At 43.2% G+C, this 144,179-nt stretch overlaps 4 protein-coding genes across 12 annotated transcripts in view; 3 read left to right on the top strand and 1 right to left on the bottom strand.

Moving 5' to 3' along the window:
* Positions 1-7,795, top strand: part of dock1 (dedicator of cytokinesis 1) — a 202,891-nt gene extending 195,096 nt beyond the window's left edge. For all 4 annotated transcript variants that reach the window (XM_031560555.2, XM_012831059.3, XM_031560554.2 and 1 more), the window contains 5 exons: positions 1,299-1,444; positions 2,601-2,805; positions 4,310-4,487; positions 5,300-5,451; positions 6,879-7,795. In XM_031560555.2, coding sequence (XP_031416415.1) covers positions 1,299-1,444; positions 2,601-2,805; positions 4,310-4,487; positions 5,300-5,451; positions 6,879-6,974 — 777 coding nt within the window. In that variant the 3' untranslated portion in view covers positions 6,975-7,795. The remainder of the gene's footprint in view (positions 1-1,298; positions 1,445-2,600; positions 2,806-4,309; positions 4,488-5,299; positions 5,452-6,878) is intronic.
* Positions 7,796-29,766: 21,971 nt separating this feature from the next.
* Positions 29,767-31,770, top strand: foxi1 (forkhead box i1). Its single transcript, XM_012831042.3, has 2 exons — positions 29,767-30,671; positions 30,895-31,770. Exons 1-2 carry the CDS (start codon positions 30,077-30,079, stop codon positions 31,452-31,454), a joined length of 1,155 nt encoding a protein of 384 aa, XP_012686496.1. The 5' UTR covers positions 29,767-30,076; the 3' UTR covers positions 31,455-31,770.
* Positions 31,771-58,898: 27,128 nt separating this feature from the next.
* Positions 58,899-61,538, bottom strand: LOC105903290 (clarin-3). The gene is made up of 3 exons (XM_031561675.2): positions 61,119-61,538; positions 60,467-60,643; positions 58,899-60,214 (listed from the first exon to the last, which is right to left on the bottom strand). Exons 1-3 carry the CDS (start codon positions 61,342-61,344, stop codon positions 59,946-59,948), a joined length of 672 nt encoding a protein of 223 aa, XP_031417535.1. The 5' UTR covers positions 61,345-61,538; the 3' UTR covers positions 58,899-59,945.
* Positions 61,539-62,340: 802 nt separating this feature from the next.
* Positions 62,341-121,398, top strand: ptprea (protein tyrosine phosphatase receptor type Ea). Of its 6 annotated transcripts, none has more exons than XM_031561672.2 (22): positions 62,341-62,578; positions 91,470-91,758; positions 107,214-107,291; positions 107,896-107,992; positions 108,626-108,699; positions 109,568-109,618; positions 110,153-110,289; positions 111,267-111,357; positions 112,756-112,832; positions 112,962-112,998; positions 113,094-113,191; positions 114,021-114,140; positions 114,640-114,803; positions 116,108-116,243; positions 116,386-116,535; positions 116,731-116,824; positions 116,983-117,059; positions 117,387-117,521; positions 117,702-117,827; positions 118,095-118,246; positions 118,702-118,837; positions 119,035-121,398. In XM_031561672.2, exons 3-22 carry the CDS (start codon positions 107,219-107,221, stop codon positions 119,107-119,109), a joined length of 2,100 nt encoding a protein of 699 aa, XP_031417532.1. In that variant the 5' UTR covers positions 62,341-62,578; positions 91,470-91,758; positions 107,214-107,218; the 3' UTR covers positions 119,110-121,398. The 6 variants fall into 6 exon arrangements, with proteins under 6 accessions (XP_031417532.1, XP_031417533.1, XP_031417530.1 ...); XM_031561673.2 differs by lacking the exon at positions 62,341-62,578 and adding an exon at positions 62,610-62,911; XM_031561670.2 differs by lacking the exons at positions 62,341-62,578; positions 91,470-91,758 and adding an exon at positions 106,158-106,258.
* The last annotated feature ends 22,781 nt before the right edge of the window (positions 121,399-144,179 follow it).

Raw genomic sequence — 144,179 nt, 5'->3', positions numbered from 1 at the left:
GAACCTGGCATTATAGGTCATTCTAAATGTTATGTTAAACGCCACACCTCTGCTACCAGAACGTTCTAAAAACACAAGCCGGGGCAGCATTATGCTATCTTTGTTAAGTTCAGTGGAAACAAGCAAGGCAGTAATGGGAATATACTGGGATCTCTATCTACTGTGCCCAAGTTTGCTTATACCACATATCAGGAGAGCTACACCTGTGATCCTGTGTGGGCTCTACACTATGACAACAATAACTATTACATCGAAATTGGCAAAGACGAGAAATACTTAGAAATGCTCTTAAGGCAAATTCTGAGATTTTGCACTTCCTGCAAGCTTAGAGTTGACCAGACTAATGTGTCCATAGAGTCTGCAGTCCCATTCCTCTGCTGGAACTTGGTATTAAGTTCATATATTAAGTGCACTTGGGCGTCGTGAACTCTGCTGCCGTGCACACAAATAGCAAATCACAGCCAAACGACCTTGTTTCCACTCCTTCTTTACAAAGTGGCAGGAGCTTATTTACCCCCCTCTCCCCACAAGGCCTCCCTGAGCTCCCTTCCTGTACCTAATATTTCACGGCCGCCGACAGACCCGTGGTGCACGTTGCCACACAGCTCTTAATTGTGACCGGAGCTGTGTGCTTCCAACCTGGGCGTTGGTGGCAGGTAGCAGTTATTGATCACGGAAAGGGGTGTGGGTGTTCTGATCAGGCCAGGCCAGGTGTCCTCTGAGCAGCAGCAGTGGTAGGAGGGGAGGGTTGGGATGGGTGGGTAGGAGTGTGTACGCTAGCAGCAGCAGTAGCATGATGGATCCCCTCACAGAGGACGGCTCAAGGACACCGGGAGCAGGACTAGGGCGCATCTCTCAACACTTCATTTAGCCCAGGACACCCATGGGGGGAGGCTGCAGGAGAGAGGTGTTTGGGTTGATGCTCAACAGGGGTACAGTCTCGCACTCTCGAGCACTGTGAAGGTTTGTTCTTGGAATGGGAGTTTGGGTTGATGTTCAACAGGGGTACAGTCTCGCACTCTCGAGCACTGTGAAGGTTTGTTCTTGGAATGGGAGTTGGTTTTCCACTCTGTGCTTTGAGGAATATTAGTCAATAGATTTTTTTTTAGTATATAGATACTCACTAAAATGTTTCTTTGTGTGTGTCTGTCTCTCTCTCTCTCTCTCTGTGTGTGTGTGTGTGTGTGTGTCTGTCTCTCTGTCTCTGTATGTGTGTGTGTGTGTGTGTGTGTGTGTGTGTGTGTGTGTGTGTGTGTCTGTCTCTCTGTCTCTGTATGTGTGTGTGTGTGTGAAAGCAGCCAGGGGCAGACGAGCGTCGGGGTGGTCAGAGGCCTCGTTCCATGGTCCGCTCCTTCACCATGCCCTCCTCCCAGCGGCCCCTGTCCGTCGCCTCCGTCACCTCCATCTCCTCCGACAACTCCCCCTCCAGGCCCGGCTCTGACGGGTGAGTAACCACGGCAACAGGCCCATTCATCACCGGGGCTAGCACATGCAGCACACGGCACCTTCCAGAACAATTGCACACGACTGATATGGAAATTCTCACCTGTGAGGTCAACGCCGCCTGTGCATTTCAGTGATCTGCTAATCATGTGGAGGCTCCTGCTGATGGCACTTCAGTGGCGTTCACACTCTCTGGACCTCCACTGACTGTCTGAGTTGGCATTTTATGGCATCTATTATTGCACAACAGTACAGAACAGACTTTTGCTGGTGGTCAGAGAAAAAAAGGACATTCCTTTCAAAGACGAAAAAAAGCCTCCTTTGATCAAGCAATTGAAAGCATTTGAAAATAGCAAAACCGTGTTCTCATTTTTTTGAAAAGATGCCAAGTATCAAATGGTCAGCTAAGAAAAGCAAGGACGAGAACACACTGACCACATCAAGGGAATTCTGAAAGGTCTTGTTGGGAGCAATCGATATTCAGCCAATTACCATGCCTCTGGAAGAGGATTGATGCTATTGGCTGCAATGAGAGGCTCAATCAGAGGACCCCGGCAACTGTGAAAGATTCATTAGTGACTTTGCCTGGAAAAAAAAACCTTCAGTGATGCTCTCATAAAGGCTGTTTGTTAGCGAAGGGCAGTGTGGCGCCTGTGCTGTTATTTGATTATTTAATCCATCTCATTAAGAGGACCCGCATTTGCCCTGACACAGTGGCTGGATCATAGCCACACATGAAACGCCTAATGAGCAAGATGGAGAGCCTCACAAAGGCAGCGTGACTACTGCTCTGAACGCATCCCGTTTTAGAGGTCGCCTTTTGAATTGACGGTTTGAGGTTGAGTCTACCATGTTTAAGTCACGAGGTTTGTCAAGTACGAGTTGAAATGAAAGACATGGGGTCTCTTGGGGAGGTGAAGCCTCATTAGCACTGGGTTGACTGAGGAGAGTCTGATCAGCCAGAGTTAGCATGCAGGCTGCCAGGATATCCAAGGCGGCAGCTCCACAAGCTCCACTAAATGTCAGATGATATGTTTGCCTTGAATGGCATTCAGAAGGCAGGCTCAATTCTGCCCATATATGACCCGGATCCAGCGCTCATGCATACTTACCCTCCCCTTAACCACCCCCTCCACATCTCTCTGCCCTTTCACCAGGTTTACCCTGGAGCCCTTACTGCCAAAGAAAGTGCACTGCAAATCCCAGGACAAGCTGGACCGCGAGGAGCCAGAGAGGGAGCGCAAGGACAAGGACAAGAAGAAGGAGAAGAGGAACAGCAAGCACCAGGAGATCTTCGACAAGGAGCTCAAGGCCACCGAGATCCCCATGCAGCCATCTGAGACGGTCATACTCTCAGAGATGGTGAGAAACACGGGCACACACACACACGCGCACACACACACACACACACACACACACACACACACACACACACACACACACACACACACAGCTCACACATTCATCAAATGCAAATGCAGAAACAGATGTAAGTATATTCTCCCCATGCATATTCATGTAGAAAAATACTAATTCCCAGCATATTCTCACATCCAGTATGCTACTTGTATGTATAACACTACATATTACAGCGAGCTACATAGATAAACTTTTCCTGTCTTTGAAGAGCTTGAGGCCCACTCTGTAGGTTAAGCCAGAAGCCTGTAGAGGACAGGGCCCTTGTACCAGACAGCTGGGCCCTGTCATGAGAGTAGTGGACGCTGCTCAGGTGACAGTTGTGCACAGCCACTCCTCGACGTGTTCTAGTCTGACTTTGCCTGCCTCTGTGTCATGACTGATTAAGGTGCTGCCCCCGTCCTCTTCAATCTCTCTGTGTGAAGTGCCACTGCCGGACAGTCTGGATTTTATGCCATCTAGTATTTCAGTGCTACTGTGTCAGCTCGGCCTCCATTCCCCGACAAAATGGACCAGGTCTGAAAATCAATTGTGCTTTCATTGAGAGCGCTGGGGGGAATGGAGCGGGCCTATCTTTGGCTTTTGGTTGGCTTTTATGTATTTTCAAAAGCGGCCTAATATTTGTGGAGAGATCATCGCCCACGTGTTTGCAGAAGATGAACAAGCCTATTGAGGATCGGAAAGCAATTTTCCTCTGTAGTGGCCCTCCATTGATGTGTTATGATGTGGCTTATGGGGAATGTATTATTTATCAAAAATGCCCCATTTGATGATGACTCTTGGCACAACTGCCGGGTCATGTTTCATGAGTTGCTGCTGATCATCATCCTCCTTCACGGATTTCTACGGATTTCAAAGGCGCATTTTCATTCAAAATTTCCTTTGAGTGCTTTTTAACGCTGTGCAAAGATTTCCTGTAGTGCAATGCACTTTACACATTCCAGTTTATCAATCTCAAAAAAGGACAGGACAATTTGAGCTAGAATGTCAATTTTGCCCACATATATATATACTGTATATATATATGTGTGTGTGTGTGTGTGTGTGTGTGTGTGTGTGTGTGTGTATATACACACACACACACAAACACACACACCACATAAATGTCACTATGCTTTCCTCCCAATCTGGCCTGTGTCTGATTGCTGTGCTTCACGCAGCTACCTGAAACACCACCTCCTCCTGAGTGATTAAAAAAGGGAAATCAGAAATTAAATATGACTTGAGGCTACATCCACTTACAATTATTTCACTAAGTTACCATTATCAGGTTTTGGCATTTCAATTACAATGCTTTTAATTCAGCAGCAAATCACTCACATTGCCACACACACACACACACACACACACACACACACACACACACACACACACACTCAGTGGTTCTAGTTCCAGTGCTAACATGTTCATATATGCACTAACTGTATTTCCTCTCTCGCTCTCACCTCAGATCAGTCCACTGCGGCCCCAGAGGCCCAAGAGCCAGGTGATCAACCTTCTGGGCCCTGACCGGCGTCTGTCCGTGTCCCCTGGCCCCCCGACCCCCTCGGCGGTGGCAGCAGCGGCAGGGGGCCCTCCTCCCATCACCCCCAGGGCCAAGCTGTCCTTCAGCCTGCTCTCAGGCTCCAGTGAGTACTCCCATCAGCGCGGCTCATTCACCGCATCGATGAAAGCATTGATTAACTCAACCGTGACCTCACCTCTGTTCCCGCTCCTCGCCTACCCAAGAATGGGCTAACATTTCATAAGACACAAGCCACATGACAAGTTAATGACCAGTCTTTGAAAAGGAGAAGGGAACGTATCGCATCCACCTCAGAGTGGCAACTTCAGCCCATTTGTGAACAGCAGCAGTGGTGGAATGACATTCAATATAACACCATCTCACATTCCCCAAACCTCTGTTCAGACTCTTAGAAGCACCCTTGCTTAATAGAATCAGTTTTAATCTCCCAACTAAGCTTGAAAATCAGCTTTATTGTCTGGGTTTTGGGTGTAAGAAAATTGCTCCATATAGATTCTTTTTGAGCGTTCCGTAACTGAAATGGAAACTCCTCTCATCCGGAACCTTCTCTATGTTGTTGATTTATCCCTCAATCTTTGCATCACTTCATGACAGACAGCCCCTTATTTCATCAACCCACGACCTCCCTGTCGCAGACTCTCCCTCACCCCCACCCCCACCGCCCCAACCCTTGACGGTCTAGCCGTTACACAGTATGTCATCAGCACCAGCGTCTCCAGATTTAGCCTGCGGTCCAAACAGGCTACAGAGGGATCAGACAACACACAGACCGTTCCCACGGTGATCGGCGCTCGGAGCGCAGTCCGTTTGAAGTTGAGGGAGAACCTGCTGCTCGACAGAGGAGACGTTACATCAGGACTGACACACCAGATCTGAGGTGATTGTGACTTCTATGTTTGTGTCTTTGACTGACAGATCTGGAGCTGAACGGGATGGGATGCGCAGAGAAAGGGGAAGTCCCACCCCCGCTGCCGATGAAGGGCAGCATGGCCGACTACGGGAACCTGATGGACAACCCTGAGCTGGCCAGCCCCACCACGCCTCCCCCTCCTCTGCCACATCACAGGGTATGTATGTCAGCCACACTCACAGCACACACCCACCCACCCCTGCCAGTTATTGCTTGGAAGAGCTTGTGTTTGTGTGAGTGTGAATACTTCTGCGATTGTGTCTGCTTGTATGTGGGTATGTGTGTACTGTCTGTGTGTGTGTGTGTGTCTGCTAAATGACTAAATGTAGATGTAATGTGTGTGTGTGTGTGCACACAGATGATTTCTTCTGAGATTGTGTGTGTCTACTGGTATGTGTGAGTCTGAGCACATCATGTATCATGAGTGTGTGTGTGTGTGTGTTTGAGACTTTGTATGACACACTGCTATCAGCGTGTGTGGGTTAAACATGGCTCCCCGTGCCGTTATTGATGTGCACTTTACAGCTTGTGCTTAACGGCACGAGCTGATGGATGACATGATTACACCTCCTCCCCATCCATCCACAGCTCCTCACCTGCTGTTGATCATTGTCCTCATAAGGTCTCTCCTCCATCTCCCCATCAACTCTCTTGTCCTCTCCTCTCCTCTACTCACTTCTCTTCTCTGCTACATTCATCTCCCTCTCTCTCTCTCTTTCTCTCTCTCTCTCTCTCTCTCTCTCTCCTTCTCTCTCTTTCTCTCTCTCTCCTCAGTCCCTCCTCTCTGTTCGGCCCTTCACTAATCTTGTTTATCCACTGGTGCGTGTCACAGACAGCTAGTAAAATGGAGTCCTCTGCAGTTAACTGGCACAGCGAGGTGACAGTGATTTACTGGGAGCAGATGCTCTCACAATGGAGTGACAGCAGCACCCTCTCTCCAGGCCTGCACACACACACACACACACACACACACACACACACACACACACACACACACACACACACACACACACACAGCGTCTCATGGGCACTGCTTGTGCCATTGATCATCTGTGAATCTGTGACATTAAGCTTGGTGTGTCATCAGAAGTTTCAGTGGGAAGGAGAGCCGTGGCTCCTCCCCTGAGGAGCATGTGAACAGTGGGGGATAAGAGAGCCAGTTGAAGGTGAACACCTTCGCTCCACACCCCGCCACATAACCAAACTCTAACGCTCCGGCGCATGATAGAAAAGTTCTCTGATAAAAGGAGAATGGAGAAAGAGATGACAGAGACAGACTCAGGCATGGAGGCTTCCGGGAAAGCTCTCCACTCTTACCTGTCCTTGATAGTCATCATTAAAGCACCAAGGTATCAGCTTACAAACCTAAGCCATGGAGAGGGATTATAGAGAATATATGAGTGCCAGTATCTGGCGGCAGACGGTAAACACATCAGGGTGAGATGGAGCGAGTGTGTTCCCAGAGGATCCCATCTGTTTGGAGTGTGTGCATTAAAGTGGTTAGCATCTAGGTTGGGTGCATTAGTTGCCTGTTATTGAATTCTCTATTTTTTCCCTCCTTCTTCTTCCACTCTGTGTTCTCAGCATCTGCCACCCCCTCTGCCGAGCAAGACTCCACCTCCCCCGCCCCCGAAGACCACGAGGAAGCAGGCCTCCATCGATTCAGGAATCGTCCAATAAGAAGCGACACTAACCTGCCAGGAGGAACAAAGCAAATAGAACTGAACTGAACCGAACAAACATTGAAAAGACTGAACTGAAATTGTGTATTATTGTTTTAAATGTAGAATTCCCCTTCCCCTAGTTTTAGCAAGCTGAATACCTCATGAAGGTGTGCATCTGCGATCACTGCTCTACTATGAGCCTGTGCACAGGACACTCCACTAGGGAACCTGTGCCAATTATTAATCAAGCCTTCGAGTGAGCTGTCAGCGGTGGATGGACTTCCTCCCGTAGTTCTCCAGGTAATCTCCACAGCAGTGTTTTACTGAAATGCCTTCTTTTTTGATGAGTACATTCTGACCAAGCAACCAACGGCCAACACGGACCACTTTCAGGAAACCGAGGTTTGATTGCTTTATTCTGCAGCATTTTTTATAAGGGTAGTTTTCTCCGTATAGCCACACTGTTCTCAGTGTATCGCACTGTACAGAGGTTTTTTTTTGTATATATAAATATATATATATGATTTTATTTTATTTTTATTGTTCTTTTCTTTCTTTGAAAAGTGAATTGATGATTTTTATTAACATGACATTAACTGGCATTTTACTCCAAAAAGGGCTTGTAGGTTTTCCAATGACAGGGACTGTAAAGTACCATATGTAAATTACCTTGTGATGGATTTTTTTTTTTTTTTTTTGAGAGTGTACACAACTAACTCTCCAACATACTTTCATTGTATAGAATTTTGTCATACATTGCTGTAACCATGGATTCCAGTAACATCAAAATGTTCCAAAATTCACTACTGACTTTGAAATAAACGCTCTACAAATGTATGTATTTTTAAACCTGCGGTATGATTACATGTCTCTGTCAGAGTAGAGTAAATAAATGTGAATGTATTTGTTACATCTCAGACATACTGTGCCTTAGTTTGCTGCCAGATCTCAAGATGTTGGTCAGCTGTGGAGCAGGAGAAACATGGGTTTGTGCAGCGCCCGTCTGCCTGTCCTCCATCTTCTCCATCTCAGAGGAGGTGGTCACTTCAGAGGCTGGAGAGCTTGTGATGGGGCTCATTTGAATCAGTTGACCTCTGACACATTATTTACATTGTTTAGCATAATGTATTTAATCTACAGCAGAGGTTACATGGGTTCACAGACGAGCAGTCTACGCTTGTTATGTTCACACCAGAACAGTGGACAAACCAGCCCCTCACAAAATGCAGACTACATTTGGAGAACACCATGTCTGCGTCTCTGTCTGCATCTCTGTGTGTGTGTGTGTGTGTGTGTGTGTGTGTGTGTGTGTGTGTGTGTGTGTGTGTGTGTGTGTGAGCCCATGTGTCTATGTGTCTGTATTCGTCATTCTCACAGGGTTGTCACTTAGCAGGCTGAGGATAGCTGGACCTCATTAAATTCCTTGGCAGAGTAAGAGGAGTCAGGGGACAGTGGACTCCACAAAAGCACAGACATTAATGGGAGAGAAATGAGCAATTACTGCATGGCCCCCAGTGGGACAGAAGAGTCTAGAAAAAGACTGTGGCACTAGGCACAACACAAAGACCTGGATCGGATCGCTCATTCCCAGAGTGTGAGGGAATTATGGCACAACTTTAGCTCTGAGAACGTCTATTTGAAATGCTAAAAGAAAAGAGGAAATTGATACTTCATAGGGGCATTTGTCTTTTAAGGGCATATGTGAACACTAATAGCTGGGCAATTATTTTCCTGTCTGCTATAGGACTGCATAAGGTGTAAGATGCTAATGCAATCAGTGTTTCCTGTGGCTAGGGGTTTTGTGAAATATAACTAATTGAATCAAGGGAACAGTCAGCAATGTTCCAATCAGAAGTTTTAAAACCTTTAAACGGGTAGTCCGCCAAGAAATGGAAATTCAGCCATCATCTACTTCCCCTTACGATCTAAGTTAGTAATATCATGACAAAAAAAATATAATTGTCATTGACCAGACAGCATTGATTACCTTTGGCTCATGTAGGAAGGGACCTTCTCTAGACATACAGACCTACAGTAGGCGCCTGGGCCTGCCCCTAATGATTTCTCTCCCTCTTTTTTTCAAAAAAGTACAAAAATGATAACTATCCCCAGATATATTATATACGTCATTTCGATCGTGCATCAAAGCCCTTGAAAATACAATGATTTTGTAATAGCAATGAAGCAAATACGTTTTGGGTCATCCGTGTGTCTTTCAAGCAACAGATCTACTTCACATCAGTTGCATTTTGTGTGAGCACTGAGAGCGCGCGCACCAATTACAGGGCTCGTCGTTGTTGGCATATGATGCTAGCTAGCTAGCTAATTCACGAGGCAAGACTTTAAGACTATGGATATAAGAAGCTTTTTCAAAAGAAAAAGAATGAAAGCAACGAAGCACAGGCAATACAAGAAGAGGTGGAGAGGTATCTCCTGTTGCTGAACATTTGGGCAACAGCAACAGCAAAGACTTCTTCCGCCTCTGTCCTCTCTGGTAAAAGGGAATAGACTGATAATCGTTGAGAGTCGACTGTAATATTTCCCAGTAAAATCTCCAAACAGCCCTCTGGATCTGTCTAAACCTTGGTTTACCAAAGGCTGGCGTTGTTTTATGATCTTCAAACAGTATGATGTTCACATGAAATGTAATTTTCTGTCAAACTGTCCTTGCAACCTTGAAATGTTTTCAATTAGGACATGTCCCGAGTCAGTGTGGCCTAGCCTAAGGTTTCCATGTAAACAAGCAGCGTGTTACATGAACATTACCACATCCATTAGGCGGTGAGTCAGACGACGGGTCCTGCATGCCATGGGCTGTTTTAGGCTTACTGTTTCTGTCTCAATTTTCGTGAAAACGGTGCATTTAGCTGCCAGAATTATAAATAAATAGTGAACTTGTGTGAAAATGAATACATAGCAACTGATACATCCAGTCATTCAGTCCTTATGAAACTTTGCAGAAAGATAAAAGACAACCACATTAATAACATAAAAAACACTTTTCAGTGGTTAATGTTTGCCCATTTTATTTTAATATATACACATAGAAATGTTACAGACTTATTTTATCTATTGTAGGCCTATGTAATCTTTTCAGGGACTGAAATTCTATTTAAGATGGCCTTCATTTGGATACTGAATGTCTGTTCGTAAACTGTACTATAGTAGTAACTGTGGAGTATAGGAGGCATCCTCTACACTGTCCAAAGAACTCAGTTATGTAGGATATACTGTAGCTGCCTAGTCTTGGGAAGCTACAGTATATGTCTTCACCACTTTTAGCTCTGCTCTGCTCTGTGCAATTTCAGTGGCTTCTTCATTAGGGAGATTCTGCTCCATACACGCGATGCATATGCAACCATAATAAGCTATAGATACTGTCAGCAACTATCAATACTGTTCTCATTGTGCACCCCAGCTCTGAGAAACAATCTGATAAAAATGATCCAAACCCCGGGAGTAATTTACTAGTGAGCTCTTCTGGTATTTTGCATGAGGGTGACTAGATGACTTGAGTGTTCATTTTTGGGTGTTGTGCCTTTAAAAGCACAAAGGAATATGAAAGAATGCCCATAGCTCCGTAGTGGTCATCTATGAAGTTAGGTCCCCATAATGGTTGTACTCACACAATGTGAGTCCACTTCAATTCAATTTGCAAAATTCAATTTAACATTTAAAACTACAAGAGTTAGTAACACAATACCCGGACAGCAACTAACTCTCAGCCTGTTTGCTTTCATGTTATTTAAATACGTTGGATTTGTTTTGTGTTCTTATTTTTTTTTTTCTTATATTGCTGTTTTGAAAGCAATCTAAAATGAGGGACGGAGCTATAATGTGCACAAACACGGCTTTTTCATGGTATTTCCCCTGGTTGGTAATGGCGTCAAGTGTCTGCCACAGTCCAATATTTAAGAAGTTTGTGTGTTTTCTTGAAGTTAATTGAATTGCGCAATATTAAGGCACTGTATTATCAGTGTGGTGGCAGCATCAAATTTAATTCACCGTTTTAATTAGTTGCAACACTACTTGCTATCTTGGAGTCTCAGTAGAATACACAACAACAGTGAAATCGAGCTATGAAACAACTGCAGTTCACGATCACAACTCCCACGTCCTATCTAGAGCACTTTGGTTGGAGCTGGTTGAATCCAGTTATGTTGAGGCGTGACACTCCATCTTCACAGTAAATAAAGCTGATGAGAAGAACACATCAGTGTGTGATGTTTCGCTCTCCTTTAACTTTCATCTTGACACTGGCAATGTCTTGTTCGCTGCTACAGATGTAATCTGCCGGACACCCTCCTCATTTCTTGACCAAAACCATTTGATTATCCTTTCAGCTGGGTACAGAACTTTACTAGTGCTGGTCTCTTATGTTCTTTTAGCAGGACTGCAACATGAGAGTAATGGCTGCCTGGTTTAGAAGGATGGATCTCTTACTGTGCAGGTTTTCACTACCAATCTCTCCGCTCCTTGCTCTCCACTTCACTGTGTGCCTCTCCCCCACTCCAGGCTTGCCATTAAGATGCTCTTACAGTTGTGCTGTTGCTATGTAATTTCTGGGTTCTTGTTTTTCTCTGTTCTCACTTTTGCCTTACCTGCTCTCCTTGTACTTTGCCTGCACACCCCTATCTTTGCTAAAAGACTGCCAAACATGCCAGATTAGTATGTCTCAATCTGTACAAGATGAGTATTTGTAGTAGCAGGTCTAGGATCTGTTTTATTATTTAGTCCTGTGATATATAATATGTTTTATTAGTAATAAAGGATAGTTTGCCTGTTAGACGGAAATATGTTTTTGGTGAGGGAAACCAAATCCCTTTTCCCTCTGTATGCTGATTATGAAGCTGCATGAATTGCACTCATTACCAGCTGGTAACATTACACCATATCCTAATATTTCACTTTGTGCTGAGCAATCCGTCAGCTCCGTTGCTTGTTGACACTAAATAATTTCCAGCTTATTTAGAGTGGAAGGGGATCAACTAACACCACTCTTTATTCCCTGTGTTGTGCAGGCCGACTCGCTACGCTCCTGCAATGTTGACAGAGGCTTGTTTGTCTACTGATACTAATGGCAAAGAGTCCAGCGAGAGCTAATCGAGTTGGAAGGCTCAGCCGCTCGCCTTTGGCTATGGGTAAATACTGTCAGCCCAGTAAATCTGGCCTTTATTGGGGCCCTTCTCAGAAAGAGGGTTTCGCAGTGGCATAGGTTGGCTGAAATAGAATCTGCAGGCCACAGTGGAGATGTACAGCAGTCGCAGTGTCTGCTTTTTTTGCCATCTTGATTTGTTGTGTCTTTGGCGTGGACCTCTATGTCTTTTGTTGCCCAATAGACTGATGTTAACATCCACAGATGCAGCAGCGGCCCCGGGCCATGATGATGACTGAGTTGCGAGGAGGAAAAATGGTTAGACAGCGTGAGAGAATGACTTCTTGGTCATGGGAGGCCATTTTATTTTCACATCATCATATATTTCTTATTTTTTTTGTATATGCCTCTGCCTGGAAGCAGTTCTGCTTGCAGTATGTGGCCATTTCTTTGATGGTGACACATTTGGCTCACATCTGCTTTATTTTACAAACAGCACACACGCACACACACACCTCCCTGCAATATCCCTGTTATGAAGATACGTGTGAAGCACATGACACACAGATTTCTCCAATGCGCTTGTGGCTTTGCCATGTTTATTAATCACACAGCATCATTTAGTTGAAGAAGATATTCTGCCATATGTGACAGAGTGTGTGTGTGTACGGTGTGTGAAGGCTATACTTCAAGCAAACAAAAAAAATGGTTAGCACCTGATGGTGGACCAAAAAAAAAGCGTTGACACAGAAGTACAAAATGGCATCCCTCCCAAGGGCCTGTCCATAACACTGTTAAAGAAAGCCTCAGCAGATTCTCTTTGCTGATGCTCACACATTTCTGTGAATCAAACTGCAATTGTGAATGTAATGTTGCAATGATATATTCACCCAACACTGGCCAGGAACTAAATTGAATCCAGCTCTGGCAATGATTGCACTCATCATTCCCCCAGCAATTTCAAACTGCCAATTATTTAGGAATACTTTACCGGAGATAAATTGAAAGCACTGGGAAAAGAGAAAAGCACATTTTTCTGAAGCCATCATGATGTTGTATGCCATGTCAGGACTTCGATAAGATCAGTTTGTATCACATGCCCACACAGGACCAGGGTACCATACCACCCCGAGGACTGTAGTCACTGTGAGAAAACACTGCTCACTGGTTCTCATTAATGGATCATATCAGAATGGACAAGCATGCATCAGATGTTCTTTTAAACAGATTCAGAAGCCTGCATGTGACCATAATCACTACCACTTACCCATACATTTCCATATATCATAGCTTGACAGATCACGACATTTAGTTTTGATTGATTAGTTGGTTCATTGTTGATTGATCGTTGATTGATTTATTAAGATTGTGCTATGCATGTCATGTTTTGATGCAAATGTAGTGTGAGATTTTCTGAAGCGTGGGCTGTTTGTCAGAGTTGAGGAGGTGTGTGTGTCAGAAAATCAAAAAAGGATGTCACCAAGGGCCTTTGTAGCTTTTGGTTTACCCTGTCTGCAACATTCAGGAAGTTAAACAAGATGACATTTTTTCTGTACACTAGCTCTAAACAAGCCCCTATGAGATCTACTGTATGTGACATTCTGATGACAAATGATTTATGGCTTATTTGACAGGTTATGCCTTATGGACGTAAGCCGAAGGAAAGTACTGTATATGTATCATAGATCTTAGTCATTTTAAGGTTTGAACCACCTTGCTGTATGCTTGATGAATGTGTGTATGTGTTTTCTCCTGGGAGCATATACTTAATCTCTTTGGTACAATTAACTCAAAGCTGCTGATCCCTTTGGGATTTTCATTTTCTTTACTGAAGTACATTACTGAGCTTGAGATAACGCCTGCAAACAAATGGAAAAAAGCAGCCATCAATTATTCAAGTATTCTGCAGTGACTTTCTGACTTGTTTTAAAGAATGCGTGTTTGATATTGAAAGAGTGTCTTCAATCAATGCTCTCAGACGCACAATGCTGACAGCACTGCAAATGTTTGAGAGCCAAGACTTTCATCAGCTCCAGTTGTGTGGGTTGCAGATTCTTCATAATATTGCTTGGCAAAATGAATCCAAATCTTACGTCACCAGTCTGAATAACCTGGTTGAATACAATGATCCAGTCCACTTTCTTTTCTGAACATTTTACACAACCACCTATCTGTGCTGCCTAACTACCACTTCACTTTCAGCTGGTTTGCATACCAGTATATCTGCATCTACTTCTTTTTATCGCAATAAATTGGTCTGGTCCACAAAGGAAAAACATGTTCAATGTGTAACTGCCTTCATCATAGAGAGTTTAGATACAAATATGCAGCAGGTGATGAAGATCTTGTGGGCTGTTGTGTGATGGTGATAAAGGATGAGATGAAACAGACCTTACAAAGTTGGCCTCTGTTTGTAGTTTGTATGTGAGGCAGCACAAAGTCTGGACGATAAACGTTTGTGGTTACCTTGAATGGAAACACCAGTTAATAATAGGGCTAGCAGTATTCAGCATATCCATTGCACTCAACAGGAGTGAAAAGGTCTAAATTCACTTGTCTGCTGTCAACATCCCAAATCTGTTTCCCCAAGGACATCCTGCCAAGGTGTTGAAGATATTTTGTTATATAATTTAACCACCCACTTTTTGCTATTCACCCCTTTTATTTGTGCCAAATTAATTCTGGAACAGAACCTCAAATACCTTCCAAATAGCCTATTTGACAAATAGAAAGATTTGTTCTTGATAGGCTCCTCGTCTTGCAGTAATTTGTGTCAGCTAGACTAGTTTTCTCAATCTTTGCAAAATGGCTTTTGAAATGATGTCCATATTGCTTCATGGTGAATGGACCCTTGACATTTTCAGCCTGGCGTAGTGTGGAAATCAGTTTTTGAAGGCTGTATTAGGCAAGAGTGCCATTAGCCCACTAATTGGCTAAAATAATAACTATCATAGCATTCTTTTAGATTATTTTACCATTTACAGAAAATGGCCAAGTAGGCCTAGTTCACCAGAAATGTTTTCTTCCTAATGTTTGTTTCCAAGGTTCTAATATGCTTATCAATAGCATACTAGGCTGCACTTCTATTCTTGCCTGCTGAATGTTTCAAATCTTGTTAACATAAACTCGATACTCTCCCTTTTGGTGAAATTGCCATTTGAGAAAACCCAGTGATGGTTCTGAGTTCAGTTCAATTGGTGAGGATGCTAACACAGAGAGAAAAACAGACCCCCACGTCCATTCTATCCTCTCATGGTGTCCCCCCCCCCCCCTTTCAACAGGAGCACAAATGGTGAACATATCAAGAGTGATCGATCCGCTCCACTTGATGTTAACCTGATCTGCGAGCAGATCGAGTGGATTTGTCCAATTGATTCCAAATGCAAATAGTGCTGTGACTGTGGTCTAGTCATTGGTAGGGAGCTTTGTCATGCTGGACAGATATCCCTGGGGAAATGATTTCTGGCCCATGGACTGTGTGTTTTAATTGCTAATCAATGGTCGTACCCTAGTCTACACTGAAGACCCTGAGTGGCTGCCACACTGCACCCCACGAAGGGGGGAGAGGATAATCTCTCCAGGGCCTTGTAACACACACTCCTCCTGCTGCCTTGGACTGGGGTACACAGTGTTCCTCAGTAGGACTATAAACGACTAGGAGTGCATTTCTAAGTGATGGAGGGGTGTAGAAGCATGTAACAAGAGGGTTCTTTTCTTATCACGGCCAGCACAGGCTCTGCGTACGTCAGTGGTTTGGTTGTTGGTTGGTGACTTGAAGCAGTAGCAGCGTCTGCTTGATATTAAAACCTGCTAACTGCCGGCTGAGAGGACTTCTCTGTGATTGGTGGCTCAGCTTTATGCCTCCTTTTCCAGTTCAGACCAAAATTCATCCCTTAATTGAAACCATTCACCAGCGGTTCTATGGCCGGGAGCAGTGAGCTGGCTGGTCTCTCTCCCTCTCTCTCTCTCTCTCCGGGAGAAATGTATTTACTGCACGCAGCGTGGGCTGCTCTATCATCTGTCACGTGGTGAAGTCCTGCAATAATGTTGTGTATATATTCTGTTCCACTTGACACAGTTTCATTTGTTTGGTTGCTTCAAATGTGCTTGGCTTGCGTTAAATGCCCCTCTTGCATAATGAAAGGGGACAGCGTCTCCATAAATCACTGGCCATGTGTTTAAATTCAATCAGCTCAGTTCTTAAGGCCTTCCCTTCTTCCCGCTGCAAACCCCTGAACTCTCAGCATTAGTGGACACCAGTTTTCAGATCTATGTGGATGCTGCTGTAACATTTGAACCCCACCAGCCCTGATGGAAATCCCACACAAGCTAATCAGTCTTGTCAAATCTCCTCCAGGTGAATGAAGCATTGTGTCGTCCCCAGTGGAAGCCACGGTGCGGTTCGAGATGGATTTGCCCACGGAGGGATTGCATGTCTTACTAAAGCTGCGCTGGCACTGAGAATCTGTTTTCCAGACATTGGTTTCAATTTTTGCTTTCACGTTGACATGTAAATGGATTTGTTCTGCTGAGGATAAAAAAAAGCATCACACCATAACTGAAGCCACACAGGTGGCACTAGGTGTGTGTGTGTTTGAGAGAGAGAGAGAGAGAGAGAGAGAGAGAGAGAGACAGAGAGTGAGCAGAGAGTTGGCAGATGTCCAAGGCTGCTGTCCATAGAGGCAGTTGACCATTTTCTGCGGAAGAGTGTTTAAGAAAAGAAAGAGCACAGATACAGCTGGCTGTCGGCCAGGTCACAGTCAACCTGAGACACACGCACACGGTGACACAATGACACACACATGTCCACATAGAGGGCTCAATACTGCACTGTGATCTAGGGAGGATGCTGTGTGGAATCTTCACTGTGATCTAGGGAGGATGCTGTGTGGGAATCTTCACTGTGATCTAGGGAGGATGCTATGTGGGAATCTTCACTGTGATCTAGGGAGGATGCTGTGTGGGAATCTTCACTGTGATCTAGGGAGGATGCTGTGTGGAATCTTCACTGTGATCTAGGGAGGATGCTGTGTGGAATCTTCACTGTGATCTAGGGAGGATGCTATGTGGGAATCTTCACTGTGATCTAGGGAGGATGCTGTGTGGGAATCTTCACTGTGATCTAGGGAGGATGCTGTGTGGGAATCTTCACTGTGATCTAGGGAGGATGCTATGTGGGAATCTTCACTGTGATCTAGGGAGGATGCTGTGTGGGAATCTTCCCCGTGGTTTGTAATGCACGGCAGCAGACCTCATATCGGCATTATGCTTCAGTAACTGCAGTGCAGATGCACAGAGAAAAAAATATCCCAATTGGTCACAATATGCATCCTGCCTGCCAAGCCTAAAACCAGAGCAGATTGGATTTATGTCATCTTTCCAAAATGCTTTGGAGTTACTTTTACAGTGCAATGTATTCATTTAATATGGAATACTTAAATATTTCTTTAGTCAGATCAATAATACACTGGCAACTATTCACTCATCCAACCATAATGTACTGTTCTTTTTCTTTAATTAAATAAGTACACATCCATCAGAATGTACAAGTGCCTCTGAGTCTTAATAACCTACATTACCCTTTCCAAGTCTCTGAGCCCTAGGGTGATAAGAGCGTAAACAAGAGGGCCGCCCCGCTGTAAACGCTGCCTTATCAATGCTAATGTATGGAAATGTCTGAAATGAATATTTCAGTGCGATATCCATGTTGCTTACATTGCCGATGCTTGTAATGTAACACATTGCTCTCATGTTTGCTATTTGTAGCAAACCCAGTTATCGTCTCTCCGTCTACACACTCTGTTCTCTGTCTTGAGCCTCGTGATGGGTTGCTCTGGCAAGGTCCAGCAGTTCCTGATTCCAGAAGGTCATCTTGGCATTACATTCTGTTCAGTGTGCAACTGCCTTCATAAATATATTCCCTGGAAAGGTCACAGATGTTTCGGACCAACTTAAAAATATATATTTAAAAAGGCACCCTTTCTTTTAAGCAAGTCCTTACGGATCTGCCAGGGTGCAGTATGTTAGATCATATAAAAAGAGCTGACAATTTGAAAAACAGGCCGTTTAGTCAAGGCATTCCCATTGAGTCCAGCACTGATTGAAGCTCCACAGTTCCATTGCTCTTCTTTATTGATTAGCTTTACCTTTGCCTACTGGTGAATGCTGTTCTTATTATTTTTCTTAGGGTCACTGTGACGCTGGCCGTGCCGCAATCAGAGGGGCACTTTCACACTTCACAGTGAAAGCCCAACTTCCGAAGCTTGCCAAGCTTCTTGGTAGAATTTATTTTATGTCTTGACCTCTTGATGGTGTGAATGTTGAGAATTCATTTGCAGGGCCAGTTGAGATAGAGGTCAAAACTGTTTTTATGACTGTGAATAACACCAGTGTCTGAAGATGCAACCCAGACATGCACTTGCTCAAACAGACGTGGGGAGACTTGAAATAATCATTTTGTGAACCAAAGCATTCATGCTATCTTGAAATACAAAATTCCAGTTCCAGTTCCAGACTCTCCTTGCATAACCTTGAACTTAATCCTAGCTGTGACTTCTAGCTGTCACCACATATTGGTGTGCTCCATATATTATTCAGGATGGTACATTCAATTCAATTAAATTGTATTTATTCATATGCAACGACAATTACAATTGAAATTGAACCCCTCTACAGCAAGCAGGCGACAGTGGCAACGGAAAACTCCCTTTGAACAGGAAGAAACCTTGAGCAGACCTCAGCTCATAAGGAGGTAGAGTAGAGTAGAGGGTAGAGAGATAGAAAAGAGGGAAAGGAGTAGGAGATGAAATAAAACAGAAGCAAGCAGATACATTCATACATAAATCCGGATAAAACCTATTAGCATACATGTGCAGTATACACAAAGTACATACAAGATTGATAGTGAATAAAAATGAAGAGAGTCAGCATTCAAAGTATTGGTTGTAGAACACCTTATAAACAGTATGTTCAGAAGGTTACTATTATAAGGATAAATAGAGCTATGAAGCAGAAAGCTATGTCACAGTTTGGTGGGAATGGGTAGCTGTAAAAGCATAGAATTTCTGCAAGTGGATCAGGTGGAAAAACTGCAGCAGTATCCTGTAATGGAGTCTAAGAGGGGAAGAAAAGAGACAAAGTGAGTGGACAGAGCTACGTTACCTTCTATGTGTATATGAAATTATAAGTTATGGTGATGTGGAACAATGTTATAACCAACATCTTTAACACTTGTGTTGGATGGTAGTGAGATGCCATCAAGTGTGGTAGATGGCTGGATAGTGTCATTCTCAAATGTTCAGGGCCTACAATCATAACCTCAGTTTTATTTGCACTGTATTATCGGAACTGCATTTATGCATGGTACTCAATAGTGTAGTTACAGAGGGACCAGGCCTATATAAGAAGCTGTGGTTGAACTTCCATGAAAAATGCACTGCATTTCTATTACTCTATGGAGCTTAATATGGTAATCCAGTATGGAATGGGATCAGTCAGTGTGAGTGTCTCTTCTGCTGAATCAAAGATCTGTGATATGAGGGTGCCTGTACTGGGCATGTGACCGTAAGGGTTTCCATGTGCCGCTGGTGTTGCTTTATCACCTGCCATAAAAGGAGCCGTTCAGCATGGGGCTTTGAGTCTGCACCCCTGGGCTGATGTGTTCCGGGTGGGGAGGGGGAGGGCGAAGGATGGGGAGCACAGAGGCCATTTCAGAAAGGTCAGCGATGCCCGTAGCAAACAAATGAAGTCTGAATGGCTGACACCCATCAAACACATAAGCAAATACAAAAGGGAGCTCATATGACTGATGCACCCTGGCAACAGCATAGAATTACACAGTCAAATTGACTGCTTTTACGGCTTGTTAGTGGGGTTTTATAAGAACTGGTGTGGGTTTCATACCACAATTATTGTCTCATTCTCAGTGCTAATTAGAAGTGCTCTGTGCTCTGCTCTTTCAAGGGTGGATTTATGTGTTGAGTTTGTCATTGAGTATCATAAAGGAGCCATTGTGGCACATGACAAATGAACAGCCATCTTAATAATAGCGGAAGCCTTGAAACATTTTAGAGGCATGCGTATTAGTCGAGGAAAACAAACATTTGTCACCATGGTAGAGCTGTGGTATTGTTCCACGTTCAGACATATGCGGCTATGACTGTGAATTGATGCAGGGCTGCTTTGTTATGAACTGTCTCCAGAACAGAAAAGGTCATCAGAGACATGGGCTCTAAATTATAGTCTATCTCCAAGGCCTCTATGTAAAATAACACCCAAAGCCAAATGAGACGTCCAGCTTGGTGTACTGTTATTTTAGATGTAATCTCTTTAATCGACACTAGGGAACGCAATGTCCTTAGAATGGCTTAAAATATTCTTATTTTCTCTATTAAGCTACACAACACTCTTTTGGGTATTAAAGGGCCCTAATCTTCAATTTCCCTCAATCTGTTGGTGTGTGGTAGCCAGCCCCTTAATTATTCCTGAATCCATGCACAAACTGACTCAACAATCCTAAGAACTGAGGTTGATTTCCTCTGATAACTGCTTTCAGTCTAGTCCTAAACTAGACAATTTTCTACCAAGACCCACTGTCAGATGTGAGTCCCTCTAATTGCTAATACACAACTACAGTGGGATGAAAGCAACCCCTCTCTCCCTCTCTCTGGCTGTCTCTCCAATAAACCTGCGTTTGAAACTGGATCTTGTATTTGAATATTAAAACAATTTGTTAACATTGCTGTCCTTTTAATCCCATTAATGTTTCATGTTATGCAACTCTTGTTGATGAGGACATGAGAGCATGTTGCCACTATGGTAGGAGTTTCTGGTGACCTTGTGAGGATGGTTTATTGTCCCAGAATTAATCACATTTCCAGTGTTGGGTATTAGCAAAGGTCATTACAAACTGCAGGTGCTTCCCAAGCAATTATCAAACCGAAATGTGTTGCTAGGTTACCCTCTTTCTGTCTGGCTGAGCAAAAAAAAAAGGTTTTGCACAACTCCAGTGTTTCTCAAGCCAGACACTCTGGGATCCCCTGTTAGGAGAGCCCTTGTGTTAAACTATACCATGTGTAGGGATACAAATGGTTACATTAAACATAATAGTTACCTTGATGAAACTTTCACCTTGCTACTGTGAATGTGAACATCCCCTCAGGACCTCCTGTAGTAGCAGGTGAGAGACTCGTCTTGGTCAGTGATCTCACCAACACACAGCAGAGAAACACGCTGTGGAAAAAGCGAAAGACTTTGATAAATGGTCTGACAAACGTGTGTGGGCATCTGACATTATGAGATGCTGAATTCAGAAGCATCACACTGACCTTTCAAGTGGAGAATATATTTCTGCAGCCGAACACAGCAAAAGTGATGCATCCCTTAATTTAACATTAATTGCTGTGGTCATAAATTATGGAGACAGGCTTGGGGTACAGTGCACAGAGGGCATGTGTTACATTGCTGTCTCCAAGCAGCTTGGAACTGGGAAGGCAAGAACAAGCTCTCTATCTGAGAAATGAAGCTGTAATTTCATGGGGACGATCGATCCGTCTGTGTGAAAATGTTACCTGATATTTGGCGGAGGAAGCAATGCTGTCTGATGCAAGCCAAAGCGAAGCCGCCTCATAAACAGAATGCTGGACACTCTTGTCAGAGAAATACAGCAGCCCTTTCTCCTTTCAGGCTTACTGTCTCTTCTTCCATACAAATGATGTGTGCTCCTGCTAATCAGATGTACAGACTGTATCCAATCCACTGCCAAACTAAAATGCAAATGACAAGGGTACATCCAAATACCCTCTATTTGGAATTCCTGCTGGGATACCTGGTCCTTGGAATTATCTGCCCTGTTAACTTTTCAACACAAATGCAGTGGATAATGTGGAACTAATATTGCCTGGTGCATAATAAATACCAAGGTAATATATGTCAGGAATTACTTTGAGATTTAGCACCATGTAGGGCTTCCTTGATGTATGGCAGCTTAGCACCGTTGATCACGGCTCTGTGGTAGTGTCTGTTTGGACTGGAGCAACACTGCTCCCCTCTGGTGAGTGTAAATAATCCATGTTCCCTAATACATATTGTGTGAGGATGGCCTGCATGTATCTGATTACACGGGCAGCCTTAGGTTAAAGTCATATAACATTAAAGAAAATGCAAACACAATGGACCCTATTACTATGACCCCCTGACTATTCTACACAATGTAATCCATGACATACAAAAAGGATCTTTCTCAAACCACAGTAACAAGTAGTCCTCTGTGCTATATAAACACATACACACACACAACACACACATACAGCTTTGGTTAGAACTTAATACAAATGCAAACGTTGTTTTGTTAACAGCACTGACACAGTCACTACATATTTCACTATGACAGTGTTCTAGCTGCCATCTCTCACGACCTTTCCATTTGTTCCACACTTGCCCATATCAGAACCACATCACACCACAGTATTCAAGCTAATACATGCCCTCTGATGGAGACAGAGACACACATCTCTGCACACTCATACCCACATATATTGAAACACAATTTCAATTATTTTAGCTGCAAAGGCATCTCTTGAATGTCACAAATTATTTACATAGTGTGTTGTCCAGAATAATCACAGTTACAGCTGAAATCTATGCAACTGCTCAAATATGTGTAAATATTGCATGCTAGCAGTTTCCCAATTTCAGTGGAGCCCTCAAAACCCTGAATTTCAAAAAGGCTTTCAGATTGCACATGGAAGTGAAATTCATGAAAACAAAAATCCCAACAGCTGCTCCGTCTCGGTCCTCTGCTCCAGTCCATGTTCCTGCTCCAGCCTTGTCTTCCGATCCAGTCCCATCATCCTCCCCAGTATTTGAGTTCTCCCTGTTTCATCAGTAGTTCCCAGCCTTGTTTAGTTACTCACCTGTGCCCAGAGTCATTATTGTTTCTTTTCCATTGGCACTTTTGAGTCGGACTGTGTTAAACTCATTTGCAATTCTATTACAAGTTGAACGGCACTAAACTGCCCCGTGCCACACTCACTTTAGACCCTCTCTTAAGCAGGGCCAGACTGTCACGTGCCACACTCACTTTAGGCCCTCTCTTAAGCAGGGCCAAACTGCACCAGGTCCGCCTTCAAAAGCACCGAATGATGTCAAAGATACTATCTCTTTTGTGATTAGCTCAGTCATCAAGAGGTGAAATTAATTAATGTCCTTGTGTTCCGTGAAAAAGGAGATCTGTCGTTTTCACTTGGCCACACTCTCCGTGGTCAAGCACTGTTTAAGGCCTGACTTGCCACATGCTCAAAAGACTGCACCCCAACATTTACATGCACCTTATCACTTGAGGGGTGTTTGATTTTTATAATGTTGTGTTTGTGTTTTTGATTATTTCTGTGACTATCTTCCCTTGTCACCATCTCATGCAGGAGCGCACCTCCCAAAACAGATTTGAAAATACTGTATATCATTTCCCCTCCCCTCATCACCATACAATATTAATACTTCAGCCACTTTATTCTACTGCAAGTCACTTATGCCTTATCAGTCACCTTATTCATGTGTAGAACACAATAATGTTTCTCGATGTATGCTCGAAGGATATGCAAGGACTGCAATATGGCTAACATATATCAGGAGGAGTACTTGTACTCCATACCACTGCACTTGGTTCTACTTCTTAGTTTTTAGTTTATTGTATTGTTGTGTTGTGATATGTTGTCCCTTATGGCACCAATGTTGTTGTATGCAAAGCTATTCAATGACAATAAAGACAGCAAAGCTATTCAATGACAATAAAGGCTTTCAATTCAAACAACTCAGTGAGACTGCACAAGACTGAGCAATGGAGTCATTCCTTCAATTCCAGTGTTCCCTCTGCAGTGTAAATATCATTGCATTGGTGGCCTGAGCAGCACATGCATTGGTGTGGTCAGTAAATGGTATCCAATTCCAGTGTTCCCTCTGCAGTGTAAATATCATTGCATTGATGGCCTGAGCAGCACATGCATTGGTGTGGTCAGTAAATGGTATCCACTGGTCCATCCAGGATGGAAATTGTGCTGGTGAAACAGCAACTGACCAAATCATTAAAATGTGGTTAAATAAACTTCATTTCAGAGGCTTGGTAACTTTAGGGGAAAAACAACTTCTGATTGCATAAGTGCTGATGATTTCTCATACCACTGGTGAGTCACTCACCTCCAGAAAAAATGTCATGTCAGCCCCCCAGGTCAGTGCAATCCTGCGATGCAAGCTGAGTTTCCTGCCGACCCGACTGCAGATACAAACAAAGGAACACTGAGTGAGAACATGGAGGTATTCCGGAAAGCAGGTTTAACAAACCCTGAGTTCCTAGTTGCCGGTTCCAGAGCAGCTGATCTCATCATCATCATCATCATTGTTTATTCAGGGAGAATTGACTGAGCATAGGGCTCTTTTGCAGCAATGCCCTGATTGAGGCTACATAATACATACAACAATAAATAAACAAACCATAACAAAACAAAACAGACAAAATAAATAAACAAAACACATTAACATAAAGTAAAAAGAATTAAATCAGAGAATCATTTAAAACAACAGCATTGAGGCACATCCTTAGCATCTAAAAGGCTCTTAAATTGGTTGACAGACAAATACTTGGTAAGTTTCAACTCCACTTGAACAGTGTTCCATTTATGGGAAGCAAAGAACTTAAAAGCTATTTTACCTATATTAGTTTTTGTAAGGGGGATTTCAAGGGAGATGAGGCTCTGTGACCGTGTGTTATGACAGATGGATTTTAATTTTAAAAGTGACATGAGATAATTAGGCAGTTTTCCCACTAAGGCTTTATAAACAAATTAAATACAGTGTTTTTCCCTCCTGTCTGCTAGAGGGGACCAACCAACATTCTTGTATAAGTTACAGTGGTGGGTCCTGAAAGCGTCTCCTGTAACAAAGCGAATAGCACTATGGTAAACAGAGTCCAGGAGTCTTAAAGTAGAGGGATCTGAGTTGGCTCAATCAACTCTGGGTTTGCTATGTTCATTATTAGTTAAGCTGCTGATGACTATAACAAGCCAACAACAAGGAGCTCCAGTAAGACGAGTCTCCATAGCAACCAGTGAGAAAACAAGGTAATTGTCTTCACCCCACTGGAGTTCTGATACATGATTATGGCGAGGAGGCTCTGAGCACATTTTCTTAAAAAATTAAAAATAATTCAAAAATAGTGCAAATATTGATTTTGAAAAAAACACAAACCAGCAAAAATGAAGTACAATATTTTTTTTATTTACTGCGCGACTCAATGAGTCTGAACGTAGTTTATACATTTTACATTAACCACACCTTATTTTAATATTTGGCTACAGGTGAAAACGTTATACGTCAAACGGAATATTACTGAATAAGATTTAATTTTAATTTAAAAAAATGGTAACATTCAATTACGTAGTTATCAAGCAATGATGGCACATCTATTCGGGGTCTCAAAATGCTCTTCCAACATCAGGTAATGCAAATGAATGTGGCGTCAACATGGACATGTAAATAAGGACAGGAAACCCCATGTCTAATAGCTGCTCAACAGGAGGGAGGACATGAGGAGGAACAGGTCACTGCTGGAACTGACCCAGTTTGAGTTACCTCTCTTTCTGAAATGTACAACTCAGAGTTTCTCTCATCTCAGGGTGAGTTTGAACAAAAACCCACTTTCTGGAATATCCCCCATAACAAGTGTGCCTCTTTAGTTCTGCTGGGTTTCTCTTGTTTCCTGAAGTGTGCATGTGTCTGTGTTTTCTTTTTCCAGGTAACCACTCATCCTGAGACAAGATAATAATTATTCATTTAGCAGTTGGATCTGGTGTGCTACAGATGGGATGATGCACATTATTTTCCAAGTAAAGCTGAAAAGTTTTTTTTTGCTATTCACCAACTTCAGGAGAATCAAATACATCTGACAGATTCAAGAACAGGTGCATTGCATTCACGTTGCTGAATAATACAATTTAATTCATATTTCCTCATATTTTATATATTAACAGAAAAATGATTTTCTTGACTCCAGCCATTAGCCTCCCTATAGTAGAGACTATCTCCCTGTTCTTTCATGTGTTTCTGAATTAGTCACAGGTCAGGACCTTTGTTTCTTGCCGTTGCTACTGGTTACCATGGTCTTTCCTTTGCATTGTTGCTTGCGCTAGAAAATAATATCTAATAGGGAAGTTAGGACTGCAGTGTGGTATATCTCAATGAAGTGAATTGTATGCGTCCTGACAGAACATGAAACCGTTTCTACTTTTTTCTAGTCATCTCAGAATGCAAGATGTGAAATCTGGGAAGAAGGAAACCAAACAGTAAGCTAGCTCTCCACTAGGGGGAGACAGACTGCTGAATGACAGGCAATCCTTCCCCTCTGGTACTCTTGTAAACTATGAGTAGTTATTGAGAACAGATAATGCATGAACTTAAATATTTTAAATACAAGGGTTAATGGTAAAGAATGTGAAATTTCAGATTCAGACACTAAAGAGATATGTTCTGCAGTTGTAATGAATAATGATCAGTGCATGTGTGACAACACACAAACTTAAGCTCACAAGAAATTCTAGCTATATGCAGTCAATTTGATTATTCATAATTACTCACATTGAAGACTTTAGTTTTGAAACTGGTGACTGCTGAGTACCCTCACGACACTTGGCCAATGGGTCTTGTCGTCTTGCAATGGCAAGACAGTTGAAATGTCTGGAAAGGTCACTAATGATTACCGATTGTATGTCCTGCCACTTAACAAATATCTGATACCACTTGTTTTAACGTTTTATGACTGACTTTGTGTTGACTTCATTTGACATACTTTAAAAGTCTTTTTTTGTCTGCCTCTTCTGCTTCTGGCCGTCCATATTTCCCATGATGCCCTTCCACTGCCTGCAGCCGTGAGCTGTGAGACTGTCTCCGTGAGTCTTCCGCCTCTCTCTACCTGCTTCTCAAACTGCCTCTGGCTCTGTGACCCCCCCACTCATCTGAGATACCCAACAAAGGGCAGTCCCAGGCTTACTGAAACAGCCAGAGCCAGACAGAGAATGACCTCCCGGATCCCGTTGCAGTCACAGCAGCCCCGCTGTAACTGAGGTGTGTTTGAGTAATTGAAGTCCATTGTAACAATGCCAATGTTTTGTCATTTTGAATTCTCAGGAACTGTGTTGACTATACCCTAAAGGGGGAGGGAAGCCATTTGACATGTACACTGACAGCCTGAAAAAAGGTTCCTTCACTTTGGGGGGAAAATACAAAAATATGGACAGCCACGAAAAAGTAACATCTGTTGCAGTCACTGATCTATAATAAAAGTTGTGTGTGTTTGTTATAAATTACCTGTGGCAGTGGTTTTGGGATCATTTCAAATGAATTGCTTTTACAAAAAAAGCATAAAAAAAACTGTTTTAGAAAAACCTTCTCAACAGCTCATGTCAAAACAATTGTGGTGACTTCATATAAACGCTTGAACATGCTAGGTTGATATGATGAAGAATAAGTCTTGAGCAATTTGCTTCCCAGTGTCAAACATGTGATGAGCAGTTTCATGTAGGGCTGAGAAGTCATTCCCCCCTCCTAAGCTTCACAGACTGCCACTGGTGCACAGGTTCATTTCTTCAGCCACACCTCGGAGCCATGCAATTACACCAAGGTCATGGAGAGGAGGAATGTTCTGCTGGTTAGCAGGGGCAGAAACAAATGCATGGTAATTACACGCACACAAACACACACACACACCTCCTCCTTAGACGGCATCATGGGGGGTGCGTGTATAGGCTGCAACTGCCATGATTCCACATGTCCCAATTGGTTAGTGATAGTACAAGACATCTTTACTTTTCTTATCAATCGGCTTCTAAGGTCAGTATTTGGGCTGCTGTTTGCTTTGCTCTTATAATGCAATTATTTTGTGAGGATTCATTCCTTCATAAATGAAGCAGTTGAAGGTTTTCCATTTTGATAAGTCTGGATATCAAATTTGTGATCTGATAAGGTTATGTACATTTACAAAGAAAGAACACCTTTGAACTGTATTCAGCTTTCACTGTGTGTGTGCATGCATGTAAGAATGAATGGAAGGCAGTATTGACAACCAGAGGCTGGCAATATTTGACCACTGACTTGTCCATTGACTAATCCCTTATAGGCCTAAAGTTGTAGTAGACTTTGACATTATCTAAATGTATTAGACAGAGAAAAAATACCTTTAATATGAATAAATGCATTCGTTTGTTTATGTATTAATGCCCGCGCGTCTGGGAAACTGAATAGCTGGGAAAGCGCTGTACTTAAACATCATACTCAGCCCCTACAGACGAAAAGCGCTGTACTTAAACATCATACTCAGCCCCTACAGACGAAACACACGTGCAGTTTTGCATCACACCAGAGGGAGGCAGAACACTTAAGGGTCCCGTGACACCGGGTGGGTTTCGGTTCATGAATTGCAAATGTACGTAGCAGAGCAATTCCTTCTCTTGTCTTTTTTTCAGCTGGCCTCTCATTTCAAATGTAATGGTCTAAATTATGTGTACATCGGATATGTTTCTGACCAAAGTAACATATCTCCTTTATGCGAGAGACGACCTACATCAAGGAAAAAATAAATACAATCTTCCATTGGCCTACTTCAAGTTGGCATGTGTCTTTAATTCATGTTAATGTCACGGCTGTCCATAGTCCTACCTGCCAACGTTTCCTCACTGAACATGCCCTTACAAGTCCCGTCTTCATAAATGGGTCGTGGATGAAAATGCATTTGTGAATCATTCCTAACTACATCTGTAGCCAGAACGCGTCTAATTAATTCGCCAATAAACTGTAGTTGTAGTTGTAAACGTGTTGTGTTACGAAATCCTGAATAATTTGCTGACAATTATTTATTTAGGTAGGCCTAGTATATAGAATAGAGGGTCTTGCTTTTTTCACACCATCTCGATGAAGAAATAGTGGTGCTGGGTTGGTGTGTGTGTGTAACATAGTGCCATTATAGAAGGTGGACCCCTTTTTCAAATATTAAAAAAAAGAATATTAATCAATCATCATCTGGAAACAGAAAATTGAGTAGCCAAGATGTCGCCATTGAACACAATGATTTATGTGGAAACATTGGCATCTGAATATATGAATGAAATTTAATAACCTTCTCATGTTTCTATCAAGTTTTTAACACAACAAGAATTTTGTCTGTTGCATTTATTTGCTGTCAAGTTTCCTTTGCCAGCTCCTGCAATATTGTCAAAACGACACAGATGCAGCCGGGGAGCACAACCTTTGTACACAGAGACCTGGACTGCATAACTTTCTATAATATTAAAAGCACATTTTAATATTCAAAGTTTCACATTTTCAAGGATAATATAAACTGCTATTGATTAAAGAGTAATCAGTCAGTTCATGTAGTGGAGCTAAACCGTAGCCTACCTGTCTAAATTCTTCGGTGAATTATAGCCCCCCAAAACTCAAAAGAGTGTCTTTCATTTTAGTATTACAAATGGATATTTACCCGTTTGAAACTGTGGCATTTTATTTACAATAGATAAATCAGAACATCATATTTAATTTAGTTATAATCAGCAACAAGTGTGTAGCGCAGGTGAATGTAAACATGTTGCTTACATCAACTGCTTGTTAACTCACCACATGTAGCCAAATAAATGACAGATAGATGAATAAATAAACATTCAAAATGTCTCAAATAAATTATTACAGCGTGTCAGATTTTTTAAATTAGGAGGGATAACGCGATTTGAACTAAAAATCCTTCAAGGTTCTGAACGCGCCCATCAGCAAGACAATGGGAGTGGAGCGTGTCAGTGGGAGGGGTTGTCACACATTCATTCAGCTGTCTACCTGCTTGGAGCCCATAAATACTCCCATTAACTTCTGTCCCCAATTTCCAGGAAGAGTCTGTCTGAGAAGGAAGGCAGTCGATAGCTGGAAATCATTTGAGCTTGATATTTTGGACGGGTGTATCACTGTCAACTGGCAGCTGATTTGAACGGATTATGAACGCTTTTGGACAACAGACATCTAATCAGCAATCAGGTCCAATTCAGCACCACAGCGCACAAGAAATCCTGGATATGGCTGTGTATTGCGACAACTTCGGCATGTACCAGCAGAATCTGCATCATCATTCGCAGAGGCCACCTGGGCACACAACAAACTATGGTCTTGGGGAGTATAGTTCCCCATCAACTAACCCCTACCTGTGGCTGAACGGGCCGGGTATTAACTCTTCTCCCTACCTGTCCGGCACCAATGGAACGTCCTACATTCCGTCGGGATATGGGACAAATCAGCGGCAGTTCTTGCCACCTCCTACGGGTTTCGGAGGGGCCGACCTCGGATGGCTCTCCATATCAAGCCAGCAAGAACTGTTTAAGATGGTGAGACCACCTTACTCCTACTCGGCGTTGATTGCCATGGCCATCCAGAGCGCAGGGGATAAGAAATTGACACTGAGCCAAATATACCAGTACGTCGCAGAAAACTTTCCCTTTTACAAAAAGAGCAAAGCGGGATGGCAGAACTCGATTCGGCACAACCTATCCTTGAATGATTGCTTCAAGAAAGTGGCACGGGACGAGGATGATCCAGGTATGTTTGATTTCACTTGTTACATGCTAAAGCACTTGTTACATGCTTAAACCTCTGTGCTGAAACGTTCTGAATCTTCTCTGCAAGGAAAGCCTATCTGAAATTCTACCGTAAAACTATAAAAACAAAGATGCATACATTTGCCAACCTTCAGTCTCAGTTTATCACTTAGTTTGTACTTCGCCTTAACTGTCAACTCACGTCTTTATTTTCACGCCAACAGGTAAGGGGAACTACTGGACTTTGGACCCTAACTGTGAGAAGATGTTCGATAATGGAAACTTCAGGAGAAAGAGGAAGAGACGCGCGGATGCCAACAACAGCGGCAGCAACACTGTTATGTCAGTTAAATCAGAGGACACTGCGGCTGTAAAGCTCTCCGACACGGCCAGCATCATGAGCGCGTCGCCTCAGAGTCTCCAGAATTCCCCGAGCTCCAGCGACTCCAAGTCCTCGCCGTCACCCTCCATCGAACACAGCCCCTGTTTCAACAGCTTCGTCTCCAACATGAACTCAATCATGACCAGCAGCAACACCGGGATCAGAGGAAGGGACTTCAACACGGGTCCACTAGGGGATCTGTCACAGGGCAGAGAGAGCATGTCTGGACTTGGTTCTTACTCGCCAACTCAAATTACTCCTCTGAACTCCGATGGCAGTCCGCTCACTGGCAACAGAATGAACTATTACACAGGAACAACCTCTGGTAGTCTAAGCAATCACCTCTCAAATCATTTCAGTGTCAACAATTTGATATACAGCCGTGACGGAACAGAAGTTTAGATATGGGTTTACAACGTGTAGGCTAGTGTACTCTGTGAGTGCTAATACAATCCACACATTTCAGTATATAGGTCACTACTAGATTTGACAACTGAGCCATGTATATCTCCCTATGGTTGCACTGTAGGCGAATGACGTTTCTAAAAGGACAAGCGTTGTTTGACAAAAGTTGTCAGTTTTTGTAAATGTACTATAACTTAGAATGGAAATTTCAACCAGATTTCCAATTCATTTTCATTTTGAATGAAATGACCCTGTACAGCTCAAATTCCCTTGCTTTCTCTGAGGAATGATTTTACATGCAAGTGCATTTATTCTGGAGAAACGATGTACCATTTTGTAATGATTATTTAACATTGTTGTCATTTTTAAATAAATGTCATGTCAAATCAGCACCTGGTTTCAAGTGTTTCAGTTCAAAACAACTGATGAATCTACAAGAGGCGTAGCTACAAGTTGCTCTCTTGTAGACATTCAGTATTCCTTTCGTTGGAATTAACATTCTCACAGACTAGTTTTGTGTTAGGCCTACTATCAAGTATAAACTACAGCAACACGAAACGGGCCACCGCTGGTTTCTGCCAAAAATGAGCTAATCACCTTTGAAAAAAAAAGACACTTCTTGTAGGCTTGTGAAAACAACTATGGATTCATTGTAGAGTTTATATCACCCCTTCTCTGTTTTTTTTACAACAAAAGATCACCCACCGAAAATATATTGGACTGACAATTATTTATATGAAGAATTTCAAGGTTAATCGAGCGTTTTAATTAATCCGCACCCCTACTGCGGGCTCCCTTAATTGCACTCTTCAGATGGACAGAAATCCACCGCTTCTCCAGCCGAACTCCCTCATTACCTCAGCACACTTTCCTGCACGCTTTCTCTTTGTTTATTTACTAAGTAGGCAACTTTTGAATATTCACTGTATTGCACTGATACGGTGATTCAATTATTCTGGGGTCCACGTTTGGATTCACGAGTGGTTTAGTTTTCTATCTATTAGCTCGAGTGTCTCAACTACATGAAAACAGTTGGTGAGACCGAGACATTTTCCGCTTGTCACTTTGGATATAGCCGATTTCAACAAGTCATCACAGCTTTATTTCCACGAAGTTCAAGAGTTCAGCTTTTGGTCTGGGTCGTTGTATTTATATTCGGCTTATTTGACAGTATAGGGGAAAATGACCTCGTAAGGCTATGCTACCAACATATCTTTAAAGGACAATCTCCTATTAATATTTCCAGTTTAAAAATGTGTAAATATTTGTCAGTGGAGCCATGCATTGAAACGTAAATGCTTTCTCAATCGTGAGAATATTTAATGATTCTATTTCAGTTTACCTATGAACTGTGAAGCGCACCGGAATTCCTCACTGTGCGATTCATCTGAGTGCAAAGCCCCATGTAAAGTGCCTTTGTTGTACATGTACTGTTGTCCTACCGATGGAGGCTAAAACAAGAGCATGTTGTTCCTGCTCTGAAACAGGAAAATTAATAAGTGGGTGCTCTCCCATGGTAATGCTGAGGACAATTCAGCTGCCTACTCATGTCGCATTTAATAACAATATGTAGTGCGTATGAAATCAAAGCAAGTAAATAAAAGAAAACACCTCATAATTGGTTCATAATTGAGTGAGCTCTTGCGTTCTGTTGTCTGGTACAAAACAAAATTGACAAGACTTTCGTGCCCTTGGCCGCGACACAATTGGGGCTGGCAACACAAGAGACCCCCCATGCGCCCGATTGAAAACATTGTGACCTCAGAACTGGGAACAAATTATATCACTCAGACCGCATTTTCCTCTTGTTATCTATGAAGCAGAGGCACCAATTTAACAATGGGTATTTTTGTCAAACAGAAACAAGTTCTCACAGCAACAAGTATCCCATTGATAAGGTATGCAACAATGTTCAGCTCCATTTTTAGTAATTTGAACTAGAATCAGACCATATGGCATGGTTGTTTATAATTGCGCACTGTTTATGTACATCCACTACATTTAGAAGCTTGGGCTGGGTTTTCTGGGTGTCTCTTAGCGTTTTACGAAGAATTTATATCTTACTAAAGTTGTGTACTTTTCTACGCGTGTTTTCCCTAAGAGTTCCCATAAGAGATACTTTCCAACGTATACCTTAACAAGCTAAATCCATGTTTTTTTTACATTATTCTTTTTACATTATTCTTATTCATATATGCCATCGATTATTATCATTTACGTAGTTGAGCATGGGCATGACTCAGATTGGAGCGCAGGTGACCATTATTAGAAAGAACAAATGCAAGTCAAAATAAATAAGTATAGCTGTTGGCTATATGTTTCTTATAGATTTGTAATCGCAGGAGATTAAATAATTACTTATTTATTCATAGCAGTGTTTTTTATTTTGTATTTAATGAAGCACAACATTTAATGCAACACATATATTGGTAATACATCGCAGTCCTTACATAACATAACGTAACACGATTTGTAGACTCTGAAAACTGTTTTATCTGAAAACTGTGTTAAGGTAAGAGTGCTTCAGACCAACCATACGATAGTATCTCTTACAGAAGGTATAGCGTACTTAAGGACGTTCTGGGAAACATCTAAAAACGTTAAGGTGGGCTTCAACATAAGGTATAACTTAGGAATGACGTGGCGTTAAAAATACTTTGGGAAACCCCTGTGTCTTCTAAGATGCACATCATGCCATGTACAGTTGATTGCCTAATTGGTTGTGACTGCAGTTTCGATCGACCCTATGCGCATTTAACTATTCGCTTGATGTATTCGTAAAGTGAAACGTCTTGACAAAACGAGTGCGTCCACATGTACATTTTTTATGCACGTCAGGTGATGTCTGAAGTTTGCTGGTGTGTAGGCCTACATTTGAAAGAGGCAATGTACATCACAATGAGTTTTGTGCACTATCCATCGAAACTCGTACCACATCCATCAACATCCTATATGAGGATAATCGGCATGTCAACTTTTCAGTGCAGGCAGTTTGGAAGCAGAACTCATGCATTTTACACCCATCCTGAATGACACATTATAATAATGTCACCAGGGACAGGGCAAAGAGAAGTAAAGTGGTAACCTCGGGTGAAGTTTTCCCCCCATATGAGATGTAATACCTATACATCAGACATCAAGGGCTTTAATGATCAAAAAGTCTTTACTTTTTTGTATTGTTTTTCATGCTTATTTATATAATTAGGGAAAACTGTGGCACATTTAAATAACATAGCCTACACAAGCCCACAGTGAACCCAAAAGTTTGCCTACTATGTGGGTGCCACGCAATCGTCAGCATCATATGTCTTCCCACAGCCCCTCTTCCAGTTCCATTAGCTGCTCCATGAATCGATTAATTTGAGTCCTGCTCTGGCTTCCACTCCTGTGACGCTCCAGTGCCCCCCTCCAGCCTGGGGCAGCTCTTTGCATGCCTGCTGCACATTGTCAGTGGGGCAGGAGAACCGGAGTTCTCTCCATCTTTGTCTCCATATCTCCATACATCTCACTGTCTGTCTCTGTCTCGGTCTCTCCCTGTCTCTATCACAAAAACTTCAGACTCGCCTTACTTGACCAACCCCAGGGAATGGATGGGAAAGATGGGAGTGTGTGTGTGTCTTCTCTGTGCCCCATGGTCGTCTGAGGAGCTAAGACCATAATGAGAGGTTTCAGGCGCACAGGGATCACTAGAGAGTTAGTGAAGGTGCTGCCTCACCCCGGCCCCTGAGATAGTATTTGGGACAGTGTTCACTTAATCCTGTTAACCATGGCGAGTACAGGAAATATCACTCCGCTCCTCGTTTCCATGTGAGGGAAGCAATCATGTCCACACAGAGGAGAAGTAGAAGATGAAGGCCTGAACACTTGCCATACTTTTTAAAATGGACGATGGCATCTCATCCATTTAACTCAGCGTCTGTTTACAGAGGTGCCTGCCTGACTATTACTTTCATGTTTCCCACAAAGACTCAGGTCCTCTTGTGTACTGGACACATATTTCATAAGACGTCCATAGAAAATAAAAATCCCCCAAATCCCCAAAATACTAGTTAATTGCTAAATAACAAATTAATAACCATCATCATACATTATTTATTCGCCTTCCATTCATTTTCCTGAACCGCTGTATGTTTAAGTTTGTGTGTTTATCTGATTGTGTGTGTATATATGTGTGTGTGAGTAGGCCTCTGTGTGTGTGTGAGTGTGTGTGTGTGTGTGTGTGTGTGTTGGGAGGGGGTTGTTGTTGCAGGCTCATCCTTGTGGATTGTGTTACAGCGTGAGGTTGCGGGAGCGGAGCGGAGCCTGTGCTGTTAGGCCCGAGGGCGAGCCGTCAGCTGCTGAGTGACACGGGCTGGAGTGATGAATCGCCACTGGATAAAGTTGCACTCGCCAAGGTGTGAGACATTACTTCCATTAGCCATTAGAAGATCCTTTTAACTGATAGTATTAAAGAAGAGGCTGCCAGGTCTGCGACGGTGGCAGACATATGCACTTAAGAATAGGACAGATGTCTGATATGGTGACAAATGGGAACACTTTGTATGGGGCTATTCAGAGCTAACATACAGTTATAATAAGGTATATGCACAAGCTAGAATATCACAGATATTGAAACAAATCACCAGAGGTGATTAAGCCTAGCGGTTTGATCATGAAGCTAAGGACAAATTCACTTTCTTGTGTAAACATGTCATAGATGACAAAGTGACAACATACTCTATGGTCAGAGTGTGATCCCAAAGGAACATCATGCGTCTGAGGGCATAAATCTCTCCGTGCCTCTCTTAGCGCCGTGCCCATGCTGGAGCGGGTACAGTGGAGGACGAGTCTGCTGCCCCGTCTGAGCCAAGAAACTGATAGGAGGGGCACAGACAGGGGGCCCATCCTGCTGTACACCCACCCTGACGTTCCGCATCTGTCTGTACCAGTCAATGAGAATTACAGTGGAATATCTTATATTACAGCGTGATCTCTCCAGGAAGTTAAATATATAAGGGTACAATATGATGACAGCTCGGAGGTAGTCCTTTAGCTGCCAGTCCTATGGAAAAAAAGGCCCTTTCTTCACAGCACTGAAAAAACATGGCGTGTACATCTGATAGCTGAGGATAATACCAATCTATTGGCATGACCTGGTACGGTTTCAGCAGCTTCCACACTGCCACCATAAAAGCCGTAATCTATGGGCTGATAACGGCATGGGATCCCGTCCGCAGAGAAATAAATAACATGTGGATAATTCTATACAGAGCTGGGCTTTGTGGTCCTGGAGGAACATGAGCCCATGTGATTCTGCAGTACATCTGTATGTTTTTATGTAGATATGTGTTTCTGTCCATGTACATATGTTATTCTAAATAGTCTTGTCATGGCTACTGTCAGCACTTTCAAGAGCGCTGAAATGTGTCTTACTTGTTGACTGAGCGGGGGCTGCCTCTCTCACCAGGGAAGCACGGCGTTTGCCAGCCCAGTAGCCTGCAGGAAGAATCAAAGAGTTGCCGGGATTAACCCGCTAGAACGATGGCTCACTAAATCCCCAGTTTCAGCTTGTCTCGGGCCGGAAAGCCAATCCTCCCAACAGCGTAACATATCCCTCCCGTGTCTCCCACTCGGCTGGATCCGGATGACCCTCGGAGGGACAACACCTTGGTTCCCACATCACGGAAACTGTGGGTAGATCATCCTTTATCCATGGCCCATGTCAAAACTCATCGTGTTGTAGTTTTACACAGTACTAAGGACCCCTGCTGAGTGAGGACAATGTGGATGACAGAAGCCAGTCTTGGCACTGATGTTTCCCACAACTCCATTTTGATGGCACTAATTTGATAGTTCCACTTCATGGCTCTGAACATAATGAATTAAGCTGGCTTTGGATGACCTTTTCACCTGCTCAATACAGATATAACTTGCTGTAGCAGCGTCAGTCTATGGACTACATCATATATCATATCAGAACATTTGTACACATTACTGCATACTCACAGCATTATTAATAGCTTATTAGCCTTATGATCATAAATATATAAATATTTATTTTTATATATACTGTATATATATATATATATATATATATATTAATAAACATAGTTTGGATAATTTGGAGGAATTGTCATGGGGCTGTTGCTGTCTTTCTAAACACCATGGAGAGATGATCATTTAGATCTGCAGGCTACAAGCAGGTTGTGCCGGTGATGTAAATGGGAGTTGTTTTTTAGTGGCAGGTTGAGGTGAGTGCCAGAGCTGTGTTGTCAGGCCTGATAAGATCACCAGGGAAGAGGGAAGCCCTGGAGTCTTTATGGGTTAAAGGCTGTGCTTAAGGCTCCAACGACTGTGTGTGACAGAACAGTTAACAGTTATCTCAGTCATTTGTTTAAAATTAGTGTTCCCCCACCTGTTTCCATAAATCTAACCTTAACCACCACATCGGGTTAGGAAAGAAATGAATTGAATCTGAAAGTTTGAAGACAAGACCTTACTATGCTTCTGTGTGATGCAAACATATACTGTTTCTATATCTGTTCTACCTTGTGATACTGGCATGGTATTGCAATTGCACAATGATGGCAACTCACACAGCAACTAACACACCACACACACACACACACACACACACACACACACACACACACACACACACACACACGCACAAACACACACACACACACACACACACACACACACACACACACACACACCTCACCGATCACCGATCCCTTATTTTAAAAGCTGCATTCCAGTACTCCCACCCGCTCCAACTTGTCTCTGGCCATCAAACGCTTTGCTCTGAGGGAGTGGGGTGAAGGTTCTGGTCGAGCCTCTCCTCAGCCTGGGTTTGCGTAAGCCGCGGATGATCTACGGCTGAAGGGACCAAATGATACCTGTTCAAAAGGTCCAGGCATGCCCCCTCCAAACGCTCCCATTGTGCTCCTCACTAATCCGGCCCTGGACTTCAAGGCCAAGAGCCACTTCTAAGGCAGCTGCTATCACTTTAGAAGAAGAGGGGGTGCAGAGGGGCCTTTTTCACTGCTCTATCTCTCTCTCTCTCTCTCTCTCTCTCTCTCTCTCTCTCTCAGATGGAAGGCTGTGATAAGGTGATCATCCCCTTAATGTAGGTCATTATTCTCCAATCAGAGGTGTTCTGTGGGATCTGATTCGGTTCCACTTCCCTTCAAAGACATGCTGTTCTTTAAGGCTCATTTGCCCAGGCTTCTTATTAGATTCTTCTTTTTTTAAGTTTTAAAACCTTAATTTAAAGTTTTACTCTTAAAATGACCAAACCTGGATTATGTGCTCTGGAAAAAAAAAATATTTAATGAGAATTAAAAAAAAAAATGTAAATAACTATTATTCTTAATTTTTGAATTTAAAGAACAGAGGCAAGCTGTTTTGGATCAGCTCTCCAGTCCCTCTCTGTTCTTCTTCTAGTTGTGGCTAACAGCACAAACCCCAAACATTCCCCCGTGTGTCAACCATAAACACAGAACACGCACACAGACTGAGTCAAACTCGGCCACAGACTCAACCAGTCAACCACTAATGCCGCCGTCTCTGCCCCGAACCTCCGCCCTGGTTAATCCCCACAGTACTTTGGGAGAGGGGAAGGAGGGACATCACTTCATGTCACTCCAACACATTTAACACAATTCCCTCACTGTTGTCACATGACCGCATTCCAGCCATGTTACATCACATAAGCACTGTGAGTGTGCTTCGCCAGCCGCATGATGACAGTGTCATTGTGACACCAGTGTTACAGTCCAAAGGGTGTTGACATGCCCCCACTTGAAATGGGCAATTTTAGAACTATGATGTAGGACAAGTCCCTGCAGCGAGCTCCGGCGGACTAGAATGAACTGTGTTTTTATTGAGAGAAGTGCTTTGAAGGCAAAGGCCAAGAATGATTCCATCTGATGCTTTTGACGGAATAGAGAGGAGATATTTCCACATCTGTAAGCGCAGTGATGGTAGTGAGGTTATGGCGACGGTTGAGATACAGACAGTATATCCTCAGCTGTGCTTGGAGACATGGTAGAAGTGAGATCAAGGATAAGGTTACCAGAACCTGAGACCCAATAAAAGATTTTCAGTACTTTGCAAAGAAACAAAACCCCTTACAGAAAACCCTGATGGATTTATGAAGCACAACAAATTAGTTGCTTACTTTTTTGCATTTTGGCAAGATTATTTTTATTCCAGATCAGAGCATAATTCTGAGACTGCATAAACCAACATGATATATTGGTACGTGGGGTTTATATATATATAAAAAGTAATATCCAATAAAAGACATCTCTAACTTGCCATGTTGTCATGGCTACAGTCAGGCTTACAGAGCCACCTGGGCTGTGTGATTCTGTTTCCTTGTTGTTATTCTGACTCCTGCCGCTCTCAGCATGGATCGGCTTTTGAAACGCTCGTCACCAGGGTCAGGAACACACCGATGACCTGTGATCCTCTTGTTCCCCAACTGAGTCCTCTCTCAAACACCACACTCAAACCAAGGGCTCTCCCATGGGAAATACAGGAGAAACCATTACTGGATAATATTCAAATGACTCATTGGGCATTTTCAAAATGTAAATGATTGAATTAAACGAGGGAAATGGTTTGTGTTTTAAATGATTGAATTAAACAAGGGAAATGGTTTGTGTTGTAGAACTTTAAAAGCACCTCTCATTACCCGAAGAACATTTACTATCTTTTGACCATTATTACAGCATCCACTAAAAGTATGTGATTTAGGTAGTGTGGTACAGGTAGTTGGGTAATTAGGTGGGTAAGGCAGTCTTGGCAGAGCTCTTTTTTTGGAAAGTGTTTAGCGCCCCTCCCTCTGTAAATTGTGTAATTATCCCTTTCATTAGCCTCTCCTTTCTGACCTGCTAATAGAATTCAAAGGGAGGTGTCACTATCTTATCATTATGTTAATGATCCGACCAGCCTGCAGTTAAGACACAATGGGGAGGGGGGGCAGTGGTAGCCCCACAGCCAGTCTGCCTGTCTGCAGCGAGAGGCTCCCACTGGGGCCGCGGCCTGTCTGCAGGCTAATGGGCCGGAGCACGTCTACCAGCCCAGCAGCCCAGTCTCCGTCTTCTGAGGCAGGCATGCTGGCCTAGGGCCGAGGGCCAGACCACCCTCCCCAAAAGACATTTAAATATGATTAGAACATAATGAGTTCACGCATACTCTGCCAGGCCCTTTGTGCCTTTGAAGGTTGGTGTGGAGGGGTTGAGCTGATGGGGGAATCAGGTGCAAGGTTGGTTGGGGATGTGCGGCTGGTTCCCACGTGACAAGAAGAACTCTGACAGAATAAGAGATCATCTGCAATTCTGCACTAAATTAATGGGAGCCTCCACCCCAAAATAATCCATTACTGGATGATGTTTGTGTTTCCCTTTGATTGGAGTGTGTGTTAAAGCACTTAACAACAAAGGCGTGAAGGGCTATTGATGGCTCACCTGTTGCCTGAGATGATGGGGCCAAGTCCCTTCAGTGCGTACATGTCAACACAGGGAAATACAGCACCGCTGCCTCCTCGTGTCACATCAGATGAACCAGATGTGAACTCCCTTGACCAGCACTCTCAGGAATTCACTGTACTATGGCACACTTTAAAATATCCGAATTCTGCAATTGTTTTGACTGACAAAAGGGGTAACATCCATCTATATATACTTAAATCACTTGAAGATGATTTCATATACTTGAATATATGTTCATACGCTGTATGTTTTCAATGGGACATATCTATAAGCAGAATCAGGTGCCAAAATGTTGTTGTTTTTTTGCCACAGAAAACTGTGGCACTGTGATGTACCTTGTCTTTTTTAAAAACCGTGCAGGATACCAGGGATGGCACGTGGAGAGAGGGTACACATGGACTGCCAAACCAACATCAATCAGCTCCTCTATCCAATAAATATAATGAGGATGACTCCCAGCACTGGGCTCCTTTAATGGTTCCTAATGGTACTAGAGCTGACAGGGTAATAGGCCGCTTCTGCTGGCTCTCTCATTACCCATGTAGGATCGCTGTGTTTAACCCCCCACCACCCCCACTCTCCCACCCCCTCAACACACAACCCACACACCCCACCCCACCCCATCCCTTGCCTCAATCATTTCCATCACATATTGCCCCCCTCCCCATTTGCAGGCTGCACTCTCTTTTAATAACACGAGCAATCGTCAAACGATTATAGTTAATGAAATGAGCACCTGTGAAGGGCCGCTGGGTTTGGTTCATAGACAGAGCCATTATATCATGGCTAGGAGGCCACTCGGAGTCATGCCCAGCTATATTAACTTAACAGCATGAAGAACAGGATAGTAATTCCGCCATGCCATTGATGATACAGTGCCTTCAATTAAGGGGGTAAACTAGTCAGCTGATCTGTTGCGGTGAAATGGCCTGGTATCTATAATATGATTCATAGAAAGACCATCAGACCACCAACCTCAAGCACCAGCAAGCTCTTTCATAAGTATAAGTACATGGCTGTCTAGCCTGTCAGGTTAGGCTGTGTGATGTGCCATTGTGTGTGTATTTGTCAAGTGTTTTCCAGACTGTAAACAGAGCATGGCTATAGAGCTGTGCTTCAGTAGAGCCTTGTGTTCTGAGGTATACTGGGGTTTAGTCCAGGGAAAGACAATGAAACCCCTTGAGTGCTTCATCTCCCTGAAACATAACTCAGGTTTTAGTAAAGACATGCCATCCAAACAGAAGAAAGCAGTGGAATGGAATGGTGCAAGGCAGGCAGGAGTCAAAGAGAGTGGCAGCATGTCGTAGGTGAAATAATGCAGTGATTATCCTGGGGCGAGGCCTCTCTTGGCCATGCAGACTTCTGCTAAGGTTTACATTGTGGATTCTGACTGGCAGCCAAACTCATGCCAAACCGTGGCAGCCAGAGTATTGTGCGAGGTGAGGTGAGCGAACGTGCCTCCCCAGACAATGCTTCATTTATCCTGACGCCTCTGCAGAGGTCCGTATCGGATAGCTATAAATTTACTGACAAAGCCACGGACGACTTGAATCAAACGCAGTGGCCTTTTCACCGCCAAGGAAACCTGAGCCAGAGACTTGGATTCAAAGTCTGTGGTGTTAGGATCCTTCCCTAGATGGTAGTTTAGTTGTGCCACTTGTCACTTGAAGTGGCGGAGAGAAAAATAGCTTTCAGGGCAGTGTATGTCAGAGCCCCAATAAAAAATATTTACATGCCATGAAAACAGACTTAGAGTAAACATAAATATTAAAGGCTATAAAAGGCTCTATTCAATTCAATTCAATTCAAAAAGGCTTTATTGGCATGACTGCATACAATACAACATTGCCAAAGCATGTTTACATAAAATGTACAAGCACAATTAACATAAATAAATAAAAAACAAACAAACAATAAGTTATAGGTGGTAACAATGTGGTATAGAAACATATAACAGGTTAATTGTTAATTATTAAACATTAAATATTAGTTATGTGGGACAGGGGGTTCATATTATTGTGGAGCTCATGACAGGCTGATACATATTTTGCTGCCAGTCTACAGCAGTCCTCCCTCTCTCCCATGAAACTGAGAGTCTGTCCATATCAATATGATATATAAAAGGCTCTATCACTCTATATATTCTGCTATAAGTGCCAAACCTGACATCACAAATAAGCTTGATCTGACATATCAAACAAACTTTTCAAAAGACGATAAAAATGAATTTAAAATAAAGCAAGAGTAAAGAAAAGCCATCCCAGCATCATTTGGACGTCTGTTTTTCCTGTGGCGCTCTGCGACTCTTTGAACGATGAAGGTGAAACACCTGCGGGTCAGGTGGGAGCCTTTGTGCTGTGTTTACTGTCAACAGGGCCGGGAGATCGGCATGGGGGACAGATCAGGTGAGTATACAGTAGTGGCCTTCCTGGGGCTGTGCTGCGGTGTCTCTGTCTGTCTCGTGACATAGTGTCTCTGTCTGTCTCCATGTCTTAACATTTGCCAATGAGGAGAAGGACGTATCCGACACACGACCCCTTCATCTCAAGATGAAGGACCATCAAAACGAAACTATATCTTACCTTTCTTTTCCGATGACAATACATAGATTAGCCATTTGAATGTCAGATTTCTATCTGTTTCTGTCAACCATGAGGTAATGTAAATGCACAAAAAATTATAATTTGTCTATAATTGCGAAATGTGTCTTTGGCATATTCTTGCTGGCCATTTGATGTGTATCCGTCTGGCCGGCTGGTGTGTCTCTTGTGCGGGTAGCAGGCTGTGGACTGCGGGGAGGATGATGACTGAGCCTGCACTGGTGTGCCAGCGCCTGAGAGCTCTGATTGGATTATTTTGACATCTTGTGGCAGAGAGAGTTGGGGCTCGCAGCAGGCAGCGCTTAAGCACGCAGAAGGAGCATTCCTTTGTTAAGTGTTTGTGTCACACTTAAAGGATTAAAAATCAGTCTCCAGAAGAAGAAGAAATAATGTTTGGAGTCACCCACTGAAAACATTTTACTCCAATAACCGTATGCCATGTGAGGTCTAGGATTATTTGGTTCAAAATCAGCAACACTCAAACAATCCCTGTCAACATGAAAACTGTCTGAATCTAAAGAAAAGGCAACACTAAAAAACGAAAAATTAAAATGTTAAACTCTAATAAGACAAAACTCTGACATTTTTTCTGAAAACATATTTCAACACCCCTTGAGAAACTCTGTCTAAGGTGTTGTTCCTCCAATGACATTACTGAATGTAATGAACCATGACTAGTCTGAAAGGGAACCTTTACTGACCACGCACATATATCAGTGTGTATCAGCACATTGATGTGAGATCAAGTGTCATTAAAATTGAACATATAGTAAAAATCATGTCACGTGTATGACTGCCCCGTCATTTATATTAGTCTCCGCGCTCACTCTGAGACGTATGATGGGATAAATCAACTGAAAGATTTCAGTGCAGCAGGTTCCCATACAGCTCCAATTTTATGTCTGTCTGAATCAGCCAGACCATACACCCACCGACTGTATCTAGGGTAGAGATACCGTGCCAGATTTCTTTGAGAAAAGGGGAGGAATGAGGACCCCTAGTGGAGAAAGTCTGCTATTGATGTAAATGATAGAAAAGTTTAGTGAGATAAATTCACCTAGGCAACCAGATCTACAGAAACATATTCACTGTGATGGCTGTATTTTCTCATCATAGACATTTTTCCTTGCCTTCAGTGAGCACTTTGCTGAATATTTGTTTGCCGAATATATTACAGTATTATCGTATTTGGCAGACACTTTTGTCCAAAGCGACATATTTAAAAAAATACAATATTAACAATAAAAAACATAAAGCATAATGCACAATACAACATAATGAATATACAATATAAAATATTAGATAATTTTTTTAAATCTGTGAATTTTACCAGTGAATTTAAATAGAAACACACACACACACACACACACACACACACACGCACACACGCACGCACACACACACACACACACACGTAGGAAGGCGATACAGGCCATGGCCCTGATAGTTCTATCAGTCAGACCCACATACTGATCCATAGATAAAGTGATGAAGAAGATGGAGGTGTAAAGGCTGATGTGGAGACGGCACCTGAGACACTCGCTCCCCACACAAGGCCATCTGAATGAGTGACTGGGAGGAACGAGGCTGTGGGATTCAGTGGGGGGCAGCTAACTGCCCCCCGGGCAAAGCATTCTTTCCTGACTTTAAGTGGTATCCATACCCTTTTCTCCCATGAAGACCCCTTTCCATTCATGTTACCCATTCATCCACGGGCCTTGGAATAGTGTTCCTCAAGAAAGGGTGTTCAACAAGCCTCAGATCAAGTTATCTAGAAAAAGAAATACCAGGTGTGTTCTCCCTAATTCCACTCTACCCACCTTATAAGACAAATACACCTATAAGACAAATACACATTACATGAACTATAAGGATGCAGGTAGAAATCGCAGCAATGTTTTGTTTGTTTCATCTTTAAGTAAATATCGATGCTCTGAATTCTGCTAAACGTAATGCAGTCTTTTTTACCATATGCTTTGGTTTTCAGTTTGACCTCTCTTAAAGCCTGCCAAACTAACGGCAGTTCTCATCCAACACCAAAACACAGTCCATCACAGTCCAACACAAGCAAACCTGTGTCTCCCCCACCCCCCCACCCCCCCCACTTCCCTCTTGCCCTGCCAGTCCGTCTGTGCCGGTGATTAATCACCATGAATATGATTGACGCCTTCTCCCTGTTTACGCACGGCCCCTATTGAAATGTGACGGGTGTAAAAGCCTGTTTGGCCGGGCGGTTTTACTCCCCTATCTTTCCACAGGGCTAGTGTTACTGACGCCATAGATCACTCTGACACGCTCAACCTGGCCGTGCCGCTGTGCCAGATCATGGCATTGCTGGCATTCCTGCTCAGGGAAGGTTTGCTGCTTGCCCATAACCCTCATCAAAAGCCACAGGCCCTTGGTCTCTACCTCTGCCATGGAGGCACCCGATATCCCACCGTCTGCCCAGATGGCAGCTCGCTCAGGACCAGAACTCTTCTAGAATCTTCTGCTTCCATGTGGGCAGAGACCCAGACACGACCGTCCCAGGAAACAGCTCTCAGTCCAGGGCAGACGTCCCAGGACTCCCCCACTCCCTTTGTGCAGTCAGACGGCTGCTTTTAGATAAAGGTGATAACTTTGTGCATTGTGAAAAATAAGTGGAACGAGGTACATTTTTTATCTATACCAGCAGAAGAAGACATATGTGTAGCATTATCAATGTAATCATTTGAAAACCATTTGAGTGCCATTTCTTGTGTTATCTCATTTTAAGCCTAGGCCTATTTGCTGTATGCAACAAATTATATATTATTAATGTATTTACATTAAGCCAAATGACCAAATATAATCATCAATTTAACAAACACTGGACTATAACACTATGAAAAATAGGTTGTGTAAATAAAATGGCCATTTGTAAAGATAAGCCTATTTTTACTTTTCATCTTTAAAATAATTATTTCCCAATGTGGACTACACTAAACTGGTGACTAAATGAATACTTCCTAATAAAGGAGCTGGATGGCTTTATGTCACTAAAAACGGATAAAGGAGTGGGCATGCTGTGTGTCAGTCAAGAGATGGATGGCAGGCCAACATGGCTGAACATGCAGACACTGATATACCCATGACCCTTCTGGCGGAACTAACCCCCACCCTCCTCCTCCTCCTCCTCCTCCTCCTCCTCCTCACACACACCCCTCTCGTCTTTTCTCTGCTCTTCCTGGAGAGAAGCGGAGGAGAAGAGCGGAATGCGGAGGAAGTGTGGTTCCTCCAGGCGAATAGCTGAGTGAGAGAGTGAGAGATGGACAGATGACAATGGGGGCCGGGGGATGAGTGTGGCCCCAGGGGGCCGACATCCGGTGCGTGCCCGCCTGCGTGATGACTTGAGCCCAGCCACTAAGTGCAAAGAGGCCAGGCCCTCACGACAGATCTGGCAAGGCGATCCTCTTACTTGTCTCCTCTCTCCCGCTCTCTCATACACACCTCCTAATGACTCTTCCTTCCCATGGTGACACCTCCCCAATCCAAATGTGACAGATTGACAGGAAAGAGGAGGAAACTTTGGGAGGTCCATTCGCTTTGGTTCTCCTCTATTCTATTTCTGTGCTCTACTTTATGATAGATTTGGTATGGGCAGATTTTTTAGTCATGTTAAAGTGTGATTTGTGTTAATGTGGATCAAGTTGGCTTCAGAGGATGGCTTGAGGTCAAATGTGTTTGTGTTGTGAGACAAACTGCTCTATACCCAATATAAACACAAACACACACACACACACATACACAGAGAGAGAGAGAGAGAGAGAGAGAGAGAGAGAGAAAAGCACACGGCTTTACTCACGTCTCCTAAAAGTCAGATCAATGTCTATGAGTCATTCCTCGTCCTGTGACTTGCAGACTCTAAAAGCCATCATTAGTGGTGGCTGGAGGAAGAAGAAGACAGGACAGACAAGGAAAACAGTCTGACATCAGCTTTGCCTGGCTGTGAACTGATGAATGAAATCTACATGATGAAAAGAACGTGTGGAAAGCTGGTTCGAATTGCACTCACATTCCAAAAGGCGCAATTTGAAGTGGCCCTGATGCGAGGCAGGTAATTTGTAGTGCCTTGTGACAATGATTGCTGCCCTCTTCCACTCTTCTGTTGGTGCTCTGGGTGTCTGGGACAAGGATTGAGTCAACAAAGGAAGTTAAAGAGGAGGGACACGCTAAGACGGGAGTAAATTGCAGCCCAACATGGACAAGACACTGATTGACAGCTCTAAGGCAGTGAGCTCCAAATCCTCTAATCCCGTCATTGCTGGCTTGTGCAGCCAGAACGTTTTGCTTTTATTCTAATCTATCGTTTCCCATCTGACTGCCCTGAGACACCCTGGCTTCTGTCAGTGCCTGCTCAGAGGAGATGCTGACAGCTACTTTGTGAATAGAGGGATTTGGCTAGCATGTCACTGGTTACAGCGCCACACTGTGTTGGCTACCAAGAGCTTGCCGTTTGCAGAGCGAAAGAAAGGCCAAGTAGGTTCGATTCATTTCTAAATGTTGTGGGCCAGCGGTTAATTAGAGGTCTGCCGACACAGGTGTTGAATCGACTGTGGCAGCACCAGAGAGTAAGCAAAAGCTCAGCTCCACTTCAGTGCGTTTTATGTTAGTGCCTGACCCAGGAACAGCTTGAACCACATCTGATTCCCTTTCTCGGTTACAGCGGTGGCCCTGTGATCTCTGGTGCCGTCTCGCTTCACTGAGGGCCCTGCAACCCCACCTCGCACCCCCATCCCCATTTCCCTTTCATCTTCCCTCGTCTGTTATCCCTCTCGCCTTGGAACGCAAAGCTAAAAGCATACAAGGTGTAGCCTAACGACATTGGTACATTATCCCTCTCCTGTTTTTCAGAAGAGACAGAAGGCCTTAACCAGACAAAAAATATGTCACAGTGCATACCCTAAAGCAGTGGTTCTCAAAGTGGGGGGCGCGAACACTCTGCAGGGGGGGCGCGATGTCACAGACGGAGAAAAAAAAAAACTACCGCCGACCTGTCACTGGTTAGTGAAAGCTCCCTCAGTGGCGAAATGCAAGGGGCTGGACTGACCCAAACAAATCAAATACGGTTTTGCTCCTGATCCACCAATCAAAACGGAGTTTTTTCATTTGAACGCGAGTTGCACCTAAGTTTCCGAGTATAAAAAAAAAAAACGCAGGCATTGGTAAGCCCTCACCCTGAGATGACTCTGCAGAGTTTGTTCAATTTCTCTTGTTTCCTGTATCATTCAGATATTCATTGCTTTATAAACAGTATTTTTAAAGACTCACTCCTTCCTTAGTAATACCTTACTGCGCTTGCAGTAGGTCTATTCGTAGCCTATTCTAAGGAGTAATTTGCTCCAGTCTTTTGAAAAAGCTCGTAGCCCCGAGAGCTAGCCTAGCTAGCTACCTTTTTCCAACTGCAGCTAGCCCTTTTCTCCTTAACACCTACCTTTACATTTTTGTATCATCCACCGTGTTGCAACAAATAAAACACCAGCACTTGAATACTATTTTGTGCTGTCCCTGTCTACATTGGGTACAGTTAGTTTTGTTAGGAATCATTGCCTAGCACAGCCTTATCCTTATCCATGTCGTTCACAACCACACACACAAGAACACGACGTTGAAATTAGAACCTTATTAACTTCACACACACTGTATCAGCAAACAAACACAACTATGGACACGTTTCTGATTCGTAAAAGTCAGAAAGAGAAGCCTGTGGACTTCTTTAAACATGAACGTGATGGCCTCCAGCAACAACGAACCACCATCTCCAAGCAGTGTCTGGAGGCATCTTATGTAGTTGCTCATAGAATTGCTAAGCTTGGCCAACCCCATACAATTGCCGAAACACTGATTTTGCCGGCCGCGCAAGACGTGTAGAATAGGAGCTAAACTCAGCGCAATACTTATGTCAAATGACATTGTATCACGCCGAATATCAGAAATCAGTTTGGGTCCTATTTCAAAGAGGACTACCGTTCATTCGCCTAAGTTCGGGATCCATTTCTCTGCTCAGCAGACGAGCTGTCAATAGACATGAAAGAGCAATTGAAGAGTGACAGTAGACTTAAGCATCTCCCCTATTTCGTCATTCTGGATAGCAATGATCACCTTTGCGACATAGCCTTAAAAATGCTCATCCTTTTCGCGTCGACATATTTGTGCCAGGCAGGCTTTTCAAGACTGACTGCGCTCAAAACTAAATACCGCAACCGCGCACAGATCGAGGATGACCTGAGGATATGTTTTCAAACATTGCCCCAAGATTTGAGAACCTTTGCAGTGCAAAGCAGGCTCATGTCTCACATTGACAGACCTGTAGGATTTTTTTTGTAAAGATCACAAGAGGCCCATAATAATAACAGTATCCAAATTATAGCAATAATAACACTAATTATTGTTATGATAATAATACAATAATAATAATTGGTCGATAATCATTAATTATAATAATAATAACATAATGATGGTGATAATAATGAATAGCCTACTAATAGGCCTACTATTACTGATAATAATAATAACAATAATAATAATAATAATAATAATAAATAGTTATAATAATTGTCTGTATGGGCCTAACAATAGCCTAACCTTGACATGTCAGGCCTATCAATAACAATATGCTATCTATCTATCTATATATGGTGGTGTAGTTGAGGGTGGTGGCGGCGGGCCGCGCGCTGGGGGGGCCCCAACTACCCCTAACCAGCTTTGGGGGGGCCCAGCTTGCAAAAGTTTGAGAACCCCTGCCCTAAAGGAAACAGTATAGCACATACAATCTACTCTCGTAATTAACCACACATCTATGACAGGTAGGATAAATCTTGGAGATCTTTGTCTTTTTATCGAACGTCGACTAACAATTATGTTTAACCCTGCTGATTAGCGCCCTCCACTGTTGAAAAAGACATCTATGGTTTGACACCTCCTGTTCACTCTGCAGGTCCTGTCACATTCATACACACGGATCGTAATGCTATAGATTGTCCATACCAGTCAGTTGCTTAATTTTTATTTCATATGCAAAATAGTTCTGATTGTGTGTTCGTAATTCTCTTTGTGGGATATTTCTGCTACCTGACATCTTGGAGTGATTCTAATAGATAGACGCAGAGATTACAATGCCATGCTGTCAGCATTATTCATTGGTGAAAGTTGAAAACAAGGATGCAATGTTTTGCAACATTTGCAACATTTATCCCACACATAATACAAAGTCCTGATGAGGTGTTAGTGAAATGGGCCTGTCAAGACATCCATTTTGGAAATCAGCTGCTTTGAAACAAATCATAAACCACTGAAGACCACACTGTTAGAAAAAATAATTGCACAATAACCAAGTAGCAAATTGATCTCTGACACCTTTTGACTCACCTCTCTGAAAGGTTTGCATGTAGTGTTGCAATGCATAAGCAAAACCAATTGAATCTTTGACCTGTTTATTTATGCTGTCCCACACTGAGTTGGGGAAAACATCCTTTCCCTTGACTGGGTCCCAGTTGCTAACTGTACCCCAGTGAGAGACAATGTGTCATGGGGTTAATTGCCAGGCATTGCAAGGAGAGATTGTGGATGTCAGCCAGACAGCTCTGGGGAAGCTATATTAATCAGTCCCAGATTAGGGGTTACCCCACTGAAGGGAAAGTGCTCCAACCTGACCAGATCCATCACCTGAGCTACTCACTCACTGTCCAGTATGCCAGCACTCACCTCAGGGTGCAAACTGTCAAAGAAAGAGATTGAGAGAAAAAAAAGGGAGAAATGGAGAAGGAGTGATAAAGAGACTGGTTTGTGTTTTGTGATATGTTTGTGTCATGAGTAGGACATGCTGTACGGCCGTAATCCCTGAGCAATATCCCTGGTGTGACTGGGAGTCGTGCAGGTCTCCTCTCCCAACTCTTTCCTATGGGAGAATGGGTGTGTGTGGGGTGGGGTGGGGTGGGGTGACTAAAGTGGAGAAAAGACTTGAGGGGTTTGGGAGATCTTATCTGCTATAATGGAGCAGCAGAGGGCAATTACTCCTCCCCCTCCCCCCACACACCTCTCTTCTTGCTCACTAGTCAACCCCTCACCGACCCCCCCAACAAAACTCAACCCTTTCTGACAAATTAAGATTAATGGCAGAGATAAGAGGGGTTCTTGCCTGTCTTTTGGAGCAACAGGCTGCAGATAGACTGGCAGAGAGAAAAAGGGCCTCTGCAATCTCTGAATCAAACTGAAGGCTGAATATGATCTTAGTGTAAATGTAAAACCAAAGAGATGCTTAAAAAAAACTATGGCCCTAGCATGCCTATTTGATTAGGCAAGATGGGCTTGTGGTAGAACAATAAAACTGCAATAAAGCAATTCTACAAAGAGACTAAATATAGCAGTTTGGAGGGTTTGGTAAAGTGTTCAACTCCCATAGTCTATGTCTTTACACGTTAATGTATTACCTATTCATACAAATGACATTGAAAAACAAATGGTAATAAAATCCTTATCTTTTCCTTTGTATTCCCAGATATGAAAATATTCCTTGACGTTCACCACTGCCCATTTCTACTTCCTGCACCCTCTGTGGGTATGTGTGTAGTTGGAGCACGTGGAAGAGACACAACATTCATGTGAACACAGTTGGCTGGGAGATCCATCTCACACATGGCCCTCGCCGGCTCCAACATGTGTGGGCTGGACTGTGTGACACTATCAGTGACAGGGAGCAGCAGATAAGACGTGAAGTCTGCGGCGTGGCCTTGGGGCAGGATTTAAAGCCCAGGGCCGTGAGCCACAGGGCTGGAACACACAGCGGAATGCTCCAACCCTTACACTGCAGGCAGAAGGTCTCAGCATCAAGCAACTCTTGTGAATTATGGGGTTCATTATCTCTAACACAATCAGATCATTTTATCAACTAAATAAACACCCACAATTACAAGTATTACAGAGACAATAAAACATTAATCACCCCTCAGTATTAATATTTGATCTAGATTTAAGCTGTCATTTTAGGCAAAAGAGAATGCATATAGCTAACATGTTGCGGGCTAAGGGAAATCTTACCCTACTAAAGAGGTGTATGTAGTGCTTTAGACACAGAGAGATAGTTGCAGTTGATAAAACATTGAACTTTATTTGTCTAATTCAATTATTCATTTACACTCTTAAAACTCTACAAACCCCACTACAGCAGGATAGCAGAAGTGCCATTTCGACTCGCTCTTTAGTCCCTTCTCCTTTTCTCTCCTGTAGAAGAGTCACTGCGTACCATCGCCACAGACAGTCTCTGCACGCACAACACACTCCAATACTACATGCCTGTCAAACACCATGTTTCCTCCCTGAGCACAATCATAAGCATTTAGTGCACACTTTCACAAGGATACATTCTGAGGTCTTCTCATCACAAGCTAAACTTTCATTATGCTTAACTTCTGATGTGTTTGCCTGCTTGTTGTGTTCACATCTCTTTCCATACATACATGCATGTGCGTGTAATGTCTATCACATGTGTTCCTCCTCCTCTTCTATTCTTATCCCACCACGTCCCTCTGCTCACCATTAGGAGTTTTAATATAAAAATATAAAATATGTTTTAAATGCACTGGGAATCACATTGTTCACTATTAATGGCATTAAATCAATGACAAATAAATTTGAATGAATGAAACTTCTCCATACATACAGTATGTTCTATAGTCTTGCTCCTTGTCTTTCTTTGAGAGGAGCTTTTAAAGTGTCTAAAGACTGATTAGCTCCACCTGATCTCCACTCGGGCACAGATCTCTGTATAGAAGTTTTGTAACTCTCTATGATACACTTTGGATTCATGTAGATGTAAATTACATTGAGGTCAAGCATGGAGCTATGACATCTCTGATTTCTATTGAACATATGACCTTGACATTACCTTGACATCTACAGCCTAAACTTCAGCATGATCATGAAATCCACCAGCTGTCTTTGATGGGCGATGATTTGGAGTTTGTCAATTTGCAAGTATTTTCATTTTGGCTAATGATATTCATGGTTGTTTGTTTGTGTGTGCTTGTATAAATGTGAAGAGCCATTTGTGCTGGTGAAAGGCCCATTTGCTCATGCTTAGGTACTTCTCCACCAGACTACACCTCCTCTCTCAATGTGTTTGGTGGGAAGCAAGGTGCATGGTGGGAAAGGATGACAATGTATTTGGAAGTGCCCTGATTGGTTAATGCAGTGAATATAGCATTTGGAATCATGTTGAATTTTTTTAATGGATGATTACAACTCCCAGAAATTTTACAGAGGCTTGCTGTTTTTTTTGTGAATGCCAAGACAACTAGACTAAGAAATAAAAAAATGACTACATCACTAGGAAAGTGTGTGCATGTGTACTAAGCACTAAGCACTGCATTGGAATGATTTCATATTTGTTTGTGTGAGTTTAAATGTGTGAGTGTGTGTATTTGTGTGTGTGTGTGTGTGTGTGTGTGTGTGTGTGTGTGTGTGTGTGTGTGTGTGTGTGTGTGTGTGTGTGTGTGTGTGTGTGTGTGTGTGTGTGTGTGCGTGTGGTTCAGGTGTGGCTGTGAGTGGTCATGCCCTGCAGCCACAGGTGTATGTTTCACAGACTGCTGTAATGCAGGCTTTGGAGAGGATAGAGTTTCTCAGGTACAAAAGCCTGGGCTTTAATCCTATCACAGGGAAAGAGTGGTTGGGGCTCAGGGGTCCGGCTTAATCCCAGTTTATCTGCGCTGGGAGAGGGGGCAGAAGAGGAAGAGATTAAGGCCCATTGCTGATTTGATGTAGGTGCTGTTTGTATACCAAACGCCAAAGAAAGACACAGGACTGTCAGAAGCATTGTCAGGATATTTCTGAAATGTCATGCATGAATGAGACTGCATAATCTTGAAGAGGAGCTTGTGGTGAAGGGCTCGTATTCAGGCGTCCCTTCAAACACCTAAGAGTGTTCGAACTGTGATTTAAAAAATAGGTGTTGTGTATTAAACATCGGAATGACTGCAGCTACCCTTTGTTGTGATGGTACATAGCAGCTTTTAGTCAAAGGCTTGAATTGAATGACTGCAGGAATATTGGAGAGAAATGATATTTTCAACAAGAATGTGAAGTCTCCAACTGTGGCACCTGTGTATGCATGTGTATGTGTATATGTGTGCATGTGCATGCATGCTTGCATATGTCCCTCTCTCGCTCTGTGTGTGTGTGTGTGTGTGTGTGTGTGTGGGTGCGTGCGAATGTGTGTGTGTGCATGTGTGTGTTTGTCGTGAACAAAAACATGAAGAACACTAATCATGCCAGCGGGGGCTTGAGTTGTGATAGACACGATGTTAGTCCTGAGCATCTCTCAGCATGTCTCTGTATTGATTAGAACCCTACTGCCTTCCCTGCGGGAGAGGGGAGAGGGCACACACACATCAGTGCACGGGGGAGAGCCACTGAATATTGACACAGGTTTAACCATGCCCCAAAGAAACATGGGAGACATTAACATTTAATCTTCTTTGATTCACACTGCTTATGTACCAACACTGAACAACCAAGCACTTAACCTGTGCCTCACGGGCATGCCACAGACATTTAACATACTATTTAATTCATGAACATAAAGTTTTTATAAAACTTCATCTTCCCTTTGTGAGTTCAACAAAAATGTACTTAACTTTTTTTTTTCAGCAGTTTCTAACATACTCAGAAATACATTAAATGTGTCAAATTCCAAAAAGAAGACTTAAGAAAGAAAACTGCTGCCCCTTGACATTTACGTTTATGTTGTGGATCTGAATGAAAAGATCACAGCAAGAGATCTGTAACCCTCCTCTACCTTGTCTTGAGGCATTTGATTCCCTGAGGAGTGGGGGAATCCTTTGATGGCGGCCGTGGGACATTGCCATTGTGAAGTGTTTGAAAGGGGCATGTACAAACAGAATGAGATGTGAGACCACGCTGCAGAATCGAAAAAAATAAGACACCTCTCCAGCCTCCCAGCTCAGCACAGGCCCACAAACCCCACAGGTGCTCTGTGAGTCCATAGAACCCTCTGAGAGGGAAGAGCTTACTTTTCCTTTCAGAAAGACAATAATTTCAACCACTGTCACACTGATGTTATATGTAAATATGGGGGGGGAAATGGCATATACATATTTTGCAATTACATTTTTGTGTTTCATGTTTGAATTTCACATTCATTCATTTTATTTTTCATAAAACATTGAAAGTAAAAAGCAGCATTTAGCTGTATTTGATATTCATATTTATTATTGCTCTCTGGAAAACACTGCACCTTAACTGATAACAGTTAACCAGTCTGGTAATGCTGTAGTGCTGAGAAACAACAGTTTGAAGAAACATTGCTAGATGGCAGCAGAGAGGTGCATTTGTGCGTGGCTGATGTGTGCATCTCTCTACTAGACTCTAGTGGCAGGAAGGCAAAACACACTGGAAATGGCAATCATGATATACATAGTTATGTAATTATCTTTACAGTTTTTTACGATTGCATAAACACTAAAATCAAAAGTATTACACAATTATCAAAACCTTAGACTCAAGGAGCAAAACATCAAAATGGAAGCAGTCAGAAGAAGAAGAGTGAGGGTGAGAGGGGGAATCCACTCTTCTTCTTCTGACTTCTTCCATTTTGGTTTAAGACAGGTGAACTCACCTGCTGAATATCTATAGTGCTTAAACCTGTTTGGTGTGTCTACAATTAAGCAATCATGTGTTTGCTCACTTGATGGCTGTGTTTAACCAATTGGCTCATAGGTGTGGTAATTTGACAGTCAGTGCTTTGGAATTGCAAGGAAGTGACATCTTGATATACTTCTGTGTCTAATATACACAAGTGTGTTTTGCAAATCACTGTGTGTATTGTTTTGCAAAAAGTGTGATGTTGACATGTGCTTATAGTGATGCAAATCTGGGCCGATGTTTTGCTCCTTGAGTGTAAGGTTATGATAATTGTGTAATACTTGATTTAAGTGTTTATGCAATCGAATTTTTTTTTAAGTTAAATTGATTTACAAATTGATTGTTTTTACACAATTTGATGCATATTAGAGATTTGAGATAAGGCACTGAAAACTGGCGATTTAGTTTTGGAAGTGCCTGGTTATTCCAGCCTTTGCAGTCAAATGGGATAAAAGAACAAATACTTACGTAATTGCCGTTGCTAACCTTGCAACAGGCATTCAGAAGCCTAGAAGCCAAGCCTATATCAGGATTCAAACTAAGGACCTCCAGCATGTCATGATATGGAGTTATCCCCCAGCACCACGGAGCCTCCCTGATCAGACCAGCCACATTCACCCACTCAAACTGTTAAATTGTCAAGGCCCCAAGAAATGTAAAAATGTCTTAATGGTATTACAGTAAGCTATTCGCTTAAAGACAATGTCCTGACAATTTGCAGTGTTCCTCATACTGTCTTTATGATGACATATACAGTTTGATAATGATTTTTTTTTTTTCAGAAATGTAGCCCATTTTCTCAGTTCAGATAATGGTGTTGTGATATATTTGAGTATTTGTTTTAAATGGTTTGATGAATCAAATGTTTTTGAATAACCTTTGCCAAGTATGGTCAGTAGATGTTTGACACTGAAGAATCTGACAATCAGTCTCTGACGAGTTTATAAAAGTAGGTATTTTAGACAGTAAGAAAAGGCAGTTAGATTTACTGGCAAAAAAAGTGCATGGTAGAAAACAGAAGAAAAATCATTTTGAATTTAGGTCAAATAATTTCTTAGATACAGGCTAGAAAATACACGCTTCACTGACACAGAAGACTTCAGAACTGAAACGCTTTACTTCTTCAGCGCCATCGAAAACACGCGTACACGCGTCAGCTCTTCTTCTCTGCTCTCAACTCCCGCCAAACCCTGCTTTACTCCAAACAAAGCAGTATGGGAAATGTAGTCAATACTAACAATGAACAATATTTAGAATATTTACTTTCTTACACTAGCATCACGAGATTAATGAGTAGGCTACTCGAAACTCAAGAATTGATGTAGCTGCTTGATTACTTGAATACTCAAGTACTCTGTACAACCCCTTGTCAACATAACATCGACTTAATTAATCCACATTCACACTGATATTTTCTTATCTGATCATTACAGCTGCAACAAAGCCATTTAGTGCACGAGACGCAAGACGCACAAAGCATAGTTTGCTTGAATAAACTGATGTTTTAAAATGGTGTCATATGTGACTGATTACAAACCAAAACAACAGCAACAGAAATTAAATCATAGCTTGCTTGTGCTGTCATCGATTACACTAACTATGGGTAGAATGAGCCGTCTCTGTGAGCAACGTAGCTATCATTAGTGGACATTACTTTTAGTGAACACAAGTGGAAACATCAGCTGAAACATCTAATTAATCCACAGTCACACTGATATCGCTAACTGATCATTACAGCTGCAGACATGTTTAATTTCATAACTGACCTGTGCTCTAGTGTGTTAAAGGCAATACATGAGCAGATATGTGGACACAAACTAACTCAGTGCAACAAACTAACTCAGTGCTTAGGCCTACTAGCTAGCTAGTTAATGAGTGGTTAGTTATTGTAGATATTTGCTTCTCACTGTGAATTTATACTGCAAAACATCATCTAGAATGTATGCTGTACACTCACATGTACACTGTTGGTGGTTTCTTCATTTCTTAAAAAAAATACAGCAAATGACTATATGACTACGCTTATAGCAAATCATCATTTTCCACCGGTCCGCTGGCAAACAGCCAACCGTTTTGCCAATCACTTTTAATTGTTTTTTTCTTTACTCATTTATACTTTTTATACTGCATTTTCACCAACTCTTCACATTATATGTTACCAGTGCGTTATATATGTCTTTAATTGACCAAGTCATTTTTTACCTTGAGAGCTTTCTAGTACCATAACATTCTCCTCTTTCAGCAGCTGATATTTTAAATAGACTATGCCAAGGATATATTTTAGAAACTCCAGGAATTGCCAACATTTTATATTATTTTCTTAATATCCACATCCAGTTACACTAAAGATAATGGTAATAAAGATAACCAGTGGGCTGGTGACCAAAATCCCACGGTGGGCCGGTATATGTTTGCTGTCTGGGTAAATAAAGTCGAATGAATGTTAGGTGCAAAGTTGTAAACATTAATGTTAATGCCCTATGTTTTTAGCCCTATGTTGACTACTTTATGTTACCCTGTTAGCTGTTGGCTGGAGCTTATTGAGTGGCTAGTTATCATAGATATTAAGTTACCTTGTCAATAAATGAACACAAGCAAACCTCAGCTGAATTATAGATTGTTTGGCAGTCTGCATTGGTGGTGGAATCTTAATTTATTTGAAAATTACAACAGATGAGCCGTAATATGTTTGGATTGCTCTGTTTAATGGCACTTCCTTAACATTACACAACCAACACAGGGCAGCTGGCAGCCATATTGTATTTTTTTTTTTTTGAATCATGGTTGTCTGAAATGCAAAAGTTTATGAAGTTCTCCAATGTATTTCCCCAATCATTTCAATGTGAAAAGAGAAGAAAAACAAAATAACTCCTGAGGGATTGGAGCACTGCATGGATCAGGATGGATGTTACAGAGTTGGAGCAGTGTTGTTATCTCAAAATCACTAGGAGCAGAAGCAGGCTCCCCCAAAATGGGTCGAATAATAAAGAGAAGACTTGAAGGAAAACTTAAAAATAAGGCCCAGGAAAAATTCCGAAGGTCCCCTTTAAAAAGAACAATAGTGTGATTGCGTCATTCTTCTGCAATCGTACTAATAAAACTTAAGAAGAGTAATATAAAACACACAGCATTGTAAATCATAAGACAAGGCATAAGATGGCCTACCTTATCTAGGTTTGGTAACACCCAAATAGGTTCTTCACATACTAAAAGCCATTTACATACAATATTTATTTCAATAATACAAACAGTCAAGAATAGGTACCAGGCAATCATTTTCTGCCAAACTGAGAAAATGATAACATAGTTCATAGTTTCATCATAGTTATTGACATATTTATTCAACTTTTTCTTGCTATTCATACCGCTATATTAACTGTATAAAGCTTTCAATTTATTAACACATTAACACGTCGCTTATGTCATCATTCAGCATAGATATAAAAGCTGATATCCTTTATAGTCCTTAAATTCAAGAGATTTGTTTGTAGGATGAGATCAGACTTCATGTTTTCTAAACCTGACCAAATAACCAGAATCAAATTCTTGCCAGTGAAGAACATTTTACAAAACATTTACAAAATAGACAAGCCTCATCCAGGGTATTTTCAAATCCAACTTTGTGTCATATGGGGTCAGGGTTGATGTGGGCATAGGCAGCTGTAGAAAGTTCTAGAAATGCTTAATGTGAAAAGGGCCAGCGTGGATGATCCATGATATTCCAGAGCATTTCAGTACATCATGATCTCCTTGGGGACATCCTCTGTGGGCTTCTGTTGCTCTTTCTGTCGAGTGTAGGCTCCGTGGACATACAGGAACACCAGCAGGATGGCCAGCAGGTTCACTGCTATGTATGGTAGGACCAGAAAGAAGCCCAACTGCATGTCTACTTTGACATTTGTCAAATCCACAACATTTGACTGACTGATCCATTCCACACTGAAATTACTCAGGTGGACATTTGACACATACATGATTAAGGCCAGGAAAGATGTCCCCACTGAAAGAGAAATAAGCATGTTTTGTCAAACTAGGAGTAACACTTACCCTTGGTGATAGACTTTAACCCCAAGCCAGTAAAATGTAATAGGGCTACACAATAGTGCCCACTACCAGGAAGGCTGTGGTTAATCAGACAGATCAGGAACCTTCACATTTACTATCATTTTCCAGGATGTGAATCATCTGGCTGGTTGAAGAGGTTGTAATTTAATAAATGTGACACTGTGTGTAGATTTCACAGGCTTCTTACCACTGATACCACTACAGGCATACAGCCCCACAGGCCCCATGTAGGTCTCATAGGGGTTGCTGAAGCTGTTGTAGAGGGTGATGAGTATGCTGGCAGCAGAGCCAATCAGAGAGAGAACAAGGAGAGCTATAACTATGTACTGGAGAATGAGTGGTGGCCCCTCCAGCTTTTCCATCACTGTGGAGACAGGAACACACGTCAACACACATGTTCACTGTTCTTACTACTGCCTATCAGACTATGATGTGGTGTATATGGAGCAGGATTTTAACATTAAATCTGCTGGTGTGCCATTGTTTCCTCAGATTGCTTAAATGTGGCGGAAGTTAGCATGAATGCTAATATAGCTATTGTTAGGGTATTTGGAAGGCACTTTTGAGAATACACACACATATTCAAGATAAAGGCAATATTAACAAAATAAAACATGATTCATAAAACAGCAAAATATGTATAACTGTACTGAATGTCAGATATCGAATGTCACCATTACCGAATTGCTTTCATTTAAAAAAAAAAAAAAAAAGAATGTTTCTCAGCGAAAGGGATTAACTATTTCTGGTGTTTTTTTTTCTGGATCATTTAGGCCATTACACATCTGATTCCACATACAGTTGATAAGCAATTCACATGGCTAAAAACACTTGCTTACCTTTAACCTCAGGTTGACCACCGTCAAAAAAGGGGCAAGTTTTTAGTACAATAACACCCTCAAAAAGCCCTATCTTTACCATTCCTGAACCAGTGCTGTTAGAAGATTTGCAGTCGACACTTGTGCTGGACCAGTCCACTGACATTCCATATCCCAGGAGAGCCACGCCACCAGCACAGAACAAAGCACTGGAGCAGAAGTGGAGGGTCTTCTTCAATGAAGGCATATTCTTTACTTTTTTTGTTGTGAATCAGATATATCCACACTGATCTTCCAGACTTGACCGTCTCCTGCACTAATACAATGATTCTACAATGTCTCTTCATAGACTTGGACCTTAAACTCTGATGGGAGATACAGCACTGGGCGTTGGAGAGTGGATTGTGGGTGATACAGCTTTTCGACCTTTGAACAGGTGGTGGTAGCCATGGCATTTATATGCTCTTTCCCAAACACCATAAACCAGGATGATATCAGAAGAACCTTCCTTTGTCAGCATGTTCTTTCATACAGTGCATTTATGGTAGTTTATATGCAAACACAGTCAGAAAACAGAGAGCTTGATACATTTCAAGTGCAGTATTTTCAGGACCACGGATTTAATAGTGTCTACTGTCCATTTCAGTAGACCACTGATGAGTGAATTAGCCTAGCTGGCTTTTGAGGATGAGCGTCATGATTCCAAAGTCCCACCCCTCCCAGTTGAGATGATGCCATAAACGGCCACTGAGACTAAACATTTGCGTTGTGGGGTGTCACCGAATGCTTATCTGTGTAGTATAGCAGTCTCACCGACACACCCAATTATCTCTCGCACATGCGCGCGCAAACCCATACGTACCGTAGATTAATTTATAAGAACACATGCACAATAACTAACGTATAATAATAATAATAATAACAATAATACTAATAATAATAATAATAATAACACGACCATACGACTCGTCACTTTCACAGTCAGGCATAGGCTGAACACAAACGCGCGCACCCATTCACAAACCATTGCACTTTCACCCACCCATTCACAGACACACAGATTCACGCACGCGTGCACTAGTATACAGACACAGAGGTAAATGACAGGAACAAAGCACCAATCACAAAATAAATGATTATTATTATTATTATTATTATTATTATTATTAACGGGTTTATCATTAAGGCATAATTATAGGCTAGTTTATTTTGTATGCTGCAGTCGCCTGAGGTGCCGCTGCACACATGTCGTTTGACAGCACAGCACCAGGCGGCTCCCTTGGCTCAAAGAGAGGGAAGGAAAGCCCCGGAGATCTTACTCATTCGTTGACAGCGAAGCAATTCACGGAGAAATGAAATTCAGTGCTCTCCGGCAAGGAACACGTCGGGCGGACTGAAACAGTCCTGGAAGAGCTTTATTCTGTGTCTCTGTCAGCGATAGGGAACGGCTACTGGAATAAGGGTTCCTCAGACAAGGGCTGGTAAGTAGAGTAGGCTTCTCGCGACTAATTCTGATATTTACACGGTGACTGCAGAACATTGTGGAGTAGGCTACAGCCAGTAGAAATTACGAGCAGACTTACGTTGCCATAGCTTCCGTTAACAGTAGCCTACACGATGTTGGGGATCGAGCTGTCAGTTCACAGCGGCTCATGACATTGAGGCTATAGTATTGCCTACCTGCTCAGGTGGACTATAAACGAAATTATTAATCAGTATATGTAAAGCCATCTATTTACAGGAATAAGGGTTACACTGTGTTACGCGACATGAGAACAAAGTTCCTTTTATAAGAGGATATCGTGATTACATTGGTAAGTAGAAACCCAAACAGATTTGGCTCAAGTCGTTTGTGACAGGGAGAGGAGTCCCAGCGTTACTGTGGGTAAATGTGGGTTAGTAGAGCAATCCTTGCAAGCGTTTTTGGTGTCGTTATTGGAGTTATTTCACCAGATGTCAAAGGGTAGCATACTATTTTGTATCCCTTTCTACACACTGACAAACCGAGGAAAGCACAAATAATCTTTCGCCAAGCTTGGTAGCGTAGGTGGGCTACGGTTCATAGCAAGGTTGAGGAGTAGGCACTAGTTCAGGCATGCTGCAGAACAGCTCTCATCACTCGGCACGAGCCCACTTCTACAAACGCGGATCTTCTTGATTTCTTGAGCTTGATTTCTAAATTTCTCACATTGTTCTGGTGTAATTACGGATAGGAAAAACCTACGTAAAAAGCAAAGTGTTTAAAACCACATTCTCTTTACCAAAATCAGGCGGCATTCCTCAAAACGTCCAACATTAGTATGCGGATTCGGACGAGATGGACTCCCTATTTTGAAAATATCCTTAGAAGTGTGTTTATCACATTCATATGGTCATTTTTTGCTCGTTGTGTAGGCCCCCAGCTGTGTACAGTACGTACAGTAACACTAGGCTACATGGTGTCAGTCTTCACCATGCATTCTTCTCCCTTGTTTTTGCGGTTGCCAGGAAACGTTGATTAAGGTGCTTCTGAGTGGATGGTTTCGTGATGTAGCTAGCCTACTGAGTAGGTTTGAACAAGAATAAAAGTTGCCTCGGACTGATATTTCTATTGCTTTCACTATATTGACCTATTATAAGTAAGGATCTCGCCATCTTTTAATTACTTTTTTTTTTTCAGATTAAATTCTTTGGAAAATAACCTTCTTGTTATAGTTACTCTGGAAGCAAGCTCACAGATAGGCTTACAATATGAAAAGAGAAATTGGGAAACAAGTGTAACCATGTGTATTCAGGAAAGAAAGTGTCAAAAATGAATGCATACAGTCTTTTGCTCATTACAAGTTTGCTGTGTCTGTTACATGTTTTGTAAATTGAGTACATTTTTCCTTCTGTTCCATATCTGAAGGATTGAGCTGGTTCTTTGTGAATTTCTTAATTAATGTATTCTTTATTTCCTTCACTAATGTGAGATGTTAAAGTAGGATTCAAATCTTGAGGATTATTGACTTTCAAAGTTTGAAGTGAACCTGGCAATTACAGTGTGAATGTGTTACAGTGTTGGTGTTCAGTGTCAGGTTTGAGTTGTGATAGGTCATCTACTGCGAGGTTTGCATCTTGTCCTTGTGTGTGCTTGTGTGTGTGTGTGTGTGTGTGTGTGTGTGTGTGTTTGTTTGTGAGAGAGAGAGTGCATGCATTTGTGTGCTTTCAGGATGCCGTGTTCTAGGTGTTCCTACATTTAGCATTCTATTTGAAGGCTATGTGTCTGGAAGGGGAGGGGGGTGATCTAATTTGTGTAACAGTTGAAAGCCCAGTGGTTAGTAGAGCTGAAGCATTATTTCACCCAGAATGTATTACATTATTGTCAGAGTAAAATGCACCACACCACAACCTGCTTTGACATATGAAGTTCTTAACATCTGGCTCACAGCTATCCTGCATAGTTTCTTGCTGAGATAGTAAAGACTGTTTGAGTCTCTCTGACTGTTCCATAATGTCGACTCCAGCGGTCTAGGAATTATCACCCAGAGACTGGTGAAATGTTTCCTCAAGGTTAAGGCCAACCTTTGAGAAAAGTCTGCTTATGTCTCAATTAGGTAGGCAGCTAGATACACACTGTTTGGCCATACTAACTTCAGCAGTATATTCTTTATAATGTGGCTTGGCTCTATGAAGCCATAGAATTAGCACGGCTTCAGGCATTGCTATGGCTATTAACAACATGGAGACAGGAAGCGCCACATGAATCTGTGTAAGTTTTGGGGATAACTTGTGGATGCACTACTAAATAAAACTTCAAAAAACTACTGTAGGCGACCGGAGTCTAGGACAATCTCATCTGTGTGGTTCATAGGCTTCTTAGCAATGTCTGAGCAAGTAGGGCATAACTTACTTATCACTGCTACATACCACAACTCTTTGACATCCAGCAGGACGTGAGGTCATTAAGCCTCGGGAGGCAGTGTGACACTGCTGCAGCTCTTCCTGTTTCTAGGCCCATGTCAGGAAACCCCCCGGCCCCTACTCACAGTATGCTGGGTCCTCAGTTTCAAAAGCCACGCCTTTGATTGGATGAGGCCTGGGCCCGAGCACAAACAGTGTTTGCCATAGGGGATAGCCAGCCCTTCAGCTGTGCAAACATAACATGCTGCCATACCTGGTCATTTCAGCTTGTCTTGTGTACAGATCGCCAGCCTCTCTAGTTATGTCTCAAATGGCCCACTTTCTCCAATTTGAATGCATCTTGTTTCAACATCACTAAATGGAAAAAACTGGGACTACTGTTGGGGAATGTGCCTGTTATGGTTGCTGAAACGTATCCTGAATTTGCCTCAGGCCACACAAACACAACACTTGAGAAGTGCCTCACCTGCCGGTGTGGTGAATGAAAGAATGTCAAGAATGTTTTTTCGCTTGATGTTGTATTAAGTGGTTTAGTCATACTAGTGATCCAGCCTCACTTCTGCCCTTACTCAACTGGGCCACATGGCAAAACAGCTGTGTGGGGCTCACAGATGCCCCCTCCTCCCTGCACCTGCCCCCTCAGAAGAAGTTTGTCAACCATCTGGCAGACTTGGCAGGGCCAACTTCATATTTGTCTGTGACTTTTGCGGTACCAGTGTGTCAGGCATATGCTACATCCACATGCCGTGAGGAATGGACCCAACCTCTTTCTAAACGGTGTGTTTCATGGGAACCTTCTCACTATTTCATACTGATAATTCCAGTATTGGGTATGTTGTACCCCTCCCAAAAATGATTTCATGTTATTCTACTTGCAAAAGGCATACCCATAGATATGTGTTTAAAAATAGTTTTTGTATTTCAACGTGGCCTTCTGTCAGTTAGAGGATATATGTGTGGTGGGAGGTGAGTAGCCCATGAATCAGAGGAAAGGCCTTCCATGTGAGGTGAGTTTAGATGGAGAGAACATGTACAGTCAGAAGGGAAAACAGGAGAGCTCCATGGCTTGAGCTGAGGGAGGGACGCAGGGGATGAAGTCATGCATTGCAGAGTGCTAGATGTATTTTCTACAGGATCAGCCCAAACCTTAAAAAAAAAAAAAAGACTTCTTGTTAAGCTCCTCTCCTCTCCTGCAGACACACTCCCGACATAATAACCCATAAACATCCCTAATTGCTTTGTTGTAGCAGCGACATTCTATTCTAAAGTCTACAAATTAGCAGGCAGTCATTGAAAGTTTATTTGAAGACTTAATGGGTGTTGCTGTATTATGTGTCATTCTATTTAGAACTAGCTACACTACAAAGTGGTGTGACAATATGAATGACTGGGTTTGTATCAACATAAAAGTATGATAATAGAATCATTGTTTGAATTGCTCTGGCTCTCCCTTTTGCCTTGTGAATAGGCAGGCTGTGGAAGCTAAGGTGAACATATAGCTTGATATGGAGAACACAGCATCAGTGTGTGTGTGTGTGTGTGTGTGTGTGTGTGTGTGTGTGTGTGTGTGTGTGTGTGTGTGTGTGTGTGTGTGTGTGTGTGTGTAGAACTGAATAGAGAAAGAGTAGTGGCGAAGCCTATGGCAGTAGAGGCGGGGCAGTTGTGCTGAGAGGGAGAGATGATTGTTCTGATTAGCCAGGGGCGTGGCCTGATTTAGTCGGAATAGAAAGTAAATACTGAAAAACCCCGTTTCTGTTTGCTCCAAGCTCCCTCCTGACTGAGCCGTCTGTCTCACAGTCTGTTTTACCTGGATTCACCCTGATTGCTCTTCTGGAAGGATGAGCCTCTAGTGAATATTCAATGAGGTCCATGTTTTGTATTTATGTTTTATTAATGTAGGAGGTATTGTAAATAACAATACTCTCATTGGCTCGTCGTGGAAAATTATCAGTGATGACTGATATGAAATCTGTGATTGAGTTTTTTGCTTTTTTGGAAAACTGGGAAGAAAATGTTTCGAAGTCTTTAGATGTAGTGTTGACCATAATTCATCTTCAGGTGCATGACCTTTACCTCCAGTTGCCCGTTCACATCTCCTGGGTCCGGCCACATTTGCAGTGATTGCTCTGGAGCCACTTGTAGAGCGCAGACACAGTACTCCCTCAGAAATTCCTTTAACTTGGTGAATGGCTGTGAGAATTGTTGAGTTGCTGAATTGTAAATTGAGGACACTCTTGGATCATAGCTTGTGTTTTAACAGTTTTATAGTCAGGCCTTTTGATGAATATGAGTGTGCACATAAAGGCGTTGTTTTACGGTTTGTTTCATTCAGTGAGCTGTGCTTTACTTACACATATTAATAATGCAGTAGCCTCTCTGTATTTCTCTTCATACACACCCATTTGTTTTGTGAAATAGTGAAAATCGGCAGGGCCCTTAAGTGTTTGTTTTCCCTCTGTCTGAGTTACTGCTCCACTGTAGTGTTGATATTACAGCCACAAATCCCCTTCACCAAATGAACAGTGTTGTTTTTATTGCAAGGTTATAGTGATCTCTAATGATCTATCATCTCTGTTATGCACAAATTTGAGTTTGTATTTCTGAAGAGAAACTCAAATTTGTGCATAACAAAGATGACAGACATTCAAATGTCTAATGCAATCGTACTTTATTTTAGCTTCTGACACTTTATTAATAAAGTACAGTATGGCAATCATATTTTGATCCATGCGGGATGATCCTTCCAGTCCGAGGGATGGTTCCTGGAAAACTGAGGGCAAATAGTGTCTCTGTTGTATCACTACAGATGCACTACAGATGCACTACAGGCTCACAAAGGGGGAGCTGATGAATAATGCATTGACTTTGCTGATGCACCCAATTTCTGATGCTTTTTTTCACGAAGCCGGGCGCTGCAATGATACGGTTCAGTCTGTCTAATGATTTTAGCGCATTCTGTCCTGATTCATATTCTGTCCAAACATCCTGCCCTCCATTCAGATCTTGATATACGATACCTGATATCGTGGCAATGTTATGTTGTTGATATTCTGTTGTTCGTAAAGTCTCCTCATGCATTTGGTACATCCAAATGACCGTAGATATTGTCTTATTTGTTTTTAGATATACCCAGAGGCATCTTAGAATAGGCAACAATCTATAAATGTGTAATTAATTCTCCTCGCTGTTAGGTTCAAAGATATCAATTCGCAACACTCCTAAGCAGTGAATATTTCGGCCATTTTGGTACTGTAACTCTGTTTCACAAATGTAATAATTAACATGAAACAGATTGCAAATGGCATTCATTTGATCTCTGTGTCAATTTTGGCCCTTGTAGGGAAGAGAATGTGACAGGAAACATATCATTTTACTCTATTATTCATCTCCTGTCCCCTGAATGTGAAGGGATGGAAAAGTCAGTCCAGAGCTTACAGCTCCATTTCAAAATCAGTGCTGAAGCTCCATTCATTTGAAGTGCAGATGGATCAAAGGCACATGATCCCTGTCAAGGCCTGACTTATTGAACATGTTGTAGTGCTGGAGCAGTGCTGAGGACCTCACGGTGGCAAGGCTAGCATGCAGATCGGCAGGGCCAGGCCGCATTCAGCACCATGGTCTTGGGTTTGGCATTCCCAGTCAAGATAAATGGTGCCGCAGAGAAGAAAGGCAGGGAATGAAGAGAAGAGGAAAGAGCAAGACAACAAGGGGGAGGGGGAGAGAGAGAGGGAGGACGAGACAGGGAGGAAGGGAAAGGATGAGGGGGGAGGGAAGAGAGTCTATCCTGAATCTTGATCATGTTAGTCTGGGGTGTTCAATCTGTAGTAGACACTTAGAGGGAACTGTAGTCTTCTAGTCTTTTCAGCCACTGGATAAGAATACAGTACATACAGGGCTTCATCAACTTTTGTCACCAGTTGTAGATATATAATGTTAATCTTTAAGATTTATAATCGTGCTTAATCACAAACAGCAGAGTAAAAACAACAATCAAAACAGTAATCAAAACTGTTCCTATAAGCAAAGAGCAGTGAAACTAAGCAGCTGAAAAGTGAAGTTCCCATGAATGTTGCACTACTGTGGTTTGACTTCTCCCATACTGGTGGTCCACTGTGGTTCATAGATAAACAATCTTGTTGCCTCAGTTTGTTTTTCCCTGTAGTCGAACAGCACTGTGATGACCCACATGAATAGAAAGGTTTGTATGAGACTGTAATGTTCTACACTCACTTCTGTGTAGAGTTATTTTAGCTCACCAGCTTAACCATTCAGCCCAGTTTTGTTTCCTTCACAAGGAAGTTGTGTGGGTTTAAAAATATGGAATCTAGGAATAGCAGGTCTGAGGGCGTAATAGTTACAATTGCTTTTTTTTTGAGCCAGGGGTGTATTCCTGCTATGATCTCATGCTTCCTGTTACAGCAGCAGCAACAGATTTTCTGCTGGATTTTCAAGGAGAGCACAAACGCAAGCTTTCAGTGGATCTGCGTGGGTATGTGTGCAGAATGGGTGGGTTCAAACATTGGTATGTAGTTGCTCCATAAAAATCTGCCAAAAGTGTATAAATATAAATGTTCCTACGTGAACAGCAGACACATGCTAGAGATGGGATATTAGGCTCTCTAACACTCTCTGCCTGTGTCATCTGCTCTGGCATATCTACTGATCTTCCATCGTGTTCTGAATATGTTCTGACACTTTCTACTGGCTTATCGGTGTTCATTAACAGTGGCTTAAAGGAAAAGATCAGTCCTTATCAGCTGGATCATTCTTTGCAAAGTTCACATTGCCTTCAGGTTGTCATGACTGTAGACGCAGAAGAGAAATGAGGCTGCGGGCCACTGTGTTAAGCTCATATTAAAATGTCCATGAGACCTTTAGTTTGAAAGCTTTGCTAGACAGTACTAAGTGATATTTAAAAAATAACCAGTAATTTTTTGCCTTGGCAACGATTATAACACACTCTGTGTGAATAGCTTCACTCATCTCATTAGCTCTAAATACACCAAACTGGAAGAAACTATTTATCCTAGATATGACCCATAATTCTTGCTTGGTGTGTGCTAGTGTGGGCATGGTTAAGTGTGTGAATAATATGCATGCAAACGTGTTCCAGAGGGAACAGGCATGTGTGTGTGTGTGTGTGTGTGTGTGTGTGTGTGTGTGTGTCTGTCTGTGTGTGTCTGTGTGTGTGTGTGTGTGTGTGTGTGTGTGTGTGTGTGTGTGTGTGTGTGTGTGTGTGTGTGAAAATGTGCCCACGCTGGGTTGGTGCGCTGCCTCAGGGCATTCTTCAGCTTCCTCTCCCACCCCCTACCCTTAGGCTTGGTCCTCACCCCACGCTCCAGTTTTCAGTGTGTGCCAGTTTGGTGTGTGTGTGTGTGTGTGTGTGTGTGTGTTTGGGGGGGGGGGGGCAGTGCTGGGCTCAGTCCTCTTGCATCTCTGTCCCCTCTCCTTCTCTCTCTCTCTCTCTCTCTTTCTCCCTGTCTCTCGCTGTCCTCTCCTTCGGGCATAGAGGGTGGCATGCCAGAGGAAAATCTTAATCAGAATAATGAACTGTTCAAGGAATAAATCCCACAGTGTAGTGTGTGTGTGTGTGTGTGTGTGTGTGTGTGTGTGTGTGTGTGTGTGTGTGTGTGACAGAGAGAGTGCGTGTCTGTAACTGTGGGCACGCAGACAGTGGGCTCAGCAAAAGAGAGGCTTGTTTTTTTGTCCGTGTGAACTGCTGCTTGTTCAGGCAATCTTCACCCCTCACTCTCTCCCAACATCTGGCTCACGATAAGAAGACTAATATGCACTGGAGGGATATTTTTACCAGTGGGAACGAGCTTCTTCTGCCCATTCCACTGCCTGCTGAATTACAATAGCCAATTTGTTATCCTGCTACAGATTAGCAGCCAGAGCTGTAAACTCCAACAGAAAGGGGCCAGTTGTGCGTACACCCCTCTCTTCCTCTTTTTTTTTTTTTGCACGATAACAGAGGCGCACTGTGTGGGAGGAGCACTGTAATCTCAACATCTGAAACCAAACATTTGTAAACACACTCCCAAGTCGACCAGAGGAATGATAATTAAATGTAATGTACATGTCTGAGTGAGTTAATGTGGGTGTACAGTGCACAGTACGTGTGTGTGTGGTGTGTGTGTGTGTGTGTGTGTGTGTGTGTGTGTGTGTGTGTGTGTGTGTGTGTGTGTGTGAGAGTACATTTTTGCTTGGGTGTATAGGGTATAGGCTGCATCTATTGTTTCCTTGCTTACAGTGGTGTTTTTATCGGCAAGTTGGAGTGTTTGTGTGAAGGCAATGCAGACTGAAATCTTTAAACATATTTCAAAGTAGTTTGTGTGTGGGCGTGTGTGTGTGTGTTTGTGTGTTTGTCTATGTGTGAGCATGAATGTATACAGGGCAAAAAACAACAACAACAAAACAGAGCACTGAATGGTGTGTAGATTTAATCAGCATTATCATGGCACAAAACATTAGTTTGCTTCTGTGGTATGGCATGCTAATGTCTCATGTAGCTAGCTCCTTTGAAGTGGGTCAGACTGTCGCTCCTGCGAGAGGATCAGTGGAGCATTCTATTTGGATTGCACAGGAGAGACAGGAAGTGAGCTGGAATCATAAAATCTGACTTCCTGTGCCTTGACACACCCCCCAACAGTCATCCTGTCCAAGAGCACTTAAAGATTATCTTTACCACACCATCATGTGCATCATGTCCATGTGCTCTGATTTATTATGGAAGAGCGAAGTGAAAGCAGTACTACTGGTATTGCTTTTGGCCTGATGAGTTGTGGAGATTTGAGTAAAGACACCAGAATGTTTGAGATGTTACTATATCAGATACAGTGCACTGAGTCTACCATGGTTGTTCCCTCATGCACAAAACCCATGTACTCAAACATATACATGTGTGGCACACACACACACACACACACACACACACACACACACACACACACACACACACCCACCCACACACACACCCACACACGCACACACACACACACACACACCCACACACCCACACACACACGCACAATTAAAGCAATAAAATGACCTGCAGCGCATGCAACTAAACACTCATGCCCAGTCAGTCTCAGGTGCCAAGAGAGGGCCTGTTGCCTGAATAGCAGAACAGTTCCATTCCTGTGGTATTACATTCAACAGCTGGGCCACAGCAGGGGGCTAGTTAGCCGCTTAGTTAGCCAGAGGCTGCCTCCAGCCTCATGGAAGAAAACCCTCATTAGAGCAGACTAGGAGGAAAGCCTCTCTGTCCTGCCCTGTTGTTGGTGGGGTTAACTGCCAAGCACTGGCCCCTATGTCCTGGCAGAGCCCAAGGAGAGCCACATCCAGAAGCACCGATCCCCCCTCTGTTTCTCACGGCTGCCGGTTGTGAAATGTGGCAAAAGTTGCAGTGTGATTTCCCTCCTGTTGTTCTCCGTGATCCTCAAAAGCGTGGGGAGTGATGAGGATTGTAGCTGAGTTGTTCCTCTGCGTCGTTCTCCTTGCCGTTTCATTTCAGAGACGGGCCGGCCACACACGGAACGCTCGCTTAGACATGCAAGTGCTCATTGTTGCACACTAGGGGAGTGGGGGAGGTACGGAAGAGAGGGGGGTGTTCTTCATTTCCATAGAAGATTGTTTTCCCTTTCGCTTTCATTTTTTTGGGGTACAGCACCCCCAGTAGAGATGAAATGTGGGGAGCCACAGGATCCCCTGCCAAAACACATTCCCACATGATGAAGAGGAATTTTTAAGATGACTTTCATTTCCACGGGGCTCGATTAGCATGTGGTTAGAACCCTTAGCCATGTGAGCACATACAGCATGTGTGTATGTGTGTGTGTGTGTGTGTGTTTGCGTGTGTGTGTGTGTGTGTGTGTGTGTGTGTGTGTGTGTGTGTGTGCGTGCGTGAGGGCGTGCGTGTGGCATTCTGTGGTAAGATCTGTAGGTGTTTTGCAGTGCAGATGGGTGTGATGCTAGGATTTAAGCTTGTCTTGCATTTTTTTTTTAATTCTTTCTAATAGCTAGATTCACAGTCAAACCACTGTTATTGAGTTGTTAAAAACCCTATTGGTGGGAATGGTACCTTTTGTTCCATTCAGATCTGGAATTGTCTTGTCTGAATGAATGGCTTTGGCCTAAACCAGGTTTTCTCCAGCCAGGAAGATCCTATTCAAGGCTGGATCAGACAAGGCTGAAGTCTAGCCATTTCCCCTGCAGTCTTAACAGTTATGTCTTCTTAGTCTGTCTTAAATCTGTGTCTGAGAGAACTATAGACAGCATAAGTCAACCATGAGAGAGAAGAGAACCAGCCCAGCTCCACTGTCTCGGACAGAGTTAAATGAAGGAATGGGTGTTCCCTGAGCCACCATTTGTATTGTATGAAGTTCAGGCGATTAATTCTGATCTCTGTCCCGAGTGCAATTATCAATACAAGGGGTTTGGAAAACACACTACAACAGTCTCTGCATTTGATAAATTGCTGTTGGGATGTGATCTTTCATCCTCTTAACGTAAGTAGATTGATCCATTGTTGATCCAAAGCTACAGAGATTGCAGAGATTTCCCCTGGCTAACTTGCCTGTGTGAAATGTAGGTGAACACCGTGTTCTTTCCATGATCCTCCGAAGCCTCAAGCAATGTAGAGCCCTGTGACCTGGAGATGCTCATGGTAGAAGGAGCAGACAGTGGAACCATTATTCCTATGCAAAGGGATTTGTTTAAGTTGCATTGGATCAGCTCACTTTAACCAACAGCCTATTTTCTGTGGAGTTGATCACAAATAAGGAATTTGTTATTATTATTTCTACCCAGAGTTACCCAATAGAAAGCTTTAAACAGTGCACTTTGTAATGCACTGATGCACTCTGCACATAAATCTTATATTGAGAAGGATAACTGTCTGGGCCCATCTCTTGAAATAGCAGTCCTGAAAGGAGGGGGGAAATAAGATTGTTACGGTGAGACACATTGCTAGTCATTAGGGAGGGCATTTATCTCATGTCTGCATGCACAGCTGTTCGCTGTCCCAATTGATCTGTCATGACATAGTACTCAATCGAGCCTTGCTTGTTTTTTTGGCCTATCAGCAAAGATGAGAGCAAAGTGGATTTTTCGCCACTGTTGGTGTCGCCGTGTGGAGCTTGTGTACCTCGAAGCACAATGACCTTGATGTGAATTAGATCGTGCCTATTTTGCATGATTTTCCATTAGCCCTCCTGTAGGCTAGATCATGTGTTAACTCACACTGTGCTCCGCCTGACGTCACGGCACCTTTTAAAGCACTAGCTCTTTGTTTTTAGCGCGATTCGAAGGGTCGATACTGGTGTCAGATCAATACACTACACTAAGCACATTTGCAATATGAGAGTATCCTTTTCCCTGTCGATAGCGCCTGAGATATAGAGTAGATGTAGATCATATTATCTATGGATTCAAGAGTAAACTTAGTCCTTGGGTCAAAGAGAAATGAGATGACAATGTTTTTTTGTTTTTTTTTGTTCGCTTGTATGTAGTCAGTCTATTGTGTACAGCATCTGACCTTGGATATCTCTTTTCCGTACACAAGTAGAAGTGGCACAGCGAAACCCAGTAGGATTTCTTTTTGAACCAAGCGGGCGGATTGGGCAGCTGGGCGCTATCTCAGTAGATCAGTGCAAGCGACTCAACTTCTGACCTTTTGAAGCTTGCAGGATTCAGAATGATTTTCTGTCATCTCGCCGCGGTCCTCTAGATCAGGGTGCCCAGGGGAGGGGAAGCTCCTTTCATTCCCCCCTCCCCCCTCCAGCCCTCCGATTGCCCAGTGCCTCTCCATTCCTCACTGTATTTGTCTACGTACACCATCCATTCTGAGCCGTACTGAAAAACTAATGGCATCACCGATGTACTCCTTGCTATCACTCCATTCAGGCAAATAAAAGGACTAAATGGAGGTCAGTAGATAACACCACCCAAAGGGCAGGCTGCACTCGATAAGGCTGTGAACTGCACATTGGCTTTGCTATCAGCTCAAAAACCATTTTCAATGGATGCAGCCTGTGGCTCTGGTTTGTGCATGGTAAAGGCTTATTTCGTAGAGGCTTTGAGGCTAATCATATTTAAGGAGCCAGGCCCTTGCACTGGCAACCAGATTAATTACATCTAAGTTTAATTTGGCATCAAATGGATTTGCCCTTAATCTGGCCCAAATTAAATTAGGTGTCAAAGCATGAAAAGCACTGATGTTTGTTTTCATTTCTTTGAACTGGCTTCCAGGGGTAACAGGGGTGAAGAGATCCAGTCTTGGGCAGACAGTGGGTGGTATCATGAAACAGCCTCATTAAGGCACAGACATCCATCCACATCTTCATTTTCTCTCCGTTTGTTTTTGATTATTCCCTCTCTGATGTGGGTGGGAAATAAAGAAATCATCATAAATAAGTGACGTGTGAATCCAGCTGTTACGGGACGAGAGAGAACCAGAGGCGAGGTTTGGGTTTCCACCCCTCCCTCCCGCTCAAGGACTTAGTCTTTAAAAACGAATGGGCCATGTTATTATCCATGAAGATCTCTGGCCTATTCGTACACCACAGCCATGATGCCCTAGTTCATGTGTCCCTCCTTGGTCACATGAACTGAATATAAAGCTGATATATCAGGATAAAATGTGTGTGTGAGTGTGCATCTGCATGTGTGTGTGTGTGTGTGTGAGAGAGAGAGGGTGTGTGTGTGTGTGTGTGTGAGAGAGAGAGAGATAGAGAGAAAAAGAGAGAGAGAGAGAGAGGGTGTGTGTATGTGTGTCAGAGAGAGAGACAGAGAGAGAGGGTGTGTGTATGCGTGTCCATCCTAGTCATCCTCCCTGATTGACACATTTCCTGATGTCATTTGTTTTTGCTTGGTGAATACAGGTCATGTGGACAGCCCTCTGCTCTCTGCCTCTCAATCTGTCTCCTCTTCTCTTCTCTTCTTTTCTCTTCTATCATGCTCTCTCTATTTCTCTCCTCTTTTTAGAATTAACATTCTTTGTTTTATAGAAAACCCTCAACCCATAAAAACGTAGCCAGTAGTTTAAATTAATTTGTCTTCAGATATTGCCGAAACTAGAGTTGCTACCCTGTAGATTTAGGCAGTGTTCAAATATGCTATTGGATCTTGCAGCTTTGCCTTTTTTTGCTGAGAGGGTAATTATGAAAATGAATGTAGAATTAATTGCATGTCCCGTTTCTGAGCATGAAGAGAAAATGATAATGACCCGTAGCACGTAATGAGCTGATGATTTCCCCAATACTGTATATAGCTGCTATCACTTGCACAGAGCGGCCTTGATCTATGCCAGACACAGCCTTGTCCTCTCCTCAACCTCTGAAATGGTAGCTTGGAGGGAGACTAAAGAGAGGAGAGAAAAAAGGTGCTGTGAAAAATGAATAATAATAATAATGTAATTATGCTGTGTCAGTTTTAAGATGTGCTCAGCGCATTTTATTGGGGCATCTGATAAGAAGCTGACAAACTAGATATTTGCTCATTGAAGAGGGGCTGTCTCCTGTTCAGCTCATGGCCACACGAGCATGATGAGGTTGAAGAGGGGCAGTCTCATGTTCAGCTCATGGGCACACAAAAGCATCATGATGTTGACATTTTTGGTCATTCATGTCATGTCATTCATGTCATTCTCATGGATGACAATGAAGCTGGGCTTTTCATAATCTCCAGGGATGGGGTTTATAAGGGGCTGTGATATCTGGTGACTGTCTGTATGCAGGTGTGAAATGACTGCTACAGAAGCACATTATCTACAAGATCTATTGTGGTTACATAATGACTACCTGCATATTTGCAATTCAGATTTTAACTGAGATTTTTTTTCATTCACTCTCATCCCATTCAGCATAAGATCAAGGTTTATATTCCCATGCTTCCATTTAGCATAGCGAGGAATACTTCAGCACTGTCCTATCCTATGCTCAACATTCTGTTAAGTCTGTATAAAGCTAATTAAGCCACACTCTATCCATATCCTCCCATTATTAGCAACCTAGTAGCACTAATAGGCTAATTGGTGTTGGTGAAGTTGTAATCTTCCAAATCCTGTCTGATTCCGTGGGATTGGGTGGGATCTGTGGCCTCTCAAAGGCCTGACAGTCTCTTACCAAATCAGGCCTGACCCTATTAGAACTGAGGCCTCCATTGTTAGCTCTGGCACTGTCAGTTTCCAGAAACAAAAATCTTCATTGTTCACGTTCTTTTCCTGCGGCTGCAGTAGCAGTAATCCACGGCCATGGAGCTGCTTCAGGATTTCCATAATCCAGATTCTGAATTAGTGGCAGACTAATCCCAACATTTCAGCCCTGCCCAAGTCACACAGGCCGCGCTCTGTTCTTCTCCAGTCCCCCGCTCCTCTGTTTGCCCAATGACTTAAGAAATACGTTTGTGCTACATCTGTGGCAGATGTATTAGTTTGCTGCGGCACAGACCATATTTGTAAGCTCCAGCTGTATGTGTGTGTGTTTGTGTGTGTGTGTGTTTGATGTTTGCAATTTTCACTGTCACTGTCTGAGTCATCATGTCCCACAAATTAGGCGGAGCCAAAACACATTGCACATGCTTGCAAAAATGATTTGTTCCTTAACAACATGATGTCTCTAACGCTTGTCATTGTCAATTCCCTGCTTTCCACGGTGACAAAGTCAGACTCGGCCATGCTCCGACGCTGACTGTGATCATCATTGTGTGCCTGTTGCCATATCTGACAGCCACAATGGGCGAGGCTTTGTGTCTGTGCGGCAGAGCGGACGTGGTGAATGTTAAATGTGTCTCGTCCGCGTGGACCTGTGTTCAAGGCGTGCGTGCGTGCGTGAGCTCCATCACACAGCCCTGGGGCCTGACACAGTGATCCCCCGCTCTCCCGCTCTCCTTATCTCCGCCCCACAGCCAAGAGCACGTGCCATCTTGTTTATGCCTCACTCCCAGGAGCCACGAGCCTTGCTATCCATGACACATTCGGAAAAGCAGGACCTGGGAATCGCATGTGGAAATTGCTTTCCATTGATAATCCGCCGGAACGTATGAGACATATGCTTGAAGAAGCGATAGACTTGAGTATTATCCTCACCGGGGGATGAAGGGAGGCGGAAAAGATGGGCAACCATGCGGCCATGCTTCATCTCTAATGAAAATGTGCAATGTGATCAAATCAAGCAAGCTAGTCAAGCACGTAATAAACTGCAGCAACAACAAATACCCTCTAGATGTAATTACTGCAGATGTCTCATCAGAGAGGAATGTGGATGTGGTGGCAGCTCACATAACCAATAGGGACATAGTGGGAAAATTCATTGTGTTCAATAATGCCCTTTTTTAACACTAGTCACATTGTGGAAAGGGTAAGTAGTATTTTTACAATAGTGTTCAAATGATGCATCTTTTCAGGCTTGAACCTTCATTTGCAGTCTTATGAACAAGGATGGAGGGAAGACATCTATAAGGAGATATGGAGATTAATTACATTTGAAATGAGGGACGAAGAGGGAAATTAGGCGAATCAGCACTCTACATTGAGCTGATGAGGAAATGTGTTTGTTCACAGCACATTTATTGAGTGAGTCAATGCTATCCATCACTCTTATATATGCCAGTGTGGCTCACAGCAGATTGATTCACAATGCTATTTGTTATAATTTACAGGATGGAAGTCTTTGCGTCAACAGAAAAAAACAAAACTAAAAAAACCCCATCCCAATCCCAAACCCAATCACTTTTCTTTAGACGCTTTTTTCATCCTCAGCACTATCCAGCGACTGTAGAAAAGACGAGATCTCACAGAGGGGGGGAATTCAGAGCATTTGGGCTGAGTGTAGCACCAGTGATAAATTGATTCAGTCCACTTCACATAATTCAAGGACACCATTGTCTGGTGAAATAAGTGCTTGATCTTTTGGATGTTAAAAGCTTGCAGTTACCATTACTGATACAAACGTATTTTCTGTAGTTAAGTCCATGTGACTGACGCCTGCCCTGGTAAAGTTGTCAGAGGCCATTGGGGCAGTGTTAATTTTGGCAGCTATTTTCGATTTAGTCTTAGTCTTAGTCTTTAGACGAAAATGCATATTAGTTTTAGTCACTTTTAGTCATTTTTATCCTCCTTAGTTTTAGTCTAGTTTTCGTCGACGAAAACTCAGAACATTTTAGTCTAGTTTTAGTCGACGAAGTCTCATTACATTTTAGTCTAGTTTTAGTCACATTTAAAAGTCCATCTTATATCAATCAATCAATTCAACTTTATTCGCCATGTATACAGATACTAGGAATTGTTTTTGGTTTTCTCCATGCAGGCTATAGTATCACAAATAGAACAACAAGACAACACAGAACAACAATACAAGGACAGATAGTACCAGACAGTATGAGCAAAATAATAAATAAGAATGGAGGTAGTGCAACAATATAATGTTAAATAAAGTTAAATAAAGTGCGATAAAGTTCGTGTGTGAGAGCTATTTAGGAGGGCTATTGCTTGGGGGAAAAAACTGTTGAGGTGACGTGATGTTTTGGTCATGATGGCCCTGTATCGCTGTCCAGATGGGAGACGGTTAAAGAGACTGTTAGCAGGATGTGAGGGGTCTGCCGTGATCTTCATTACTTTCCTGAGGGATCTGGAGCTGTGAAGGTCCTTAATGGAGGGAAGGGGGCAGCCGATGATGCGCTCTGCTGCCCGTACGACTCTTTGGAGCCTGGCCTTAGAGCGGGCAGAGGCAGAGTCATACCAGACCAAGTGAGAGGATGTAAGCACACTCTCAATGATAGCCCTGTAAAACTGCACCATGATGGGGGGGCTGAACTGTAGTCCTCTCAGCTGCCGGAGGAAGAACAGGCGCTGCTGACCTTTCTTCACTAATTGAGTGATGTTATTGTCCCATTTTAGTGTGTTGGTGATGGTTGTGCCTAGGAACTTGAAATGCTCTACTACAGTGACAGATGAGTTGTTGATGACAAGTGGAAGATGTGTCGGAACCTTTTTTCGGAAGTCCACAATCACCTCCACTGTCTTGTTGACGTTGAGCTCTAGGTTGCTGACTGCACACCAGGACTCTAGATGGCCGACCTCCCTCCGGTAGGCAGACTCGTTGTTGTTGCTGATGAGACCTATCATGGTGGTGTCGTCTGCATACTTGATGGTCTTGACAGACGGGTCACCAGAGGAGCAGTCGTTGGTGTACAGGGAGAAGAGCAGGGGGGACAGCACACAACCCTGGGGGGCACCGGTGTTAACTGTGCGGGGCTGTGACAGATGCGGGCCCAGCCTGACATACTGTCTCCTGTTGGTGAGAAAATCTGTAATCCATAAGCAGCCACATTAAACTCCTTTCCTTCCCTTCTCAGGCCCGGGGACCCCTTGTGTAGTGTCTACAACTGCATAATAGTCAAGCTTGCAGTACTTAAACTGTGGATGCAATTAGTCTCTAAGATACAAATCTCCTAGTATATGCCTACAGCTGAATTCCAATGAATTCAATGTAAATAATAATTTTAAGGCAATACTTAATTAACAGTATTATTATTAAAATATAAGAGAATATCAAGTCTAGATTTTGAAGATTCAAATGATGTGATAACACAATACAACTACTATGCCTACCTGGCCTTAGTTAAATCAACCACATATCCTCCATATGAATTGCTGTGCAATCTGATAACCAACATATTTAGCTAGACAGATAGTTTGAGAGTTGAAAGTAGTGCCAATGATAATAACAATCGCATAAATAGACAAGGATATGTAAACAAATCACATATTCATTTATTTTTTCTTGATTAATGTCATGCGTGGCCTGTCCTATAGTCCATTCTGCAATGCGTTTACTAGCTAGTTATCGATAGCTAGTATAACTTAGCTAGCTTTCGATAGCTAGTATAACTTAGCTATGCTACCTCATAGTTAGCTAACGTTAGCTAGCTAAACGTTTTGGAACTCATTTACCAAGCCAAACGGGAGGTTTCAATCGAAAATGACTAGCTAGTTATCCAAGCTGACACAACCTATACACTCGACTGCCCCTTTGAAGTTAACTTAACGTTGGCTAATATATTCTAATAACTATTTAACATTAGCTAATTATCATTGACAGTTACTAGCTAATTTACCTTGGCATAAATTGCAGGGTTGTATTGTGCGCTTTCAGGTGCCTCTTGTTGTGTTCTTCCCACCTATTTTGAAGCCACAAGGTTTCTCGCCGGTTATTGCGGTGCATTGTGTTTTATTTTCTGTCAAGTTATAATTAAAGACTGTCCAGATATCTATTCTTATTTTTCTTCCAGTAGCCTACCGAGTGCCTGAACTTCAGCCATCATGACGTTTGTTAGGGCGTCACTTGCATGTCTGTCTGAGCATCTCAGGGAGTGGAGGAGGGATAGATACAGGACCGGGCAACATTCAACCAATGATGTGCATACAAGTTTAGAAAAAAAAAACAATTGTGACTTAGTCAACCACCAACATTTTCGTCTCGTCTCGTCTCGTCAACGAGAGTTAAAATAGATTTAGTCATAGTTTTTATTTTTAAAGATCCGTTTTCGTCACGTCTTAGTCTCGTTTTAGTCACGGGAAAAAGGTCGTTAACGAATATTTTTCGTCATAGTTTTCGTCAACGAAATTAACACTGCATTGGGGTGAACATTGAAGTAACAACTAAGCATTTTGAAAGTGCCATGGCAACAACAAGATTTTGGTTTATATGTAAAATATATAGTATGGATTATGAATTATGTATATGAAATTATGTAAAGTAGAATTGAAAATGAAATATAAAACCATTGGAATAGTAATCTGATCCCTGTGCAATAGGCATCAGCGGTTGATGATGTTAAGCTGCTGTTGTTCCTCTTGGGGTTTCTCCTAACCTAAGACCCCAGCCAGCTTCCCCCTCCCTGTTCCTCTTTTCAGAGCTCTAGCGTCTCACTGTCGCAGTGTGGTCGCTGGTGAGGTGGAGGCAGCATTCGGAAAGTGTTGTCATGACTCCTGCAGTTGCTAGGTTGATAGTGCGCTAGCAGTCATTTGCTTTCATACTGCTATGCAGTGTTTATGGACATGTATGTGTCCGTGCGTGTGTGAGTGTGCTTGTGTAGTATGCCTATGTGTGTGCAAGTTTGATCCCTGTGCCAGCTCTCTGATCTAGAGATTATAGCCTCCCATTCACTGTCCTAAGATCAGCAGAGATTATACCTTTGAAATAGGAGAACCAGACCAGACCAGACCAGACAGAGTTCATATGCATCATGTGTTTCAATCCAGGTTCACCAAATTCACTGGAGGTTGTGAGGAACAGAGACGCATGTTGACTCACTCCCCTTCTATTGTTTCAACATGGCCAAGGTCCCGGGATCAATCCATTTCTTCCTCCCACCTCCAGTAAATGTTCCCCAGTTAGAGGAAAACAACACATTTTACCATTGTACCATTACTCAAGTCCCACAGCTGTCTTTTACAATTGTTTGCATGTGTGTGTGTGTGTGTGTGTGTTTATTTGTTTTGAAGTCTGTGGACTAGGGAGACACTGTGAGATTACACTGTGGGCAGATGGATGAGTGGCACACCCCACTGTAAATCTGCATAGCATTGGAGCAACATGGCAGCCAAGACGTCCCATCTGCCTCTGTTTACAGACCTCCTCCACATGTTGGCTTTCTCATGGTACGGCTGTCTGTCCGTGTATGAGAAGCACTGCATGGGTGGATGATTTCATCTTTTCCCCTCTGCCTTGGTTGCAACGGGCCGTGGTGGGGGTTAGATGGGTCACTAATGACCAAACTCAGCTCTTGAGTTTTCTTTTTTAGTCAGCTCACTTTTGTGGTTCTCACAGTCCAGCTAATTGTACACACCCTCTGCAGTTTGGCCCACGCACACACACACACACACACACACACACACACACACACACACACACACACACACACACACACACACACACACACACACACACACACACACACACACACACACACACACACACACACACACACACACACACACACACAGGATCTGATCTCATCTGTTTCTCTTCCTGCCCTTGGACACAGTGTCTTCTGAGTCAGCTGGAAAAGACTGACTAAAACAAACGTGTGCCTCTTGAGCCACCTCCAGATGATCGTGACACTCAGCTGCAGGTAAATAAGGCTGCCAGTCAGAGGAGCACAGAGGCGCAGATGTGTGATTAGGCCTTTTATTGGTCACTGGCCATTGTTGGCACTTGTCCTATTCTTCTGGTGTCTGGTGGTAGCAGTGGTAGGGTAACAAGTATGTCACTAACAGTTTATTAAATATGCTTTTGGACCAGTATAGGTTTTGATGGAGGTGTAAGAAATGACAATTGTGCTCAAGTTAAAAGGGATTTGTGGGGTTTTAGTTTGATATTTTATACAGTAGTGTATGGGTTTAAAACTGTACATGGACTGTACAATACGTGGACATCAAGGTGTCATGTACTTTAGATTATGAAGAAATGAAGCCAAAACTGGTCGGCCATATTGGCATGACTGCTTTTTGCAGCCAGAGCATGCGTGATGAACAGAATATAGGGCAGGTCTGCCCAGAACTGACCATATTTGGTTCCATTTCCCGCCGGGGTTTAGTTCCTTCCGGTGGCTTCCTTTTAGCCTGAGCGTACACTGCCTGTGGTTTTTACAGTCATTGGAGCCATCTGACGGTGGGCCTCCCGTGTCTTGTACCTTGTAGTTGGGATGTTGTGTGCTGTGATGAGGACATGTGGTGTCTCAGGTGCTTTTTACCATTTGGCCCTTATCAGTTGGACTGTTGCATTTGATTGCATGATCTTTATAAACCATATATGATGGATACCACAGATAAGGAATGAGTATTGCACCTTTGTGAGGTGGAAGTTAGTAAGGGCTTGGAACATAGTCAAGAGCGGTATTGTATAACATGGAGAGACTGAAGGATGGACCAAAAGAGCTGGCAGAATAAAATCAAATATAATTATGTTAATACTCTTTAGTTATCTGCTAGTGATGATTATGGGAATCTCAATTCATATCTTCCTTAAATGTCTCAATTGTAGCGTAATGTTTTCTGTGGCTTAACTGAGTGTAGATATAATTAAATTAAAACAGTACAACTCTATGCAAGCTGTGTATTAATAATGGAAAAGGAGAGGAATCCCACAACATGTTTGTTCCCCACACTATTTTATTTTGAACAGCACATAGTTTACAGTGACTACCCAGCCAAAACTGGTCAGATGCAGGTCTAATGCGCTTGTGGTCTGTTTCTCATCTGTTGTGATGTGTATGTATGCTTGGCTGGGGGTGGGGAGTGTGTGAGAATAGACCAGGCCTGGAGAGTCTGTCTCCCACGCAGATCTGCTCTCACCTGTCTGCCTGCTGCTTTACATGCACAGAGAGGGAAAGGGATGTTCCAGACAGACAAGACATCTCGCCCGCGCCTCCAGTCCAACACACAAACATAACAAAGACAGTTTAGCTCCATATTTCATATACACACACACACACACACGCACGCACGCACGCACGCACGCACGCACGCACTCACACACACACACACACACACACACACACACACACACACATGCACACGCCGTCTCTCTATCCTTCAGTCTCTTTCTCCCTCGCTTTCTCTCTCAATCTTTCCTTTTAACGTTTCTCTTTTTCCATTTCTTTCTCACAATCTCTCATTCCCACTGCATATTATGTATTGCTGTGTTTGGGGCCGTATTTGTGTGTAAACAACAGCAGGTCTCTGCACAGGCTCTCATGAATATTTACTGAAGGGTTCACAGGGTTTAAGCGTTTGCTAGTATTCTCAGCAGAGATGATAATACCTAACCCCCCCACTCAGCTACCCCACCCCCATCCGTCTATTGGCTCAGAGAGAGAGAGATGCCGAGGCGAGGAAGGAGAGAAGGAGGGACAATCCTCTGTGCCCGGGGGAGAGGAGGGGAGAGGACTGGTTAAAGAAGAACTGCTAGTTTGCCTGGGGAGGACTTCAGTTGTCTAATAGATGCTAGCACACTGTGTTGATGCGCTGTGCTGTTATTTCTCTCTCCTAGTTGTTTCATCATTCTCTCTCTCTCTCTCTCTCTCTCTCTCTCTCTCTCTCTTTCTCTCTCTCTTCCTCCTCCTTCCCCCTATCCATGAGTTCAGTGTTGCATTGGCATTCTGGTGGCCACGCATTCAGAATCAGATCAATAGATCCTGTGTTGGTGATGGCGCAGTGTGATGCTGATGGCACAGTGCAGGATAGGCTTTCACAGGGTGAGCCGCTCGTTGTGTCTCGCTTTGTGCGCTTATGTATATTTCTGTCTCTCTCTCTTACTTACTCTCTTTCTCTCTCGTCCTCTATCTCTTTAGCCCTCTCTGTCTCTTTATCTCTCTCTCTGTTCTTCTCCCTGTCACTGCAGTCTTTCATTTTTCCTCCAGCTGTGCTTTATTGATTTGTCAATGTGACACTCCTCTGAGGAACTCGCTTCCCTTAAGCATTTCATCTGGCCAGGCAGCAACTGAGCCGTTGCTTACAAAAGGAGAACGAAAAAAGCCCAAAGAAATTGAGTGCAAGTCTGCAGAAACCTGCTCTCTCTGGCTTGCCGGCATTCGATATGGGATTAGAGAGGCCGTTGCCAGGCTGACGGATGGGTAGATATTATCAGGCAAACATCCTGCTTGTTCTGGCCTTAGGCCACTCACTGATGCTTGACCCGTGTGTGCCAACATGGCAGGGGTGAGGGGCTTATGTTTTTGGAAGGGGCGAGTAGTTCCTGGAAGCTCTCATATGAACCAAATCGCATTCCTCAATGCCTTGAGAATTCCTTATGCCTCTCTGTTAGAAATACTATCATGCTGAAGGCCTTACTCTTACCTTGTCCTGGTAAGCAAGCAGATGGAGTGCGTGCATGTATGTGTTTTTCTGTTCATGTAGACCTATTTATTATCACGTTCCATTGCTATTTTAGCTGCTGAATTCTCCTGGCACTGTGGGGGCTCCTTGTAAACAACATAATTATACCGTGCCTTGCCACCTCCTCTCTCTAAGCATCCTGCTTATTGGTTTCATTCCGTAAGCTATGTCTCTAGTTGTGCACTTGCTAATGTGACTTGGGTTTAGCCTGAGACCACAGAAGATGAGGTAGAAAATGCTGTTTACACAAAAGACCCTCCCTTATTGACTTAGTGCTGGAGGTACACACTTGGGCAACTTTGGGCAAAGCTTGCTGCAGTATGCTCTCCTTAAAACTGCATAGATCCACCTTGGGCAGGACTTCTGACAAAAGAGTGGTGCAGTATACCTCCTGTACTCAGCATATATTAAAGGGTGCTTTCAGCTGTGTGAAAGTCATAGGCTTAATTCCAGCTAAATAACAAAGAACAATATGCTTAAAAGTAGATTTACTCTAAACTGCTATATATACATGTCAGCCCAAAGCAAGCAGTTGTCTTCATAGACTTCCTCTAGAAAGGTTGCCAGTTGTATTTAATGATTGTCAAGGATCCTATTTGAATAACCAACCTTGTGCTGATTACACATCCACACTGTTTGCTCAGGTTGGAGACATGTCCCCTTCGGTCAATGTGTTAATGGCATTGCTGCTCAGTGTGACTTTCGGAAAGATGGTGCCACTTCCTGGAGACTGTTGGTGCTGTTTGTTTACCATCCCTCTCCCTGGCAATCTCACCTCTCTTCTCTTGCTCCTCGCACTCACAGGTTATCTCTTTAAATGGATTTGTGCCAGCACTGAGAGATGGAGGTTTGATTCCCTAATCGAATTGACCAGACCCTTGAGCAAGCCACTGTAATATCTCCCAGACAGGTCTGTGTTTGTGTGGGGTTTTGTGTGTGTGTGTGTGGGCAGGTGAGGAGACTGCAGGTTTTAAACGCGGGTGCCTGCGTCTTTCCCAACTGCTATCTTGTTTTGTCAGGGCACACCAGCAAGCTCAACGCACACACACGAACACACACGAACACACACACACACACACACACACACACACACACACACACACACACACACACACACACAGTAGATAGGACAGTTTTTGAAATATGTGCAAATGAATGCATTTCTTCTTCATGTCGAAAGCGGTAAATCTTAGTCACCCACATCCTGCCTCCTCTGGGCAGCCGGGCTTCTCCATTCAGCTCCAGTGAGTTGAGTGTGGGGGCTGAGCTCCATACCTCCGTGGCCCAGGTGCAGGCTCCACAGTGCCAGCCATTCTTCCAGCGAGCCCTGGTGGTGAGCATTAATGTGCAAGGGTGAATAGTCCCTTGGCTCCCCGCGTCCCCAGATGAAAGGAGGTGAGAGGAAGTCGCCTGGACGGGCAGAGTCCCAAAGCGCTGCGGAGGATAATCGTTAAAAGCAGCCCACTGCTTCGTTGTCAAACTGTTAAAAAGCTGACCGAGAATTCACAAATCTCCCCATTCATCGCGCGTGATGGAGTTTGCCAGAGCCATGTGGTTCAAGTGAAATTCATTTGGTTCGAGTATACAGGAGGTGTGGACTGCATTCATGTTTGAAGTGCTGCTGGCTTCATCACTGCTTAGTAAACACAAACAAAAAGCATTAGACTCTCACATCCCCCTTTAGCACACATAAGAAGGGAACTGAAAAAGTGAGGGAAAGGATGCTGATTGGAATTAGTCCTATTGAAGAAGAATGAAAAAGTCTGGATCTCTGGGGGGAAAATTGCAATGCTGTTTTTTTCTCAACAGTAGAAATATCAATGTGAATGTGCCGAACACTTTTACTCCTCTCTTGCTCCCAGTCAGTCTGCATAGTGTTGTTATGAAGTAGGCTGTTGGAAATGTGTTGAATTTCCATGATTACATGTCTCTCTGGCGTGAAAATAGCTTAGCCTATTTTGTGCTCTCGTTTTATGTCTGTGTCAAGACTGTTATGTATAATCATACTTGGCTCATATTGTTCCATGGCAAGACTTTAACCCCCAAGAGATGCCTTTCCATTTTCTTAATATTACCCTGACAGGAAACAGATGCCTTAGTGGACGCATATCAACAACAATAGGAATAGGAAAGATGTTGAATCAGTAACCGAATAGAATGAGATAATATTTGTGGGGTTTATCTGGCTGAAAATATTCAGACTGGACGGGTGGATGATGGGTGTTTTCACACCACATTTTCCCATGACAACAAAGAGCAGCCCACACTGGAGCTGCCGTGTGTGTTCACTGTGAAATACTTTCAGCGTAAATGTATACTTTGTGGATCCTGTCCTCCCTCCCGCCTGGTTTTGGCTTATCGCTGATGGCACAGTCAAGCAGATAACCCTGTCCCCTATAATTGTACGGCACCAAAGCTGAGATTAAAGACAGCCCTCTCAGCATTGTGACTGTCACCCCCCTCTCTCCTTCAGCCTCTAAGTATATAGGACTCGGCTAGCATCTCTCTGGCAAGGAAGTGACATCTGATTAACTCTGGTATTTCGGGAAGTCTCAGGAGATGCATGGTATTTTTAATGTGTGTGCTGTTCCTCATTGGCCCTGATGGGAGACAGTGGTAATGACACAAACGCCTCAGTGACACCATCGCGTTGTGCAGAACGACGCAAGGCCACATTCCCACCTCATCTTCTCCAATGGGAAGAGTTTTAGGAGCAGTTGTAAATTAGTGGCAGAGAGAGAGAGAGAGAGAGAGAGAGGGGGAGAGAGAGAGGGAGGGAGAGAGAGAGGGAGAAAGGGATGTAACTGAGACTTTTTGGCATATCTCAAAATCTTGTTTGGGAAAAGGTGACCTACATACTCTGTGGAGCTGTGGAGCACACCCCTCATGTGTCCAGGGTTAGGAGTGTTTACTAGCTCTTAGTCTGTTCACACTTTCACACTTTTACATCGTTTTTTTCTTGCTGTCCTTGCATTATGTGTCAATTACATTGTGCGTTCTAAATACCTTAAAATACTTTCCTTAAAATACACAATAATCTGGTTTGGTTTAATAGACCTTAACAACACTGGTTTTGCCTAAGGAATCTTAACACCATCAAAACATGAAGAAAAGATAGTTCAGTAGTTTGACTTCAGCAACCTTCTCTATGTAAACATCCTTGGATGAGTCAAAGCGGCTGGAGGCTAAACTGGAGGGGCCTTGTTGTGAGGTCATCTCTCTCCTCTCCTCTCTGTTCTCATTTAAGCCAAACGACTCTGAGGACCTGCCTCTGAACCACTCCATTTCCCACTGTCTCTGCCGTCCCGCTGTCATCAAATTAATCCCCACAGGAGCCCTTAGTTCATCTTCAGACCTCTCTAATTTACTAATAATGGACATTAATTGAAATCAGAACCTATTCTAGTTTCCTCTTCCTTTTTACCACCAGCTTTCATTCCCTCTCTCTCTCTCTCGCTCTCTCTCTTTCTCTCTGTCTCTCTCTCTTAGTCGCTCACTCTTCTCTCTCTCTCTCTCTCTGTCACCCTCTCTCTCTCTCTCTCTCTCTCTCTGTCTCTCTCTCTTAGTCGCTCGCTCTTCTCTCTCTATCTCTCTCTCTCTCTCTCTCTCCCACTCTCTCTCCAAACCCAGCCTGTGTTCCACATTCCATATTTATCTGCACAGTCCCACTCTCCTCTCCCAGTAGGGAGCTCCACAGCACCCAGAAGGGCTAGGTGACCCGTATAATAGGATCTGAGCTCGTTCCGCACACATAAAGGGACCTAACCAGATTTCATGCTCCCAGTTCACCTTCAGCACTCTCTCCACCTTTCATCCCTGCTCTAAAGGTGAGCCTTGTCACCAGCTCCCCACACTACATGACCACCAGCCCTCCAGCCTCAGGAAGTGAGTCTCAGCTGGACAAATATGTTCCTTTATATGCTAGGTGCGCTCTGTTTCACAGCCTCATTTCTTTCCTCTCACTTCACCTTCAGTTCTGTCAGTTGGTCTAGTTTTATTTAGAGATCAGTCGCACTAAGGTACTTCATCAGTTTCTCATTTGGTGTAATAATGTCCCACTGTCCATGCCAAATATATTAAATGAAACTGTTAGTGATATAATGGTAATATAATATTTTATGGACTACTTATTTCAAGGACAGGGAAACCATTTTGTCAAATGCAAAGTGGACTGCTTTGATATCTGCCTGTCCTCATGTCAGGCTTCTTGCCATCATGTATTAAAGCCACTGTGGCCATCATTAGTGACCAGTGGTGAACAGTCTGTTCATCAGATCAACGCAAACACTGTGGAATTTGGCTTTTAGGCTGGACACCTTTAAATATCTCCTTCAGCTCCTTCCCTCGTCATCACGATCACTGGCAGCCAGATAAGCTTTTAAATCTCTTTTTATTTGCACAATTACGCAGCTGTGCCTCGCTCCTTCTCCTTCTCCTTCTCCAGTGGGCCTTCATGCAGCTGTGGAGGGCTGTGTGTCTGGCTCACTCAGCCATGATGTGGCTCTGTGCAGGGAGAGCCCAAGGAACACCGTCTAGTCTGATCTCAGCGCCGCCACGGCCGCCTGCAAGACTACACGGTCACCATAGCAACAGCTGGGAATGCGCAAGCCCTTAGGTTCTTGGGTTGCTCAATGTTCCCAGGTAGATAAATGGTGTTCTGCTGCCCCTACCCCCATTCCTCTCTCTGCCTATTAACACCACCATTCTTCCTCTTTTCCGTGTCTTTGGGAGATTTTTGGCTGTAGCTCTGTAATTTGATTGGATATTCATGAGCCCCCTTGGGGGTTGCTACTGAATCACATGGTGTTGCATACCATAAAAGAGCAATTTAGTTTAGAGCAGTGGGTAATTTCTAGTATAAAACCAGATGTACACACATAATGGAGGGGGGTGGGCACTTAAGGGAAATCAGAATGCGCTCTGCAGCACTGTACATTTACAGTGCTACTACTAATGCCACCAGAGATCGTATGAGCCTAATGCACTGGTAATGAATTCAAAAGACTCTTTATTCATAATTCTAATCTGGGATTAAAATTCTACTACTTAGTAGTTTTGGGATGAAGCAGATTTAAAGAAATTAACAGGCAAAATGCTTTATTTGTTCTATCATGTATGACTTTTGCACACATATCTGGTGTCAAATAGCTTTAACACATTAAAACGCATTAGTTAAAAAGCGAGACGCGTCTATTAAGGCAAGCTAATCCTCTTTAACACATTTGGTTGTTTTTAAATGCAGTTGGAAATGCTCTATAAGTCACTGTGTCAAAGACCACTAAGGATGATTAACCTAAACTGATTGCAGTAGCCACTGTTGCTAAACCAGCCTCTGTGATGTCACTGTGAGGACATCAGGACCCAGGGAGGTTGCATGGCCTTTGGCTTGTAGCTGTGAGATCTCGTGTGGTGTACTTTTGCCCCCTGATCCCTACTCAAAGTTGGGGCCATTACTGAAGCTGACAGCTCAGGCCTGGAGCCCCCTTCTGCCTGTTATCGACCTCTAGTCTCACAGTAATGGATAATGTCCTCTTAAATAAAATGTCTAATACACATTCTCTCTTTCTCTCTCTCTTTCATTTTCTCTGAAGGTGGAGAATAATTCCTCTGAGGTGTTGTGTGTCTGCTACATCTCTGACCTTGAAGCAGTGGAAGGAGGACGGGCAGAAGAGAGAAGAGCCGAGACGGAAGAGCCGAGACGGAAGACAGAGGGGGGAGTGGAGAGAGAGTTTTTCCCCCTCAGAGGACTCCACCCCATTCAGAACGGGAGAGAGTGGCCCCTCACCCCCAGGAGCGATGTGACAGGGGGACCCCAGCAGCATCTCCTGCAGCTAGAATGGACCTGAGAACCAGCTTGCTCTGAAACCACCTCTCACCCAGGTACCGTGAGGAACATTTCAACTGTTGAATCATTTTGTCTTATCTTCGAACAACGTTTTTTGTGCTATGACCACTGTAACTAAGAGAGATAGTATTTAGATCGGAAGACTCAGACTCTGAGTGTTGCTGATTTATCTTTGACAGTTAGTACTGAGGGAGGTGTGGAAGCTTGCTGTGTCATATGCTTCAACTTTGAGTAACAAGTTCCTTATCGGTCACGCTTAGCCCTGGACCACAGCAAGCAGCTCCCATGAGTTTTAGCTGAACTGAGAGAGAAGGTGTCAGCAACGCCCATGTTATTGAACATGGCACCACAATTGCAGCCTTAATCAAAAGGATTCATTACGGTAAAGGGAAATTGCAGTCAGAAGATGAATTTCTCTCTAACGGTTTCTAATTAGTATGAAACGAACCCTCTTAAGCAGACTTGTCAGCGGTCCAAGGCTAGGTGTGAAGCGGATGCAGCATATGTCTTTTTCCCGTTGGTTCAGTTGGAATCCATTTGCAGCTGTGTATCCACACAGCAGCAGCAGCAGCAGCACATCTCCACTCTGGCAGTAAGCATATTAGTACCATCTTGACATATTATGACATTTAACAGCTTAACAGCTGTGGCTATGATTATGAAGTATGGTGGTGACTAAAGTAGGAAGTGGGGAATTGAGATTGGACACTGGTAGAGGTAGTGGTTGCATTTTAAAAGGCCTGATTTAGTCATGACCACTAAAAATCATCATTTTTCCTTCTTTCTCTTTCTGCGCTATGGAAAACCTCCATTTTTATTAGCCAGTTTGTATTCATATTCGGTTAGATGAGTGCAGTGGTCGAGTCATAAGTAACCTTTGATATCATGTTGTTTCCCTATCACCCATTGTTCTACAAAGTGTCCGTAGACTGCCCAAGTAACTTTTGTTACAGGTGAATACATTACAAAGTTCACATACCAAGGTCTTCTTCAAGGTCTAAACACATATTTGTGTATGTTTGTGTGTGTGTATGTGTGTGTATGCACAGTTGTACAGTAGTGCAGAAACAGTTAACTTGTGTGTGCATCTGTGTGAGTGTTTGTAGTCTGGTTGTGTGTGCTTGTACAGTATCTGTTGCGTGCGTGCGTGTGTGTATATATCTTATCCAAGAGTTGTTTCAGGAGTGTGTGGCAGCGTCAGACACATTTCCCCTTTAGAGTGGGACAGGAAGACTGGCAGTGGAGGAGAGGAAACTGTCTGCATCAAACAGCAGATGGAGGGACAGCATGTGCTTACACTGCAGAAAATACACACACACACACACACACACACACATACACACACACACACACACACACACACACACACACACACACACACACACATACACATTCGCACACACACACACACACACACACACACACACACACACACACACTCACACACACACACACACACTCACACACACACACACACACACACACACACACACACACACACACACATTACACACATTACACAACATACAATGAACTCCAGAGATGACAGTATGAACGTGTGACTTTGCATGGTGTCGTCCTCTCTTTGCCCTTTCTCCCGACTAAAGTTTTCCATTTGAACGTTCTCCGTGTTTTCTTAATAGAAACAGTCACTGGAGCTGAGCCGTGGCCTTTCCCACCCCTCCCGGTGTTAACAGCTTTTCTTGGCAGCCAAAGTGACCTTTGTTGGTGCAGAAAAAAGTTGCCTTTACTCGTTGGCCAAGTCTGGCTTGTATGGCTGATACATTAACCAATTGCGTGATTAGAGAAGGGACAGATCTATCACTTGCCCGCATGCTGTTTATGCAGCTAAAAAAGAAACTATGTTCTCATGCGTCTTTCATTTGGGGTCGGGTTGGTGAGCTCCACATTGGCGGGTGCTATTGATTTGATATCAGATGAATGGGTCGCAGAACCATACCTACTGAGGAAGTAGGTGTCTGATTGTTTCCCAGCGGCCCGTGGCGCTCAGCGGAGGCGTGTCTGAGGTCTGCTCCCTCTGCTGTAGCTTTGCCCTTGTGCGCCCTCCAACAGCACGCCATCCATCTCCATTACTGACAGCAGCCTCCAGGAGGGGCGAACAAGTGCTGCTATAGGACAGGATACCTGTCACTCAGGCAGCATCATCTGCAACTACCTCTGTGGGTGAGGACACAGGATGATCATTTTCAGACACCCAATCGTCTGCCCAATAGTGTGTATTTATGCCCCCCCCTCCAAACACACTCACAAAGTCATTCCCCCACCCCAGCTCTCTGCTTCAGCTACTGCGGGTCCGGCCCAGAGCCAACAGCCAGCTCTGACAGAGTGCTGATCCCAGATCTGCTGCCGCTGCTGCCGCTGCTGTGTGAGGAGTGGATGTGGCACTTCCTCTGCCCCGCTCTGAGGGGACGGCGTCGGCGGAGTGCAATTGCAGAGCGCCATTATGGGCTCTCCTCAGCATACCCCGCTGAGCACGAGGACAATACGCACTACTGTATGCCCCCTGGGCCCTGCCTAATGAGCCATCTCTCCACACAAGAGCACAAACAAGAAGCAAGGTTGTGTCCAGTCTTTCACAGCAATGTGACATTACTCACAAGATGGTACAAAGAGTCCGCCCATGTAGGGAGCTGACAAGGGCAGTGGCGTAATGCTATCAGTCTCTTCAATCTGTTCTGCAGAGGCTGTTGTTGTGTAATGCTGTTGTGTCTGTGTCTTTTCTTTTCTTTCTAGCCATGGTGGCTAAGTAATGATGTCATAACTTCAGCACTTCCTCAATAGAAACCTAATCTTTATCATTCCAACAGCATATTTGACTAGATGTTCTTTTCAATCATCATCTGATACCAGTTGGGTCGCTTGCCTGAGCTCAGGCTGAAGGCTTGCTGTAAATGCGGCCTGCTTCAGCAGGATGCCAGGCGTGTTTGTGGGCAACACATTGGAAATGATAAAGTCATATGCTACACTTCCAAACACGCACACACTAGCATGCACATGCATTATGTATGGAGTGAGCTACTCTCTCTCTCTCTCTCTCTCTCCCTGTGTCTAAGTGTACTTTCTTAATTTCGCCATCTGTGGATGCTATCCTCTACATGCTGCATCTGCATGGCACTCAAGTGCTAAAGGATTTAGAATGGCATGTTGTCATGTTAAATTTGTTAGATGAGTGCCGTGCTTGAAATATACGACCCAGCTTTTCAGTGGACAAGAGCAGCCACGGCTCTCACAGAGTTCACAGATGCATGCTGGGGGTCAACCGCACTCCCTCCCTCTTAGCTCTACACACTGAGGAAGTTCATGCCCATGTTCTAAAAACAGTCATAACTCAAACAGCCACAAGACCTCAAGTCTGCCCATCCCCACTAACATGCCCACCCTTCTGCTGATGTCTCCATCTGTTGTCTCGGGTCAGCTGGTCTTGGAGAATCTCTCTCCCTGCTAGGACAGCGTGTGCGTTTGTCGTCTGCCTCTCTGTCCAGGAATGAAGTGGCTTTTGTTCTGGAGCTGCAGTGCTTATCACTCCTCTCCCCACCACCGGCCCCCTCCTCCTCCTCCTCCTCCTCCTCCTCTTCCTCCTCCTCCTGCAGAATGAAAGGACTCAACGTGATGGATTACACGTCCTTGTGCTCATCACATCCTCAAGGAAAAGAGGATTGTTCTAGAATATTTATCTTGCCGCAATCAGATTAGATATCATTGTAAAGATTCCGAAGAAAAGACTCGGCAGCAGAATCTCCTTGTAGTAAAGCCGATGCAAAACAACAGTGAACTAGACAAACAAAAAACTCATCCAAGAGGGCTAAAATGTCCTCTCCTCTGTGAGAGTGGAGAGAGGCAGCTCACATGTGAGACGTTTAGGGCAGAATGAGCTGCACGGCGGTGTGGCTTGATGGATGAAGGCCTGGCAGAGAACACATGCCTGTGGTTGGAACTCGGTGGGCTCACCCTGATGCTTCTATATGTGGTCTCCCAGGAACATCTGTGTCGTCTTCTAGGCGAGAAACATGATCTGTGGGACAACACATCTGTCCTGTGCTCGCCCAACGCGCCACGCTCTCTGTTATTACATTAATTCAATTAAGTTTTATTCAGTTATATAACGTCAAAGAGCTATCAAAGAGCACTGCCTCGAGCTGCATTACGGAGCCTGCATTCTCAGCAAGCAGATAGCAACAGTGTTGCAGGAAACATTCCTTCCAGCTGGAAGAAACCTGGAGCAGAACAGGGAGTACTCATCTGCTTGAGGTCAACCAGAGAGAGAATGTTGTAACTCTGTGTTCTCACCCAGAAACCCCCACCCCCAAGCTTCAGGATTAGGGTCATTTCCCATACTTTTGTGAAAGGAATTCTGTTCCAGCATTAGCTTTAGAAAGGAATTCTAACAGCATCTAACCAGCATCAGCTGATTTAAGATGAGTTGGTAGAATGTCTGATGCTGTCACTTTTCACACATCTGGTGAGGGGTGCCTGCCTCCCTCGGTGGACGTGCAGGTTGAAAGCTATAATTGCATCGGCTCTGAATAATTGAAACTCCTGGAAAAGCGATTCCCCGGAGAGAGAAGGAGAGAGAGAGAGAAGAAGAGAGGACGAGAGAGATGGTGGGAGGAGGGGGCAGGGGACATGATGGATGTGGCTGTGTGCTGGCATGGTGGCTCTGTAGGTGGAAGGACTGGAGAAGCGTCTCACAGTTTGGTCAAATATGGTGTGTGTGTGTGAGTGTGTGTGTGTGTGTGTGTGTGTGTATGAGTGTGTGTGTGTGTGAGTGTATGTGTGTGTGTGTTCGTGTGCGTGTGCGTGTGCGTGTGCGTGTGTGTGTGTTCGGTATCTAGCTCTAGGCTGCTGTAACGGGGCACTGTGCCTGTAGTTGTAGTGTGGTGAGATGATCAGATGGTGTGGTAAGCATGGTGAAAGTGTGTTGTGTCTCTGTGGTTTTCCATAAAGCTGCGTGCAATCATGCAAATCTGTGGATCAGGGCAGATTTAGAGCCAGTGACCCTCCTAAGAGATAACTGACTGAAGCACACACACACGCACAACGTACACAGGCATAACACACATACACACATACACACACATGCAAGGGTATATCAAGGCTTACAGCTATGTTCATGTCCATGTGATACTCCATAGACTCTCCTAGAAAGAAATAGTCTTTAAATTCACACACACACACACACACACACACACACACACACACACACACACACACACACACACACACACACACACACACACACACACACACACACACACACACACACACACACACACACACACACACACACACACACACACACACACACACACACATGTTCACAGAAAGATACACAGACACACTCAAGTCCAAGTGTGAGGATCAGCTATAGCAGGCTGTCAGTATGTGTAAGCTCCAGATTTGGGTAAATATTTACTCGCTAATTACAGACTGTCTCCATGCGTCACAAGAATGTGACAGTGGATTTCACATGTAGTGAACAGTAGCCAGGAGCTCTCTCTCTCTCTGATTTCCTGTTTGCTTTCTCATATTATTGAAGCCGCTCTAAATGTGATCATGTTCTCTGCGGCTGCTGTGTGTGTTTTGTTTTTTTTTCCTGCAGGGATTAACAGCTCAACTAATCTCTCATTTCTCCCCTTTTTGCCAAATCACTGAAAACGCTGGATGTCACTGTTCTCACAGAACGCAGCACACGGGTTAGAGCAGTTCAGAGACAGTTCTCCAATGAATTCTAAACTAAAAGGAAGGTTTTTGGCTATACCGCATCATAGCTTGGGCTGCTAGCACATGACGGTATATATGGTACATGCTAGAATACATATATCTCAGAAATAGTACTATGAGAAATACTACTATGTCATATCAGATCGGTACATTTCATGTCAAGATTGTGCTGTGGGTTCTAAAAGGCTGCTTGACATTCTTTTGTCAGTATGTTGAGTGACGCTTGATCACAGCCTATCATTAGCACACTTACTCTTGCACGCGGCTACTCATTACTCAATATGTGCTCTTTTCAGATGCCACAAGTTAGCATTTTCTCAAACAGTACCTGTTGCAAGTGCCCCCACTTTGTAATAGCATGCTGTTTCACAACAGGGCTCTGTATTTCATCAGTGTTTTCTGCTATTGGAAGTCTCTTTCCAATTTGTGCTGCCTTTTATGCATGCTGTAGTTAGCATGGTGCCTCTCATAGACAGTCTTTGTCATGTCACAGGGCTTTTCCTTATCTATCAGTACCACTGCCAGTCATCAGCATGCCTTTCATCCACGCCTGTGCTCACCCAGGGACATGTTCCACTTCCCCCGCCGAGGGTGATGGATGCTGGGAGTAAATCTGCGGGGCCGGGGCGCCGGGGCCCAAGGTCGTCCCCATGGAGGCGGCGGCAGTGGCGCTGGGCTCCGAGGGAGGAGCTGATTAATGGCCGCCGTGAGTGGCTGAGATGTCCAGCGTGGCGCTCTGCAGAGTCTAGCCAACCTCTGCCCCCACTGCAGTGGTACAAACAGCAGGGGAAGGGGAGCTAACTCTGGGCTGTAGACAGCTTTCCACTGATCCCCTCTTTTGGTGGAAGATGACTGTTATGAACATTGTGTATTGTGTGGTGTATGATCTTGTTGGAATATCTCGTGTACTCACAGTGTGAAGGCATTTGGTTTCATGTGCTGAGTAAAGGCATATTGTAAAGTTCATAACCGATCTAAAAATAAATATCTCAACAGCGAGACTGCAGGGGACGTTGGGAGTAATGAAGTGGCGGTATTGACCTTCTGTCTCTGTTGGGAGACTCACGCCAGCTCAAAAATGAAATTGCTTTCACAACAGCAACAAGAAATGAGAAACGAGATTTAATTTGGACGTCAACATTTTCGTTCTCAACCCATGTCTCTTCTGTCCACCGGCTTATACCACAACACCTGTGGCCCGTGACGGAGAGAGAGAGAGAGAGAGAGAGAGAGAGAAAGAGAGAGGGGGGGAGTATATGAGAGAGGGAGAAAACAGCAATTTATGGACTGTCTCGCCGATGAAATACAGCAAGGTTTGAAATCTCCCACACCTGCAGGGGCTTGAGACAGAGTTTCCACTGTCTGCACTGCCTGGGTCGGTGGAGGGGTCAGTGCTGATAAATACCCTCGGAGGACTCCTTCCGTCTGACTCGCTCCATAACGAGAGTGCATGGGCTGTCAGTCCACAGGTTGCCATGGGAATGCTCAGTGAGGTGCTGCGTTGATGTTGGCAGTCAGTCCTGTGCTTTGTCTGTGTGTGTGTGTTTTCCCTTCCCTTGCAATTTTTCTTTTTTTTTTTCTTCTGGCAACCTTCAGTCATATAGCCTGCAAGTCTTGTAGCCTTCCTCAGAGGTCCAGCTGCAGTGTGATAAGGGGAGAGCGAACTGCGCTTCATTTCTGCTATGGGGATGGAGAGATTAATCTATGCTAATGGCATGTGTGTCCATGTGTTTGTCCCCAAAAGATGCGGCATCGCAAATGCATTAATTCATCTGCGGGCCGATATCAAATCCCATCAGCCGGAGAGGGCTGGAGGGGTTAGGCCGCCAGGGCGGGGGCACATCCCTGCATCCCTCTAATTTAATTTGTTGTGATCGGATGCTGCGGCTGAAAACATGGAGCCCAGCCACCTCCCCACAAATGGGTCAGCGTGCGGGGAGATACGCTCAAGCCTGTGAGCAGATGGAGGTGCTCCGGTTCAACTAGTTTGAGGCAGGACACGGCGACCCGCGCTCCTTTAAATAGAAGCCTCAGGTCTGTACTGTTCTACCTCTCCCCCTTGGGCCCTGTTATGAGAAAGAGAACAGAAAATAAGAGCAACTCATCTAGAAAAGGAGAGAAAAGAGCAAAGAAGAAAAAGAAGGACAGGGGAGGCGTCTAGGAGAGGGACGGCGGCTTAACATGGCAGCGGCCCATTTTAAACAGAGATCTTATCTAGAGATCGCCCTTAAGAAAACCTCTCGTTATGACTGCTTCGCTTGTTTACACTGAACAAAAACAAAACGGGCATAATGCCGGCCCAGCGTGTGTGTTTAGACAGCATGCCAGTGTTCTGATAGCCAGGGCTGGGGTACAAAACTGTTTCAGCAGGCCCCCGCCCCCACACCAATTAAAGTAAACCACACTGTTGACATGCTTTGCCATGCAATGCCATGCTTGATTGTTATGTCAACTTGAATAAAAAAATGGTATCACATTAGCAGCTTAGCCAATTAACTCATAAGATAATAATCACTTCCAAATTCAGCATTCAAAGTCAGCAAATGTCAAAATGATGAGTTGTTGACAAACACTTCTTAAATCTGAAGTCAGCATTATGTAGTAAAACACAAACCACTGCCAATGACACATGTAGGCTAAGTGAGTGAATGTAAAAAGTAAAACACAACCTCAGCCCCTAAAATCACTGTGAATGTACGCCCTTATGTTGCCGTCTGCTGCACCTTTTTGATAGCAAAGTCATGTTTTAGGTCCTTAAAGTTCAGATCCTTCACCAGCTGGCTCCTATTGAAAGCAGTGTCCAACCATTAAATCTGTCTAGTAGAGCACAACTAGTTTTTAACTTAGCAAGCTGTTTTTTTTCGTATTTAGCCAGATGGTACATATTCACTTAAAGTTACAAATAGCCTACTGTAGTGGCGAGCCAGTAGTAGCCGATGTAAGCCACATGATAAGGACCATATGTTGACTAATGTGGCAAACGTAGAACAACATTATCCAAGTTTACACTGTGGGCCTTCAACCCTGGAACTTAAGCCCAGGAACTTGGTCCTGGGATACAAAGCACCAGGGCTAGAGCTCCGTATTCATCTACACTATGGGCCATGTAACCAGCGGCAAACATTGCAGCCATACTTCCACTGGACAATATTCCATGGACAGACTAAATGGAGCTAAATTGCTAGCAAAACACAAGAAATTATTAAATTCTCTTTATTATGGCCATACTGTACTGTGTTAATGGAAAGGGAGTCAAAATAGGAAGACAGTGCCAGACAGTGCACATCTATTAGTGACAATAATTGCAAATGGGGTCCGAGATAAGGATGCTGTTATTTAAATAGATAGGTAAGCTAGCTCCATAACTAGCATCAACAGAACTGTAACAGTAGTAACCATTCATTGTGACCTGGTGTCTTGGACCTGTGGCCCTGAGCTGGGCTTGTTGCTTGGGCTTGAGTTCATAGTTAAGCCCTGTGTACTTGCCCAGTACAGTGTAAACTCCCTGACCCAGGAACTAAGTTCAAGCACAAGATCTGTGTGCATATTTGTCTTGTTTTTGGAACTTAGACATTCACTCCATTGCCTGTAAAATGTCATTTTTTTTTACTATTTTCTTTATGCTGATGAGCACCAGATTTGTGAGTTGACGTTCTGATAGCTCGATTTTGTAAGAAGTTGTGGATGAATTAACATATGGTTACCCTTAAAACCAAACTATTTTTCAGCATAAAAGGGAGACATGTTTGGGCTACATTTTGATAAATGAATTGATGGAAAGCATCATATATTCAAAACAAATAATGCAAACACTTTTTGAAAACTTGTCTAAATAATCCACCGATTAATAGCCAACATTTCTAAGTTAGGATCACACTCTCTCCAGGCCTCCCCATGGGCTGGGCCCAGGACAACTTCCCTGGTTACAGGGGCTATGGTGGTCACCGTGGTAAAAAGCTTCAGCTCCTACTGCAGAGAAAACTGCTCTCCAGACAGCTAACAAGTCCTCAAGGGTGTATAATATGCCACTTTGGCTACGTGGCCCCGCTCAAGAGGTTCTCTAAACAGCCTGTAAAAGCAGAAGCAGAGAGGCGAGAGAGAGAGAGAGAGAGAGAGAGAGAACGAACGTGGAGAACGTCCGGGGCACAGGGTTAACATAACAACCAAAAACACTTCTGGTGCTTGAACACGCTTCAATCAATTTGACACCATTATCAATATGGCGTGTTTGTGTGTTTTATATAGAGCGGCTAGACTGAATAATGGCGCAACATTCCCACCTTGAACAGGCTGTTTAAAAGGGCCTAGAGACAGACAAAGAGAGAGAGAAAGAACTGGACTGTGATTTTCAGCCCCGTTACAGACTTTTCTGTCTTTTACTGTTGTATGGTCTGCTTTCAAGTCCCTCAGAGACTCACACATGTTAGGGCCTTTCTCACAGCTATTCTGAGTGAATGCCCCAGTAAACCTGTCAGCTTTGAGCTGGCCTGTCATCCTGCTGCAGCCAAAGAGCACGGAGGTTATAGGGGGGCTGCATGGAAAGGAAGACAGAGTAAACATTCATCAAATTCTGCCTCAACTGAGCTCTGCTTATCTCTTTGATGGGATGATCTATTCTCTGTGTATCTCTCTGTGCTGTGTTGGTGCATGTATTTATTGTGTGTGTGTGTGTGTGTCTGTTTGTCTGCAAGCAGAACACATTCACTCATCACCACACTCCAGATACTGCTGCGCTGTGAGGCTGTCCCACTTTCCCTCTGTAAATTTGTCATCCTTTAACTCACAACACGCTCGTTCTCGTCGAGAGAGTTGCTAATTAAAGAGTGGCACACGAAACGGCAGATCGAAGAAGCAGAGAGGGTGTTAATTGCGGAGCTGGCTGCTAGAGCGGCCTGACAAGGGAAGGAAGTCCTCAACACTGCATACTGCAAGAGAATCCGGAGACTTTGCCCAAGGTGTGCTGGCTCTGGCATTTCACTAATGATGACTGAGGGCCTGCAGGTTGAGTTTGTGGTGGCTTGTTTCCTGACAGATAGAAAGTTGCAATGGTCTGCTACTGGTGGAGGTTTTTCTCAGAGATGTAGGAGATATTAATAGGCCACCACACACTCCACCGCTGTATATGAGACTGTGTGCTGACATACTTTACAGTGGCAGTCATATATCTTCAAAGACTTTTAAGTGTTCTCCTCAAAGAGTTCAATGTGAGAAGAGTTTAATTACTTTTCTAATTACATGAATTGTGGGTGAATGTGAATTACAGCAGTCATTAGAGGAACTATTTTATGTTGTTGTTGAGCATTATTGCCATGCAAGCGTTGAGGTTTAGTCACTAACAGTGTGCTGCTTTCTGCTCTCACCTCAAGTAGCTCTTTCGTGTCTGTCTCTGTTTTTAGGTTTCTCTGAAGCCTGGTTGTGGGGTTTGTGTTTGTGGATAAAACTTGACAGAAAGAGATGATTTCCTGTAGATAGTGGTACTGATAGGGTGCTTTAGGGCCAGTCCAACATAACACAGACACAAAAACACAACATTCTCAGAGTTTGGACATGGTGTGACACAGAGCAGCTGTTAAAAACGCTTGCTGAGTGTTTTCATATGTTGGAAATCTAACAGCACGCTGAGTGAAACTGTGATAAAAAGCTCCTCTTAAACTTTTGGCGCGGCCAGAGATCGGTTGAATGATGATATTTTTTTGCTAGCCTGCTCTCGTGAACTTCAGTAAACAGGTCTTTAACTGCTTGGGGGTTGTAATCAGTGGCAGTTATGTCTGTAGTGCCTTATCATTATGGCAAGCTTTCGCCATGGCTGTCTCATCAACTTCCAATTCTCACTTGTTTACACATATCATTCTTCTTACCCTGGGTATATCAGTTTCTCTTAACATGCCTTCGATTCAGTAAGTATTTGTTCTGTCCATTGATAATTTAACTGAACTAACAGGCTAATAGGCATGAATGATTCAATTGGTCATAGTGGCTATTTAATCATAGCCGCCTGTTAGTGCCAACTGATCTGAAAACAGCAGTAGAGACAGAGGAGAGTGTCTGCTTAGTGTCTTTCCACAGCCGCTGCTGGTGAGATGTGTCCTGTGCTCGATTCCTCCTCCCTGCGCTCCATTCAGGGCACGGTGACCTGGAGGCTCTGGAGGCTGTCTGCGCCGGGGCAGCCTGGGACGCACCAGACGAATGGCACTGCCAGAGACAATGTGCCACCCGAGGCGGCGCGCAAATGTCTTTTCAGTGTACGGAAATGGAAGCCCTCTGCGGGCATATCCTGTGACCCATTTTGCAGACATGCCATGCAGACGGAGGGGTGGTGAAGGGAGGAGAGATGTGCCCAGAGAGGGGTGGTGAAGGGAGGAGAGATGTGCCCAGAGAGGGGTGGTGAAGGGAGGAGAGATGTGCCCAGAGAGGGGTGGATCACCCACAGGAGGCGTGGAGCCCAAATGTTTGCTTAAGGATGACAGGCCTGTGTATACGTGATAGGGTAATATGAAAAGTGACACGGCCCATTAGTGTTACAATCAGGGGTGGATACCCATGTTGTGACAGAGAGGCAACACATGGGGACTTTCTGATGAGGCACTGACAGCTTGGGTTCCCTTGAGTAAGGACAAAGGGTGAGTCAGCTCCAATGACCCGGGCTGACTCTCTTGGAAAAATACAACTAAAAGATAGCATCAAAATAACGTGTGACACTGAGAGACCGAAATAAAAGAGTGAGATGATAAGACAGTGGGATTGCTGAGCTTGTGTATGATCGTGTGAGGATGTGGTCGGTAGTGTGCAGGATCCCCTGAGCAGAAGAGCAGATCGGGCCAGACCACAAAGCTGAGAGGAGCACATCCTTCAGGGCTGCTGTAGGGAGAACACAGAATTCTGGGAGATGTAGTGCCTCAGGGCTACGCCTTGGGTGCTGATTGCATGCATCCCCTCTCTCCCCCCATTCTAGAAACACTCCCCAATGTGCCTGTAAGCAACCCCTTAGGGGCCTAGCCCTCAACATGAGTTCTGTGATTGTGTGTGCCTGGCTGTAAACATGGGGCTGTGTCCATCTGTGTGTGTGTGTGTGGCCGTGTGTCCCTTCTCCCACGGCCAGCGCCCGTCATGTCCCTGCGTCACGCACGGCTGGGCCTGATGTCGCCCGCAGCCCCAGCATTTAAGTGTCCTCGCTCAGGCATGTGACAACAGCGTCGTGACTGGGACGGCACGAGGAGGAGGGGGCGGAGGTGGGGGGAGGGGACTCTCTCTCCCTCCCTCATTAGAATTCTCCCAGCATCCTCTCTGGTGGGCTGAGTTGAAGGGATAGGGTGCCAGGATGTATGTATTTGGTGGCAATCTATTAATGACTGCAGGAGGGGCTGCTGGGATGAAGGGAGATGCTCGCATCATTGTGCATTCCTGTGGGGAAATAACCAACATGTCTTTCATGATTTCAGTCTGTCAAGCATGAAAAGGAGGAATTACACATCTCGTGGGAGTGTCAGATGTGATACCCATACCCAAACCCAATGGACTGCATGGGTAAAGATGATTTGTAGCATGCAGTAAATACACTTGAAACACCAGTAGCAGAAATGAAAGATCTATCTCTATATCATGATGCTTGTGTTTAACCTCAAGTTCTAAAATAGTAAGAGACAGGAAGTGGGAGGGACTGTACTGCTGTTTCACAGATAGCGATGTGTGTACTCTGACCTCACATTCTGCAGATCTTAGTGCTGGTCAACTAATGCTTGTGGTGTCAGTCTGCCTGTGACACTGCTTGCTACTTTGCTGGGCTTTCCCTGGGTCCAGTTTAACAAATGTAACAAATTAATTTAGTTTTGATGAGATTAATTTAGCTAAATCACATTTGTTAGGTTTGTTTAGAATATGACTCTCTGTAGGTGAAAATGATAAGTGATGACCTGATGTTGATAAGGTCCACAAAAACTCCAATGTGTCGAGAGGCTGGTCTCCTCAGTATGGCCTGTAGTCTGCTGCACACTGTCCGGTTTGCAGGCGTGCTTCTCGTCCTGTTGGAGGAAAGTGGACTTGACTGCTGTAGTTAAACTATAACGATGAGTGATGTTTGACTGGGCAGTTCAATTGGTGTCTTAAAATCCTTCCCCTTTGTGTGTAAGGGTGTGTAAGTGTGTGTGTGCTTGTGTGTGTGTGTGTGTGTGTGTGTGCGTGAGTCTGTGTGAATTTTTGTCTCTCTGTGTATGGGTGTGGTTTTTGTATATTTGTTTTACAAGGTCACGGTGGTGTAAAATCATTGATGGAAACATTTATGGGGTTAGGGTTAAATGAACCGAAATGTACTGTGAGGTTAACTAATATGTCTGGGTTTTCTATACACAAGCACTAAAAACCCAATTGAGCAATAAGTCTAATGATAAACAAATGATCAAAGAATACAAAAGAGAAGGACTACTATAAGCTCCAAAAACCCCCTAAAGAAACTCTTCAAAGTCTGCACTGAAGTCCAGAGGCTGCGGTCTCCGGTGACCTCTGTGCGCTGTGAACGTGCTGATAGCTGGGGTAGGACAAGTGCTCTCTGGCCTGAGTTCCTCTCTGCTCCAGTGACCCCCGCCAGGCTGGTCAGCCAGCAGACCACTCCCTCAGTGAGAGACAAGCCACGCCAGCTCACACTTCTGGCTCACTCCCTCACTCTCACTGGAGGAGGAGGAGGAGGAGGAGGAGTAGGCTATGGATGTGTGAGAGTTGTATGTGTCAAATCAGACAATATGCTTAATGCAGGGATGAAGCTGGCAGGCTTAAGCCGTGTCATAACAGTGGGCGGAGTAGGTAAGCAGCTTTGGCACAGACCCTTTCATGTGTTTTAATTTGAATCAGATGATGCATCCAGATGAGATCGTCTCGCACAGAGAGGCTTCTGGGCCCAGCTGAGAACATGTGGCTTGTGTGCGGTTAATGACATGTTAATGCATTTCTTTAACACCACGCCTGGCTGTGCATGGACTGAACTCATGCTAGGGAAACACGCTCCGCAGAGGAGTGGAGAGGAGAGGAGAGCACACAGGACACAGCTCAGCAGTATGGGCTGGACTCATGAATGAATGATGGCACATGATCAGACCTGCTTTCTGACATGCATGTGATAGTGTAGTATACATATTAATGTATGTACATTATTACATTTTTATGATTTTAAATCAGAGTTTGGTGAGGGAGGAATGGCTTTGAAGCGAGACTCACAGTAATGTGAAACATGAAGGAACATTCCTGTAAGTAGAAGTGTGTGGTTCAGTGGTGAAATTTGAACGCTGCTTTCTTTTGTGTTTGGTTTGGACTTTGGGCAGCAGACACCATGCCAGTGTTTGTGTGTGGGGTGGGCGGACAGCTTGTGTATATTGTTTATTGTGTCAATGGAGATAATTTTTTCTGTATTGATGTGGTGCAAAAATGGCAGTCGAACAAACTCCACAAGAAAATGTAATGTTATTATATGTATTTATATTATATAATTATATATATATATATATATATATACAGAGAGAGAGAGAGAGAGAGAGAGAGAAGTGCAAAATAAAAATGAATGTGCCTTGAGGAAGAATGCTTGACATGAATTCACATGTCTACACCCACATGGCTTCACTGTGCTGCCACGGCAACAGCAAGGGTGGTTTCCATTTCCTAGTGTGGAATGGGGCTGCCCTCTAGTGGTCATCTAACGTGGTCGTAGTTGTCTGCCCTCACAGGCCTGCTGTAATAAACTTTATTTGTTTCTTTCTCTCTGCAGTCACGATGGTCCCAGTTCTGTTTTTAGTGGCAACAACAATAACAAGCAACAACTCATCCCAGACAAACCAAACAGAGGGTAAGAGTGCATATAATGTGACCATGACAAGAGTGCATATAATGTCACCATGACTTTATCAAGAACATTTCCATCCACTGCAGCCTGTGTGTGTAGCTGGGTCTAGCTCCAATACCATTGTGCTTTATTAACACAGTGTTACATAAGGGAAATAAACTGTGGCTTGCTATACAGATAGTAGTCAATATCCTCAACTGCATGTAATTAACTCTTCACTTTAGAGCCAGTAGGGATTACATTCAACTGTAATTGTGCACTTGTAGGTGCTGTTTATTGGTGACCAGAAGTGCTGTGTGTAGGTTTTAGTTGCCATGGAACCAGTTATTAGTGATGCCGCAGACAGTCAGCAGACACAACATTGCTAAGAGTCTCCCCAGCCACTATAATAATGGGCCTGGTTGAACGTCTCCCAAAAGGCAGACAGACGAGACACGTTACACACATGATCATGCTCTCACACACACTCTTACACACTCAGCCTCACCGGTAGGGCGAGACATTGCCTCCATTCAGCCGCTGTGAACTGCTGCGGTCGCTATGTGCAGCTCAGCTTCCTGTTCTTTTGTTTTCACCCTGAGCCCTCTGCCTCTCCCTCTTCCTCCAGGTACCCACCCACTCAGCGCCCCCCACGTCCTGCCTACCGTGCTGGTGCTCTCGCTGCTGCTGGTCATCCTTGTGCTGCTGGCCTGGTACTTCCTCAGGTAGCCCATGAGTCAGGGGAGGGGGGGCTGGGGTGGAGCACACACACACCCGCTCAGGGGTAGGGGGCGCGGCTAGGGATTACGTCACACTGCTCATAGGGCGGGCAGGGGCAAGGAACTCACACACACTCACACAAACGCACGCACACACACACACACCGACACTCACACATACTTACACATAGACCCACCCACACTCCATAGTCATGCTCTCATGTAGCTGAAACTGAAAGCTGAGACAGAGAGACAGAGCAAGAGGTAGGCAGCAAGGCAGGAAAGGAATAGATAGATAGATAGATAGATAGATAGATAGATAGATAGATAGATAGATAGATAGATATAGAGACAAACACACAGGAAACAGAGAACCAAGCAGAAGGGGAGAGCGTGAGAACGTGTGAAGTTCATTGTCCTGTGGTTAGCGGTGTAAACAGTTCTCCATACACCTTCTCCTCTGATGAGAAAAAACAGCTTCTCTTTTCGATGGTAAGGTGAAATTGTGTGTCATTTCAAAGTAAGATGTGTGATCAGAAGTTTTTTTTAAAGTTGTGTTAACAGTTAGTGAACCTAGTTTGTCTGTCATAATGTCTGTCTCTCTTCCCCTCACCGTGTTTTCGCTGTTGTACACGCCAGGGTAAGACACCACAGGAAGGCGGTGGTCACAAGTGTCGACAAGAAGATACCAAATGGCATTTTGGAAGAACAAGGTCAGTTAGCTGTCTAATATGTTCCATGCATTTAGTAAGTTACTCCAGGTTTACTGCTAGATCAAATTATCTGTATCCAGAGAGGGCTTGTTTGAGGTGTCATCTTTGACTTCCTGTGGTTTGTATGTGTGAAAGAAATGGGAGCATAAGCGCCACAGATACGATACCTGAATGTATGTCATTTGTACAACGTCAACTTGTCAGCGTAGCAAGATAGAACAGGACCTGTTTGTGTGGTGTTGAAGAAAAGGATAGAAAGATTAGTTTGTGAGAAGTAACACATGTGTCTCCTACACCTGAACGCATAGCTAATTCTGCACTGTAGGTGTTTCGTCTCAAGCACGCTGGACTCATGTTCTCCCATCTCTGATAGAAATCTTCCAGAGACATTGTTTACTTTGTGGTCACGGAAAAGTGCAATACCCGCCCAGATATGGGAGAGAGTCTGAGCATGTTTGAAGTCGTTAGGACCTGCTGATTGATTGAATGGTTTTTGGCCACTCCGTTGACTTTAAGTAATAAGATGTATTGCATCAGGGAACACAGTTATGTAATCGTACATGGCAAGTGCCAAGAGATGGCATGACTTTCCTGCGCTTCAAGGAAGGTTCACCAATTACTTTTCTGCTGCTCATGCTGATCCAAAAGAGAGCAAAAAGAACGGCATGTCCTTTGACCTTTGAATAGTTAACTTTTCTATTCAGAGACTTCTGCAGTGATGGACTACTTCACTCCTCAAATGATATCAGTGCTTCTTATTATTATCTTTTCATGATGACATTGTTGTGAGTGTGTGTATGTATGTGTGTGTAGATTTGTGAGTATGTGTGTATGTGTTGATGTATCTGTGTATGTGGGTATGTTGTAGATCAAGGTAAAGAGCTGGGAGGCCAAGCAGCTGAGTTACACACACTGTCAGGTATATGCCCTAGTGGAAGCCTTGCCAGGGGACCCCGTGTTACTAACATGGCTCTGAAGGGAGTGTGTGTGTGTGTGTGTGTGTGTGACCCTAACCAAAGCGGGCTGGACTTGGTGCTGGCTCACTGTTGGTTGGCTATGGGCTGCATTGGGTTGGAGTTCTATCTCTCTAACACACATTGGGTGATGAGTAGGAGAATGATGAAGATGATGATGGTGATGGTGACAGTGATTGTGACTCACCGTAACCCAACCTGGTTCCTGTTTCAGTTGTTCCAGATCATAATGGAAAATGATTCTTTGTGTGGTAGCATTACTAGTAAAGTAGAGAACCTTGTATCCCTGATTCAGTTTACCAAATCTCTAAGGCCTAAGTAGTGACTGATTAATAGTAGACTATATTTAGTGAAAAGGACTGACCTGATTATTCAAATATGAGACAAAATGGCGTGTGTTACTATGTTGTTAAGCTAGCAGAGGTAAGGGTGCGTATGTGAATTCCAGTGTGTGACAGTCTGGTTTGAATGCCCTGCAGAACAACAGACAGTGGTCCTGCTTCCCCGCTCCCCGTCCGCCTCCAAGACCTACTTCCCCATCCCCGTAGAACACCTAGAAGAGGAGTTCAGACTTCGCTCCGCCGACGATGGAAAACTTTTCAGAGAGGAGTTTAATGTAGGTCTAATTATTCTTACGTGTTCCCTTTGTTTCCCTCTCTTTCACCGTGTCTGGAGATGACCATTCACTTTTCCTTCATTTTACGGCACTATTGTATCCAAAATGTATGTATTCATATTGTGTCCAGACCTTTTGTATCCATAATCATTTTCTATTACGAGGGACTGAATATTGGCGGTGGTTGTGTTTGTGTCTTGGACAAGAATCTCAGACTTGCTAACATCTGATTACTGCAATTGTTCCTTGATAAATAATAAAACAAATCTGCCTCTAGCCAGTCAAGCTTCCAATTTGGGTGATAAGCTGGAATTGGATTAAATTATGGGTGCACACCTAATGTATTCACAATGCCACTGAAAAACACTTGTTTGATGCCATCCCTCACAGTCTGATAGTTGTTATTCAGGACGGGCCTGAAATGAGGATCTTGTTGTGTTTGCGTATGAGTGCGGTTATGTGTGTGTGTGTGTGTGTGTGTGTGTGTGTGTGTGTGTGTGTGTGTGTGTGTGTGTGTGTGCGTGTGTGCGTGTGTGTGTGTCTTGTCGTTACTGACTCATGGGTATTATTCCCCATGGCTCCTCTCCCCTCCTGCCTGGGGCCTGTGAATCAGCAGGAGACCGTGCCAGCTCAGATCATCCTCAGGATTGTGAATCAGGACCTCTCTCTATTAAATAATGTGGCTAAAATGTGAGGCTTTGTGGAAAAGGATGTTTATGCTGAGCGGTCCTAATGGAGTCCTGTTTGCGTCCTAGGGAGAGGAAGTGGCTATAGAGACGACACAAAGCACCATACATGCCGGCCAACAAAGTGCTGGCCACGTGACATTCAGTGCATTCTTCCTGTCTGTGTTTCTCCTCTCCCTCCTATGGCTGTGAAACATAATGTTATGTGAAGGAATGAGTCTGGAGCAGACCCATTAGCACTCGTTTCACACTGTGTTGCTAACATGCTGGTCTGTGTCATGTTTTGGTTAGTCATTGCCGGGAGGTTACACCCAGGGGACGTGTGAGGAGGCCAACAAGGAAGACAACAAGGAAAAGAACAGATACCCCAACATCCTACCATGTGAGTGGCGGCCCTCTGTGATCTCCCACTCAGCTCCTGTTCAGCTGCCATAATAACCCCAGTGATTTGTGATTCCTTCACGCAGAGATAGCGCAGGCAGGCTACTAGGAGCGTGTCTGTGCTATCTCTGCGTGAATGATGGCTCACTGCAGACAGGGGGCTAAGTCTGGTCATGACTTCAGGTTGAGTGGCAGTGTTTAACGCTCCTGGACAGTCATGCCTTTGTGTCTGTGCTGAGGTGGGAACATCGCTCTCAGCAGCTCTTCCTCTCCTCCTTTCACAGGACTTCTTCTTTCACTGTTTCAATTCCTCTTCTCTTCTATTCTATTCTATTCATAAAATGAAACCCATATTCATGTGGAAGTTTGCCTAATATAGACATTGGGGGATTCCTGAGACCTGATCAGCTGGCAAAACCTACTTGTGATGCCTATTAGGGGAATTCATGTGTAGCCGCACTAAGTGTTAGATGAAAATTCACACTCCAACTTTACCTCGGACTTCAGAGTTGTGTATAAGTATAATTATATTCAAGAACAACAGGCTTGTCGGGCTCACTCATGTCTCGGCAGGCAAGAGAGAGGCACGGGTCCACTCCCAGATGCAGCAGACGAGAGAGAAGCAATTTCACAAACATCGCACAGGGTTTATAAACGTTAAGATTGGGCTAACTCTGATGCCACAGTTATATCACGTCAGCAGAAATAGGCACACACGGACTGAAGTCTTTTTAAGTCCTCCCGGCTGCGCTTTCTGTCACACATGCATTCAGTAAGAGATGGCAGGACAGACACAGATCGACCCCTTCTTATCACCTGTGGCCTCATCCAAACATGGACAGAAGGTTCCTTCTTTTACGCATATAGCTTACACACACAGGCAGACAGTGGCGTTAACACTTAATAATCTAAGTTACGCATAGAAACAAAGAAAAGCCATGTTCCTGCTCACATAAGCACATGATTCATACAAAGCCATTGATTAATACATTCTTTGATCATGAACAGTGTTTCATAATTCATTCTATCGCTAAGATACCGCGAGAAGAGAGCAACACTTACTTGACCCGGCGTATTCACAGATCCCCTTCATTCATCAGTTGTCTGAGCTCTCACTGATTTCACTGATGATATGACAGTTTATTAGCCTACAACAAAAACTGATATCACATGTTAAATGAAAATGCCATGAACGATATTGATAATGGTAACATGACACTGTTATATTAGATTGCATCAAATATTCACACACACAAGACACGTGTGTTTTAGTGATTGAATTGCGAATAAACCGCATACACGTTTTCCTGACACCCAGTGAAGTTCTCAAATCATAATGAACCATTGCTTTTCCCTTTTTCAAAATACGACATAGAGCCTTTTCTTCCATGTGTTTCAGACGACCATTCAAGGGTGGTGCTCACTCCGCTGGATGGAGATCCCTGCTCAGACTATGTGAACGCCTCTTACATTGACGTAAGTCTTCAGCCTACCACTGATAAGCAATGCAGAGCACTTTTATGAGTTACTCCTCTATGAAAGAGCTCTCTGTTCCACTGACCTTTAATGGAGCAGCACTGAACATTATTATTCCCCCGTCTACAGGCCTTCAAAGACAAGAACAAATTCATCGCTGCGCAAGGTAAACTCAGTGCCAGATGATTCATTAAATCTGCTGTGGCTTTTTAATGTTGTAATCCACAGCAGCAGCCAACTGAACGTGTCCTTTTCCCTCAGGCCCAAAACAGGACACGGTAGCAGACTTCTGGAGGATGATCTGGGAGCAGAAGGCAGCCACAATCGTCATGCTCACAAACTTGAAGGAGAGGAAAGAGGTGAGACGAAGTTGTCAGTCACATGCGTAGGCAGATGCCCTCTCCCACAGCGCTGGCCCCGGGGACTGGATGGCTTGTTCTGCCTCTCACCCAGATAAAAGCCAATGTCAGGCACTTTAGGTGTCTCACTTTCAATCTCTCCTCCAGGCCCAGAGGTCATCTCCTCTCAGCAATAAAGGTTCCATGTGGGTTCTCACCCCCATGCTTTTGTGTGTGTGTGTGTGTGTGTGTGTGTGTGTGTGTGTGTGTGTGTGTGTGTGTGTCTGTGTGTGTGTGTGTGTGTGTGTGTGTGTGATGTCCCGGGCAGCTTTACAGGGCAGAAAGAGAAATCAATAAGACCAGAATGGGGAGGGAGATTAAAATCAGCCTTTGTGCTGCCCCCTGAATCAATGATTGAATAACGCTTAATAAAGCCCTGGAAGGCTTTATCGTAATTAGTCAGCAAACTCTCATTAAGTGCTTTTATCCCTGTCTCTCTGGCAGACAGCGTAATTCTGATTGACTGGCGGGCCAGATTAAGCCGTCTGATTTGCGGTGCAGTGTCTTAAAAGTCACCTTTAGGATATCAGGGCGTGCTAACAGGGAGACCGCTGACTGTGCCCCTGTCTCTCTCTCTCTCTCTCTCTCTCTCTCTCTCTGTTTTATTCTCCGTTACGTGTCTTACTCTTCAGTGGGGGTGTTCAGAATCAGTTTGACTTTTAACAAATACCCATGTGCTTAGAGAGAATAGTTTCAGACACCAATGTCTTGAATACATACACTGTTTAATGCTTAGTATAGCCCTTGAATGAGCTTCCTGGATATGAACTTGTAGTTGCTGTTTCCCCAGGATAAATGTTACCAGTACTGGCCTGACCAAGGTTGTTGGACTTATGGGAATGTCCGTGTGGTCGTGGAAGACTTCACAGTCCTTGTGGACTATACCATACGCAAGTTTTGTGTGCAATATGTAAGTAAGTTTGCGACATACTTCCATGATGTCCAGTCTTTGCTTATACAAAACAATATCAAAACAAATGTGCAAAATGTGCAAAACCCAACCTGCTGAAATACAGTAGAAATACAGGAACAGTGGGGAATATTGTTTTACATTAGATTCACTGATTTTTCTGTGAGCTGTGTCAGGTTTGATATTCCCACTCTCCGACATCAAAGCTCACCCTCCATTCTGAGGTCCTGCTTGCCCTTGATGTTTAGTGGTGAGAACAAGAGCTGAAATAACCACATGAAATGTAACTGAAGCCCACCCTAAGCACCCACATTAGCAATGACTCATCGCCTTCAAAGCCAAACCCTGAGGGCCAGATAGTAGCCACTGGGTTTGTCTTTGTGTGTGTGTGTGTGTGTGTGTGTGTGAGAGAGACAGACTGTATGTGTGAGGCTGTGGGAACAGTCCAGGTGTGTGTGGGGGGATGTACACTGACTCTCTTGTCTCTTGTCTCCTGCAGCAGGCTAGTGATGGGACGAAGACTCCCCGATTGGTGACCCAGATGCACTTCACCAGCTGGCCTGACTTCGGAGTGCCCTTCTCCCCCATTGGCATGCTCAAGTTCCTGAAGAAGGTCAAGCAGGTCAACCCATCCTACGCCGGGCCCATTGTGGTCCACTGCAGGTAGGCCAGGCCAGGTGTACACCACTCTGAACCCACACAAACCTCTGGCACCGGATATCACCGCACTGCACTGAAACTGTACTATACTATACTCCAGTACTGTGGTGCTGGACAATCTCACGGTCATATCTTCCCCAATAAGTGTGAATGAAGTGTAGGGGGATTACACAGGCCAAGTAGGGATAGATCCAAGAGAGAAAGGTAGATCTTTTCATCTCTAATGAACCTCAATGTCACACTGGAGAGCAGTATTTTACCTACTGTGCATTAGTGTACCAGAGGCTGTCTATTAGCCTGTGAGAGACAGCCAGTCTGAGAATCATTAGGCCATGCCCATCATCTGTTCTTCATTGAGTTGTGCCTCTCAGTGAAAACGCTCACTGGGGGACTTTGTGCATTGTGTGTATGGAATGCCACTAATGGAAGGCAGCTTGTATGATTTTCATTATGATATGACTCACTCCCAGTATTCATGAAGGCCTGGTAAGCAAAAATATGCAGGTCATCATGGGAAAGTTCAATGGAGTAGCAGGCTTCCAGCAGCAACCCCTGGCACACACACAGCAGTGTTTCACCATTATTAGCACACACAGCATTGCCCTGCTGACCTGTGCCTTTAAACAATGTCATAGTGCTGAAAGCAACATACACAGCTGTGAATGGAGCCATTCAGGAATGTTTCAATAGCTCTCCCTTGTAACAGAGCTCCCTCTTGTGGTACATTGCTAACAGGCCCTATTCCATGGCATAGTGTTGGTGGATTTGAGCAAAGTATTATTGACTATATTATATTTACCACATTTTATGAAATAACTATTACTGAACCGATACAATTTGCAAACCTTTCAGTAGTGTTGTAATGGTGATCATATACTGTGTGTATGTCCACAAACATTTGGCCTATTTCAAAATATATATATAACTGGGAAACCTGTATCTACTCATTCTTAGTCAAACTGTCATTGTGGCTTGTTTTTTTTTTTTACTTATTAGTGAGTCATCTCTAGCGCACATAATTTCCATTAGCAACATATTTTATGCAGCGAGATGTTTTAAAACCAGTTGTAACTTCACAACTCATTCTCTTGAAACTTCCTCTTTCAGAATACTTAGACATACATTTTAAACAGGATATCATACCGTACTCATTCAGTACTGTAGACTGTATTTTTTGTCTTTTTGTAATATTAATTCTGCAGCTACCTAATCAAACTACATCTAAATTGTTTCTCAAAGAACAGTTTTACATTGTCATTTCTTTATTATGTATTTCTTTATCATCTCTTTTGTGTTCCTGTTTTCAGTGCTGGGGTGGGCCGAACAGGCACCTTCATTGTGATTGATGCCATGATTGAGATGATGTATGCAGAGCCAAAGATCGATGTCTTCGGTTTTGTGTCCCGGATACGAGACCAGCGCTCCCAGCTTGTTCAAACAGACGTCAGTACCGCATTTGGAAAAAACATCATGATATTAGCTGACAGTTGACATACCTAGAACTAACACCTCTCTACTGTGAACACTACTGGACCTTGCTCTAATCACTCCTTCTGTCTCTAATCACTCCTTCTGTCTCAAACAGATGCAGTACTCGTTCATATACCAGGCCCTGCTGGAGTACTACCTCTATGGGGACACAGAACTGGATGTGTCCTCGTTAGAGGGACACTTGCACAAACTGCACAACACCCTGACCACTGGTGACAGGGTAGGACTAGAGGAGGAGTTCAAAGTACGTCCTGATGCCTGACTGGTTCAGACAAGCCTTTTGATTTCATCACATTAAGATACAATAGACTCCTTCTGCAGTTTCTGTTGTGTTTCTACATTTGTGGTTTTGGCGCCACCTAGTGTACTTTTTGATAAATGCCCACACTGATATACATACATTTTGAATCAGTCTCATTTTCCTTCCACTCTTCTTCAGAAACTCACAAACATGCGGATCATGAAGGAGAATATGAGAGCTGGGAACCTCCCGGCTAACATGAAGAAAAACCGAGTGCTTCAGATCATCCCCTGTAAGGCCCTCCCAATAGTACACACTCATGGCATTTCATCCAATATGTCCACTGATCACTGGCATATTTACATGAAACTTAATAGAAAGGAGAAATCACAAAGAAACAACCACGAAACTTTTGATTTATAAAGACTAATTTTGTCTGTGTGTTTTCAGATGATTTCAACAGAGTAATTCTGTCAATGAGGAGAGGTCAGGAGTTTACCGACTACGCCAACGCTTCTTTTATTGACGTAAGGGCTCATACTTATGTTTGAATTTGTAATATATACTGTATATATGTGTGTGTGTGTGCATGTCTGTATTGTGGTGTGTGTGTGTGTATGTCTGTATTGTGGTGTGTGTGTGTGTGTGTGTGTGTGAGCATGTGTGTGTGTGCTCATACTTATGTTTGAATGTGTTATATATATATATATATATATATATATATATGTGTGTGTGTGTGCATGTCTGTATTGTGGTGTGTGTGTGTGTGCATGTCTGTATTGTGGTGTGTGTGTGTGTGTGTGCATGTCTGTATTGTGGTGTGTGGTTTCTGAGGACTCTGCTGTGCTCCCCAGGGCTACCGGCAGAAGGACTACTTCATTGCCACCCAGGGTCCCCTATCTCACACAGTGGACGACTTCTGGAGGATGGTGTGGGAGTGGAAGTGTCACTCTATAGTCATGCTGACGGAGCTGCAGGAGAGGGAGCAGGTACCGCGCCAGCCACACACACACACACACACACACACGCCTGGACATGTCTCGGCGTAAATACAGCCCTCACTCCAAACACACCCACTTCAGACCGTGTTTGTTGGTGTACAGGTGTGCTTTTGGACAAGTGTGCCGTACTTCAGAGTGCTTCAGCTTGCTTGCTTGCTTTGTCTACAGGATAAGTGTTTCCAGTACTGGCCCCTGGAGGATTCGGTGACGTATGGCGACTACACCGTGGAGATTAAAGGGGACACTCTGTGTGACACCTTCAGCCTGCGGGATCTGGTACTCACATATGGCCAGGTGGGCTCTCGTTCCATCTTCTCCCCCCCCCCCCCCGCCTGCTTTGGCGGTGGATCTCATGTGGATTTATAAATGAGTCATTGAGTGTGTGCGCAGTATGGGCGAGTCCAGCACAGGCTCCCACTCTGCCCACATCCACTGTATATCAATGTAACTTCTTTATGGATATTATGCTTTTGTCATGATAAATTACATACATTTGTGTGTGTGTGTGTGTGTGTGTGTGTGTGTGTGTGTGTGTGTGTGTGTGTGTGTGTGTGTATCCAGGAGAAACAGCCAAGGCTGGTGCGGCACTTTCACTTTCATGGCTGGCCAGAGATTGGCATCCCAGCGGAGGGCCGAGGGATGATCGACATCATCGCTGCCGTGCAGAAACAACAGCAGCAGTCAGGGAACCATCCCATTGTTGTCCACTGCAGGTACATCTCCCCGTCTCTCTCTCTCGTTCTGGATTTATAACCAAGTGTGTTTTATTACACCGTGACAAATAAGGTCAGAAATTGTGCAGTTTAGAGAGACAGCTGATCTACCACCTTGTTATTAGTTCCACAGGGGTGACTCATCTCTGAGAGTACTGGTTCCAGATAACCACATAGCAATACCGAAAATATTACCACATTTCCCATTTTCATTGCTCAACCTCTGTATCAGCAATGCTGCAATGTTAAAATATGTGAAATAATGTACTCCTGATTTAGAGCAAAAGTGCATCAAATGTGCAGCTGGTGACATTGTTAAGGTTGAGTTGATGTGTTTGTTCATATTATAAAACACTGTTGTAAGCATGCATCATCAGTATCATGCTCACAGAAGAGACATCTAGCGGTATGTTTTCATCCTAAATAATGAGTGTTGTGTGGGTGATGTGTTGCAGTGCGGGGGCTGGCCGGACAGGTACGTTCATTGCGTTGAGTAATATCCTGGAGCGGGTGAAGGCTGAGGGCCTGCTGGACGTGTTCCAAACTGTGAAGAGTTTACGCATGCAGAGGCCGCACATGGTGCAGACCGTGGTAGGTGCCCTTCTTCCATGCGTCCTTTATCAAGTGGCACAGGCCCAGCCAGGGTCCCAGGTTGACGTAGGCTGCATAGCTATAACTCAGATATCACCATCACCGTGACCATATCTGGTCAACTACTGAGCTCTGATTTTAAGGAACCAAAACTATGAAACCGATTCTCATGATGTTTTGTTGATGTTTCTTTACAGGAACAGTATGACTTCTGCTACAGAGTGGTACAGGATTTTGTCGACATCTTCTCAGACTATGCCAATTTCAAATGAGAAATTATCTGCCTTAAACAGTTGTTCTGTGTTGTTTTTGATATCAGGTGGTGAGGAGTTTGTACCTTGCCACTGAATTAAATTGTCTTCTATTTTGCTATGCACTTGTCCTCATTGTAACTAAGACATCATACCTAGCTGTAATATATTGTCATATACTAGAGCTTCTCAGCCAATAAAACCATTGTAAATGCTAATATCCTTTTTCGATGAAAGTAATGTTTAAATTTGACATTATTTAATTTTTTTTGTTTTCTATATTTTTGTCTTGCTCTGGTTACTGTTCATTTTGTTGTAAAATATTGTTCTTTTGTTTATTATGTTTATTGCTTTTTTAATCTGCATCATGCCAATTAAGCATTCTACTGATCATTCCATGTAATATTTGTAAAGCAGTAGTTATTGTAAATGTATTTATATACTGTTTCAGCCGTCCATCGCCAACCTTTAAAGACAGAAAACCTTTATGTGAATGTTCTCTGATGTATTTATGCAAATGTAAGTAAGGTCTTATGCTTCACGACGCTGGTTGATATCTCTCATTGAGAGACTGTGTTTTGTTAGGTGGAAAAAAAACGATCCCATGGTTGCTTTTGTTAAAAGGCCAAACCCTTCCTCCGAGACGTCAGAGATACATGAGGAGGTCTGAATCCAACTCTGCACATATCTCATTAATATGAATGCTTGTTTCCAAGCTGTGAGGTCACCTCTGTTTTTTTCTGAGGAAGGTACACTATAGTTCTAGCCATATAAACACCTATGTTTCAATGAGTCTGCCAATGCCTTGCAGAGCCCAATATGTCCCGGTCATCAGTTGATCTACTGATTTTCAAAAGGATGAAAAAATAGCAGCACATGTCCTGAAGCACACTGACCACGGAAGATTGTCATGCAGAATTGCCAAGGAGTTACAGCAGCTGCAAAAAAGGAGTCTGCATTTGTAAATACATCCACCCTAATACCAGTATTATGTCATAGTAGTGCTGGTGGTGCTGTCTGAAACAGCATACATACAGTAAATACAAATATATTTTGGAATTCCACCACTGCTTTTATGCTGTTTTCTGTTTGCATGAAACAGTGCCATATTCTCTAGATGAGAAAATATATTTTCAATGATAGCCTCTTACTCGTAAAATAACATAAAATTGTATTTATGCAGGATAGGATTAAGTACAAGGCATTTAAATCCATCTATGATCCATATTGTGGCTAATAAGGTCACAGATGGGCATGGTATTCATTCATTTGAACTGACACAAGGTCGGTTGATGCTTATGCACAAATGTACAATATGAAATAGTTAACTTACCACCGAGCATATGCAGGGAGGAAAGTTTCACCCATGTGTTGGAGAAGTAGGATGCCATTTCTAGCCATGTAAATGTAGAAAACCATTAGGAATGGAATATTAGTGAAAAAGGATACTGGTTTATAGTCATTGGCTGAATAATATCCTAATGCTTTAAGCAGGGCAAACCAAACAAATGAAGCACAGTAAGGAGTTTTGTATTTTTGCCTGAGCAGTGACTGGATTGTAATATAGCCTACTGTAGACGCACAGCATACTCACATACTGCGCCCTCCAGGATGGAGAGGCCGGACCAACCTGAACATTTTTCCAAAGGTCCTGAGCAAAACCTCATAACAGACATTTCATTCCTCCTTTTCTTTTCGCTTTCTTCAATCTGCTCACTTTGATTGTGAAATATGCTCCTTACCCCTTGTCTTAAAATGGGATTGACAGAGATAACTCGTACTTTAACACAAAAAGCATTAAAAGAGGTCTGTGTTGATTTAAACACACCAGCTATATGGCATATCAAACAGTGATCATCTCCAAGTGGAGGGTTACCCCACTCACGGGTTGAAGCCAACGTTCAGTGGACCTAAGAAAGACAAAGAGTATCATCTACCCACGGAAGGAGTTTTCATTTCCTGTATTGACTGAAACGCTGCTTCCTCTGCGGTCTTTGGACGGTCTCAGCCCTGCATTTGTCTTGCTGTTATATAACTGTAGAAACATTTCTTGAACATTGTGCTCAGCATTTGTGAGATTCATGGAGTTTATTTGGTAGCTTGCCAGCCAGATGTCTCCCTTCAGTGTTTGCCTTTCCTCATTCAATTTGTCAAACTGTGTTGCCAACCCCAGGCTTCTGCTAATCATGGCTATTTAAGGGTATAGCAAAAGATAAGGTATATCATTTCCTGATTTTGTCATGTCATACTGGATTTAGTGTCTTTGTAAATGCAGTTTTCAATATTAAATACAGTTGATAAAATCCTGATTACAGTTGTCCTCTAGGTGTGTCGTTTTTTCAATCTATGCTGCACACAAAGTATGGCGCATGTATGCATAGCATTCACACATACACTAAAAATAGCTGATACAATGCCGAGACCTTGTGCTAATTTATGTATAACTGTAGTATGCCTACTGCTCAGATTTGACATGATACTTACACTCACAGTTAGCAAGTCAATGTGAGGTTGATATGACATGAACATAGATAACACATGCTTCTTTAAATTATTTAGTTTTTATTCATCATGGTTGCTTTCTGCCAATAACAGCGCCTCTGAATCACAACCTAGGACTCTAACCAGCATCTACCCAGTGCTGGCCTAACATCCAAGTTCATTTACTGCCTTTTCTTACTTTAGAGTGCAATGTGTTAGATTGTATACTGGTAATTATTGTAACATAATTATTTTTAACATTTTCAACTGGGCCTCTTCCTAAAGTGCTGCATCAGCACTATGGATTATAGAGAATATACACACGTCTTCATGCTAAACCCTCAAGACTTTTGGGGACTTAACTATTGATATGTACTGGATTTATGGTGAATCCTTAGGATAATCTGTGCACACTGTGATCACTAGATGTCACTGCTGTGCTTTGTGTTCACCAGAATCTTTTTGAGGAGAGTTCAAGGTCCATGGCCACAGCTTGTTTTTCGTTCTGATTTTACTCCGGCCTGAAAGAAAACTATTCTGTCTAGTGTAAATGAGTCTTATTAGTGTAAATGAATAAGTGACTTCACTGTCACTACAATGACTGTGAACACTAACAGTTACCAGCTTCCATAACTAGCCCAAACCACACATTTACAGATATTGTGCTTCAAAGACAATAAATAATATGGCTTTTCACAAACTATATAAGACAAAAATAATTTTGTGGCTTTCTATCACTCCAATAGGACTGGAGAAGGAGATGATGGCAGAGATTGGTTATAACCCTCGGCTATTATGATGCCCATCCTTCATATGACTTCAGCATTAGGTGCTGGGTAGTATTGTATAGATTGTGGTGGTTACTACTGGATGATCTCCTGCAATCTACCATCATTCCCGATATGATCCCAACAAGTTCTCACACTAGTTTAGTGCTGTGAGGCCAACCCTGATTTTTAAAAAAAATTAAGTTACACACAGAAAAAGATGTTAGATTCCTTGTGCTATTTATTGGGAACCCACAGCAGCCATACTCTCACAGTCACATGTAAATACTCATATCCAACACAATAACTTAACCCATTTAACAACTGCCTAACCATAGATCCTGAGCAGCAGGATACAACAATAAATCACAACTACACTACAAAATGCATAATGTTGCTTTAACATTAATTAGATGTAGTAAGTCTAATTTATAATTCGAATTAACTATTTAAATTGGCATTGCTTAAATGGTTTGCAGTGGGTCCTTCTAAAAGGATTCTTGAGAAAATGTGCCCAACAGCACCACAAAAACAGAGTAAGTGGACATGTCACAAAATAGAGGAATCTTGCTAATTAGTGAGCTGATGTAGCTAACTTAAAGCACCTTTGTGGCATTTTGGTCTAAAACCAGCAAGTTACCTACCTAAAAAAGCATGCAAAAAACGTATAACCACCACCAACAGCCCAGTTAAAAGCTTGGTAACATGCTAAACTGGCAATTTTGTTTTGGATTTTGTGAAGTCTTTTCTTCCATGTTTGCAGGGTCAAACCACAGAGCTACATAGTGCATATCCTGGACGGTTAGTGGGAATGACCTTCACATGATCATAATCCATCCAAATTAATTTGAAAATTTGGTAATTAAAAAAAAGTGGCATAACGTTGCTTTATAGTTATATTTAAGGTTTTTAGCAGACACCTTTGTTCAAAATTAAATAGAATAAATAAACAGCAATGATTAGCCATATTAAGCAACATTAAGTATTAAGCACAATGCAATTCAATTAATAAAACAATTGAAGCACCATGTGAAAGTCAAACAATCAATAATAATAATAATAATACCATACATCATAACTATAATATTAAAAAAATATACCAAAATTATATATTATATATATAAATTGTAGTCAAATTCAGTGAATTGCTCCTCATGGTCCTCTAGCTGTCTGTTCTCTGTCAATAAAAATAAACAGTGTTTGTATACAGTCCTGGCTCTGTAAATGGCTTTAGACTATTCCAGTCAATCAACAAGTTGCAACCTTTCACCAGAATAGTGGACTGTATCTTCAAATGGCAATTTATTTGTTATATCAACAACCATAGTAGTGGTGTAATTGCTGTTGATGAATCCCCAGTGAGATTCTCCCCAAATACTCACTCTATAATCTTTGTTCTTAACGGTTCAGAAGAATCTCTGATATCATTTATGTTCAACCAGAGGCTCACTTTAAAATAATAATATCAGTTAGCAACAGCTAGCGATAGGTAACTTATGCGATGACTGGCATTACACAAAGCTTTCCACAGCTAAGGAATTGGCTTGTTGCCGTTATTCATTGACTGAAATGTACTGTAGTGTTCTAAAAGCTAAATATGAGCAGATATTTACACAAAGACTGCACTGCTCCGGTCGATTCCACAGCACACATTAGGCCATAAAAGATACAAGGTACAGATTTAGCTATATGAGATGATGAGCACAATGCTGTTTGTCATCCCAAAGGCACATTTTTGAAATGTAACATGCCTTTATTGATAGACATCCAACATGAATTGGCCATTACAGGCAACTGTCCTTAAGCAAAGAAGCAGGAATCGTGCAGCTCAACCCCACCGTGTTAAAAAGGCAGTGTACACAACAGACCCAACTGAAGTCCTTTACAAATGCAAGATAAGAATACATAGTTGGGAAAAAATGAAACACATTTCACCAGACTCTGTAAATTCTTCACAACAAGAATGCAAATAATCGCCTTCTCAGCTGCCATTAGTTGCAAAACTTCGGTAACACAAAAGGGTGTTCAACGCACCACGTGTTCCGCTTCATTAAACATTAGGCATGTTTTGTCGGGGCTGAACAGGCCCCTGGTTGCTGCTTTTGACGTAGTGCTATTAAATAGAAAAGGAACTTTACTGCAACATAAGTGGTTCATGTGCTGGATGGGTAAAAGAATGTATCCATGTGTTCTTATTTCTGACAGTTAAAATGGAGATAGAATAGTTTCAAAATTCACAAATAAATGTATTTCCTGGTTTATAAATATATGTCACCTGATTCACAAATGTAAATGCTGTTACATTTATGTACAGACTAACGCAAATGCATTTACAAACTGCTCCTCACTTGTGAACATCCCTGCATTTATTTGGGGATTTTGTACACTTCCCTGATGTAGCTTGATTCACAAATGTATTTTTTTTTTCAAAAGAATATTTTCTGCAGCCTATCAGATGTCTCTTGTCACTCTCTTTTCTTGTCACTGAATGTGACCACACTGCCTTACATCTGCACAGTGTCCAGTTATGTGGACTACTCAAAACATCACATTATGAATGAACAAAATAATCATGAATCCAAACAGTAAACAGTATCCATGAGCATGGGGGTGTCCAGCGTCCATTAATATGCCCAACATGTGTGTGGGTCTCACAGCCACAATTCAAGAGCATTATGGCTGCTGAAAATGCTCGGCCATGGCTAACTAGGTTGACCACATATTCCGCTTTGCGTTGTACTGCACAGCATTTTGACCCTTTGTCCTGCATATTGAGATAAGATTGAGAAAAGACCCCAAATCTTCATTGGTCATTTGGTTTTTAATGAATGAAGTTAGAAGTTTCAAAATTCACAAATAAATGTCACACTATTCACAACTGTATTTTGCGATTCACAATTGTTTTTTTCACAGGATTCGTAAATCCATGTCAAGCGATTCACAAATGTATTTCCTTCACTGGATAACCCCATACTCATGTATTCTTTTTTCTGTTAGGATTCATTTTTATTTTGTTCATTCATAATGTTCCTCTGCAACAACAACTGTAATGCTCAGTAGGTTAATTTACGGTTACAATGAGTAAAGCTCACACAGGCATTTTGGGGCAACTTAGGGGTCACAAAGTAAGACCCAGAGGGGCGCAGGTGTCATTCAATAGACCTACACAGCCTGCACTATGCAGCCACATTATCCTGATGTGCTTGTGTTTCTGTATTTCCAGGTGAAAACGAAGGTTAACAGATGTATAAAAATAGTGAGAGAGAGTATTGGACTATCGGAAATTGAAATATGAGAATTATATTTAGTTAAATGGAATTGAGCATACCGTGGGGAAAAAACACTTCACCTAGCAACTCGCTAACAAGGAGATCAGTAGTGTAACCACCTGTAGCCTGCTAGAGTACACGTTGTGTGTGTGCAGAATATTGTCAATGTGTGTTTTCAGGGTTATAGTGGAAGCGGACATTTTATGTTTCATGAAAGTGCAAGAGTGAATGTGAAGGTTTGTAGCGTGTCATTCAGTAGACTTACACGGCTTGCAGTATACAGCCACCTTATCCTGATGTGCTTGTGGTTCTGTCTTGTTCCAGAACGAATGAGAAAGATAAGGAAAGTATTTAAACGTATGCATGCCTGGAAGTCCCATTTGTGTGCAAGATATCTGTCAGAAACCCAAGGTTTTCCAAGTTATCTGAAGGGATGAAAAAACAAAGGATCTGGGCCTATCAAAAAGCTGTACACAGGCCAGGATCATGGCAGGGGGACAGACATGTGAGTGCTGGAATGGTGTCAGTGTCTCTAAAACTGTAGGAGAACTTGTCTAGACAAGAAATGTGCAAAATAATGATTACTAGAGATGCATTTCTGCAAGAAAATGTACAGTGTGATTGCTCAACAGCAGCTGAGGATCACTCACCTTTGCCCAGCAAATTAAAAATGATACAGCCTTAAAGTAACACTATGCAACAATTTGACACTTTTTGAGATATGGTTTTATAGGCAACTAGTTTTGGTACCATCCTCAAACTTATTTTGATAGCATATGGTCATGTGAAGGACAGATAAACACCAGTGTCTTTCCCATTAGCCATCCAGGATATACCCTATGTAGTTCTGTGTTCCAAGCTTGAACACCCTGAAATAATGGAAGAAAAGCTTTCACAGCATGACAGTTAGGGCCTCATTTACTAACAGGATTGCGCCCATTTCAGGCGTAAAATAGCGGGTAAAGACATAAAACCCTATTTCCAAAGGAGGCGCACCTCCACCAGTAAAAGCGCAGATTACCGCTGCTAGGAAGTGGGTGTGGGAAAGTGGGTGTTCGTCGCAAAGAGATGGGAGGAGATGCGTAAAGTGTGGATACGCCGTTTTAAAGTAAGGGGTGTCGTGTATTCCTACCAGACTATTTAACGGGATGCTATGGAGCAGTTAACCTGGATATTAACTATCCTAGCTATCTCTAGTTTAGAGACCCATCATGACATTTTGCAGTTGCCTGTGTGTGATTAACTCATGTTAATATGTGTGAATATGAACTTTCTTGTGAACATAAACTCGTTAATATGAAGCTGCACAGGCACCCTGAGGGGTAACCATAGCAACCCAGACACTCAATGTTCGCTGAAAAGTTTAATTTCCCCAAATCAGCTCACCAATAAAAGACAGTCTTGAATTCAAAGTGATCACAACTTTTAATGTGGACGGAAGGGCTAAACAGAGAAATATTTATGAGTTTCTATATTTACCTGGGTTAGTTTGCTGTAACCTCGTGAACCAAAAACTCTAATTCTAATTTTAGCTCATCATCCACGGTGGAACACACAGGCTCTTTCTTCCCTATTTTCGCGGAGCGCTAAATAACACTAATGGGCGGTGTTAGGCGCAGATGACGCGACGAGGGTTCTTGTTTGATAAATAGGATGCAAAATACCGTGCGTTATTTGCGGTTTGGCAAAGGCGCAGATTAAGCTGCGGTCGCAATGTTAGTAAATGAGGCCCTTAGTGTGTTGGCAAGCTCCTATCAATGTCAACTGGGCTGTTGGTGGTGTTTGCAAGGTTTCACAAGCCTTTTAGGTAGTTAGCTTGCTAGTTTTGGAACAGAGCTCCTTATTGCTGCTTTAATGCTGATTGTTTTAAGTGCACCCCCTTGTTCTATTGGCTTTCATGAAGGGATATCCTGATTTCTGATATGAAACGGTATAGTATTATCTCTTTAGTTCTCATGCATGTGTTTGTAACTTGTCTTATGAATTGAAATTACCTCTAACCATCTCTGTGTAGCCCTATGGAAAAGAAGGCTAGATGCTTGAAGTTCATAAATAGTATAAATAGAATAAGTTTATAAATAGTATAAATAGAATAAATTAATAAATAGAATAAATAGGATTTAAACGATTAAAAACTATTAATAAAGTTGATATTGCAGATGTTTCCTGGTTAAAATGTAGTTCCTGATGCTGTAAATGTTTTCAAGGTATTTTATTTTGATTACTATATGATAAGAAATTGAAATGTAAGAGTTTATAGGATATTTAATTTCAAAGCCAATGAGATTGGAGTCGTAGGTCAGGGGTCAAGGGTTAGGTAATGGGAACGTAGAGGAAACGAGAGACGAGAGAGAACGAGGCGACAACGATCGAGTGAAGACGTATGGAGATTTGCTCCGTAACACTACTAAATTTAATGTGAGAAATACACTCCATTAGGCGTATATTGTTATTGGGTAGTCTATTCGGCAACCTTCACCACACAGCGTCCCGACAGCCCAGCAAACCCCAACGAGACAAGGGACAGCGGAGTCCAGGCAGTAGACAACTCCGGTTGACAGCTTGGGTGAGCTGCTTGGACAACAGCTCTCCGTTCCATCCACTCTGCACGCTCGCGGAGGCGGCGGCCATTGTTGCAAGCTAAGTTGTTTTATTTTCCTCAGCGCGACTGGCGCGAAATAGCCGTCGAGTTTTTGGCTTCTACGAACCCGTGCTACAAACCAGGCCTGCAACGTATGACTCCAGTAAAATTTTGGGTACCCATAAAGTATTTAGTTATTACTGCTGGCTATAGGGTTATAATTGTTTGATACTCGGTGTGGTTAAATTGATTGTATTGCTATTCTGGTTATGAAACTGTCAGGAACCATTATTTTGTTAATTGATACTTGTGTACATTTTTCTAAATAAATAGTTAACATTATCTGTGCTACCTTGTGAATGATTATTTGTATTAGTCTTGTATTTAGTGCCTGTATATAACTCTGGTCTGAACAGGTGGGTGATTGTCTAGTATTGATAATATCCTTATCCTATCCTATAATTAACACTCAATCCTATCCTATAATTAACACTCAATTAACAACAGTAAAGACAAATCAAGCATACATTTATAAGTTAGCGATAACACATGAGTTAAAAGAACTCAGGTTAGCTACCTCTAGTAATTGCCAGGAACAGCAAAGGGGCGCTACATCTGTTTAAGAGAAAGTCTAAAATATGAATAAATATTCATATAAAACACAATGATTTTAAAAGTTAAATGAACCATTTACTCATTTATACATTTAACTATATTAACATGAATCTCAATGCTTAGAAACAAACCAAAAATCAGTTCCCTTTTTCCTGGTCCTATTTACAAAAGCGTTTAAATCATTGAAATACCTTACTTTCAAATATCACAAATTAAATAATGGGAAGTATATCGTAAGTCCTCAAATTGTGGCCGGGGCTTTTATTTACTTAGGCTGCACAGGCTGTATTTGGGGCAGGCCTTTATTTCCTACCTATTTTACGGCTCTTCAGAATGTTCCAAAACGTTCCGTTGATTTGAATGGGGCACCCCAACGTTAGCAGGTCTGTAATTTCTTGATATTCACCACTGCGAAAAGTTAATGACCGCTGTCATTGGCAACGGGTTTTGTGCTTCTAATTCACATCTTTCATATCATTCCGCAAGAAGTCCGGTCATTTAATGTAGCGGAAAGTCATTGTAACTTGAAGTCAGCAAGTAATGGGTTGCTACGCAACACCTAGAACTTTAAAGTTCTATTAGCCTGAAGAACATTTATTTCTTAGCGGAAATCACGAAAGGCAACAAAATCATTAAAAAGAGGTATTTTGGAGGAATGTCTTCTATCAGCCATGAAATTAGCCAACAACATTAAACATGAGGAGAACATGTATTTATGAAATGCATTAAATTAAATTGTGATGTCTGCTTTGTGCTGATGGACTGATGCTGGTAGGCTACAGTAAAATAGGCTACCGGTACCTTTTTTTACCCCCGGCTTGTATTCGGGGCCTGGCCTTTATTTGTCCGTATCGACCACGTCCCCGGCTACTATCTGAAGCCCGGCATCTAATTGAATCCCGGTCTTTATTGGAGGAATAACGGTATCACAATTAAGTTTGTTGCAGGCCTTGTGTAGCTTGCATTCGTTGTAGAAGGAAACTATGGTGGCTCCTTCACTCTACCGAGCGATTTGGCAGCGCGCAGCTTATCTTGTCTGAATCCCGTATTGGAACTAGATGGAGAGTCTGTCAAAGCGTAGGGAAGTTTCTGTCATTGCTGTCCCTTCTATGTTGCGCAGACAATTTCAAGCTTACGATTTTGACGAACAAAGTCCATGATCATCCCAGAAAATCTAGCTATTTCACGCCAATCAAGATGGCGGGCTGGCAGAATGTTGACTCCTCGCCGAAGAAATTGTTCCACACAGTCCGAACCTCAGATATAAAACTTTTCTACTACTATTTCTAAAACTATTCTATCTCTCAACAGTTAATAGAAATATGAGACTAACGTATTTTCACTTTTAACTTATCACAAAAAAAAACCCAGCAGTCTCTTCTTTATGCCCTTTCAGTATTTTATGGATCCTGACAGCCACCATAGCTTTTCATAAATGGTTGGAAAAGGAGAACTATTTATTTGGTTGCAATCTGCAGCCTCACCGCATACCACTAAATGCTGCATAATGTACCTTTAATGCTGACATCTAATGTCGGTTAGTATTATGCTAGCAGCTGGGCAGATCTGTCAGGAAACTGCTGGGTGGGAGGAGATAGATGATAAATAAGAGAGGCCCCAAAACTGAGCCCTGAGCAACCCCATTTGGTGACAGCTGAGCTCTCTGACTTGCAGCTCATTATTTGGACAAACTGGCTGAATTCACTTCTCACTTTGTGGACAAAATAAACATATTTCATAGTGCAAGGGACCAAGGCGACCACCCCACGTGTTGGGATGTGGGCTAACTGGAGTCAGTGGTGAAGTTGGGAAAAACCAGTGCAGATGATGCTTGTCTTATTACAAAAATATATTATCATTTTTTTTACCAGGGGAATCTCTTCCAATGACCCCAAAACATTTATACAAAACAAACATGAATCAATGCTCAATACTAGTCTCACAGTAGGGGTGGGCGATATGACCAAAATCTTCTATCACGGTATTTGTAATTTTATATCACGGTTACGGTATACGGTTTATTATACGTAGGGTGACCAGATTTGGGTTTTTGAAAAAGAGGACATTTCAGCGGTGGCGAAATGTGTCCACAGACATTTATTTATTGACCCTTAAGAACATTAAGGTGCAGAAACAATACTGCCTCAATAGGCTATTGGCCTAAGCAATAGTGGCCAGTATCCATTGAATCTTTAAATAGTAAAATAAAAGCAAAGTGTATGTAAAAAAAAAAGGAAAAATCTTTCTATGGCATTTAGTCCAGTGCTTATGTTTCAGTGGTTCTTTAATGTACTTTCAGAAGATAACTCAAGTGTTAAAACTTTCTTTTCAATGTGTGTCCATATGTTAACGCAATAATGATGAGATATTTTCTTTATATGGCCACATATTAAAATAAAAAAATTAAGAAGTTGGCCATTACACAGACATATATACATAGACGCTCCATTGACCGCCTCAGCCCGTTGCTGCGACGTGCTAACGTGATGACGAGGTGATGACTGGTCTGTAAACAGACGCAAGTAAATGATGGAGCTGCAGTTTTTCTGGATAAAAAGCACTATAGATAGCGTTTATATTTCTCAACCGATTTCACTGAGTCGTTTTTATATTCAAGGGTTTATGATCTACGTGGAGTACCAAAAAAAGTTTTGTCTCCATATTACTTAGAATCTCATTGGTTTGGCCGTAATCGCCGTTGACATACATAGATGTATATGATAATCGCTGCTAGACGCTCACTGTTCTTGTGCTCTCACAGCTCATTCACTTTGAAATACTGAAAAATAAATGCCTACACTAGACACTTTTCAGTCCATATTTTTCAGTGTATTGAATCTTGCCCAACAGTCGAGGATTACTCAACAAGTAGGCATGACAGTCCTTCCAGGTTATGTGCTTAAAAATTGTACTGGGTATCGTATTATACGGCTCTTCAGAATGTTCAAAAAAGTTCTGTTGATTTGAATGGGCCACCCCAACGTTCGCAGGTCTGTAATTTCTTTATTTTCACTGCTGCGAAAATGTAATGAGCCCTATCTCACAGTATACAGTATTCAATCACAGTATTGCCTTAACCTTCACAGCAGGTAAGCACTCCTTCTCTGTTGACCCCTCTCTCAAGGAATGAGGCACCCTTTAAATAATCCTTCCCTTTGGGCTAAATTGGTCCAATCAGCCCTGGTTGGACCCAACCATTAACGTGGGGGAGCCCTCCCCACATTAGTGCCATAGGCAACATAATAAGTGGGAATGACATCTACATAAGCCCACCACCAAGTTAACCCATGCACCCGAAACCATATATTTACAATATTTACACACCTTACGCACACAACACATATTATTAACATAACACACTTAACATCCACCACCCCGCAAGACCATTCCCCTCTCCCTCCCCCGTGGGACGTGGATAAATACCACTCCTCAGCGGCACGCACTTCGCATATGAGCAGCAGGAGGGGAGGGCTGTCGTCGTCTCGTCTCCACTCACACAGTGCATGCGCGGCCAGTCTGACTAGATAGCAGCCCCGCAGTCCCAGCCACACCGCACCCACTCTGAGATGCCTGCAAACGAAGTGTACAAACGAGTGCACAGCTTCCGACCAATCACAGACGATGATTTTGTACAGTTGCCTGGTGACGCGAGGCTAAGTTACAGTAAGTATAGTATTTGTAGATATGTTTTTGTTCACGTATTCACGTATTTTTGTTTCACACTCAAAAATCCCTCACACTCACACACAACGTTTTTGCAGTTTGTTTTGTACAGTATAGCTAGCTATGGCTCAGTCAAAACTTTACACTCAGAAATATAGGAGGGAGTGGGAGGCTCCGTCCCAATACTACCACTTCACCCTAGCACTTCGCCCTTCCCCTTCGTTTTCGCGTGAAGGGGTAGGGTGTCCCAATTATTTTAGACCGAAGGGGAAGTGTTGTTCAACCCTTCAAACAATCCCTTCAAACGGAGTGCGATCAGAGGCAGACTACGGCTGAAGGGAAAGATTACATTTCCCAGGATGCCTTGCGAACACCTTGGTAACCAACTGACTCCAAACATTTTGAAGAAAAATGGCTGCCAGTGCAGAAAAAGAAGTTTACAAATGTAGTATATCTTCGCAAATAACTATTAAAAAAATGTGAAACACATTGGGATATCTAGCTGATCATTATGCAAAATTATATTCCTTATAGTTGAGTAGAATATGATTGTTAGAAAAAAATCGCTATTTCACAAATGAATGTCTGTCTATGCTGCTGAGAGTAGCCGAGTAACGTTAACGTTAGGATGTAAAAAAAACGCTATTTTATTATGACATGTGGGTAAATATGTTTGCCAAAACCTGAAAACCTGATGTGTGTTCAAATTCGCAAACAACGCATCGAGTGGTGTCCCATTTCGCAGGTAAAGATTTCAATCCCTTAACACTTCTCACTCCGTTGTGAAGGGGCACACCCCAGTGAAGGGCACTTCATTGAAGTGCTAGGGTGAAGTGGTAGTTTTGGGACAGGGCCGGAGTCATACCCTGAATTCAAGGGCTGGTTGAAGCCACATGTCGGCGATGATACGCGGGCATACTACCTGTATTGTAAGTCTGATTTTTATGCCAAGATAGGTGACTTAAAAAAGTCATGGCAAAAAGAGCCCCGGTGACGTAATATTGGCTTTCGAACGATTCTTGAGTGACAGTTGCTATACCAACACTAGCATTACGTCACCCGGGCTCTTTTTGGAAGTCACAGACTGCTGCATTAAATACCTCGATAACGCGATTTACCCCAGAGCATCTCGCATTATACTTCGCTACCTGAGACCAGCTTGCCTGTATTTTACCTGCAATAAACCAAGCAAAACAACCATGTGCTTGATGTTTGACTGTGTTAGGAAAGTTGTTGACTCACTAGTTTGTTATAGTTAGCGATTAGCAATTCCTCCGTTGGCTGCTTTAAGAAGGTCCTTAATGTGTTGTGATTAATAGACATATCTGACGGCACCCACAATTACATTTTCACAAAACAGGGAATTGTTTGCACCACCTTTAACTATAGAGCACAACGGGAGGAATTGTGAATCGCTAACGAGATGCTAGCGGCTAAACCTGTTGAAATTGGCTTACTTTACAGGATACCGGCAGGTGTAGCTAAAACAGAATACTTCATAGTTTAGGCACAATAATAAGGTGCAGCTAAAACGGAATACTTCATAGTTTAGGCACAATATTAAGCGACTAAAAAGTAGCTGATGGCTTTTGAACGACTCTTGAGACTCTCTGACTGATAGTTGCAGATTCAACTGCTGCCACTCATTTCCGAATGCATCGGACCAAATGCACAAAAAAAAATTGGTGGCGGATGTGGGCGAGCAGCGATTCAGCCTCCTCCTCGACGAGTCCACAGATGTGAGCGTGTCCAAGTTGATGTACCTTGGTGTTGTTATCAGGTACTTCAGTGAGACCAAGAAAACGATTTTCTCAACTTTTCTGGGCCTTGTCGAGTTGGAGGCTTGAGATGTCAGAGCTATATCCCGTCCTGTTTTGACATTCCTGGAGAAATGTGGTCTGAAAAAAGATGAGTTATGACTGGGATCAACAATGGAGTGCATAAAGTACTGAAGGAGGAGTGTGGCCTGAAAGAGCTTGTCCTCACCTGCTGTGTCTGTCACTCTCTGCATCTTGCTGTTAGCCATGCTTCCAAGGACACCGTCCCCCGCAGTGTGGAGTACTTGGTCATTTCCTCCAAAGCACAGGGAGTCCTACAGGGCCATATATGAGACCATTAACTGTGGTGAGAAACCCTTAAAGATAACTAAAGTGTGTGCCACCCGCTGGCTTTCCATTGAACCAGCGGTTTCACGCATTTTGGACCAGTGGGAGGAGCTGAAGTTGCATTTCAGCATCACCAAATTCAGTGAGCACTGCTACATGGCTGAGGTTTTGTACTCCATGTACAATGACCCTCAAAATGTCCTTTACTTGACTTTTCTGAAGTCAGTGCTGGGTGAGGTACAGTTGGCTATCAAGGCTTTTGAGGGAGAACAAGCAGACCCACTCAAGCTACTTGATGGCTTGGTTGGCTTGGTCAAGTCTGTCAGCAGCAGGGTGATAAATCCACTGGCAAAAGTTGATGCACTGAGAGAGCAGATAGATGGGTACATCAGTCCCAAACCATACCTTGGGTACCTTTTTGAGGCAAAGGCAGCTGAGCTCCACCTCTCACCTGAGGAGGAGAGCAATGTCAGAAGGAGATGTGTAGGCTACCATCTCCCTGACCAATGAGCTTCGGGAGAGACTGCCAGACAAAATCGAAACACTGCAGGGCATGTCGGTCTTCAACGTGGGGGAACTCTAGCGCATGCTAAGAGCTTCTTGGGTACTCTGCTGCTGACATTGACAAAATTATGCAGCAATGGCGTGTCATCCATCTGTCTAAGTGGAATGAAACAAATAACACAGTGTGCTTTTGGAGTGAGGCATGGCAGTTTAGGGATGCGGCTGGCCTCAACCCGTTTCAGGAGCTTGCCATGGCTGCTGTGTCTGTTTTGTCCTTGCCACACTCAAATGCTGATTGTGTTCAAAAACAAACTTAGAAATTGGATGTTCTTGCAGACCCTAAAGTCCATCTTGTATGTCCGATATGGTCTGAGGCTGTCTGGAGAGGCTTGCTATGAGCACAAGCTGCCTGATAGTGTTTTGCAGCATTTTGGCACATCAGCTGCAAGTGATGATGACTCACTCTCTCTGTGAGCCAGCCCAGTTGTGTGTGTGTGTACTAGTCTATAGTAAATCATTAGTGTAGTTCCACATTCATTAGGCCACTGCATAGGGGAAAAAAGCTAATGTTATAGTTATGGCAACAAAAAAATAGAGGTGCTAAATAGAACCATGGGGTCTCCTTGTCAAGAAAATAGAACCGTTTGCCTAAAAAGGGTGCTATTTCTTACACACGAGGCTTATTTGAACGTCAACGACCGTTTATGCAACCCTTGGAGACGCTCATTCTGCACTGAACTTAACGGTAAGTGACACAAATTTTCACCTCCTTTTCTCCCATTCATAATCATTGCCCGTGTCGTTAGCAGCAGCTAGCTATCCTAAGCATTGATTCACCCTAGTACTACTGGATCCATTGTTAAGATAAATGTTCTACTTTGTCAGGTGGACAATAACATCAACTATTGATTATATTATTTCGAGCTTGTATCCACCACTATTCAATGATATTCCCTGTCCCCTAATAAGTTAAGCTATCTTAAGCTAACGCGCTAACCGTCGCTAGCTAGTTAAAGACTGACCATTAATCATTGCCAACATACAAGGCTAAATGTTTTGGCAGTGAGCTAACTACTTTACCAGCAGACTGTAGTGAATTGCAGGGAACCTGTCATCAAGTACATGGTATAGAGTTGTATCTTAGTCAACACAAGTTGTTGAACCAGTCCTCTCAGTAGTGCTAGCCAACTGAGTCCTAAAGTAGTCTTATAATGTGAGATGGCAATTTTTTACAAGTCTTTCCAAAATCTCTACAATACTGTTTTAGGTATCCCAGTCACAAAATGTATGCAGATGTTCTGGGGAGTTTGATCACAAAATTTCCATTCCAGAGAAGGCAGTGCATCTTGGCCAAGAAACAACCAAATTTTGCAGAAATCAAAATCAGGATGAGGAGGACGCTTTTTAAGTGCATTGAATCAATGACTCTCTCAACAGAGAATGTCATGGAAATGTTTCCCTTTCTTGGTATCCCACAGCTAGTGAGTACATTGTGCACAAGACAGTCATCGCAATACTAACAGTGGTTATATTCTATTTATCATTCACTGCAAAAAAAATTCTCCTTAAAGATGCGTCATGAAATGCAAATGAGGTTTGGCATTGAAACAGACAGAAACTTGCAAACTGCAATTCATGAGTTGGCCCCAAGAATACTCAGGGTGGTGAAGGAGAGCAGCAATAAAATATTTTCACCCTCCCTCATTGAGCCAACAAATGAGAGATTAAACGGTAAGTATCTAAATACCAAAAGTCTGAAGACACTTAAGCAATATAGCGCGAGTGATGTCCGCTGATATCCTCACAGCTGTGGTTCGGCTGCCTAATAATCAAACATAAACATATTTGAGTTTTAAGAATCACTGACAAAGAGAATGACAAAAGGGATGGAAAAATATTACATGTTGTATTTTTCTTCTTGTTGGAATGTTCAGGAATGCTACATTTTGTTTTTGCAATGATATCCTATGTGAATGATAATCTAAGCATGAAGATTCATTTGGGTAAATGCTGCACTGCTGTTGCTGCCGGAACTCTTCAAGGAGAAAACAGAGTTTTTATACTGTGTTGAAAACGTAAGTGTGGTCTGTTCCTTTTCCATGATTTTAATCCATACTAAAGTTTAAAATGACCATGCCTGATGTTTCCCCTACTTTTTCCTCTACAGGAAGTCCACCCCTGTCCAACTGTTGTTTTCCATGGCTCCCTCAATGTTTTCAAGGCAGACACCATCAGCATCAGGCTCGATGGACTAACGTTGACCACTGGGAAAATGGCCATAGGCGAGGCCCTCGAGTTCCTTTTCAGCACTTATTTTCTGTTCAACGTATCATACCCCGCCCCTCTTGTGAATACTATGACATTCATTCAAATGTTCTTATTCCGTCTCTGTCCTAACAATAAAATCTTCATCGCTGTTCTTAAAATGTACAACCAATTTATGTCATTTGATTAAATAGCTCTGTTTTTATCTCTTTTTCTTATAGCCTCTGTTACAATAAATACATTGTTACCTTTTAAAACCTTTGTCTTGTTTCATCATTTTCATGGTGCTAATCAGCATGAAAGTCAGAGTTGCTGATGGAGCACACCAATTACGCTATACGGTTAATTTATTCAAAGAACCTTTTCGGTTCCATATATAACCATTTTGTTTAGGTTTTAAAGAACCCTTAAGGGTTCCTTTGATGAACGGAGCATTCACACGCTTCCGTTGGAATGCGTTGCGCCAACGGATGGCGGAGGAGGAGTCTGGCGCGTGGGGTTCTGTTGATACCAGAGACGTTATAGTGAGAATGACAGGTCAACAAACCAATCACGCCACTAGCAAGCTGCTTACCTTGTAAGCAGTAGCATGCTAACATTAGGTAGGGTGCTCACAAATCCTATCAGACGTATTTTTCAGTTACAATAAAGGGGTTTTTACATTGTACAGTGTCTATTTCTCGGTAACTTAAAAAAGATCTAAGCAAAAAAAAGTCAAACAAACAACTTTTAGGTACAAATACGACCATCTACGGAGTTTGGTCGCCATCTTTTTTTTTGTTAAGCTTGCCGCTTTTTAGACGTAAGCATATACGGGATCTGATTGGCTAGCGCCTGTGCTGTCAGTTATGCATGAAAGGCAATTTGATTGGCTGACGCATGCATTGCCTCTCGAGAAGTTCAACATTCTTCAACTCTTCCCACAAGCAAAGCATGAAACGCAACGCACAGGAACCCAACGGAGCCACAATTGACCGATCGCGAAACTCCTCCCTAGAACGGCCCTCGTCCAATCATACCTTAGCAACCGCTACTAAGAGAAGAAGGTCCGACAACTTTGAGGTTTGAGCAGCATGGTGAAACAGTGTGCCTATGGGACTTGTAGCTCTGATACAGAGATTAGAGGGATGCATGGTTTTCCCCCGCGTTTCCAAAGCCCAAAACACAGGAGGAAAGATACCGGTGGTGGATTAAACAGTGTGGGAGACCCCACTCCCAACTCAATATACCGAAAAACACACATATGTCTGCTCCAAAGTAAATGAAGCTGCTTGCAGATAGCTATCGCTAGGTATGATAACTAACTATCTAGTTGAGAGAACATCCCCAAACAGTTATGGTTCATGACAACTTGTATTATTACCACTAAAAGTACATAACTAGTCTCTCCAACTAAAGTGTTAATGTTAAAATCACAATGTTAATGTTACCGTCAAAATGTTAATGTTACCGTCTGTAAAATTGCACGCTGATCTATCCTAGCTAGCGATAGCAAACGCCAGCATTGAACAGAACTTTTAACGAACACTTTGTATTTATGCTTGATACAACATTGAACAGAACTTTTATCTAACTTTTATCACACACTGTATTTATGCTGCTGGCGTTTGCTATCGCTAGCTAGGATAGCTCAGCGTGCAACTTTACAGACGTAACATTAATATCGCTAGCTAGGATAGCTCAGCGTGCAATTTTACAGACAGGTAACATTAACATTTTGATTTTAACATTAACACTTTAGTTGGAGAGACTAGCTCAAGCTTAACATACTGTATCAATGTTGAACAAAAGGCCATTATGAAGTTTTTTTATTTTAATCTTTGTAGCATTTTGTGAATGGGCAACCTACTCCTCCTGAGTATCGCAAGGTATGCATAAGGCACAACCTGAGAGCAATAATCTGGCGATCTGATACAAAGCCATAGCATTACATCAGGATCATCATTTTACAAGCAAGTTATCCACACTGGTACGTTACTGTACTGTTCTCTAGATTGTCACCATCCTAGCTAGCTAGATAGATAAATACCTCCAGAGTCTCGCCAGAGACAGAATAAATAATAAGAATAAAGAATCGTTGTAGGTTATTAGCCAGCTTAAAATATTATTTACAGATCTTACCCAGTGGTGAAATAACATGACTAGTCTACAAGGCTGTGCTGGTTGCATTTAATGAAGAGGTCGTGGGGTTTCAATTTTTTTTTATTGAGCCCTGTATGCTTTTGCTTTGATTATTGTTGTGTCCACTTCGTTGTTGATCTTAATATTTTGAATATATCCTTCCACTGCATATTGCAGTCCCTTTTGCCTGGATCTGGAGGATATCGCGGAGGTATTACTCCAAAAAGAATCACTGACACTGACAGAGGCCCTGGCGGGGCTTTTAGTAACGGTCAATTCATAAGACCTAGTCCACACTAGCCAGGGTACATTTAGAAACGCATACATATGTCTGCGTTTACACCTCCTGTCCACACTTATACGGCGTATTCTGACACTGAGAACTGAGCTTTTCAAATACGCTCCCCTAGCCGGTTTCATTTGAAAACTCCGGGTTCGCGTAATAGTGTAGACGGAGGTGTTCAGCTACGATGACGTTTGGTTGCCATGGCACTGGGGGTAGCTCGCGCTCGAAAGGCTATAATGTCAAGATAAACATGGAAGGTGAAAGGAATATGCTGCTCTCTATAATTTATTTATCAGTTTAGTTAGTGTACTTCAGGAACAAGTACTACTTCATAGATACGCGTTACTCCTACGCAGAAGGGCGAGCGCTGTACTCGGTGTGCCTGAACAATGGGGGAAAAAGGCAAAGACGGTTTAAACCAGGGTTTCCCATCCAGTGGGCCACGAAAATGTTTCAGTTTTTTTGACGGAACAATCGACAATTGCCCGAGGAGTGGAGAAAGAATTTCAAGATGTCGAGAGGGAGCCTTCACCGATTAAGTGCCATCTTACGCCCTCATACTGAAGGACAGACAACCCGAATGAGAGAGCAAATGGACGTGTTGAAGAAGGTGGCCTGTACGGTGTACTACCTCAGCGACGAAGGCAGGATACGCAAAACCGCTAACTCATTTGGCTTGGCCCGTCAAACGGTCTCGAAAATTGTCAGGGAGGTATGTACAGCGATCACCAATCACCTGGGTCCTGAGTACATCACCTTGCCACTCACTGAGTCTGCAGGACCTTACCAGTTATTTTTACCAAAACTATGGTATACCACACTGCACCCCAGTGGACTTCAGCTCGGCGTTCAACACCATCATGCCAGAAGCCCTCCTCACCAAACTCACCCAGCTCACTGTGCCCGCCTCGACCTGTCAGTGGATTACGAACTTCCTGACAGACTGGACGACACAACGATCATCAACCTCATCCGGAAGTTGAACGGCTCGCCCTGTGGTGCAGTCGCTACAACCTGGAGTTGAACTCGCTCAAAACTGTGGAGATGATAGTGGACTTCAGGAGGAGCCCCCCATCACCATACTGAACAGCACTGTGTCGGCTGTGGAATCCTTCAGGTTTCTGGGTTCCACAATCTCCCAGAACCTGAAGTGGGAGCCAAACATAAAAACAGTCATCAAAAAGGCCCAGCAGAGGATGTACTTCCTGCGCCAGCTCAGGAAGTACAACCTGCCTCAGGAGCTGCTGATCCAGTTTTACACTGCAGTCATTTAGTCTGTTCTCTGCACATCCATCACTGTCTGGTTTGGATCGGCCACTAAACTGGACAGGAACAGACTACAACGAACAGTCAGGTCTGCAGAAATGATTATTGGTGCCGACCTGCCCACCATCCAGGACCTGTACACCTCCAGAGCCAGGAAACGGGCAGGGAAAATCATTGCAGACCCCTCACACCCTGGACATAATCTGTTCCAGCTCCTCCCCTCTGGCAGGCGCTACAGATCTCTGCACACCAAAACCACCAGACACAGGAACAGTTTTCCGCCCCTTGCCGTCACTCTAATGAACAGTTGACAAATTATTATATTATATTTATTTTATCCTAAACTGTTGTGTTATACTGCATATTTTCATTTTAAGTACATTGAGAGCAACTAAACCCAGAAAAAATTCCTTGTATATGAAAATGTACTTGGCCAAAAAACATGATTCTGATAGGAGCTGTCGATGGCACACACATAGACATTAAACAACCGTGTTAAAATTCTTCGGATTTTATTAACAGAAAGAACAGATACTCACTTAATGTACAAACTGTTTGTAATTACAAATACTGCTTCATTGATGTAGTGGTAAAATGGCTCAGCAGTGTCCACGATGCTCGCGTGTTTACAAATTCTAAGATCAATAAGCACCTGAAAGATGGCACGATTCCTCCATGTCCAAAGGTAGTAGTCGAGGGAGACAACCCAGTCCCCGGAGACCAATGGACTTGAATCTGGATGATTTACCTCTGGTCATAATTGCTTGCGTAACACAATTTTTGTGAGCTAACACGTCTTTTGTGAGACGAAGCAGTCGCGCAACCCAAATGTTGGCCTCCCACTCAGCAAATCAGCCGTAGGCCCACTAAGTGCAACGAGTCAGAGGGGCAGCGAATCAGACATGTACTCACCAAATATCTGGATCCATGACATTCAGTGCATGTTTCTGTTGTAATTGTTATTTCAAATAAATTATTATCCCGTTTTTACTGACCCAATGGGCCTGTCTAAATTATTTGATGTCCCCTTGGTGGCAGCAGTTGAATTGCACGGAGACTCTGGCTGGAAACCTTCGTCGAATCGCTTGAACTTGGCAATATCCGTAATGATGTGCGAAGTCGCCCTGTATCCACCATCAGACCTTTCTTCTTGACTTAAGCCCTGGCTGGCTCCGCTTCCTATGCTAGCTCGCGCCCAAGTGGACCTTACTTTATATATATATATAAATGCTTAATTAAATGAGAAGAACTGTTTGAGACAGACAGATTTGAAGATCAGTGCTCTTTTATTCCACTGCCTGCTTACTCTAATAATGGGGGAAAGGGTTCTGTAGTGCTGAGGTGGAGGGGCTGGTTCGTGACATGGCAGGTGGCATTGCAGGGGTGTGCCCATAGGGATGGCGGTTCATCTGGTGGTACTGGGGATATTGAGGTGGGAACATTGACTGTCGCATCATTGCAAAGCCATCTACAATTGAATTAGTGAGCCTCTCTACAGTCCCTGTTAGTCTGGACATGTTGGCAGAAAACTCCCGCTCAGTTTCCTCCATTCGCTGGAGCAGCTGCCTTTTCATTTGCATCTCCTCCTGCGCAATCCGCGCTTCTTGCTCTTCAGAGGGACGTTTTCTTTTGAGCCTTTCGTATCTGTGGGCTGACAGATAAATAGTGAGCTTGTCTCTTCGACCCTGTGAATCCCCATCCGGAGGGTCCTCTCGGCTCTCAGGAGGACGAAGAAGGGTCATTCTCCTAAAAACATCAGTCAGAGGTTAATCGGTAGGCCAATTAGGTCGTAAGATTTGTAACTAATTATCAGCCTTGGTGGCACATACAGCACACAAATGAATGCTCGCGTTAAAAGAGCGGGGCAGCAGCCCATAGATGCGCTAAGAATGTAACGTCAACTGATTTTTAACGGGTTCATGTTAACATACATGGAATAACTATGCCCTCAATTGTACAACATTTATATAACCATGTGTGTTCATCAATAAATTGTTTTTAATTCATTAATTTAAATGATAATCAGTGGTTTAACTTACCGCTGTATCGGGATCCACCATGTCACTTGTCTCCAGGCCAGAGCCAAGTGTTGTAGCCGGAGATCCTCCCCATTTTATTCGCACATATCAAAAATAGAAGTAAAACTCGTCCATGGCCACTTCTTCTCCCGGAGTCCACCGCATGCCTGTACTTGCTCCTTATTGATTTCAGCTTCGCGGTTAAGGCTGTTTTGGTGACTTCCTCCACCGTGTGAGGAAAACCCTTCTCATTAGCAGCACTAGTTGTTGGATACTCAGCCGAAAACCGCTGCAGTATATCCCATACTTTGTTACACAACTTTCCCAATCTATGTTCTCCATTGCTTTCTGGGCTTTATGTTCTTGAATATTCCACCTCTTAGTCCGTCCATGAAAAGAAACTCACCTTTGCTGCTGATTTTCTTGAGCCGTTGTATTATTGTAACCAATATTTATTTTTTTCTACCTCAAAACAGCTGTCAGTCTCAGCTGATCGCGCACATGTAAACAGAGCAGCGTGGCGGGAGGGAGGGGCAGGAGTGGTGTAACCATGACAACGGTTGTCATGTACCCGTGTTAGTGTGGATGGCAAACTTTTGGAAAACTATATGAAAACGCTAGTGTGGACGGAGATCGGTTTCATTGCGAATACGCGTATTTGTATTTACCCGGGCTAGTGTGATAGGGGCCCTAGAGTGTGAGTGTACTGGTCTGCATTGTTTAATCAATGTCCTACTAAATGAGGTTTAAGCAAGGTGGTGTAAGCCGTTACATTTTAAAATGCCAACAACCAATTGCAGTGTAAGGCAGAACTGCAGGAGCAGAGTTTTCAGTCCGCCCAGGGTAGCCCAGCACCAAATGCAAAGGAATGAGTCCTGAGGTATCAAATGAAATACTTTAGATTGTTTGCCCTCTTCTCTTGGCTCTTTCTGGGTCTCTTCTGTGCCTTTTCTACTTCTTCCCTCTCCACCACACCATCTGGCTGCTCTCTTTCACTGAAATGCATTCTTCTGTCCTATAAAGTTAACGCACACTTAAATCTTCCAGCCTGGTGTTTTCGTCACAGACCCTCCAGGATGTTGCGATCGCAACTATTAGCGCAAATTCAACGATTCCCCGCGAATTCAGGGCGACATTGCAATTTTCACAC

Source organism: Clupea harengus, chromosome 23 (genome assembly GCF_900700415.2).
Source record: "Clupea harengus chromosome 23, Ch_v2.0.2, whole genome shotgun sequence".
NCBI lineage: Eukaryota > Metazoa > Chordata > Actinopteri > Clupeiformes > Clupeidae > Clupea > Clupea harengus.
This window is presented reverse-complemented; position numbering and strand designations above follow the sequence as displayed.

What these genes read in the sequence shown, in the direction of transcription:
- foxi1 (XM_012831042.3), top strand. Translation starts at nt 30,077, where the DNA reads ATGAACGCTTTTGGACAACAGACATCTAATCAGCAATCAGGTCCAATT. An exon ending in ACGGGACGAGGATGATCCAG is followed by an intron (nt 30,672 to 30,894) that starts GTATGTTTGATT and finishes TCACGCCAACAG; the next exon opens with GTAAGGGGAACTACTGGACT.
- LOC105903290 (XM_031561675.2), bottom strand. Translation starts at nt 61,344, where the DNA reads ATGCCTTCATTGAAGAAGACCCTCCACTTCTGCTCCAGTGCTTTGTTC. An exon ending in TGGTCAACCTGAGGTTAAAG is followed by an intron (nt 60,644 to 61,118) that starts GTAAGCAAGTGT and finishes CTGTCTCCACAG; the next exon opens with TGATGGAAAAGCTGGAGGGG. An exon ending in TGCCTGTAGTGGTATCAGTG is followed by an intron (nt 60,215 to 60,466) that starts GTAAGAAGCCTG and finishes TTTCTCTTTCAG; the next exon opens with TGGGGACATCTTTCCTGGCC.
- ptprea (XM_031561670.2), top strand. Translation starts at nt 106,198, where the DNA reads ATGCTTAATGCAGGGATGAAGCTGGCAGGCTTAAGCCGTGTCATAACA. An exon ending in TGAACGCCTCTTACATTGAC is followed by an intron (nt 112,833 to 112,961) that starts GTAAGTCTTCAG and finishes CCCCGTCTACAG; the next exon opens with GCCTTCAAAGACAAGAACAA. An exon ending in TGGTACTCACATATGGCCAG is followed by an intron (nt 117,828 to 118,094) that starts GTGGGCTCTCGT and finishes GTGTGTATCCAG; the next exon opens with GAGAAACAGCCAAGGCTGGT.